We start from the raw sequence: 121,896 nt of genomic DNA on the forward strand, positions 1-121,896 counted from the left end.
GTTAGATCACATTGTTGGGCTTGTCTTTTTGGGCTTGTCTTTTTGGGCCATATCCTTTGGACATCCCTCATTATTTTAAATTACTAGATTAATGTTAGTGCAATCATTTCTGCTAACTGGGATGTGTTTGCTATGGTAGTACCAATTGAGCAGGCTATGTCATGCAATAGAGCAGGGCTGGGATTGTTGGGGTTGTAAAAAACATTACAAAGGCTTCTTTTATAGTGGTTGTGTATTCCCATCTCAAAACAGTAGCAAATCAGGCCTCCAATTTTTAGCAAAGTGCTCTATGGGTCGCTCAGAAGAAGATTTGAGGACTAAAACCACTTCTCCTGATCTTCTAAAGGGTGTTTCCAAGCATCTTACATGGACTTTATGTTTAATAGAAAAGGGTGTAGAGAGAATATTAAACACAAAAAGACATGCTAGCAACAGAGGTAGAGGCAGCTGTGAAGTGCAAGTTGCATATAGAGATATGTAAATATAAGGTTTGATTAGAAGCTTGGGAAATAATCTAATTTGTGAGGAAATTAACGTTTGATGAAGATTGATGTTTATTTATCCAATTTAAGCTTCATTTGTTAACTACTTTACATTAGAGAAATTAGCTGAAATAATTTATCCCTGTATGAATACATCACATAACATTCACATTTAAAAAATCACAGTTACTCAATTTATTTGTATTTTCTACAACAAAAAGTTTATTTTTAATAAGATAAACATTAAATAGGCAAATTGATAAAATCAACATGCTACACCAATGTGTGCATTAAATGTGAGGTGTATTAACACTGTGACAGTAATATGCCAGTAACCAATGGAGGTGAGCTGTGGTTCCTGATATATAAGTGACCTCAAAGCAAAGCTGTAGCTCTTCTCTCTGATATCAGTGAAGGAGAATATTTGTAGCTCAGGGTTGAAATGAGAGATCTTTGGTGCTCTCTAAACTTGTTTGTTTTCTTGCAGACGTTTCATTACCCTAACTAGGTAACATCATCAATGCTAGTAAGGAGTGTTGTTTGCTGTCAGTTTATATTCTGGTGTTTTGCCAGTCTGTATGGGTGGGGCAGTCTTAGGGATTCTTTGGGCTTTACTGATAGCTCTTTGGCAGTTTACTGATGGTTCTTTGGCAGTTTCTTGATTGGGGTATTGCTTACTTGATTGGTTGGTCTGAAGGTGACTTTATTTTATTTATTTATTTATTTATTTATTTATTTATTTATTTATTTATTTATTTGTTTGTTTGTTTATATTCCATTTATATCCCGCCCTTCTCCGAAGACTCAGGGCGGCTTACAAGCTTAGCAGTAGCCTTCATTCTATGTATATGTCTGCTTATTAGGGCTTTCATACACCCCCCAAGCGGCATTATTACAAAGTCAGCTTAATTGCCCCCAACAATCTGGGTCCTCATTTTACCTACCTCGGGAGGATGGAAGGCTGAGTCAACCTTGAGCCTGGTGGGATGCAAACCTGCAATAATTGCAGGCAGCTGGTGTTACTTAAGGAGGCATTAGCCCACTGCTCCACCAAGGCTCTTATCTTTAGGGTAATGTTAGGGTGACGAAACGTCTGCAAGAAAACAAGCAAGCACAGAGAGCACCAAGGACACCCCCCCCCCCCGACATAAATAATAAATTACAAGTTAAATTGGGTGCTAAAGATCAGTCACCATAGATTGTACTATTAATACAGGAATATGTAGCTCCATATATCACTTAACACATAATGATCTTTGTTTGGACTTGGCTCAGCATATTGTATGAATATAAGAATTATGGCTGGTAAACCATGATTTAAAGCTTAATCAGGCAGTTCTGGTTTGTCCAGCAAAATACAATTAAGCAAACCTAAAATCCTTTTAAAGCAAGCTCTAAGAAACCAGAGTTAAACTATTCTGTCAACCATAAATATACCATGCAAATATTAAAGCCAACAGAGGCATCTGTAGGGTCTCTCTATTTCTCTCTCTCTTCCTTTCTCTGAAAAATGTTAAGATGGCAGCCATGACCATTTCTGTCTGCTCTTTAAATGTGTTGTTGTATATATACACAAATGGGTGGGCCTTCAGTAACACAGTTGTGATTACCAGTGCTTTTTTTTTTAAAAGAAAAAGGTGCCGGAACTCACACATGTCATACAACTCGCCTTGCTACCCTACAAGGTTCCATCCAAAAAAGGAGCCAGAACTCCATTCTGAGCGTTCTATGACAAAAAAAGCCCTGGTGATTACCATCTTGATATTTTCTACCCTTTCATGACTGCTGCTGGCTCACATATTTAGTTATAGGATCTGCTACACAGAATTCATAGTTTAGGCATTACTATGATAAACAAGGGAAATATGTTAAAACTTTGCATTGTTGTTGTTCATTTGCACCCAGATTTCTTCTCAATAGAAGTTTTAACATTTTTCTTCTTCTTTAGATACCTCTAGTAATTGGCAGTATAGATTTATCCCCAGGTATAGTGTTGTATTATTTCTCAGTAACTTCCTAGTATAGGGTCACTAAAGCCAATGGGACTTCGAGGGGATCTTCATTTTTTTGATCATGGTCAAATATATATCCACTTATTACAGATAAGAACATCTATCCTGGGAATCAAATTTGAGTATGGAATATATTCAAATCTTGCTTTTTTTTCAGAAGATCATTCAAGGAGAATGATCTCGACATTGTCTTGAAATAAATAACAAAATATGAACTACATTATTTCACTCCTTAGTAAATGCAGTGTTTATCTTTTTTGCTTCAGGCAGTTTTTATTCTGTATACATTCTTTTTATGACCTATGTACACTTATGTTATTAATGATAACATAGTTCATCAGATTATTTCATAAAAGTATTTATGCAAGCATAAATGATAACAATGCTTCATTTATATCCCTGATAAGTGCAACTCTCATTTTCATTTAGCTTTCTAATGAGCTAATCTGACAGACGTTTATTTGCAAATTCTTTCCCAAAACAAACATTAGAGATCAAGGCTATAAACTGTATATAAGAAGTGATAACCTAAATACAAAAACCTTTAACATCTTCATTTCTGGTGTCTCAAAAATCTGAGAACAATGCACTGGTGAAGGAATCTTTTAGGAGACAAAAGAAATGTGTTGAGGGATTTTCACTAATAGAGAATGGATCACCCACCACTTGCACAAGTGTGAAGTGATTCAGGTAATTATACAATTTCAAATGCACCACAGCTGAGACAGCAATGCATTGATTTGATTTCCAATTCCAGACAACAATCCAGACTGGAGCTGATTTCATATTGACAAAAAACCTACAGTGGCAATGCCTTAGGTAGAACAAAGGAATAGTAATAATGGGTTGTGGGGATGGAGAGAAAGAATATCCAGAGGGATCTTCTAAAATGTCTTTTCAGTTCTTATAGAGTCCCAGCATTCACTGGCTTTATTTTATGGAAATTGGTGCCACTTATTTATTAGTGTAAATTAGGCTAATTGGTTCAAATAGCTGAAGATATGAAATTTTTTTTGGGTGGGGGTGTTCTTTAAAAAAAAGGAGGGGGGGAAAGAGTCAGAGTTAAGATGGGTGTAATCTAATATAATTGTTAACCATAAAGTGATTCTAGTTTAGTACATTAAATGACAGTCATACACATCACATATGAAACTTAATTTGGTTGCGGGTTTTATCTTCCAAACCTCTTCATTTGTTAACATAAGGAGTCAGAATGGGACATCAACATAGTGATCAGAATATTTTTTTAAAAATAAACCATGTTAGAGCAAAGTATGAATGACCATTTATGATTGTCTGGGGCCATCAGAAAGAAAAAAAAACATTGTTAGAAGTAAAAGAAAAACAAAACAAGAACTGTCAATGAATGGTAGATGTTTCAACATTTTCTTATAGGAGAGTCTGTGTGAGTTGAGAGACTGAAATAAATTTCTTCAGTTTACATTGTACAATTGACTCCTGGAGGGGATAAAAAAAGACCAACTTACAGATAGGCATTTACCACTTCTGGGTCCAAGACTTCAATTTCTGCCCCTCTGCTGGCAGCCTTTAGCAATCATGGTACGTAAGGACCAGAAGGCAAAAAGTGAATTGAAATTCCTTCCACCCCAGGCAACTTGTCTGCATCCAAGCTGAAAGGCATCTAACAAAGAAAAAAAATCAGTGAGTGAATCAGTTATTTCTAACACTGAACCTGTGATTACTGTGGAATTTATCTCACTACAAATATAAGCATTTTATCCTGCAACAAGCAATGCAAAAGCATCAACATTAATATTGAAAGATCTGCCTCTATAGCCTGAATAGCAAGATGATGAAGTTATGAAGAACTTACCTAGTCACTTTGAAAAGCGGAGCAAATGCAGAAATGGAGGAAATTAACCCTTTCCTGGACCAACAATCCCTACTCATGGTCACTCATGCTCTAGTCACCTTCTGTCTTGACTATTGCAATGCACTCTACATGGGGCTGCCCCTGAAGAGCATCTGGAAGCTCCGCAGACTTCGTTGTGCACATGTATCACCTCTCCTGCAGGAGCTGCATTGGTTGCCAATTTGCTTCTGGGTGCAATTAAAGGTGCTGGTGGTCACCTTTAATGCCCTTCATGGCTTGGGACCAGGTTATCTGAGAGACTGCCTCTTGCTGCTCACATCTACCCTACCCACTAAAGTGGGAGACAAGGTATGTTGCAGGTCCTGTCCCCTTGGGAGATATATCTGGTGGGACCCAGAAGAAGGGCCTTCTCCGTGGTGGCTCCCTCCTTCTGGAACATCATCCCTCTGGAAATTACATTGATCCCCACTCTAACACTCTTTCAGAAGACACTGAAGATGTGGTTCTGCAAGGAGGCCTGGGGAACCTAGAGTGAGATGGACCCATTAAATGGCTAGTTTGAATTTGTGTTGTCACCGGGGTGGGAGGTTATTATTTTATTTTTCTTATTATTATTTTTACTTCTTTTATATGGTGTAAGCCACCTTGAGTTGCCATGTGCAAGTAGACGGCGATATAATTTTTCTAAAATACATAAATAAATCAATAAATTCTCAAAAACTATCAGATTTACACATTATACTGCAAATTTTGTAAGGTACCTTACTGCTATATATTATTTCTTCCTTTCATATTAAGAAAACTTAGGATCAATCAGTGCTTTTCTTATAAGAAAAAAGGTGCCGGAACTCACATCTTGTTAATCTTTTATTTACCTTTCGCATGTAGTCAATCACTGTATACACCCACTCACACATGTCATTTGTGTAATGAAACATAATGGTCACTGATCACAGTAAGCACTCAGTGCATGACCACACAACCAATCACAAGCCGAGCAATGCCACAAGCTGAGCAGTTCGATGAAGTACGCATGCATCAGACTCAACACACAAGCAGCCTGCATGCACCATTTTAATGATTTTGCTGCTGACCTGCTACGCTCGACAGGGCGATTCAAGTCCACATGGACCAAACATCAATTTTTCAAAAGTTACTTTTAAAACTTGGAAAATCCATCAAAAAAAGGTGCTGGAATTCTGTTCCAGTGAGCTCTATGACAAAAAAAGCACTGGGAACAATAGATAAGTAACTTTCATGAATGAAGGTAAATATACGTGTCCCAGGATAATGTTGCAGGATCTGATCTGGGTCAGTCACTGGAACCAGAGGTTTAGTCTTCTGAGCTTTTGGAATCGTGCTAGAGCCCAACTTCACGGAACTTCTCTCTAGCAAAGTGTGTTAAGTAACTTCCCCTTTATTGAGTAAGTAGATATAAGTTGGAGCTGAGAATTGTGTTAAGGTAGTTCAGGACAGATAATCTCATATCTTCCAGTTGCTTTAGAATTCAGTTCCCAAATCTCCAACTGGGATGGACAGCAGCAAAGGATTCGTTGTAGTTCAAAACATCTGGAGACAATACCAAATTGCTTATCCTTGAAACAAACTCATAATTACTATGACAACCACAAGGCTGGTATAACATGGATTTCTAAAACCATACAGCTAAAAGGTTGATTTTTTCAACACCAAATCTGAGACCATTTCTACCAGCTGATGCAATTATTCATTGCTGTGCTGACTTGTAGTATTAGCTAATACTTGCTTTATTATCAGCAAATTCACTATTGGAGAATTACAAAACAAATGGTAAGATTTTTTTTTTCAAATGGCCAATTCTACAAAGACACAGACAAAGCTAGATACATTGCAAAGCGACTCAAAAAGGCAAAGTGAGGAAATTAAACATTTTATGGCGCTGATTACTGTCCAATTATCTTTTGATTCCATAATTAGATATTTTTAACAAAACAACAACAGAACAGCAAATTAAACTTGAATGTGATATTTCTAATGAAACATTGTATTAAACAAAGGTTTTAAAAAAAGTAAAAACCAACCCTCACTCCGTATATTCATTATATGAAGGTCAATCAGTTATTCTTCAGCTACTAAAGATACAAATCTTGATCACCTCTGAAATTGCCCTGCGAACTGAAAAATAAATTGTTCTGTTTGTGACTTAAACACATACTGTACTTGCATACAAATAGATAAATCGTAGGTTAGCAGGAGTTCTAGGGGAATGGTATGCCAAAGGTAAAATGCATACACAAATAAATTCTAGCAACAAATACCAGGAATACTCTTGTGGCATGATCTTGCAGCTTTAGGCTATTATTATGTATCCTGAGATGGCAAGTTACTCTGAAAACAAATCTATGCTTGGAGCAGCCAACTTACACCACAAATCTTTTATCTTATGACAAAGTGATCAAATGTATGAATAGGTGTCTAGATGGAAGATGGCAGGTTTCTACAATTTTGTTCTAAAATTTAAGATTTCAGCTGATTTCCCTGGGCCTCTTGTTGAAAATTGTAATATTTAAACTGCTAACATTTTAAAATCCTTTAAAAGGGCAACATGACACTATTTATTTAAATTTCTTAGAAAATGTGTAACAAAATCTTCCCTGAAGATCTATGAGCAAACTTAGCAGCCCTGAAATAAGAGAAGAAACTCCCTTGTAATCTGTTAAAAAATGAACAAGCCAAAAAGTAGAACATAGTTAATTCTTGCTGTGGAAGGTAATATACTACACATTCCTTGAAGAACTACTGTAGAACTGGGCTTTTAAATTTTTTCATAAAAGACCTGTTGGTAAAAGTGAACAGAACAACAAAAAGTGACCAGTTTTTCTTATTACATGATATATCACATTTAAGTTTTTCTTATTACATCACATTTTCTTATTACATCACATTTAAGTAGTTCAGCAAAGTGAGTAGCGAAAAGTCCTTTTTTATTCTTCTTTCACTCAGAGAACAATCCATAAAAGGGAAAAAATTCCCAACCTGATGGGAGCTGAACTGGCAGGTTGATCAGAAAGAAGAGCTTGCAGTGGTAGACAGCTCAATTAATGTATGTACTTGGTATGCAACTGTTATGAAAAGGGCAAATATAGGATGGAATTGGTAGGAAATAAAATTGAAATTATTATAATGTCTTCTATAAAAAAAATAGTACAGCAATGTGCAAAATTCTGTGCATCGTTTTAGTCACTGCATTTCAGAAAAAATACTGTCAAGCTGGAGAAGATGAATGGAAGAACAAAGTGTTCAGAGGTCTGGAACCAGTGGTGAGATTCAGCCATGTGTGGGGAGTCCAGGGAAGCATGCAGCCATGGGGCTGGTTCCAGTGGTGGGAATCAGCTGGTTCGCACCAGAACCGGTAGCTAATTTTTTTATTGCCCAGGCCCAGAATGGACTTCCGGAAGTGGCATCCACACAGAGAACAGGTTGTTCACATATTTGAATCCCACCACTGCCTGGAACTGCTTCCTTGTGAGCAGATGCCAACTTTGGGAGACTTTGACTTAAGGTACATGGGGACTTGAAATGGACATAAATGTAATATTTATATTATATTATATTTATATTTATTAACTTTTTATACCGCCGTTCTCCCGAAGGACTCAGGGCGGTGTACAGGGCAATAAATATTAAAAACGAAGTACAAAAGTTAAAAAACAATTAAATATTATGCCCGATATAAACAGTAATTAAAACCATGTTAAAAACCCAACCCTTAACCCATCAAACCAGGCTGGATTGCTCAAATAAATAAGTTTTTAGATCCCGCCGGAAGGAGCGAAGGTCGGGGGCCATCCGGAGCTCGACCGGCAAGCGGTTCCACAGGTCTGGTGCGCCCACGGAGAACGCCCTCCCCCTAGGGGCCACCAATCGACATTCTTTGATCGGAAGCACCCTGAGGAGGCCCTCTCTGTGGGAGCGCACTGGACGGAGGGAAGTTGACGTCGGCCGCAGGTGTTGCTGTTGGTAATCCGGACCCATGCCATGTAGGGCTTTGTAAGTCATTACCAACACCTTGAATCTCACCCAGAGGACAACCGGCAGCCAATGCAGCTCGCGGAGCAAAGGTGTAAAATGGGAGTATCGGGAGACTCCCAACACAACTCGCGCGGCTGCATTCTGCACCAGTTGGAGCCTCCGAGTGGTCTTCAAGGGAAGCCCCATGTAGAGAGCATTACAGTAGTCCAGATGAGAGGTCACGAGCGCATGAGTGACTGTACGCAAAGCATCCCGGTCCAGATAGGGCCGCAACTGGCGCACCAGGCGAACCTGGGCAAAAGCCCCCCTAGTCACAGCTCCAATATGCTCTTCTAAAGAGAGCTGTGAGTCTAGGAGGACCCCAAGTTGCATGCCCTATCTACAGGGGGTAATAGCTCACCCCCCATGGCAAGAGATGGAGTAATCTGATTTTCCCGGGATGCCGGCACGAACAGCCACTCAGTCTTGTCAGGGTTGAGCCGAAGCCTGTTCCTCCCCATCCAGACCCGGACCGCCTCCAGGCAACGGGACATCACGTCGAGGGCATCACTGGGGTGGTTTGGGGTCGAAATAAAAAGCTGGGTATCATCAGCATACTGATGATACCCAACTCCAAAACCACGAATGATCTCACCCAGCGGCTTCATATAGATGTTGAACAGGAAAGGTGAGAGGACCGATCCCTGAGGAACTCCACAAATGAGAGGCCTCAAGGTCGACCTCTGCCCCCCTGCCAACACCGACTGCGAACGTCCCAGAAGGTAGGAGGAGAACCACTGAAAAACTGTGCCTCCCACTCCCAACCCCCTGAGACGTCGCAGCAAGATACCATGGTCGATGGTATCAAAAGCCGCTGAGAGGTCTAAAAGGACTAGGACAGAGGAGCAACCCCTGTCCCGAGCCCGCCAGAGATCATTCACCAGTGCAACCAATGCCGTCTCCGTGCTGTACCCGGACCTGAAGCCCGATTGGTATGGGTCTAGATAATCAGCTTCATCCAAGAACAAAGGGAGCTGCTGCGCTACCACACTCTCAACAACCTTCGCAAGGAAGTGAAGGTTGGAGACTGGATGAAAGTTGTTTAATATTGCTGGGTCCAAGGCAGGCTTCTTGAGGAGGGGTCTCACCACCGCCTCCTTCAAGGTGGCGGGAAAGCTACCCTCACTCAAAGAAGCAGTTATCACTGCCTGGAGCCAGCCTCGTGTCCCATCCTGGGCCGCATAAACCAGCCAGGAGGGACACAGGTCCAACAAACACGTGGTGGAGCTCAGCTTCCCCATGATCCTGTCCATGTCTTCAGGAGTCACAGGATCGAACTCCTCCCAGATAACATCGACAAGACTGCCCGTATCCTCATCATCAGACTCTGCCCAGTCAGAGTCCAGACCGGTCCGGATTTGAGCGATTTTGTCTGACAGATATCGACTAAACTCCTCAGCACAACCCTGCAAGGGCTCCTCCCTCACCTCCTGATTAAGGAGGGAGCGAGTTACTCTAAACAGGGTGGCCGGGCGATTATCTGCGGACGCGATGAGGGTGGCAAAGTGGTTAGACCTTGCCACCCTCATCGCCATGAGATAAGTTCTCGTGAACGACCTTAGTCATAACCGGTCGGATTCGGATCGGCTGGACCTCCAAAAGCTCTCTAGGCCCCGTCTCCGATGCTTCATCTCCCGGAGCTCCATGGAGAACCATGGAGCCCATTGGGATCTGCGCCGGGTCAAGGGCCACATGGGTACAACTCGGTCGAGTGCCTCTGTGGCTGCCCTTTCCCAGGCTTCCACTAGGGCATCAGCTGAGCTGTGGGCAAAGGAGGCAGGTGGGAGCCCAAGCACTGCCTGGAACCACTCAGGGTCCATCAGGCGCCTAGGGCGGAACCATCTCATTGGCTCAACAACCCCACAATGGGGAGTGGCAAAACAGAAGACCAGCCACAGGAGATGATGATCGGTCCATGACAGGGGTGTAATAATTGGAGAACCCCCACCAAGATCATCTAACCACCGTCCGGATAGAAAATAACATCAAAAACACTAAGAACAATTAAAACAATAATAAAAACAGGTAGCATAATTGTTTCCCCATAGGGTGTTTGAAATAATTCAATTGTTTAAAGTTCATGTAACATAGGGATCAGTCTCTAGTAGTTTCACCTGGAATAATTGATTAGTTGGGTTGAATCCAGCTGCAGCGGGTGGTCTTACAGTACTAAGACATAAATAGCTGATAGGTGAAAAACATCACTTTGAATTACAACAGAAGCCAATAGAGAGCTAGCACAAAAAAACTGGTGCAAAGTGCTTGTATCTACATGTGCCAGTCAATAAATGGATAACTTCATTCTGGGCCAATTGTAACTTTTAAGTTGTCTTCCAAGCTAGGCCCATATAAAATTAATAGCATTAACCCAAGCAAGTGGTGATAAAGACCCAAAGTCCTTTCTAATCATCTGTAAATGCTGTGCAAACTGTTAAAAGTAATCACTTTTGTTCATCATTGTTTGAAATTCAAAACAATGAAATTTTGTTTAGGGGTGCCAGAGCCTTCAATGAACTTTCCCAAAATTGTTTTTTCCCCCCTCACTGACTGCATGGATTGTTACCCAGTTGTTTCTTCAGACTTCTATTGTATCTCTGTTACAGCCTCTCACTATTCCCCCACCTACCACCTTTTCAGCCCTGTTGTTTGGTATATTTTTGTGGCTCTGAAATGATGCTTTTCTCAATGCTTGCGGCATTGTGAAATGAAACTTTCGCTTACGTTAAAAAAAATTTGAACTGTCCTGAAATTTTAAAGTTCCATATCCATTCAGAGGGACAATACTTGCCAGCTGATACTCTGGGCCAAATTAACGATGGTGCTAAGCAGGGTATGAAATAGTAGAGCCTTAAGCAGGTTTGGGACCTTGATGTACTAGCACAATTTTCTGAGGAAGTACTAGCACAATTTTCTGAGGAAAACTGAGTGGGAAGTAGCTTCATCACTTTCCTCTGTGGATTTCTATAGTGGTTTTTTTTCCTTCCATCAACCACAAGGCAAACACAGCCTATGCCTCCTGTTACAGGTGACTTCAAAATACATTGGTTTATATAAACTGCCTGCTGGATGTTATTAAATATATTATTTGCAAGTAGTGTTTTTTAAAAAAATCATGCTACTTTTGAAACCTTCCTATTTCTATTAAAATATATAGCTGCCCTCAAATCACTTGGATCAGCAAAGACCAACAGTGTGGAGAGAAAAACCTGAAGCTACATGACATCAAGCGTACCCGATAGAATTTAAACATTTAGAAAAAGTACCCTTTAATCATTTAATTATGTGAAAGTATAACAGCTCAGGAACTAGATACTTATGAAGAAGCATATACCTTCAGGAGTTCATCTTCCAATAGTACATCAAAAGGAACAGTACACATTGTTATTGGTTATTGTAGAATCATATTTGGGGATCTGTCTCTTGACATAAAAGTACACCACTTTTATTTTACTAAGTAATTCCTCTTCTTTGGAATTCCAGTTGGCATTTGCCTCTATCACTTTGTACTAAAGAAAGAAGAACATAATCCTTTCTTTTTAAAATATATATTTCATAGCTGTCAAATTTTCTGTAACATATTTTTACTGAAATTTCTAAATTAATGAAGATAGTTTGTTTGGCTTACTTTCCTTATGTGTAAACGGGTTTTATGTTTAGCTAATTCTTCTCCCAGTAACGTAATGCTGAAAAAGTGACAAATACCATATTCTACCAGTAACCCTATGTTCTTTTAATTTTTCGGTAACTGTTTATCCGGTTTACTTACATATACTTTGCATAAAAAATATGATGCTTCAGAAAAATAACTTAGCCATACTTCACAGGTTTGAGTGACATATGCTACCCTCATTGAAAGGCAGGCCATAAATTGAGATAATAGTAATAAATGATAGTTGAAAACAATGGTATAAATATGCCCATATGCAAATGAAATGGTAGCACTTTCAAAACCTAGATCATTATAATTTAAGAAAAATGATTGTTTTGATGAAAAAAAAATAAAGTTATGTCACAAGAAAAGTCTCAGACAAAAAAAAACCACCCTACCAAAGTTTAAACTAGGTTATGTGAAAGGGATTAGTAGTTATGTTTGGGGAAGGCATTGATTTATCATGAAACATCATGTTCTTCTGGCTGTGCCTCATTTTTTGCATGTAATGGATGGAACATATTCTTTATTAGGTAGCGATAAACATGATAAATTTAAAGCAAATTTAAATTTATACTTAGTTTTTCAGGTTTTTTTTCCATCTCATATATAGAACTGGCGTCCCAAGAATAAACTGGAGAGGAAATGGCCCTAAGACTCTATGGGGCAGTTCATACCTTGTGGCGACTGAGGGATTAGGAAGTGTGAAGTTGTGACCTATTGATATTGATATTTATTATATTTATTTATTTTCTGCTGAAGTTACCTATCATCAAGGATTAAATATAATGACCACTTCTCTTTATTTCAACACTAAAGTCTAAATTTCACAGCATCAAACCTCAATTACTTGGGCGAATGTGAAAGACACCAAATTAATGACACTTTGCAAATCACTGGAAATATGTATGGGAGATCTGATCAAGAAATAAGATCCACTTATATGAAAACCAGACTACATGTTAGATTTCGGCTTTTCAGTTTTATTGTGTGACTCTTCTCTTAGACTGAGGTTCTGAAATGAATAGTGATTAAAGAGCCAAATGATTGCTTGACAAAGCTCCACAAAAGTTTGAAAGAAGCATTGCATGAACAAAGTATCTCTTTCTAAATCATTAAAACAGCCACCTAAACAGGAGTGAGTGTATTTGTGAAAAAAAAGGCAAGATGGCAGCCACAATCATATAGTCAAAGCCCTGCACCTTTTTTTTGCATTCATTGATGTAAATATGTAAAAAAATAGGCTGAGGTTTGATTACATGGTTGTGGCTGTTATTTTTTATTTTATTTTTTTATATGATTACAAATGTCCCAGGAAGCATGCATTCGAACACATGTGCCTGTAGCCCAGGAGTCTTCAAAGAGGCTGACAACACTTTTAAAAAAGTTTTAAGGCTTCTAGAAAGAGAGCTTGCCTCATGCTAACCCTTTGCAAAATATTTTACATTTTTCTTTCTCTTGAATTTTCTGGATTCAAATTCTCCTTTTTCTCAAAGCTTCTATTAACCTGCTAAAGAGAATGAGATTGAGAAAGCACACACGTCAATTTTTCTCAAAAAAGGCATAATGCTACCTTAATCAAAAGAATTTTTTATTCAGGAGAACTTTGTTGATATGTGTTTGGATATGAGAGAGATTTAAGCAGGATATTGCGAATTTTAAGAAAAAAATCAAGAGATTAGACATATTTTCCACAATACATCTGACAAAAAAAATATCCATCTATGTTTTGCAAGTTATCTTGAAGCACAAGGAGAACATAATGCAAAGGGATTTAAATAAATATTCTACACTTCTGATATTTCTCTGCAAAAGCAACATATGAATCATTAGAACACTGGATGATGGATACTACATGGCTTCTGCTTTTTAAATGAGCAAAAATATAGCTGGCCAGCCATCAATGAAATTAATTAGTTGGTACATTTCATTATTTCTCTCAATGTATTTCCCCATATTCTATTACTTGCAATTAAATTATCCTTCCAAGAGAAATTAACATTTCATTTCAGTGGATTATTATGGCTACGTGTCATAAACCAGGTGATGTCTTTCAGCAAGATAATTACTCATTCTCTGAAGAGGTTGGAGGAAATTGTAGTCATCCTTGGGACCATGAGCTCATCTCCAAGTCAGTCTTTCTAATTAGCAACACAAACAACTTCTCATCCTTCTGGCTTCCCATGAGGCTCACTTTTAACAGAGTACAAGAAACACTCAGCAAACACACACAAACCCAAAGTGTGCACAACTACTATCAATGCATTTACTTAGAAATAACCATTCTATTGATTACAATTGATCTTCCTACCTGAAGTTTATTCAAAAGTCACTTGAATCCTTTCCCCTCAGATAAAGGCAGTTTAATTAAAAATGCTACATGGAAGTTGTAGCCATTTTCCAGTGGTGGGATTCAAATATGTGAACAACTGGTTCTCTCTGGATGCTGCTTCTGGAAGTCAATTCTGTGCCTGGGCAACAAAAAATTAGCTACTGATTCTGCCGAAGTGGTGCAAACTGGCTGAATCCCACCAGTGCCCTTTTCATATAGAAAAAAGCACTTTGAAATTCTCAAAAGATTGTCATGCCATAGAAACTGACATCATAGCAAGTTGATGTGATTTCTGTTAGCTACTGAAATTGAAAGCTTTCCCAGACAACTTAATTCAGTAAACAATTCTTCTCTGTACTTTTGCTTGGACAAAATAAAATAATATGGCTATTACCACCAGTACTGAAACAAGCTTTAATATTAACATCTGACTAATTAACATAGAGGTGGGTATATCTCTAGGTCAGTGATGGCGAAACTTTTAGAGACCAAGTGCCCAAACTGCAACCCAAAACCCACTTAAATATCATCGGGTGCTGGGTTGGTGTGGCCCTTTGGGTGGGCATGGCCCTTTGTGTAGGTGTGGCCCATTGGGTGGGCATGGCTGCGGTGGTAACGGCAGACTGGGTGGGACTAAAAAGTTCAATCAATCAATTCCAACTTTGTGAGATCTTTTTTTTCCCCGCGAGAAGTTTTTTTTTTTTTTAAATTCCATTTATATCCCGCCCTTCTCCGAAGACTCAGGGCGGCTTACAAGCTTAGCAGTAGCCTTCATTCTATGTATATGCCTGCTTATTAGGGCTTTCGCCCCCCCCAAGCGGCATTATTACAAAGTCAGCTTAATTGCCCCCAACAATCTGGGTCCTCATTTTACCTACCTCGGAAGGATGGAAGGCTGAGTCAACCTTGAGCTTGGTGGGATGCGAACCTGCACTAATTGCAGGCAGCTGGTGTTACTTAAGGAGGCATTAGCCCACTGCTCCACCAAGGCTCTTCACCAAGTTGAAATTGATTGATTGATGGAACCTTTTTCTTTCCTTGCACATGGCGGTGGAGGCCTAAAGTGAAAAGGTTTTATAAAACCCAGCTGAAGGCCTAGGACTGGGGTGATGGCACGCATGCCCACAGAGAGAGCTCTGCATGCCACCTTTGGCACCCGTGCCATAGGTTCGCCACCACTGCTCTAGGTACTGCTCAGATGCAATTCCCAGTAATACTAGTTCAACCATGCTAGCCAAAAGTGAGAATTCTGGGAGTTTTAACTGAACATCATATGGCAGAAGATAAAGGGTAAGGAAGATGATATTGACATACATATGCAGAAGTATTGCTTAGGCAAAAGGGCTAAAGCATTCTTTAAGAATGGCCAGATAACATTTGGAGGGGTCATACAGAAACCTCTCCCTAGTTTAACTGAATTACAGGTAGTCCTCAATGTATGAGCAAAATTGAGCCCAGAATTTTAAGGTGTAAGTCACCAGCCTGTAGTTTTATTCAGTTGCCATCCCCCATCTGACAGATGTCTCCAGGGAATTGGACAAGTACTAAGTTTATTAATTTCACTGGAGGAATTTTGGACCTTTTAGTCTGACTTATCTCATAGGTTATGCTCACATTACATACTGAATCACCAATTAGCCCATCAGATTTTGGCTTAGGGTGTTGCTTGACATCAGTGTGGTTAATTAATTGTTCTGTGGATCCAGATTTGCTTAATAAAAAAGGATATGAAATATTATAAAGTCAGGTATCTTCCATTCTGAACTTGTGAATTTGATATTTTCTTCCCAAGTAAAGAGCTTCATAACTGTGTTTATTAAACTTTGCTCTCTTATTTTCTGCTCATTTCTCTAACTTTCCATGACCATTTTCTCACCACCCCCTATATTTTAGATAGTTGGGTACCATTCAGTTTTATGGTACCTAATATTTGATAAGCATTCCTTCCTCTTTTTTATTCAAGACATCAATAAACATATTGAAAAGTGGAGGACCAAGAAATGATCTTTCATAGAATTATAGGGTTGTAAGGGATCTTGAAAAATATCCTAGTTTTCCCCCAGGGAGCAATCCCCATAAGATCCCTCCAGTGATGGACTACCCATGAGTCCAAAGACAGGCTTAATAATTCTCATAAGGAAAGTCCTCCTTATTTTGAGTTTGGATTTTCCTTTCGAAAGCTTTTGCTCACTGATTGTTATTCTACTGTCCACACCTTATAAGTTCACAGCTTCTTTTCAATGACAGTCCTTCAAGTATTGGAAAATTGTTATCATGTATCCTTCATCTTCTCCTCTTTAAACTAAACATACTCTCTTCCCCGTAATGTTCTTCAACTATCTTCTCTGCATTCTTTCCAGTTCCTTGTAGTTTGATAAAGAATCACTTTGAGTATGATTTGTATCCACTTACTTGTGGCCATCCTGTCACACATGACTAGCTTGCTAATCAGCTTTATCTCAACAAGCCCAAACACATTATTCATAGAAATTTTAATAATAATTTTAACATAGCATGTTCAGAGTGTAGCTTGAATTTTGGGAAAACAGATTTCCCAGTTTTTAAAACAGGCACAATGACGGGAAACATCTGATCTCACTCCTGAGTTACAAGTGCATAAACATTTTCTTGCATAAGGAATAATCTATAGCAGCCTTAGTAATAGTAGGGCTGCTCTCCTTTCATATAAGCAGAGCTTTGACTCTGGTATCATTTCCATGGGTAGCTTGAGGACTTAATGACTTTGAGGGACATTTCTAGACGGACTCTTTGACCTCTACCTTCTCCTGTGGTCAGATCTCCCCTTTTCCCCTTTTAGGCATTTTTAACTAGAAAAGGTTGTAGGCCACAGAATCACATACTCCAATTTTATTCTTGAGGCTACTAAAGCTTGTCACTTTACCTCTGGCAGGGCATGCCAGTCAGTAAACTTGAACTGCTCTGGACAGCTGTGAAGAGTGAAAAATAAGTGCTTTTGAAAACATTTGTCCTTGGTTGTGTGCCTTCTGTTTGTATTGCAGCTGGTTCACATTTGCTATGAGAAGATGTCACACAGCTGTTTCTCTGAAGCATCACCAACAGGCAAATGGCCCTAGCATCTCCCTGATCTCTGTAACTTGTTAATTTTTTGTCTCTGCTCTGTCATATTTCATTTCAACACATTAAGTGTTTATTTTAAAGTATTGTCTTTGGGCATGTACTCAAAAGTTTACAGGAACTATGTATGTTTTAAAATCTTACCATTTTGCTCCTAAATGGTTTTTTTTAAAAAATTTCTTATGGGAATTTTGCATTCCTTTTCAACACAAAGGAAGATGGGAGGTAAATGACAATACTTCTATGATGGGGGCCTCCACAGATTCTTCGAGTTATGTACTTCATAAGCGTTTATGACTAACATACGGAGATGTGGTGTTTACATAATGAAATAACCATGTGTGTATACCATTTTAAATCATCATGGATGCTACTGCTTCTAATTAAACAAAAGAACCAGTCTCCTGAGGGGAATAAATGACACCATCTAAATTAATGACCTATAGACAACAATAATTTGCCCTTCCTGACATATATGAAAGATGTGTTTCCTTGCCAGTTGCCCAGCTGTTCTGTTAAAATTCAAGAACTTTCTGCTACCCTCAAATTGTGAGATTGCATTGCAAGGTCAATCTGCTTTGGGTCTGGATGGGCGAAAACGTTAAAAAACAGGTGCAAAAAGAATGAATCTTGCATCCTGAAAACACAACGTTCTGTCCAAATACTGTTACTGTTTCTTAGTTTGCCTTAAGTCCAAGATTCTTAAGCAAACCTTAAGACTTGGCTTAAGTCACATTTGCGGTATTGGGATGTTATACCTGCAAAAGCTTCAAAAGTGTTGAAACAGGTGATTTCTTCCTCTGGTGATTCAGGATTCTTTTTTACATCCCAATCCAACCCATAGCCCTGGGTTTTTCTCCATCTAAAAACTGATCAAGTTTGAGCCAGCTCATCCTTTTGAAATCAGCCAAGGTCTTCTATGTGCTGCAAAGTGGTTGGGTTACAGAAGTGTTGTAAGAACTACTTAAACTCTGTATTACAGTGTTTCCATAATGTGAAAATGCTAAGTAATTTGAATAAAGTGAATAATTTTTGAGATAAAGATTTACATTCTGTAATAATTTCCAGAATATTTCTTAGCTTGGTTCTTCTGTAGGAGGCAGGCAGGTAGTTATTTATTACTATTGTCTGAAGTTCAATTAACTTCAGATACTATAGCTGAACTAAAAAGTTAGGTGAGAAGCAGCTAACTTCTACTTCATATATATTGGCGATTGTCTGTCAGATTAATTATTTCTTGCCAGTGCAAAGAGATCTGCTGTTAAACATCTTCAAGATCACAAGACTGGAATTTATGTAATCCTGGTCAGAGCAGAATAAACTTATGATCTGAATTAAAAAGTTTGAACAAAAAACAAATGAACCTCAAGTAAGCTTGACTTCCCTAGATTAAAGGATGTAATATCACACAGAATAGCGTGGGTTCACTGCAGCATAAATAGAAAAGGGTCTGTATGTATAAAGCAAAAGTAGATAAGTTTTAAACATGTAACAAAATCATGTTACTCTAACACATGTAAAGGGAGAGTTAGATGCATAAAAGTCCCACAGATTTCTTTTGGGCATATTTGGCACATAGAGGCAAACTTAGCTAATGGTTACTTAACTGGTTTTGGATCACCTGATTATGTGTGAATAGCATATTAATATAAATAGATCAACCTAACGAAAGATGGCAGTTCCTTTAATCATAAACATCATCAAATAATGGTTTAGTGCTTACATAGACATTAAAAAGAAAGATAGAAAAATAATGCAAAACAATACATCTGTGGATGGCACAATAAACTGTATAAAAATTACTGATTGCTACCAATAGGCCCCTTGTCCATTACTATCCCTGCCAATCACCTGATGGGTTACTGAAGATTATGCGTGGGTATTAACAGCTTCACTTTAAATCTAGACCATGTTAAGGAAGTAATATCTCTGTAATTATTATTTCTGCTCAACTTCTCCTGGCTGGTTAAATATTAATCTCTAAGCTTAAATTTCATAACCTCTTATACGATTGACTAATATAAATATATTTTTGTATTCTTTCTTGAAAAAGTTATAAGTAGACGGGTGGTTGTTGGAAGAAAAATGAGAATCTGGTAGAGGTGCTTGGTGGTTTTCTTGCAGACATTTCATTACCAAACTAGTAACACCAGCACTACTGTTTCCAGCGTAGTAGCTCTGTATGCAAGTTATCAGATACTAATAAAAGACCCAATTCGTAACAGGGATTGCATTTTCGAAAATAATAATTCCACAACTAACTTGAATTCAGTCAATTTTTTAAAAAACCTAATCCCAATGCACTGATAGATCCTTGAAATCAAATAATAACATGAATTTTGCTAATTAACCCTAAAGTTATAAATAAGATGTTTGAGGTATTTGTAAATAAAACTATAATTAACCTACCTCAGATATTTAATCAACCATCCCTCTGTTTAGCATTGTTCTTTCTTATTGTTGTTGTTAGTTGCGAAGTGGTGTCCGACCCATCGCAACCCCATGGACAACATTCCTCCATACCCTAGTCCAGGGGTCTTCAAACTTGGCCCTTTTATGACTTGTGGACTTCAACTCCCAGAATTCCTCAGCCAGCATGCCTGGCTGAGGAATTCTGGAAGTCCACAAGTCATAAAAGGGCCAAGTTTGAAGACCCCTGCCCTAGTATGTAGATATTTGCTCTGTCCTATTCTTTGAACTAAAAACTGTTCTTGTAAAAAAAATCAATGCATAGTTCACTCATTTTTAGACTGATTGAATGGTTGTCTGAAGAAATTACTTAGCTTTACATTAAAAAAAATTATTATGGTCTTACACATCCTCTATTGCAGGTCTCAGTTTGCATAGTGAGCCATAGAATTGTTGGATTATAATAAATAAATTACTGAAAAGCCTCCAATTGCCCTCTAAAGTTAAGCACACCCAGGTCTCCTCCTTCCTCTGCATATAGATAGTTATCTAATTGAACCATGATATCTTACCTCTTTGTATAAAATAATATTTTTCCATTCTTTCTAGCATATTACTTAGTATTTCTTGGACTAGATATGTCATTCTAGGGGTGGAACATTTTCATTGCAGTTATCCTATTCAACCATGATCTAGATTGCTTATTAAGATCATTATTCATTTATTCAATCAACAGGAATAGTCTCGTAGTCTTATTGATCATCTTGGGAAGTTTTACCCCTAAATGAGATATACAATTATCTTGTTAATTGTCAATGAGGCAAGTGTCTATTATTAACTCAGCATTCTATTTCACTACTTTGTTAGATGAAAATAACATCTGTGGTTTTGTAAATTTATACATAACAATGAAAACACAAGATACATGTAGTGCTATCTTCAGAGATTTAGAAATTTGGATTTCCAAGGGATAAGAATATATTAATCAGTTTTATATTGCTTATTTCTGAATGTTTCCTAAGAGTTCTTTTAGAAGTGCAAGCAAGAAGGATGATAATGGGCAACCCCATTTATTGTAGTGCCTTGATTGGTACTGTATCTCTTGCTACTAAACATTAACATTAATAGTGACATAATTCTGATTATATAATCAATACAAGACAGGGATAAAATTCTCTCCCGTGTATGGAACTGCAGCTAATTTATTGAGATATTCCCATTCCACTGTAACAAAGTCTTTAGCAGCATCTTGTTGTTGTTAGCTGCGAAGTCGTGTCCGACCCATCGCGACCCTATGGACAACATTCCTCCAGGCCTTCCTGTCCTCTACCATCTTCTGGAGTCCATTTAAGCTCACGCCTACTGCTTCAGTGACTCCATCCAGCCACCTCATTCTCTGTCGTCCCCTTCTTCTATTGCCCTCGATCTTTCCCAGCATTAGGCTCTTCTCCAGTGAGTCCTTCCTTCTCATTAGGTGGCCAAAGTACTTGAGTTTTAGCTTCAGGATCTGGCCTTCTAAAGAGCAGTCAGGATTGATCTCCTCTAGGACTGACCGGTTTGATCGCCTTGCGGTCCAAGGGACTCGCAGGAGTCTTCTCCAGCACCACAGTTCAAAGGCCTCAATTCTTTGGCGCTCAGCCTTTCTTATGGTCCAACTTTCACTGCCATACGTTGCAACTGGGAAGACCATAGCCTTGACTATACGCACTTTTGTTGACAGGGTGATGTCTCTGCTTTTTAGTGTGCTGTCTAGATTTGCCATGGCTTTCCTCCCCAGGAGCAAGCGTCTTTTAATTTCAGCAGCATCTAGTGACATCAAAGCAGAGATTTTATAAACTCTGTATGTTTCTTAATTTCCTTGTAAGAATGCCAATATATATCCTAGTACACTGATTAATTTATGCATTATACAAGATAATCCACATTCTCTGTCTGATTTCAAATGGAGGTACATTCTGAAATCTTTATAGCATTTTGTAAAATTATTATTGATTGAAATGTTATTAAATAACATATGTGGGATTAAGATGTTCATGAAATGCTTCTAAAATTCTAAAATTCTTTTTTAAAGTATTTATTATTATTAAAGTCCTTTATCACCTATTACCTAATTAATAAAGGAAGGGTTCTAATTTTGCTTTGAAAAATCACTTTTGTATCCCTGCCCTACCCAAATTAAGTGATACATTCTATGGAAGGATAAACTTGCCATTTTTGTGTTTTTATTTAAAATGTTCTCTTTGTCATATTAAAACATGTTTTTGTGGTTTATTTTACATTTTATACGAATGGTAGCAACTAGTTAACATTAGCTGAATTCATGTACAAGTTGACTAGTACAGGGGTGTCAAACTCAATTTCATTGAGGGCCGCATCAGCATTGCCGTTGCCCTCAGGGGGCCGGGTGGGTATGGCCAGGGTGGGCATGGCCTACTGGGTGGGCGTGGCTAGAGTGCATATGGCTTACTGGGTGGGCATGGCCAGCTCTACATAGTTCGCATCAAGGGTGCCTATGGGGGCCTGGGCAGGAGTGGGACAGATCTGAGGGTCTCTGGCAGAAGGAGGGTCTCTGGGCCACGGCCAAGGCAGTGGGGGCTGTTCCCTCACTGTTTCCAGGATGGCTTCACGGGCCACATGAAACCACTTCGCAGGCCGGATCTGGCCCCCGGGCCTTGTGTTTGACATGTCTGGACTAGTATGTCAACTACAATATTAACAATAAGTGCCTTAGAAAAGGAAATGACATACTTCTGAAAGAATGCTAATAAACTCAATTGGTTCCTTCATTTCTTACCAAAATGAATATACAATGCTGCACATAATGGTATAACATAGTTTTATCTAACTGCTTTATAATGTTGTTGAATGTATGCCAAGAATGTATGCACCATTGATTCAAAACACTGAATATTTAATTTCCAACATTATATTTTAGGATATAGATATAGAAGACAAGAATCCATTGTGAAGATAGTATACCTGAATTACATCGATTATTTCAAAGGCAGCAGATTTCTGATTCAATAATATTTCAATTTTAATTCTGGTAATAGGCATATATTCATTCAATCCTTTTGTACAGCTCATCTTAAATTATGAATCCTAGAAGGAATAAATATTTTAAAAATAGTTTTTGAATAAGAATCTGACATGAAATTGGCCTACTATGTAACATTCATTTTATTTATTGAAGCTTTTTATGCTCGCTTTCATGTTTATTCCCTTTGAGGCATATGTCAAAGTAGAATGCTATGTCCTATGACCCCAGTTCACATCTTTCAAACACTAGCAAAGCATTATTCCAGTTTCAGACGGAGCATCTTTGAAAATGGGACATCTTTCCAATGATGAAGAAATTAGGGGTCCTTGGTGCTCTCTGAACGTGCTTGTTTTCTTGCAAACGTTTCATTACCCTAACTAGGTAACATCATCAGGAGTAGCATTGATGATGTTACCTAGTTAGAAACATCTGTAAGAAAACCAGCAAGCTCAGAGGTCACCAAGAACCCCTCATTTCAACTGTGAGCTACAAATATTCCTTCATTGATGAAGAAATTGATATGCGTCATCATCATCATCATCCTGCTGTATAAAACTCAAGCTAGCATATCTAGTTGTCCTGCCTTCTGTTTTTCCTACAACAGCAACCCTGTGAGGTGGGTTGGGATGCGACATAGAGTGGCTGGAACCAGCTGGCTTGTTTCCTGGATTCCAGACCAGCACCTAACCCCTTCACCAAACTGGTTCTCCCTTTAACCAGGTCAGAGACTAAATAAAAATGCTGCTTTCTGGTAGATAACAAGCTTAAATTGGGAAAGCACTGAAAGTTATGTATATACAGTACACGTAAAAATTCTGCTGATTACACTTCACTTAACCAAATTATTTTAGTTTGGTAAGGAACACATCAGGCTAAAGGGACTTAGGAACTAGACTGAAATGCAGCTCTACCGATGAAGACAGATACAAGCAGATACCTTCACACAGAGTTCCAAGGGCTTCCTGTAAAAGCTTTGTGATGGCAGAGGTCTTATTCCTAAATGGAATATACTGGCTTTGCCATGAATCTATTTAAAGATTGGCTATATTTTATATTTTGATAAGTACAGAAAATTCCCTTCACAGGTACTTTGTTGGCTGCCACATGTTTGAAGCAAAGTTTACTTAAACAAAAGTGGGGGGATTACCAACTCTGTACATTTCCGTTTTTTTCCTTCTATTATTCTTCTGTCTCTCTCTCCCCACTCCCCTCCTTCACAAGACATTAGACTCCAGGGAAGGGATACAAAGCTATTATCATAATTATCTGGTCAGAGATCTCCTTATTTCATTAAGTTTGCAATGAAGCCATGGGCTACACAATTTTTGCCCAAGGGTTAAATGTTGCACACCCAAGATTTATAGGGTTCAATTTCTTCTTTTTCCAGATCTTCTTTGTTTAATGTCCCCAAATTACATCAACCCAGCATTAGCATGCTACATTTCCTTCCGCTGGCATTAATAGGAAAGCATTAAAAAATGTTTCTGGCATGCAGTACTTTCTCCTTTCCCCGATTTGGAATCCTCTGGCAGACAAAATGTTTTTGGATAACAGACAAAAGCCAGGAAAATTAAAAAGCAGGAAGGATGGTTGACACAAACATTCCTTTCAGAAAAATTTCTGAGCTTCCCTGCTGGTCAGCTTTGGTATACCAAATGAAACTATAGAGATTTGCTGTAGTTTTGTTTTGTTTTTTAGTAGAAAGTGCTTGAAAAAAAATCCTTTGATTTAATTCTGTTGTAGTTTATAAGAACGAAATGTACGGTATAAATATGCTGTCATAAAACATTAAAAAAATCACATTTAAAGAAAAAATCACAAGTCAAATTGTATATAGTTGTGTATGAAAAGTGAACCTTTAATGTTTAATAAAATAATTATTACTTATGCAAAACAATTCAGAAGTATCACATGCAACTGTATTAGACTGTAATTTTTGAGGCTCAATAAATTCATCTTTTTCATACCAATAAAAGGCTGTGTGATTTTTCCGACTTGTATGGGTTTGAAAGACATTGAGACTTGGTATTTGTTATGCTTTAAACCAGGGGTTCCGTGGACCAATACTGGGCTGCGGCATGCCAGCAACCGGTCTATACAAACAAGGAAAGCCCCATCTGCAGGATGCAGGCAGCACACAAAACCATGCCCCCTCCGGTCTGTGGAAAAACCTCTCTCCATGTAACCAATCCCTGGTGCCCAAAAGGTTGGGGACTTCTGCTTTAAACAACATTTTTGCTAGAGTTTTGCAAACTTTATGACATATAATCAAGGCCCTCCATTTTTGTATGAATCCTGCTTGTAACACCAAAGGGAGGGACACGGCTTGCCATCTTTCTCTGGCCTTCTCTGAATTGATACATGGAGAGACTGCAGAAGCCACTTAATTGCATTGATTTTACTCCTGTGGGAAAACCACACAGGCTTTGCTGATGGTGTTTTTGCAATATGTACATGTTGGGGGTGAGCCATAAACACCAGTGACTGTCCAAAGTAACACTGTATGCTTTTCTGAATAATTTTTCCTTCCAATGTATGCTTTCAAACACGCAATATATTTAGAAGTAGGTCTTTGTTAGTCACAGAGTACTTGAATGCAAAATATCAGTTACCAAAAAAATATTCCAGTAATATTTTAAAGAATTAATAAATAAACCTCTTTATTATAATTACTTTTTAAAAATCACAGTGTATGCAAAATGGATGAGATTAAACATTTCATTTATATAAAATTGGCACAGTAATGCTTTATTTGTTTGAATAAGTGCACTGAAAACAGATCAGCTTCCACCTTTTTTCTGATCCTTACACATTTTATTAGTTTTATGATGAGCAGCTATATTTTGTGAGATCTTTTGCATGGAAGTACATTATAAATTGGTACATATTTTTAGCATTATTGGGATGCAAAATAATTTCAATTGCAAGATTATTAATGAGGAAGACTGTTGGTGGAGAGAAGACAGGAAAGAATTAATGTTTTATTGGTTGGGAAGGGACAGACAAATGCTCTGATAGGGCTTTTTCATGTCCCATGTACCACTGATTTTGTCATAGACTTTACAGTGAAAATACTAATCAGAATTGACAACAGCCAATTAAGTATCAGAAGAACAATCTAATAGTTTCTTGTTTCTATGGGCAAATTAACATGAATTTTCTCTTTCCATCTCATGACTGCTTGTCTTAAAATCAATATACCTTTCTAAATTTATTCAGATTCTCCTTACATTAATACATCAACAAGAATGTTTATGAAGTGGATATAATCTATGATGTTCCCTCAATTTAGAACATTGTTATCATTTCACAGCATAGGAATGTGGTCTGATTAAACAAATAAGGGTAAAACAATGTTTTACAAACAACTTATGGAGAATTTTTTTTAAAATGTTTGGTAAGGATTGGAATGAGGTGATTTCCCCACAGTTAGAATATCTGAGAAAAGTATTAAAACTACTCAAGGTAAATTACCAAGGAACTTTTAAAATTTGATTTAGAGCTAGTGTAGGCATGGAGACAGGAAAAAAAAAAGATAACTCTAAGCAGGGGTGTCAAACTGCCGGCGTGTAGGCCGGTTGCATCAAATTGGAGTCCGTGCCCACCCCACCTCTGGCAATGTGCAAAAAGTCACAATACCTCGCAATATGTCACATGATGTGGCGAGTTTGACACCTGTACTCTAAAGAATATAATTCTTCAGAAAGACAAAGATTTGTTTCAATAATAGATACGTTTTGGTTTTTATAGAACCTAGTTACTAAGATTTCTAAAGTAGAGATCTTGCCAAAACCTGTTTCTGATCATAATCTCATGAATTAGGTTTATAGAGGTAAAGCTACTACTTTTAAATGGAGATTAAATGAAACATTGTTATAAAAACAATGATGGATCATAAAAAGAAATTAAAATAATGTTTGAACATAATTTAAATATGGACATGAATTTAAGAATGGTGTGGAATTCAAGTAAAGTGTTTATGAGAGGAGACCATACAATATAACACCCAACTTTAAAAAAGGACCAAGAGAAATATAGACTATCTTGATGAGATTAAACAAGAACAATTGAATCTCCAAAGCAGATAAATATTTCTCATCAAATTAAAATTTTACAACAACAGCTGTTTATGTTAACAATAAAAGAAATGGATATAAAAATGAATATAAAAGCAAAAAAAAGTGTATTTGCAAATAAATCAGAGAAACATTTTGCATATAAATTAAGAAAAGAAAAATAAAACAATATGGAAATTTCACTGTATTAATAGATAATATGCCAAAAAAAATTCATCAGTATTATTCTATTTGGTATAAAAGACATAAGATTCCCCAGGACAAATTAGAATTGAACTATTTTATTAAATTTTGGAAGATATAAATTTTGGAGGGACTTTCATAAAAAGGATAAAATCAATTTAAGCTCCATAGACTGCATAAATAATTGTAAATGGAGATTTAACTAAACCATGTGAGATGTGAAAAAGAACAAGACGGGATTGTCCATTGTTTCCTCTTCTGTTTATTTTAGTTTTGGAAATATTGAATAGAGACATAAGATTAAAGGATTAAAGATGTAAACGTGAATTTTTTTTAAAAAAAACTAAGACCTTTTGCAAATAACCTGGTATTGGTTTTAGAAGATGAATTAAAATGGAATTGAAACATTAATGTGAAAAATCATGGAACTTTGTTTCTATATATAACAATTGCAGTAAGATTATTATATGCAGAAAGGTGGCAAGATTTAACTTTACTGACAAGTTGAGGAATGGATGGTGAAAATGATGGAACTTGCTGAGATTGCTAAATTGACAACTTTAATTAGAGATAAGGCATTATCTAAGGTCAATGCTGATTGGAAATCCCTTTTTAGGTTTTTGTGTGACATTATGAAAATGAATAAATTATGAAATTATGGCTTTATGATTAGAAAAAAATACAGATTATAGAAAAATGTAAGCAAAGTTGTAACCATAGAATAAGAGGTTAATTTAAATATATACTTATAATTGCTGTAAAAGAAAATGGGAAGTAACTTCTTTTTATTACTTTTTCCTGTTTGTTATTTTTTGCACTTTTGTCTTATTTCTTTTGTCTTCTCTATTTATTCTAAATATTAGTTCTTGTTATATATATATATATATATATATATATATATATATATATATATATATATATATATATATATATATATATATATATATATATATATATATATATATATATATATATATATATATATATATATATATATATATATATATATATATATATACTCTTCTCTCACATATGATCTGATTAAATAGCTAATTCACTGATGATATTCCCCAACATTTGAAGTTATCTCAAGTGAAAAACTCACAACAGGTCTGTCTCTTTTATAGGTGGAAAACTATCTGTGGATATACTGGCAGGCTGATCTTTGCTTTCAGTGCTTCTTGCTAGTCATACAGATGATAGCACCTCATTGGTAGGATCTCTTCCTTTCTTATCATCACCCCTTTCCAGATCAATGAAGTGGACCATTCCAGGTTTCTGGAGCAGATCATCTGTTTCCCTCTGGCTCTTGGAGTCTTCTACTTCAAGGTATTTTCCTTTGGGTTGCTGAGTTGTCTTAGTAAAAGGTTCCTTGAACTTGTGCTCATCATCAGGGCAATAGACATAGTGATAAAGGGCACCCGCCAGGACAGCTCCTATAATTGGTCCCAGCCAATATACCTGTACAGAATCAGAAGGAGACAAAATTTGAGTCAGAGAGATTAAGAATTGACTAATAAACAAAAGGGCAGATAGTAAAGTTCCTTTGGCAAATGACTTGCAATAATGTGATGGGTTACCCCTTCCCATACTTCCACAAGTAAATATAAAAGCCAGCAACTGTTATGGTTTAGCAGTATATACCTTTTCTATACATTCTGCATTGCACAAATACTCAGACCCAGCCAAACTAATCCAGATTTTTTAGATGTTCTTGCAGTGTTGTTATGTTATGCCTTTCCTCAAAGAAAATGTATTGGATGAAGAATGACTGAAAATTCTAAATTTTGATTTGGATCATAATCTGTTTTCTTTTTTATGAAAGCTATGATTCATGATGGAAAACAACAAATATAGGAAGGAGACCTGCAAAGGGGTGTGTGTGTGTCAAAAAAGTCAAGTTGACAACTGTAACTATGGAATTTAACCCTCCTTTTTAGTATGTCCCATGCATGGCAAATGTAAACAAGCAGTGAAGCTTCAATCTTGACTTTTTGACCCCTTCCCCACAGGCACAGTACCCCCAAAGTAATCTTGATTTAGCAATCTTAAAAAGAATAAAAGATATCTACAAAACAAAAAGAAAAAAACATTTTTTACACAAAAGCCACTTTATAATTTATTTATTTTTTATAAAATAACCAAGCAAAATAACAATTATAGATATTAAGTGGTCTGGAAAAAAAAGGAATACTAAAGTATAATAACTTACCCAATGATCTTTCCAGTTACCCATGATAACTGCAGGCCCAAATGACCGAGCAGGGTTCATGCTGGCCCCTGTGTAACTGATCTGCAGTAGGTATACACATGCAAGTATATAAATATTTGGAGAGGAAGAGTATTATTAACCATTATCAAACATGCAGTTAAAATTCTTATAGAATCATCCTTTTCCAGTGGCACAGAAATGATGGATGCCAATTCTAGGGCTCTTATGCATTTCCTTCCTTGTGTTGTGATTCAGCGTCAGCCTGTGATACCAGCAGCTGAGTCTGATGATTCTAAAGAGGAGGAGGAGGAGGAGGAGGAGGAGGAGGATGGGTTTGGAGAGCCTTTGGTGTCAAGAGGGAGGCTCTGATGCACTGCAGGACTCTCAGCCTGGGCCCTCCCATCATGTTCCTCATCAGACTCAGCCATGTGAGCATGAGGTATTGGACATAGATGATTCACAGCTGGATCTATTCAGGGATGCTAGGAGTAGGAGGCAATCCAGCAGAACAGAGAAAGGCAATGAGGCAACTCGGTGAGAGGAGAAGGCAATGAGAAGCCACGCCTTGGGACTGCTGATAAAAGGGGAAGGTGTGGGAGGTGCTGGTTGCTGAAGGCAACCGTTTGAAGACCTTCTGCTAGAGTCCTGGTCTGTTATCTCTGTTTAACTCTTGTTTGAACTTTTGGTTTAACTCTTGTTTGAACTTTTGATTTCTTTGTAAATAAATTTGGTTGGGTTTTTCCAGCCTGTTGACTATAAAAAGGGGTTGTCCCTGACATTCAAACAGGGCCGGTCGTAGGCTGGAACAGAACACCTTGGGGGCATATCTGTGGATGAAAAAGGTTACCAGTGATGGTTTTCACCTGCTTGGAAAGGAAACTTGCTGATGGCATTGCTGGGCTTTTTCCATTGGAACAGGTTTCACTTGCTTCCTACCATAAGGGTGAGGTTTCTACATAATTCACTTGACGTCTGAACTCATGTCTGATCATGCCCTTTGAGGCCTTCTCATTAGATTGGCAACACATTTTCTATTTTTTTCTGCATTTTATAAGTGTGGATTTTGATGATAGAGTATCTTTGACACTGTGTACGTTTTTGCAGGCGCTTAGAAAGAGGCAGTTAGATCATTTCCAAGAGCTATGCTTTCTCTTCAGCTTTAGAACAGGAGATCTGTTTTCCTTCCTTCCTTCCTTCCTTCCTTCCTTCCTTCCTTCCTTCCTTCCTTCCTTTTGATTCATTCAATTTCTATAGCTGCCCATTTCAGTTAATGACGCTTGGCAGTTTATAGTTAAAAAAATATACTGTACTTAAAAGACTAAAACATTTTAAAACCATAAAGAAACAATAACATATATGGATATTGAGACATTAAATGATAATAGATTCATACACTGCACTGTTAAAAATGACTGTGTTACTGTTATATGTATTAAACACCCTGATAAAATAGCATGTGGGCCACAGTTCATCATGCAAATACTATAAATATTAAAAATAAATTGAAGCATATGTGCGTGCATGTGCACACGGACACACAAAATATATCCTTATGTGGCATAGTATACTAGTTACTTGAGGGACTGCCTGTTCCCCATAGCATCTGCCCAACCTCTTCAATCTGGGAGGATTAGGGTGCTCCAGGATCCTTCAATTAAACAATGTCATCTGTTGAATTCTCAGAAGTGCAATGCCTTCTATGTGCAATGTTGCATTTGGAAAGAGTTTTTCCCCAAGACTTGGATTGCCCACATTCTGTTGTTGGAAAAAGTGTTGAAGACCTTGCCACATTCTGTTGTGTTGTATTGTGTTCTGTTCTGTTCTGTTGTGCTTGCCATCTTTGACCTTTGATTGATATTATTGTAATTACAGTGAGCTGCCAAGAGTCATTGGGAGTTGAATGACATATAGCAGGGGTGTCAAACTCAATTTCATTGAGGGTCACATCAGCATTGCGGTTGCCCTCAGGGGGCCGGGTGGGTGTGGCCAGGGTGGGCATGGCCTACTGGGTGGGCGTGGCTAGAGTGTGTATGGCCTACTGGGTGGGCATGGCCAGCTCTACATTGTTCGCATCAAGGGTGCCTATGGGGGCCTTGGCAGGAGTGGGACAGATCTGAGGGTCTCTGGCAGAAGGAGGGTCTCTGGGCCAGGGCCAAGGCAGTGGGGGGCCATTCCTTCACTGTTCCCAGGATGGCTTCGCAGGCCACATGAAACCACTTCGCGGGCCGGATCCAGCCCCCGGTCCTTGTGTTTGACATGTCTGACATATAGGATATATAAAATAATAAAATTTCCTTTATTTACTTTAGGCCACAGGTCGGCAACCTGCGGCTCCGGAGCCGCATGCGGCTCTTTGAGCCGTCTCTTGCGGCTCCCAGCCGCCCGGTGCGCGCGCACCTCTTCCAACGGGCAGTGGTGCGCGCGCACCTCTCCAAATGGAGAGTGGCACCGCCCGTTTGGAGAGGTGCACGCGCACCTCCCCGAATGGGCGGAGGTGCGCGCGCACCTCCCCAAACCTTTGGAGAGGTGCGCGCGTACCTCCGCGTGAATGGGCAGCGGTGCCGCTCTTTGAGGAAGCTGCCGCGGCCCGTCTGTGAAGCTGCCGAAAGCGGCAGCTTAGCAGACGGGCCGCGGCAGCTTCCTCAAAGAGCGGCGCCCCTGCCCATTCCGAGAGGTGCGCCGCACCTCTCCGAACGACCGGAGTTGCGCGCGCACCTCCCCAAACCTTTGGGGAGGTGCGCGCGTACCTCCGCGCGAAGGGGCAGCGGTGCCGCTCTTTGAGGAAGCTGCCACGGCCCGTCTGCAAAGCTGCCGAAAGCGGCAGCTTTGCAGACGGGCCGTCGCCGTCGGGCAACCGGGAACCGGTTCCATCTCATTTTTAAAAAAATGGCAGCCGCGTGCGTCCGCGCATGCGCAAAAAAACCTTTTTGCGCATGCGCGTGCATGGACACACGCACGCGGCTCCCTCTTTTTTTAATTTGTGATGGAACCGGTTCCCAGTGGCTCTTTTTCTTTTTTAGGTTGCCGACCCCTGCTTTAGGCGTTTATTGAACAATAAATTGGACCAGTATTATTTCTAGTCACATACAAACTAAGCTAATTAAAAGTACTAATATAAAATAAGATAAATTAAATATTTACACACTAGTGGATGTGTTTTGCCATTTTAGAATAGAACAGAATAGAGCACTTCCAGTGTTCGAGCATTCACAACTTCCGGAGGCAGGTTGTTTCATGGATTAATTGTTCTAACTGTCAGTAAATTTCTCCTTAGTTCTAGGTTGGCTCTCTCTTTGGTTAGTTTCCATCCATTGCTTCTGGTCCTGCCTTCAGGTGCTTTGGAGAATAGCTTGACTCCCTCTTCTTTGTGGCAACTCCTGAGATATTGGAACACTGCTATCTTGTCAACCCTCATCCTTCTCTTCATTAAACTAGACATACCCAATTCTAGCAACTGTTCTTTGTATGTTTTATCCTCCAGTCCCCTACATATTGCTTGTATATTTATACACACACACCCAAAGAGTGAAAGAGACATATATTATAAGAATGTTATAAATTTTAATATTAATTTGACTCAAATGATTCCATATAAACTTGGTTCCACATAAATATTTTAAATAAAATTAACTGAAAGTTACAGCCTCTGACCACGTATGGGCTTCAGAATAATAAGCTAATAAGCTACTTAAAACACTGCTACTCTATATAATTTACAAGTACCTAGCTGAAAAAGCAAATAAAAGAAGCTGGCAACTTACAGCAAAGAAATGTCCTATTGCAACCGATAGTCCAATTGCCAGTGCCACAGAACCGGTGACATCATTTCGTTTAGAATCACAGCTGGCAAAAATAGTAAAAACCAGCTGGAAGGTAATTATCAGCTCCACCAAGAGCCCATGTCCACTGGAAAGTTCTGCATGTATCTGGAAGAGGAAACACACAGAGAGCCAGGCAGCATAAATAAAGTGTGAAATTGTAATTACCAACCCGCTGATTAAAACAGTTTCAAAGTAAATAAGTGTTTTGGAAGAAAGAAAATAGAATAAGGCAAGGAAATAATACACTGTTAAAAGCCTTTTAAGTAACAGCTTCTTGGGTAATCTGGCCTTCCTTGACAGGTAGCTCTGAAAGGCTCCTGTTAATAGCTCATTACCCCTTGGATTGTTGGGATACTGAGTTGTGTATCTTGTGTCCTTACATGAAACAGCACTGCACTAAACCATAAGATGATTTGCATGCCTGATTGTAACGTAGGTACAGCTAATATGGCTTATAGATTATGATATATAGTTGACAGCAGTAAATTAAGCCAATGTGATTTATTCCCCCAAACCATGATGACCATAGGTTTGTGTGGTGTGTACACTCACCAACAGCCTTACGCTCAACATCAGCTGTGGCCCTTATTTATATGTGTATGTGTATAAAATACAAAACAGTCCCCTTCCATACTCTTGTTAAGACTCTTTTTCACACAAGTCTTAAGTATACAGTTATTTTTCTATTTTTCTTCAGCAGATCCATGATTTAGTTTTCTGTTATGAATCTGTTAATTAGCTCTTACCCAAATAATTTCAGTTTCAAATAGAAATTGACAGCATGTAAGTGCAGTTTCATGTCCTGCAGTGAGGCTAATTGATGGAAGAGAACAAAGCTAGAACCAAAAGCAAAGTCTGTTTTTAAAAAGTTATCTAAAATATACAGTTCTTTTGTTTTGATATATCTATGCTTTTCTCTTAAATTATTTCATGCCTGAACGTTATGATTATATAAATTCTTATTTTAGTTAGAAATATCTACTAAGGAACAATTCCTAACTACAGAATAAAAAGTTGCAAATAAGATACATCAAATCTATTAGAATAAAAACAGTTCCTTGCTTTAACTTGCATATGCCTCCCCCCACCAATAGTTTACTAGGACCTGATACATGCATATAAAACTGTTGCAAAAATATTTAGCAGTTAGTTTACAGTAAAGAATGGATTTATGGAGCACAGGGCACCCTGCCTATCAAAATTTCTTATTAACATTTTTCTTAAAGGCATTCTAAATCCGTTCAAAGCAATACATTCCATGTGAGCCTGCAGTTTTATCAAAAGGTCACTCATGAATTAAAAAATAATCACAGGAACCACTTGAGAAACCACTATTCAAATTTTAAAGCAGTCTCTCAAAATACTTTCATTAGGTTTAATATAATTTAAACAACCTCTATTCATTTTTGCCCTAGGCATCTACATCATCATCATCATCTATAACAATAAAAAGATGCTGAAGTGAATTTAAGCTATCCAGATCTTGTCCAAGGATACATTCTAAAACATGAATGTGTGTATGAGACTTAGAATGTTTGTTTGTATGCTAATGCGGAAGCCAGTATAAATGTAATCTGAATGAGAGTCCACACTTTACAAAAACAGTTGCTTTGTAAATTTATTAAAACAAGAATTACTTGTTTTAAGTCATTTTTCCTCCTGAATGTATTAACTGAGCATTGTTCCCCAATAAAGAGCTCAATTAAAACCTTTTTCTGGGTTCCTCAATCTAATATCTGTGGGTGTGGTTTGCTCCCAATACTGTGGCAAAGTATCTACTACACAGTGTCTTTGATATAGAAAGAAAATGTCCTGGTGAAGACATTGGACTAGGCCTGGGGAGGAGAACCCAGTTTCAAGTCCACCTTTAATTGTGCAAATTGTCTGCCTGACTTTGGATCAGTCACACTCTCTCAAGCATGGGGAGGCTCTTCAGCCATTTTTCAGGAAGAAAGGGCTTTTTCCCATTCAGCAAATGCTGAAATAGGTTTGCAAGGTTTGGGTTCTTATTGTGTTTCATTAGAAAGGGTAATTCTCCATTCTTTCAACCTACCTGGGTAACTCCCAGTCCCCCAATTACACTTGATGGAGTGACAAGATAGAGAATTCCTGCCCCTGCGATGGCACCCAGGCATTGGGCTACAATATAGAAGACTGACTTGGCAAGGCTGATCTTCCGAGTGCAAACCATTGCAACGGTCACTGCAGGGTTAATATGGCCGCCACTGATATGTCCAATGCACTGGACCATTGTCGCAATGCTGAGTCCAAAGCATAGAGAAATAAGGACCATGTCCACAGGCAGGGGTTTTTCACTTCCACCCCAGTTGATCGTAGAGCCAAGGCTAAGGAAGACAAAAATGAGCATGGCCAAAAATTCTGCTGATACTGACTTCCAGAAGGACTTGGTCCAGATGCCTTTAAATGCTGCCATGACAGCCTCACATTTACACCATCGGCCACACTTACTGAAAAGGAAAACAAAGCAGCATAAGAACCTTATCTTGTCATTTAAGAAATGCTTTAAATGAACATGCTATCATTTTCAAAGAATTAATGACAGGAACAGCTTGTAAGAATCTATCACAGATCTGTAATTAGCCAGTAACAGTCCCACATCTGCATGGAATGAACAATGGTGAGGGAGGAGTGATCCCATCTGGTCATCTCTATACTACATTGTCATCCTTTATTGATACTCTCCACCTCCAATTCCTGTTTAAAGTTATTGCAACAGAAGTAACAAGTGATGGGCTTTTGTAAATAATCTTAGAACCTAGAATAACCAAGCACAGAGATGAAAGTGAGGAATTAATCTTATTCTGTACCCAGTACCCATTCAGGAATAGTATGTGTGAGAAACGATGCCTTGCTAAATAACATTATCTAAAAATATATTGCATACACCACAATATGACTGAACATTCTTTGTATGGTTGGGGTGAGGAGGTCTGACTTGCAGAAGTACTCAGATACTGGGGGAAGAATTATCTGAATCAGGAAAATTAGGGATACGTGCCATGAAAAAATAAGACTCATTGCTATCCTACAACTCAAGAGCTCTGGTAAATTGTATCTAGAGCTATCCAAGGTGCTGCAAGTTCAGTCTGGATGCTTCAAGTCTTCCCTGTTGCTTAAAGTCTTATCTGCTTGAGTCAGCAGAAAATGAAGCCAGCATGAAATGTGCAGTGTCCATTGCCTCTGTTTCCAATTACTGACAAGCACCTGATTTTTCCCTAATATAATGGATGTCACAGCCTATTCGATTTTTTTAATATCTTGAGTCTGCCTTTGGATGATGTTAGAACAGGGGTGTCAAACTCAATTTCATTGAGGGCCGCATCAGCATTGCGGTTGCCCTCAAGGGGCCGGGTGGGTGTGGCCTGGGTGGGCGTGGCTAGAGTGTGTATGGCCTACTGGGTGGGCGTGGCCAGCTCTACAACGTTCGCATCAAGGGTGCCTATGGGGGCCTGGGCAGTAGTGGGACAGATCTGAGGGTCTCTGGCAGGAGGAGGGTCTCTGGACCAGGGCCAAGGCAGTGGGGGCTGTTCCCTCACTGTTTCCAGGATGGCTTCGTGGGCCACATGAAACCACTTCGCGGGCCAGATCCGGCCCCCGGGCCTTGTGTTTGACATGTCTGAGTTAGAACAATGGGAACAAATGATAAATAAAGTAATAAAATATTGCAGTTTGTCCTATTCATGGGCTGAGATGAGATAAAGCCAACACTCTGAGGATATAGCAGGAAAAAAATATATATTGCCATGGCTCATTCTATGGTTAAATGCAAGAATCTGAGTAAGATAAGCATTGTTCTATATGGCTGCCTGCTCATTAAGACATCTGGAGAATGCATGACTTCTTGTTCTTTTCTGACATGACTTCTTTTCTACCAGCCCTACATTTCTGCTTTGATGTTTCCTTAGTTTTCCATTCTGTTTCTTTGTCCACCCACTGCTTACTCCTACAAGCGTTGTTCCATCGACTGCTTCTATCTGAATTCTATTTTGCCTCTCATTCCTACCAAAGACCAGATGCGCTTACAATGCAAACAAGCTATCTGTCAATTATATCCGTTGGATATTCTTTTTACCATTTGTTGTCTTCTATCTGTGCACACATTTCTCAGAACTTTAAAACTAAACACCATTACTTTTATTGCAGTCTTCTCTAACTTCAAGCTATGTGCTGAATGTATTTCCATCATTCCACAATCATGTAGCCCAAGTTAGCAAAGACAGTATATATAGAAATAACAAATTGGGGAAGGTTATTCTACATAATGCTTCCATGGAATAGAATCAAGACTTTGCTCATATAAGGTAAAGGTTTACTCTGTCCAGTCATGTCCGAATATACAGTAGGGGGTGGTGCTCATCTCCGTTTTTTAGCTGAGGGAGTCAGTGTTGCCCAAAGACATTTCCATGGTCATTGGCCAGTATGACTATATGCTGAGGTGCATGGAATGCTGTTACTTTCCCATTGAAGTGGTACCTATTTATCTATTTATGTTTGCATGCTTTTGAACTGCTAGGTGAGCAGGAGCTGATTGTTGTTGTTGTTAGCTGCGAAGTTGTGTCCGACCCATCGCGACCCTATGGACAACATTCTTCCAGGCCTTCCTGTCCTCTACCATCTTCTGGAGTCCATTTAAGCTCACGCCTACTGCTTCAGTGACTCCATCCAGCCACCTCATTCTCTGTTGTCCCCTTCTTCTATTGCCCTCAATCTTTCCCAGCATTAGGCTCTTCTCCAGTGAGTCCTTCCTTCTCATTAGGTGGCCAAAGTATTTGAGTTTTAGCTTCAGGATCTGGCCTTCTAAAGAGCAGTCAGGGTTGATTTCCTCTAGGACTGACCGGTTTGATCACCTTGCAGTCCAAGGGACTCGCAGGAGTCTTCTCCAGCATCATAGTTCAAAGGCCTCAATTCTTTGGCACTCAGCCTTTTTTATGGCCCAACTTTCACTGCCATACGTTGCAACCGGGAAGACCATAGCCTTGACTATACACACTTTTGTTGACAGGGTGATGTCTCTGCTTTTTAGTGTGCTGTCTAGATTTACCATGGCTCTCCGCCTGAGGAGCAAGCATCTTTTAATTTCTTGGCTACAGTCCCCATCTGCAGAGATCTTGGAGCCCAGGAAAATAAAATCTGTCACTACCTCCATTTCTTCCCCATCTATTTGCCAGGAATTGAGAGGGCCGGATGCCATGATCTTGGTTTTCTTAATGTTAAGTTTCAACCCAAGTTTTGCACTCTCCTTCTTCACCCGCAACAAGAGGCTCTTTAGTTCTTCTTCACTTTCTGCCATTAGAGTGGTATCATCTGCATATCTTAGGTTGTTGATATTTCTTCTGGCAATCTTAATTCCAACTTTTGATTCATCTAGCCCTGCCTTTCTCATGATGTGCTCTGCATATAAGTTAAAATAGGCAGGGTGACAGTATACAGCCTTGCCGGACTCCTTTCCCAATTTGATATAAATTTGATAGCTGATATATATTTTAAATATCAGTATACTACAATTTAATGAAGCTTTCAAAAATTTACAGGGTATGTGATTCATACACTTTAAGAGCTTCCAATAACTATACTTTGAGTTTTAAAATGAAATGTTCTTGGTTTAGGACTAGATAATAATAATAATAATAAAATCTAGAAATGCTTCTATTTAAACAAGAGCATAAAACAAGCTCCATAAAGTGAAAGCAGGGTAGTTACAAACACCATACAAGGTTTCTAAATTTCTCTTTGTACAGCATTCCTGGACTAATAACATCATCCTGAAAGACAAAAGAAATTAGCAAGTGATAATTTATCTTGGTCTGGAAATGAAGTAAAGGGAAATTTTGTATGTATCTGCTCAATGTTGCCATATTTTGTAACAGTGAAGAATCAGTATTCCCAAATCATACCGGATGTTTGCGAATTCCAAAACTACTTTTGCAGAAACAAGCTTGAAATAAGCAAGAAACTTGTGAAACAACTCCTTTCTTGATCAGACTAAACTACAACCAACAAGTGATTTCAGTTGTCTATCTCTTGTCAGTATCCAAAGCTGCAGTCCCAATTAGTCCAAATATTGTGCAGATATATTCAATAGCCAACATACCAGCACATCCAAAGTGCTATTATGCCATCTTTTTAAGTGATGTAATAATAATTGTTTGTGACAATTACTAATTACCAAGTGTTTTGCCTTGGTTGATATTCCTCACCCCTTTATTTATCTTGTTGGTTGATTTAATGGCAGGGATTGCCAGAAAGGGTAGATTTAGAAAACCATTCAAAGGTGCAGAGAGCAAACAAAGTGACTTTGACAGAAGGTGACTTGGGTTAGAGTTTTAAATAATGTTAGGGAAAGCATGATCTGTTGCGCTGGGTTGTTAGCAATGTGAAGGTGTTTCACAAACTACAACCTGTATGAAATATGGCAGCCTGAAGCTTTAAGGGATCTAGGTCACCAGATCACATTACATAGGTCCATTAGTGTGAATACTTAAACAAGCTATTTGTTTCTGGCCTGACTGCAAGTGCCCCTTTCTAAATACCCTCTTCAAAGGGATAAATATTAGCCCATGGCTGATGATTTCTTCCTTAAAAAAAATCGAACCAAAGTACTCTGCAAACACAGTTAAGAAAAAACAACAACTGTGGATGTGGAAAATGTCAACTCCAAGATATTTTTCTTGCTGAAATTATTTTTGTGTGCGGTTTAAGAGGTCTTAAAGCCACCTCTGAAGATTAACATGCCTCAAAAAAGGTGGCTTTAAGCAAAACAACTCACTACCTTGTCCATTGCTTGATGCCAAAATAGCATGGTTTGAATCTGCACAGAAGGAACAACCATCCAGATTTTAGGGCTGCCTTCCCCCCAACTGTGCTCTTCAGAGCAGTTAGACTTCAGCTTCCTTGATCTCCTAGCCCACAGGTCTGCAACCCGCGGCTCTGGAGCCGCATGTGGCTCCTTCAGACGTCTCCTGCGGCTCCCAGTTCTCTGCCATGTGCAGTCCAAAAAAAATGTGGGACTAAAAAAGTTCAACCAATCAATTCAAATATGCAGGGTAGGTGCATATCTTGCCTTGGCTCCACTCTTCAGTCAAACCCTGTTCTGCGCATGTGTGCATGTACGCGCATGCGCACACATTTTTTGCGGCTCCCAGTTTTTCCTTTTGTGAGGGAACCGGTTCCAAGTGGCTCTTTCACTGTTTCAGGTTGCTGACCCCTGTCCTAGCCTGGCTAGACGGTCTGTCTCGCACAACAGGCATTTTCCTTAACTGCTTCACGAAGGCCTTCGGTTGAACCAGAGTCCCCTTGCTCCTCGCTGATCTGCTCTCTTGCATTCTGCCGGGCTTTGAAAGGGAATGAAGCCGACTTCTCTACCTAACAGGAACTTTGCACCAAGACATTTCCATCCCGCGCCGGGTGGGCTCCTAGACTCGCCTTTCCCCAAACAGAAGCACCCGAGCCGCGTTTCCCCTGACAAGTTCGGAGCGACCTACTTTCCAGTCTAGCCTTTTCAGTCGGGAGCAGGGGGAGGGGGGCGGGCAAGGGGAAGGCACCCCAGATTATGTTTGCAGGCACGGACATGAAAGCCTTTTATCTTGGCGCGAAATGCTCCGATTTTCGGCAGGTCAGAGAAAGCGTCTAGGAAGGCAGCGCCGGCAGCGTCAGTCTCGGAGGCAGAAGAGCGCTAGAAGCCCAGGGAGCGCGCGGGGGCATTCCCGGGGAGCGGAGCTGGGGAAGATTTATAGCGCGCCACGGGGTCCGCGTCCAGAGGCGCTGCGATCTGTTTACGAGGCAGCGCAAACTGCTGGCAAAGGAGTTTTTCTAGGATCCTTTCCAAATACATAGGTGAAAAGGACGGGAACTGCCCTTGACATTTAGCAATTGCAAATCTTCCAGGTATAACGTTTCATACCGTTAATACGCTCACCGAGCCTCCAAAAGTGCGCTCTCTCTCTCTCTCTCTCTCTCTCTCACACACACACACACACACACACACAAGATGCCAACGGTACAAGAAACGCAAGCAAATGTCTTTCTTAACCCCTCCCCCCTTTTAAAAGTAACTAAAGAACCGTTAGAATCAGATTAAACCACAACGCAAGGTGCATTCTGCAACGACACTTGGATGGGAAGCGGTAAAAGAACGGGGGGTTATCAGAAAGTCGTGTGTAATTTCCAACAATTTCCAACAGGTTAATAAAAGCACAGCGGCACATAATCCAACTGCTTGGGGACAGGGGTTCCGCACTCTGCTCGTGCTTTTTGGGGAGCTGATTGGGAGGGAAGCGGGTGGGGGAGGGGGAGAGGGAAGGGCTCCGAAGGGAAGGGTAAGGCTAAGGCCGTGTCCCGCAACGCTTCTGCCCTCTTATTGTCTGGGCCGGTTACCTCTACGAATTCTTCGCAGAGACCCTTCTCCCGCCTCGCCTTTACTCCCGTCAAGAACTTCTCGCTCCGGCCCCTCAGATTTCCGAGGAGGGACCCGCGTGGAGCCTTTCCTATCTCTCGCTAGACCAGGGGTCTTCAAACTTGGCCCTTTTATGACTTGTGGACTTCAACTCCCAGAATTCCTCAGCCAGCAAGTCATAAAAGGGCCAAGTTTGAAGACCCCTGCGCTAGACCCTGAGCAGCCCCTTCGCCGCGGCTTTGCTACGAGAGGTCGCTAGAACAAAGGTTGCCTCTCCTCCGTGGAAACCCCTCGCCCGAGGGAGACAGAAGGGATCCGGGGAAAGGGGCCAGGGGAGAATCGGGGCAAGGAAGGAAGGCAGCCCAGGCGCATCTTTCTCACCGATCCCCACCTCTCACCCTCAACCCCGGCCGGTTATTCGACTCACCCCGAAGCTCTGGGCGCCGCTTCGTCGCTCATGCCTTCTCGCCTGTGGCGCGCCTGGCTAGAGACCTAGCCGCGAGAGAGGGGGAGTGGCGGAGCCCGGGGGGGGGGGCTTGGGGGAATCGGGTTACTACTGCTCCTGTCTGGGCCGGTGGACTTTTCCAAGTGGAGGCTGTGCGCCGAACAGCTGGCCAGGCGTTGGGTTATATTTGAACTCTGAATAACTTTCCCATACCTGATCAACCCGAAAGGGGTGGAGCCGCGCCTCCCGCCGCCCGAGCGAGCCCCTGCGGCCCAGGAATGGAGAGGAACGGACCTCGCCGGCCCTTGACTCGCGATTTCAGGCGCTGGGCTGGAGCAGCCGGGAGAAAAGGCTTCCCGGGACTCGCCGGCCCTTCCCACGAGCGGTGCTCAAAGGGACGCTGGTGCCTGAGCCGGAGATCACCCCCCCTTCTCCCTCCTGGCTCGTGGCAAAGCAGAACGGCTTGACCCAGGAGTGGCGCGCTCGCCGCACGCAAACGAAGTACTTGGCCTCTTTTATCTGGACCTCCCTCGCCCCAAACTCTGCTTGGCTTAACCATGATGTAAGCACAGTTCCTTGGGAATCACGCAAGCCATAAGTTGAGTCTGGCCCTCCTGAGGACTCTGAGAACCCCAGCAGCAGGAGATTTATTTGGTCTGTCTGCACCTTACTTTCTTCTGCCTGCATCCTAGAACAACATACATTTTCCTCTATTATTTTCTTTTCATTCAGGTCAGTGGCCCCATACAAGGAACAGAACAGAACAGAATTCTTTTTTTAAAAAAATTTAATAATACACATTAAATTCCTAATTCCTAATCCCCATTTTTCCAGCCATTGATAAAATACATCCCATATTTGAAAATATTCTGTGTCTTCTTCTTCTTTAATATTCAGTGTTAGTCTATCCATTTTTGCACAGTCCAGTATTTTCTTGATTATCTCTTCTTCAGTTGGTGTTTTTTCATTTTTCCAACACTGAGCAAATACAATTCTTGCTACTGTTAATACATGCAACATTAAATATACATTTTCTTATCATGTTTTCCTGATAACATACCTAATAACAATAGTTCCATTTTAAAATCTACATGTTTTCTTAAAATCTTTTCTAGCCAGATATGTATTTTTGTCCAAATTTTTTTTTTGCTTGAGGGCATGTCCACCAAAGATGGTAGTAGGTGCCTGGTTTTTGATTGCACTTCCAATAGTTACTAGACATGTTTTTAAGCATTTTTGCTAATCTTGCAGGTGGTAGGGGCAAAATAGAATTCTTTATTGGCTAAGTGTGATTGGACACACAAGGAATTTGTCTCCTGTGCATAAGCTCTCAGTGCACATACAAACAACAAGTGATAAATCATGATTATAAGTATGAGGAGAAGGCAGGTACTCTACCTCCCTTATGGCAGACTTAACAAACTTTGAATTGTCTTGCTTCTCCTCTCAGCTTTCCTTGATCGTTGATAGGCCAAGATTCCCCAGCCAGGGAGACAATGTCCCTGTGACTCTGGATGTACAGAAACAACAGACTATGGGCTTCTTCAATGCTTAGAGACGCTTAGAGTCCTTCGGGAGAAGGGCGGTATACAAATATAATAAAATAAATAAAATAAATAAATAAACCTTGCTACAACATACTATATTGCCAGGTTCTGTGTTGTAACTCTTAACATATGTCAGAAAATGACCAGTGTCACAAGTCAGTTTTAATGAGCACTAGAGTATTATTCCCCTTCATGGATTACTGCCTTGTCGTGGCGAAGGGGCTTGCGTAATTCAATGAAGCTATGAGCTATGCCATGCAGGGCCACCCAAGACGAACAGGTCATAGCAGAGAGTTCTGACAAAACGTGATCGACTGGAGAAGGAAATGGCAACCCACTCCAGAAAAGAAGAAAACAATAGAATAGGGAGGACCAGAGAACTTTTCAAGAAAATTGGAGAGATGAAGGGAACGTTCAATGCAAAAATGGCATGATAAAGGACCAAAATGGCAGGGACCTAACAGAGGCAGAAGAGATTAAGAAGAGATGGCAAAATTACACAGAAGAACTATACAAAAATGAGCTTAACGTCCCTGATAATCACAATGAGGTGGTCACTGACCTCGAGCCAGACATCCTAGAATGTGAAGTGAAGTGGGCCTTAGAAAAGCTGAGCAACAACAAAGCTAGTGGAGGTGACAGTATTCCAGTTGAGCTATTCAAAATCTTAAAAGACAATGCAGTAAAAGTGCTACACTCAATTTGCCAGCAAATTTGGAAAACTCAACAGTGGCCACAGGATTGGAAAAGATCAGTTTACATTCCAATTCCAAAGAAAGGCAGTGCCAAAGAATGTTCAAACTATCGCACCATTGCACTCATTTCTCATGCTAGTAAAGTTATGCTTAAAATCCTACAAGCTAGACTCCAGCAGTATGTGGATCGAGAACTACCAGAAGTACAGGCAGGATTTCGAAGAGGCAGAGGAACTAGAGATCAAATAGCCAACATACACTGGATCATGGAGAAAGCTAGAGAGTTCCAGAAAAACATCTACTTCTGCTTCATTGACTATGCTAAAGCCTTTGATTGTGTGGATCATAACAAACTGTGGCAAGTTCTTAAAGAGATGGGAGTACCAGAACATCTTATTTGTCTCTTGAGAAACCTATATGCGGGCCAAGAAGCAACAGTGAGAACTGGACACGGAACCACTGATTGGTTCCAAATTGGGAAAGGAGTCCGGCAAGGCTGTATACTGTCGCCTTGCCTATTTAACTTATATGCAGAGCACATCATGAGAAAGGCAGGGCTAGATGAATCAAAAGTTGGAATTAAGATTGCTGGAAGAAATATCAACAACCTAAGATATGCAGATGATACCACTCTAATGGCAGAAAGTGAAGAGGAACTGAAGAGTCTCTTGTTGCGAGTGAAGAAGGAGAGTGCAAAAGTTGGGTTGAAACTAAACATTAAGAAAACCAAGATCATGGCATCCGGCCCTCTCAATTCCTGGCAAATAGATAGGGAAGAAATGGAGGTAGTGACAGATTTTATTTTCCTGGGCTCCAAGATCACTGCAGATGGGGACTGTAGTCAAGAAATTAAAAGACGCTTGCTCCTCGGGAGGAAAGCCATGGCAAATCTAGACAGCACACTAAAAAGCAGAGACATCACCCTGTCAACAAAAGTGCGTATAGTCAAGGCTATGGTCTTCCCAGTTGCAATGTATGGCAGTGAAAGTTGGACCATAAGAAAGGCTGAGCGCAAAAGAATTGAGGCCTTTGAACTCTGGTGCTGGAGAAGACTCCTGCGAGTCCCTTGGACTGCAAGGCGATCAAACCGGTCAGTCCTAGAGGAAATCAACCCTGACTGCTCTTTAGAAGGCCAGATCCTGAAGCTAAAACTCAAATACTTTGGCCACCTAATGAGGAGGAAGGACTCACTGGAGAAGAGCCTAATGCTGGGAAAGATTGAGGGCAATAGAAGAAGGGGACGACAGAGAATGAGGTGGCTGGATGGAGTCACTGAAGCAGTAGGCGTGAGCTTAAATGGACTCCAGAAGATGGCAGAGGACAGGAAAGCCTGGAGGAACATTGTCCATAGGGTCGCGATGGGTCGGACACGACTTCGCAACTAACAACAACAACAACATAGAGTATTATTATAGAGTATTTTAACGAGTGCTAGAGCATTATTATAGGTTTTTCTTGTATGGTTTGTATTAATTAGATTCAATTTACCATGTTTTATATCCATTTATTGTTATCTCTCCTTTTAGATCAGACATGTCAAACTCACGACGTCACGTGACGTCGCACAACATATCGGAGCTTTTTTGATACATTGGGGTGGGCGTGGTTTTAGTATGATGAAACCGGCCTGTGGGCTGGCAGTTTGACGCCCCTGTTTTAGATTGTTTAAATGTTTCTGTGTTTGTGTTTTTTTTAGCTTTATATGTGGTTTGATTTTTTCTATTTTTTATGGGTTTTTTTGTATTCCACCTTTCTTATGCTGGATCTTTGGCTCTAATAAAGGTTGATGTGATTTGATGTGATTTGATGTATGGGAACTGGGATAAACATGCCCCTAAACTGGAGCCATAGGCTGTTCTAAGCCCTATCATGTAGATTGTGTGTGAACCTACTCATGATGTTTTTTTCCTATAGCTGGTTTCATCTTTCATCTATAAACAGCAAATATGCAACTTTTGTACCTAACTTTTAATACAAATTAGGCATTAAAAATTGCAAAAAGCAAGTTGAAAAATAAAGCGTGGCTCGTCTCTGAAAGCACATTAAACCCATTAGACAGGTTCTCCTGTGGCTTTGTTGATCACCTGATGCTTATCCCATGCTGCTTATAGTAAGGTTTCCATGAACAACCTGTCTTAAGAATTGGAACACATACTGTGCATCAGACTTTCAAGATTCTTTGAAGGTTAACTAGAAAACGGAGCAGACAACATTGCCCTAAATTGGCCCCAATAGTACAAAACAGATCCTTATTTTTTAATAAAAACAAACATAACCTGCAAATATATCCCAGAACAAAGATGTATACTCTTCTGTTTCCCGTTCTGAAACATATCCAGCATAATCCCGGTTTTCTTTTTAATTTTGTCTTTCCAGATTGGATTACATAGTAGTGTACAAGTTTCAGACTTTGAACATTTCGATCCAATTTTGGCCAGTTCATTAAGTCCTAAGAAATGCTTCATCCCTTGAAACGTATATCAAGAACTCCCACAAGAAACAAGTCAAGGGTTTGCTCCATTGATGCTGGCTGCGATCCAGTTTACTAGGACTATTCTTCTCCAACAGATGCAGACTATATTGCCAGAGAAGATAGTCATGTGCTGGGAAAGTAGAAAAGGAAACATAATTGATTAGAGCATTTTAGAGTTTGTTTTGGCTTTTATAGAAAAATACAAAAGACAGCTTGTTTCCTTAACTTTCACTTAAATAATTAGATAATAATTTGCTGCAAGGAATAACAGTGGTAAATAAAACAGGAATTGTGCATTGGTGCATAAGTGCAAATTCAGCTGTGCATGTATATAGTGTTGGTTGAAAAATGTTCTGTTCCAGCCTATGACCGGCCCTGTTTGTGTGTCAGGGACAACCCCTTTTTCCTTTTTACAGTCAACAGGCTGGAAAAACCCAACCAAATTTATTTACAGTTGAAACAAAAAGCAGCAGAATATTTCCTTCAATAAATAAATCAAAATATCAAGCAAGAGTCAACAGACAAGAGTTAAACAGAAGTATCAAGAACAGACCAGGACTCTTTCAGAAAGTCTTCAAACGGTTGCCTTCAGAAACCAGCCCTGCCCACACCTTCCCCTTTTATTATCAGTCCCAAGGCGTGGCTTCTTACTGCCTCCTCCTCCTCTCACTGAGTTGCCTCATTAATTTTCTCTGCTCTGCTGGATTGCCTTCTGCTTCTAGCGGTTCTGAACAGATTCAGTTGTGATTCATCTAAGTCCAACACCTCGTGCTCACACAGCTGAGTCTCATGAGGAACATGACTGGAGGGGCCAGGCTGAGAGTCCTGCAGTGCATCAGAGCCTCCCTCTGACACCAAATGCTCTCCAAACCCCTCCTCCTCCTCCTCCTCCTCAGATTCATCAGACTCAGCTGCTGGGACCACAGGCTGACACTGAATCACAGCAAAAATCCTCCTGGAATTTTTGGATATTTCTGCAATGCATGGAATGACAATGTTGCATTTGTTGTTCCCTTCTTTGTCTGTTATGGAGGAGCTCCTCCTGGGTCTTTTTTTGAATTTGATTAATCAAAATTATTTTTTTAATTTTTTTTTAAAGTAACAGGCATTGGAAATTAGAGATCTCTTCAACATGTACTTAAAATCTTGTCTGACAGTTCTAGAGAGCAGCAAGCAATCCAGATGTTGCTTTCCATTTTACACATTTCTTTCTTTAAAAAAATTGACTACAGATTCTCATTCTGTAGTCAGACATCATTGTTGTTGTTACTGCTTAATTGCTAGAAGGACTTTGAGAGATTTTTGTATGTGGCTTGAGGTGATTGGAATTGTAGTACAATACAGTTGACAAACTCCAGGTTGGGAAAACGAAGATGATTTTGTAGTGAAAGTATGACAGAAAGAAAACCTATACAATTTTATAATAATGCTTTCACACACTCACATTGTAAGGAAGTCTGTTGCTAAGATCCCTGGGGATGCAAGAAAGTTGTCTGAAGAAAATCTGTACTAAGAGGATGAGAAACATTGGATTTCACATGCCAGTCATTCACTACGTGTAGTTCCTCTCCAGCTGAAGCTTCAGATTTGTTATTTCACTACTAGTGTTGAGTTTCTATTACCATTAAATCCAAAATTAAATTCTTTTCAGCTACACGCATAATTGAAGCAATTATCCATAAGCCTCCAGTTGTGAAACTTTTAAAACTGGAAGTGAAAATTCAAAGGAGTACTGTAGGCACGAAAGCAAATGTATATATATGTTTCTCTCTCTTCTCCCCTCTTCCTTCTTCTGTCTAAACACACACACACACACACACACACACACACAGAGAGAGAGAGAGAGAGAGAGAAAGAGAGAGAGAGAGAGACAGACAGACAGACAGACAGACAGACATCAGTTAGACACAGGCACTATTCTGTTTTGACAAAGAAATTACCAGGAACTTATAATTATACTGATTCAACTCTAAAATGTTATACAGTATAATATGAATGCTCCACAGAATATAAACTTTCCAGTTAGTTAGTTAGTTACCTAGTTAGTTACCTAGAGAGATTATTATTACTTCAATTGAGGTTAAACAAAAACTACTTATTTACTAATTCAGTTAGCTTGCCCAAAATCATCTGTACTATACAGGTTAGCACGAAGACCAAGCAAAGTAAAATTACCTTAGTTAGCTTGAGTGGGACAATTTGTCTCTGAAATCATATAAAAAAGAAAGAAAAAAAATCATCCTAAATTCAGCGCATGGGACCTAAAGTCCCTTTTCCTTCTTTGACTTTCCCTGTAACCACCACCACTGTTGCCCTCCAACTTCCATATAGTGGCTTCTAGTGACCAAATACTGGAAAATGTTAATAAAAGGCATGAAGCTCCTGGGTCTGTTGTAGAAGAAGTAATGGAGATTACAAGGGTCCTTTCAGAAGATTGAGAAAAGGGTTAGAAGAGAGTTCTATACTGGGAAACAAGGATGAAAGGCTCTTTACCCACTCAAATTGTGCAAACTTCCCCACAACTTCTATTGAGTTATAGATGATGACATTCATCTACTAACAAAGTGGATTTCACATATTATTTGGTGCTTGATTTGATTTTCACTTTTGTGCCATTTGGGAACCTAGCAAATTGTAGCCAATAGAATAGAATAGAATAGAATAGAATAGAATAGAATAGAATAGAATAGAATAGAATAGAATAGAATAGAATAGAATAGAATAGAATAGAATAGAATAGAATAGAATAGAATAGAATAGAATAGAATAGAACATTGGTGGCAAACCTATGGCATGAGTGCCAGAGGCAGCACTTGGAGCCCTCTCTGTGGGCATGCACACCACCACTGAAGCCCCTACTCCCCCCGCAGCCCCCTCCTCACCAGAATCCCCACCCAGAGGAGAGTCAACCCTGGGTGCAGCCCGCGCAGAGCAGTGTAGCCAAGCACATGGTAGAGGGTGTGGCCACCATGGCACTGCAGGGCCGCCTGGGTGATCTGTGGCAGGCCATGGATGGCCCTAAGGGTGGGCAGGGTAAGGGCGGAGCAGGGTGGGGGCGGGTGGGTGGAGTGGGGGCGGGGTGGTTTTTGGGCACTCAGTCTCTAAAAGTTTCGCCATCACTGGAATAGAATAGAATAGGACAGAGGTGGTGAACCTATGGCACGCATGCCAGAGGCGGCACTCAGAGCCCTCTCTGTTGGCACGCATGCCACCACTGCCAACAGCAGGTACATCAGGCCACCACTGCCACCCAGAGCAGGAGCCCCACCCAGCCCAACGGAGGCAAAGTGGCCGACTAGCTCGAGTAGAGGTGGTCACTAACCATTGTCGATTGGTGGACTGGAAGAAAAGGGAGGGGGAAGCATTTTATATGCGTGCATGCATGCATGGGGCCGTGAGTATGCACACGTTGCAAATGGGGTGGGGCTAGTGTCTGCGTGATACTAGCCCTGCCCCATTCGTGCATGGTGCAGCACCTTGTATCTGCACCTTGCAGTGCGGTGGCAGCCATTTTTGCGCCTTGCAGCATGGTGGCGAATTTTTGCACCCCTGATTTTTGCGTGCCAGAGGCAGCACTCAGAGGTGCCTCCCTGCCTCCCCTGAGGGTACCACAATGCTGATGCACCCCTGGCACTTTGCAATAAATAAGTGGGTTTTTGGTTGAGATTTGGGCACTCGGTCTCTAAAAGGTTCGCCATGACTGAAATAGGAGCTGGAAAGGACCTTGGAGGTCTTCTAGTCCAGCCCCCTGCTCAAGCAGGAGAACTATACCATTTCAGACAAGTGACTGTACAGTCTCTTTTTAAAAATCTCCAGTGATGGAGCACCCACGATTTCTGAAAGCAAGCTGTTCCACTGGTTAATTGTCCTTGCTGTTAGGAACTTTCTCCTTAATTCCAGGTTACTTCTCTCTTTGATCAATTTCCAACCATTGTTTCTTGTCTTGCCCTCTGGTGCTTTGGAGAATAGTTTGACCCCCTCTTGTTTGTGGCAGCCCCTCAAATACTGGAATACTGCTATCATGTCAAACCTATTTCTTCTTTTCTTTAGATTAGCCAAACCAAAGTTCTTCGTATGTTTTAGTCTCCAGGCCTTTGATCGTTTTAGGTGGTCTTCTCTGAACTTTTTCCAAACTCTCAACATCTTTTTTATAGTATGGTGACCAAAATTGGTTGCAACATTCCAGGTGTGGTGTTACTAGGGTTTTATAAAGTGGTACTAATACTTTATGTGATCTTGATTCTATACCTCTGTTTATACATTGTATTAGCTTTTTTGGCTGCTGCTGCACACTGCTGGCTCATAGTCAAGTGATCGTTCACTAGGACTCCAGGTCTCTCTCACAGTTGCTGTTTTTGAACCAGGTCTTGCCTAATCTGTACTTAAACCTTTGATTTTTTTTCCTGCCTAAATGTAAAACTTTGCTTTCTCCACATTAAAACTCATTTTGTTGGATAGGGCTGATTGTTCAAGTTTGTCAAGATCTTTTTGGATCCTGAGCTTGTCTTCTGGGGGGTTGGCTATTCCTGCCAGCTGAATGTCATCTGCAAATCTGATGAGTTCCCCTTCTATTCCCACATCTAAGTCATTAATGAAGATATTGAAGAGTACTGGGCCTAAGATGGAGCCTTACTTCTCTCCATGTGGATGTAGTACCATTGAGGACTACTCAATGACTACGGTTTGTCAGCCAGCTACAGATCCATCTGATAGTGTTGTTGTCTATCCCACTTTTTTCTAGCTTACTAAGCAGCAGGTTGTGGTCTACTTTGTCAAATGCCTTACTGAAGTCTAAGTATACTATGTCCACTGTGTTTCGCTGGTCTACTATTTAGTCACTTTATCAAAGAATGAAATAAGATTGGTTTGGCATGATCTGTTTTTGACAAACCCGTGCTAGCTACTAGTTATAACTTTGTTTGCTTCTAGTTGTTCACAGATCTGTTTTTTTATTATCTTTTCTAGGATCTTCCCAGGTATTGACATTAAACTGATTGGTCTGTAGTTTCCTGGGTATTTTTTTCCTTTCTTGAAGATGGGAATCACATCAGCCCTTTTCTAATCATCATATACTTCCCTGGTGCTCCAGGATTTTTGAAAGATATGGTACAATGGTTCTGAGATAACATCTGCCAGCTCCTTCAGAACTCTGGGATGTAATATAAATCTGGTGATTTATATTCGTCGTCAGATAGGCGTTCTTTTATCATTTTCTTGCTTATTTTAATTTTTGTTTCTAGTTTGCCTATTTTGTTTATTCAAGAAATTATAAATTAATAAACAAAGGCTTAGGGTAGCACATAAGCTCAACTTCTTGTCAAAGATGCAAAACACCTGAAGACTTCTGTCCTTTTCTTTACTAGCACTTCTGGTTATTGTTTTTTAAATGGAGAACATCTTGACTATTATCAGAAACAAGCCTAGGAATTAGTGAATGACCAAGGAGCCTCAAATATTTTTCACTGGCATTTAAGGTTTTTCTGACAATGTTTACTTAGCCTCATTTCTGTTAGGAAGTACTTAAAGAACTACTTAAAGAAGTAAATGAAACCACAATTCATTCCACTAATTTTAACCCTAATGCTCTCCAAATGTGTTGGACCTCCATTTAAAGCAAGTTGACTATGGAAGTTAAGAGTCAAAATAGCTGGAAAAGCTTGGCTTATCATGTCCATGTTTTATTTATTTATTTATTTATTTTTATTGAATTTATATACCGCCCTTTCCCGTAGGACTCAGGGCGGTTTACAGGGCATAAAAAACATCAATACAAAAATTAAGAACAATTAAAAAGATTAAACTAAATCCCTGAAAAATATAAAACATATAAAACCCTAGTTAAAACCCCAATTAAAACTCAGCCTGGGCCGGAAAGCTTGAAGAGCCAGGTCTTCAGGTCTTGGCGAAATGATCGAAGGTTGGGGGCAGTCCTAAGCTCCACGGGCAGCTGATTGCAAAGGGCCGGCGCACCCACAGAGAAGACCCTCCCCCTGGGTATTGTCCACTGGCAATCTTTTACCGGCGGCACCCTGAGAAGGCCCTCCCTGTGGGAGCGCACAGGACAAAGGGAACTTGATGCCGGCAGCAGGTGTTCCCTCAGATATCCTGGACCCAAGCCATTTAGGGCTTTATAGGTCATCACCAGCACCTTGAATCTCACCCGGAGGGCAACCGGAAGCCAATGCAGCTCACGGAGCAGAGGTGTTACATGGGAGTAATGGGAAACCCCCATCACAACTCGCGCGGCTGCATTTTGCACCAGCTGAAGCCTCCGAGTGGTCCTCGAGGGCAGCCCCATGTAGAGAGCGTTGCAGTAGTCTAAATGGGAGGTCATGAGCGCATGAGTGACTGTACGTAGGGCATCTCGGTCCAGGTAGGGTCGCAACTGGCGCACCAGGCGAACCTGGATACTTTTAATATTGAAGTGGTGGAAATATTCCTATTCTTTAATTTTATTTTTATTTTCCTACTATAGTAAGTAGTAGTGAATGAAACTTAAAACACTGACATTCTTATCAGAGGGATGAGATTTTTCATTGCCACTAACTAGGGCAAAATAATTTAGTTCTGTGAGATCCACTTATTTTTTCTTTCTAAGCCAATACATTTAGTTATCATCTAATAAATGCAAACAGAACATCCAAGAATGATCTGCTGATTCTGAGTGACAGGTGCTCAACTCCCCTCATTCAGCATACCAACACAACTCAGCCAGCAGAACAATTTTGGCAGAAAGAAAATGGGTAGTTTGGTGTGAATGTACTCTGGAAGATTTTGTTTTCTTTGGCAAAAAAAAAATCTGGAAGAAAAACAGAACTGAAAGTGAATTGGTAGCTGCTTTGCGTTAGGCTTCTGCACGTACATTCTCAGGTCTTAAAACTAGGGAAATGGGAAATGCATAGGAAATGTTTTACAAACATGTTTCTCTTCTTAAATTTGACTGACTTGGTAGTTCCTAAGTTATTCAGTATTAGTTTATGTTGAAATGCATTTTTAAGAAAGACTAAAATTTTTAATATTTAATATGGACTGTCCATCTTCTTCATAGATAAACAGATTTAAAGTAGATATCTAACTTTTAAAAGTCTGGTGTACTCACCAGTTTGCTATGTTTTGTATAAGTATAAGGTGTTCTTCTCAATTAATGAACTTAAAACTCATCCAAATTCAATCAAATTTTCTTTATTTGAGAATGACACAAAAGTGATACAAATGTTGTCTTTCTTCTATTGTGATACCAGTTGGAGATAATCATCATATTTAAAAATTGAAATGATTTAGACATTCTTCCTAAATTTTTTATTTGGTAAAATACATTTTATAAAATAGATCTATCCTTTGCACCAACTTGGTTATTCTTTAATAATAAGCCAGTGCAGAGAGGATACTTTATCTGAAACAATTTTGAGAACAGTAGAACGAGTATGAAACACTCCATGGAATCTCAGGCTATCTTCATCCCAAATCATTGTTATTCAGATCTGCATTCCCTTGAGTTGGAAATCTGGTCTGCTTAAAAAACTTGCTGCCAAGAACGTAGGGAGCAAAGAATAAACTTGAAAGAAGAGGAAATGAACAAAGAGGAATTACAAAAGGGGGAATTTAAATAGGGGAACATAAAAAGAAAGCCAGTCCCAGAACATGTTTTGTGAAATGCATTTATTGCCACGAGATCTGTGCCAACATTTATTTTTCTGAACTGACCTAAATAAAACTTACTTCTGCACAGAGCAGGAGCAGAAAGCAATTGAACTTTGCTGTAAATATTTCAGCGCTGTGATGTGGTAAGCCTCATATTTATTCATATTTCAAAGAAGAATGCTGAATTTTCTTCAAGCAGAGTGTCACTGGCTTATGGTCATAGTTGTTGATGAAGAGGAATGTTGAGTAAAAATTTCTCAAACCAGCTGTATTGAGTAAAAAATTCACACAGATTTAAAGAAATTTAAAGCTTCTTCTGAAGTTCTTATTGTGTTCACCTTTATCAGTATCCCAGTTGGCCATCATGTTCTAGCTAAGATAAGTCACTTGAAATCTTTCAGGAGTTGAAAATTGAAGCCAAGCGATATTAAACAGAACTTCTTCACATTTCTGAAAACTCTTGTAATGTCAGAAAACTAATACAGAATATTCTTATAGGAGTGTGAATCACCTTGGACAACCTGCAGCCTTTATGTCACATTAGATTGTAAGGTTATTTTCATCCTTTCATTGCAAAGGATCCATTTAGACTTCTTGCAAGAGATAGATGATCCCCATCCAGAAATCTCAAGGCAGAAGGAACAAGGAGAGAAAAATACTTCAAACAGAAAAAAAAATAAATTGCCTCTATTGTTTTTTCTTTAACACCTGAAGTCCAAACAAACTTCTTTCATGGAGAGAATATGAGCATCATCAGAAAAAGTGCTCCTTTAGGATAAAATTGACATGATTTTGGAAATAAGCATCCAAGTGAAGCAGCCATTATTATCTGAAGTGAATACCTTAAGCAACCTTTATTTTCTATACAACCTGTAAAATTATTAGGCATGAAGAGCATTTGCAATGATTACTTTCATCAATTTGCAAATTTATATAAAACAGTGAATAAAATTATGTAATATCTCATTCAGAGCTGTTCATTTTTCCACTAGTTTAGAAATCACCACTGAAATTTGATGATGGCTTCAAAATCAGAAAATGCACCAAGAAGGCAGAGGCTACAGTTGTACCTTTGGCTTCATTTTATACAGGTAAGGAACACTTTAGTCTAGCTGGATTGAGCAGACCAGTCAGTAATAGAACATGTCAAGCACAGTAGAATGAGAACTGAGTGACTCAAGGAACTGTGGTGAATTACTGCTGCAGAAACCCAGCTGCTGTTTGGAGAACAGTTCTGCCAGCTGTTGAGGATTGATGGCTCCAAAAACTAACCCTGGATCCCCAGAACATTAGGCAGGCTTGAGGAAGAGTATTGGAAACTGGTAAGAAAAAGAACAGTTCCACCATCCCTCCCCTCCTCCCTGCTGAGATGGAGAAGGCTGAAGAAGGGGTAAAAGGAAGCCTTTTGGAACCTTCACTCAGATATGGCTAGTGAACTAATTTTAAACTTTCCTGGGTCAAGCAAGATTGTTGACTTGTAACTTGTTCCCTGATTACAATCCTTGCAATGTTCCCTATGCATAGTGGCAATTGGAGATCACATGAAAGCTGTAGCAGGTTAGTTACACTTAATTGCAGCTGGACAACTCATGGATCAATCCAGTCATGTAGGAATTACAATAATTTTGAAGTTACCTCCTTAGTTGAATTAGGCTCGGTGGCTCAATTCAAACTGTTGATTATTACCTTCAATGTTCTTCATGGCCCAAGAGGTATCAAATCAAATTTTTCTGGTTGGTTATCTATTTTCAGAAGATTCATGTGGGATGGGCCAGGCGACATGCTAGCCCCGTTATGAGGTGTCTTTCCTTGGAGGTACAACCTCCTTCTAAAGGCATTTCAAAAGATAGCCAAAGCAGTATTATTCCAGTGGTCATTTGGCCCTTAGGTAAATTTAACTGAACATTATGGTGTGTTAAGACTTTTTTTAACTGATTTTTATTACCCATGCGTGATCTTTAATGTATTATCTTTTCTTTATTTTCTTACCCTTTTATCAGAGACTGTTTAGACTAGAGCAGGCTATACATGTTGCAAAATAAGTAGATCAATAGTTCTACAATGTACTGAAAGAACCCTCTGGCAGATTCTTCAAAACAAAGTATGTAAATCCTATACAGAGAAAGGTTTGGTTTTTAGGTCATAGACACTGCAGTGTGGCCTGAAATTTGTATTCAGCATTTCCCCTCCTCATTTATCTTGCAATCTGGCATGGAGCAGTCATCAATCTTATTTAGGTTGAGGCAACATCATTCTTGAATCCCATGTCCCCAGCATTGTAAATGATTGCTTGACTCCTGGACTGTCCACCCTAAGTCGAATCTGGATCAGTCCATCCTCAGGGAACTTCTTTCTCACCAGAGTATGTGCTCAAAGCAGATTCTGGTGAGAATGAAGTGAGGATGGGCTCCAGCACAAGTCCAAAAGCTTGGAAAACTAAACTTATGGTCCTGGTGACTGACCCACATTGGATCCTGCAACATTATCCTGGGAGATGTATATTTGCCTTCATTCATGAAATATAGGACAATTTATTATGAAACATTAATTTAAGAAGAGTTAAACATGCTTGAAATGCATACTAAACAAATTGAAGCAAAATTATTTGATCCTACAGCAATAAACACAAGGATGCTGAAGAACTGTGGAGACAACGAAATGGATATTAGTAAATAATATTGTAGAACAACATATTTGGAGTAACCAATGTCAAACAAGGGAAGTACAATAAAAAATGGAGAATTTATATATGAAACAAATGTTAAAGGTGTAATTAAAGATATATTTAATATTTAAAGGTGTGTTAACAAAGGTGCATTTAAAGGTGTAATTAAAGATGTATATAAAGACACGTTCAAATTGTTGTCAAAATTACTATGTAGTTATACAATAAAGAATTGTTTGTTGAAATAATATGTCTTATATTTGATATTACAGTACTGAAGTTAGGTATTTTATTATCTAGTACAGTGGCCCCAAACCTTTTGGGCACCAGGGACCAGTTCTGTGGAGGGTTTTTCCGTGGACCAGAGGGGGCGTGGTTTCACATGCTGGCTGCAGCCCCCGGATGGGACTTCGCTTGTTTGTGTGGCCCAGTTTCTGGCATGCCATGGCCCAGGGGTTGGGATTCCTGCTCTAGTAAACTATTTACTATTTATTTTTATTTTTAGTGTGTTTTTATCTGCAGTTCTGGCTCTTTTTTAAAAATCAAAATATTTATGGTTTTAGAAAAATCTGTGGTTGCAGTATATATTATTTCTAAGCACCATCTGTCCAGACAGAAATGAGCTTTTCAAGTAGATAAGCTAATATTGGACCATTGCATACATTTCTCTGAGAACACACATATTGACTTTTCTCTAATATTTCCTTATTTGATTGATAATAAAACACAAATCCAGCTTTTAACTGCTGTTCCCTGAAATGTAGAAAAATGCATTTCCAGCAATTGAATAAATACAATAAAACACAATTGTTTTAATGCCACTTGTGTTAATTATATTGCATTATATTCTAAAATTTTCTAATATTAAATTATTTTTCTCCCAAACATCACAGTGCAATCTGTTGCCTCCTAAATGCTAGGCACTTACATTTATGAAAATTTTAGCAAATCCAAGCATCTCCATTTAAGAAATTGTATTTTTTCTCATAAGTTATAGGTAAACCGGATTATGCCTTGATGATTATACATCAAATTGGAATGTCTCGTATGGTACAGTATAGTTAAACATTAAATAATCCAGGTAATAAAAGTTGTAAACTTGCAGCCTCTTTGTGGCAGGAATTTCTGCCAAGTATTTCATTACAACTTCTGAATTGGTTCTTTTGTCAGTGGAGTGTCTGTCTTTGAAATGAGGAAATAGGAGCTCATCTGGAGCATTTATTAGTTTCAAAAAATAATTGGCGTCTTTTTCCAGAGTTTCAAATTTGCCAATGAAATTATAATTGATATCGCAAGGATAACAAAGTTTGTTAATTTGCTCCCAATGCGTATCCATGCCTAATGGCCTATAGGGATCTAATAGATATTGTATAAACTCTTTAAATTGCACTCCTGAGCCAGTAATCAATGCCTCTTTATCTGCATTGGGTCTGTATTTCTTAATAATAGCCTTCCCAAATATAGGATGGTAATAATTGTTTGGATGTTCAAACTTATCCCGAAAAGCAGACACCAATCTTTCCATTGGATCACGGACAAATATAATTTTGGTATATGTTTTTAAACGCTTATGTATCTCTTTTATATTATAACTATCTAATTTCTTCAAATGATCTCCGTAGTGTACACTGTCATGAGAAATATTAGCAGCAGATTTTGCGAGACCACCAAGTATCATCAGAACCCTTTTCCAGTTGGAACAGCCTGCTTTAGGAACTTCACAATACAAGAGTTTGTATTTATCTTCTACGTATATTCTAGAGACCATGTGCACAAGAGGTGTCTGGGTTCTGTTTCCATTAACATATTTTTGGCAAATATCACGAAGAAAAAAATTCCGTCTGTCTTGTACCTCATCGGTGGTTTTCCAGTTATTGTTCCTATGAAATAATTTATTTTGATAATGCTTAGTGGATGAAAAATTCATTTCTTTGAGCTGTTTAAGAACCTTCTGTGGGTCTTCAGAAAAATTAGTGGTCAAAGAATCTTCTGTTCCCCCAAAAAGATACGGCTCCTGAGAATCTTCACTCTCAATCAAAGCTTTACTGTCTTTGTGAAAATACTTTCCTACAATCCAATTTTCATTTGGTTTTTCAGATTCCTCAGTAGAATAGCTTCCAAAATTCTGTTAAAACAGAAGAAAATGATAAAGAGTAAAGCCTTTATTTTCCAAAGAGGGACAAAAGTGACCAAGGTATGAAATATATACTGCTCAAAAAAATAAAGGGAACACTTAAACAACACAATGTACTGTATTTAATAGTAGGATGTCTTATCTTGTGTCCCCTTTATTTTTTTGAGCAGTATATTTTGCTTTGTATTGGTTTATTTCAAAGGACATTTCTAACAAACATGGGCAAGGAGGATGAGAGAACATTTTTTTTCCAATTTCAACACCTTCAGATACATTAATGATATTCTATATCAGACATGTCAAACTTCCGATGTCACATGGGTGCGGTTTCATTGTGACACGTCTGGCCTAAGGGCCGGCAGTTTGACACCCCTGTTCTATATTATCCATATTATCTAATGTTGAGGTTGTAAATGTTCTGGATATACCAGAAAGCAAAATAATTTTTTTTTGAATAAGTAACAAGTTGTATAGAAATATAAAAATAGGATTGTTGAAATATTTGCAGATAATTATCACTAGGAAAATATCTTTTGTTAGATTGGAATCTTTAAAACTGTATAGCATAAATTAATGATGATATTAATAGATGGCTGAAAATATGTACAAAACTATCTAAATAATTAAGAGAGCAAACTGTTTGTCATGGTTAAAAAGATAGATAAGATCCCCGATAGTAGAATGTCAAGGAGCTATTTATTTTATTTATTTATTTAAAACATTTATATAGCCGACCATCTTATATTGATCTCTGGGCTTTATAGATACTTACGGTTTAGCGATAAGAAAGGACAAAAAATTTTAAGAACACATTGTAAGGACAAAACTTGGTAAAAGGAGGGAACCTTATATGAAAATTATTCAGTCTAACAATTTCACCACTTGTCTCTCCTTTAAATGCTTTTCATGTCAGAGACAACCACAGTTAAGAAAAATACAATTATATAAGCAAATATGGTTCATTCAGGCTTCATGATCAAACCAAACATACACTAGGAACTTGGTGAACTCCTTCCTTCCTTCCTTCCTTCCTTCCTTCCTTCCTTCCTTCCTTCCTCACTTAATTCAGAGATTTAATTCCTTACTAACATTAAAATAATTTCATGTACTTTGTTATATATGGTTAATTTCTCATCAAAGATATACTGAGCATTAGCTTAATTAATTCTTAATAATTCCTTTATCTATTTCTTGTGGTACAGGTTGTCCTGAATAGTCGTAAAGCAGATCAGCATGTGACTGGACCTAGTTTTACAACCTTTTTGGTGGTTGTTGTTAAGCAAATGTCATGTCATAAACCAACCACCACAGTCATTAAGCAACCACCACAATTGTTAAGCAAGCACCCAAAATGTGGCCATGTGACTGTGGGGGGGGGGGAATGGATAGCTATTGGAAATTTGGAACTAGGTAGTTTACAACATAACTTCAAATGGTTGCTAAGTGACAGGTTGTAAATTAGAGACTACCTGTAATCAGTTTTGAAGAGTTTTCTATTGTTTGCATTTTTGTTTATAATATAGATTTTTTTTATTCTGAAGTCACATTTCACAGGGAACTTGTATAGTCATCTTAAAAGGATTTAATTTTTTAAAATAGTTTTTAAAACTTGATTTCTAACATTAAAAATACAGACCCCCCCAATGATGACCATTATATTTATTTGTAATAAATAAAACCAACAAAGCATAAACATTCAATAAAATCAAAACAAAAACTCCAGCATGCTAATAACTATAAGCAGCTTAAAATCTAGGATACATGAGAATATCTGAGCAGTTTGGTAAGATGAACAGCAACAGTTTAACTGAAGATTTGGATGCTTAGTTTATCTTAATCTGGTTCAATTTCTTAAATGTACTGCATTGGATCAGGGAAAGAAATACACAAGAGGCCATTTGTATTAGGATGGTTTTGTATCCTGATGTAAGAGACCACAGACAGATATAGCCTTCTCCAGATGTATTAGGAACCAGATGTGTCATTAGTTCCTAAGTCATCTACCATAGGTGTTCTATATTATTTATTAATTTCTTGCCTTTTTATCATTGTAAGTAACTCAAGGCAGTGAACCTCTTCCTCCTCCTATTTTCCCCACAACAATAACCTTGTGAGGTGCTTTGGGCTGAGAGTGACTGGGCCAAAGTTACCCAATTGGCTTTCATGCCTAAGGTGGGACTAGAACTTCCCAGTGTTTGGTCTGCATCATAACGATTGCCTTAAATTTGATTCAGGGACCAGCAAGAATGGTTCCTTCAGGAGAGGCTATTATCTTCATAATTGGTTATCCTCTCAATAACTAGTTGGTACATTTCACATTAAGCATAGTTTCCAGGATTAAAATTAGCCCTATTATGTACACATTACAAAATCCATTCATTGCATGGATTTGTATGGTTAACTTATTCCTGGCTATGTCTAGTAAAACAGCCAGAGCGTCCATTTCAATCTCCATCCAAGGCTGCGGATCTTGGAGTACTTCCAGTAAAAGAGTCACAGCATGAATCCATGGTTTTAACAATCCATTTTGGAGTAGTCCCCCAAACACAAAATTCTGCTGAACAGCTATTAAAGAATAAATAAACAGGTGCTTTTGCAACATAAAAATGATCATCTTACTGCTGGATTTCTGCTACCTGTTTGGTTGCCTAGAGGCCTTCATTCATGTATTTGTTTATAAGATAAACCATAAATATCTAGATGCAGAATCTTGTGTTATTTCTTCTCATGTAAAAATGCACAATGCATAGATTTTATTAACTGTGCAACTGAAATATATCTAAAAATGGTCAACATGCCTGATTAATCATCTGCTGTTGCATTTTTTCTTCAGTCCCTGAAAGAAAGAAAAAAGTTTTTATTTCAGAGAAAGTGGCCATATCAGTTTCAAAACAAGGTCAAGGGAAAAAAACCCACCAGCTTTTAGAAATGTTTGAATCATTCCTGTTGGCTTTTAGGCGCGTTAGAATAATGATTTGTCCCATTTACAGTAGGTGAACTATTTCTGGTTCAATCTCTTCATCTCTTGATTCTATAAGATAGCCATCATCAAAAATACCTCACAACAGGTCTAACAGAAATACACCATTATAATATTAAATAGTTTGCATTTTATAGTTCATATTTTACAACATAGCAAATTAATCTTTCACACATAAATACAGGGCCTAATTTTAATCATTTTATTTATTTTAGTAGTGGATGTTTCAAATACAGAAACTTTTTCAGTCTCACTATGCCTAAATATTGGGTTTCCTGGTCAATTTACTTCCAGGGTACATGATCCAAAATGAATTCTGGGAACATTTTTGTTACATAATTGTAGGAGAAGGACTGGCAGAGCCATAAAGAGTTAAACAAGGCATCAGTTTAGAAGTGTTATGTTGCCACAAGTGAATTATGTCTAACCTCCCCCCCCCTTGATTGCTGTTGACCCTTATCTAGATCTAACCAGGTGCTGTTAGTCTGAAATGATTCCTTTGCATAGACTTCAGCAAAAAGTCAGTTAATTGAACCTTCACATGTGGACCTGTTTTTTTTTGCATCTGGCAAAATCTGCCTTACTAAAGAGTTACCGTATTTTCCGGCGTATAAGACGACTGGGCGTATAAGACGACCCCCGACTTTTGAGAAGATTTTCAAGATTTTTCGTCTTATACGCCGGAAAATACTTACATGCCAGTTGCCAAGTGTCCGACACAAGCCCGATTGAGACCCGTCTGATGCAGATGGTGCAAAGCCCTGCCGGTTCCCGCCCGATGCCGGATGGCTCTGCCATTGCCACCTCGAGACGGAAGGGCGTGAGGCGCCTGCCACGGCTCCCCAAGCACTCCTTAGCAGCCGGGGAGCGCACGCATGCGCAGGACTGCCCTGCCGGCTCCCGCCCGATGCCAGCCTGCCCTGCTTCCTCCACAGTGAGAGGGGAGGGCGTGCCTTCCCGGGCTCACCGACTTGCAGCCATGCCAGAGCCGAAAGGGGCTTTTCCTTCCACCCACCCTTTGGAATAAATGCAAGAGCTGCATTTACACAATGCGCTCTTCCAGGCCAGACTCTGCAAACGGCACGCCAGAAGCCGCAACCACTGCGGGAACTCCGAGTCCCCACCTTTCGGCAGCCTGCACGGCCGAGCGCAATCTGCTTATGCTCAGATGCCACTTGGGCGAGGGGCTTTCTGCCGCTCCCTGGGTCTGGCAATTGCAAGGGGGAGGGGAAGGGGCTTAGAGGCTCTTGGGGGTGGGAAGGGAGAGTCACGTTGGAGGGGGGACTAGACTAAGGAGGCTTGAAGTTGCTTTGCAAGAACGGGGGTGCTCGATTGATTTATGTACTATTTTCTGGCGTATAAGACGACTGGGCGTATAAGACGACCCCCCCAACTTTTGAGAAGATTTTCATGGGTTAAAAAGTCATCTTATATGCCGGAAAATACGGTATTTATATTGCAATTGTGTAAGTGTAAAATCCAACACACAATTTAACTATTACAAAAAAAGAATGTAGCTTTTAACAAATAAACAATTAAAGAATGAATGTATGACCACTGGAACCAATCTACACTACCTAACTTACTAAATATGATAGGGTTTGCACCTCTACAAAAGCATCTTATACTTCCAAAATAAGGAAAATCCAGTAGATTCACTTAGAAAAAAATGAAGATCGTAAAAGGCTAGAATTGCTTCAATATCATCCTAATAGTTGTATAATTTAAAATGATATAAAAAATCAAAATTAAGAAAACAAAAGGGCATATGTCCTACTTTTTATGTTCACAATGTTATCTTCATTACTAAAAAGTTTTCATATTGTTTGTGGAAATTTTTACTCAAACTCATCAATCACAATTTCTGGATCAAATTCCCTTTGCAGCTTGATGGTGTCATAATTTGTGGAGCTCACAGGATGGGTGTGGAACTATATGAGGTAGTGTTAAATCATCAAATGAATATTCTTTTTGTTTCTGTTCAAACACTGAACGTTGAAGATTTGCCATCATCTTTGCAAAAATGCAACTTTCTCTGCATGATAACAAATGAATTAATTTGATTCACGTACGCTATAGAACAGAGTATTTAATAAAAATGTTGGGTTTCCTTTGTTTCATTCAAGGCATTGTACTCAGATCTTAAGCTGCTAACACCCCCTCATAAAGATTCTTTTAGGTTTTTAATATTTTTATTCTGAATATATTTAGGCTGATCAGGAGAGAGATCTTTATTTTGCTGTGTATTCATGGTTATAGAACAAAGGCAATCCATTCCCACCTTGTTAAATACATCGTGGAACAACTAGTTAGAATAAAAAGTGTCCATTTATCAGTGCTCACCAACTTTCTACAATTTCTAGAAGCATTTTGAATCAGCAAAAGCCAGTACAAATCAAGAAACAATTTTTAACTTGGATAACAGCATGGTATCCACTTAATACATTGATCCAGGCTCAAGTCATTAATAGCTGTTCTAATGTTAAAGCAGGGTCTTACTCTTTATTCTGCTACTAGTTAAAGGTAACCTTAAGGCACGGGTGTCAAAGTCACCATGTCACGTGACGTGTCGTGATGTATCGCAACTTTTTTTGCATTGCCGAAGCTGGGGTGGTCACAGCCTCTGCATGTTGCAACCAGCCGGCAGTTTGACACCCCTGCCTTAATATCTGTCATTGATACTCTGGAGAAAGGTCAGGTGAAGTGGCAATTGTTGGGAATAGAAGCAAGATAGGAATTGACAATGGGAATAGCAAATTTCGTATCAGTCTCTGATGACTTAGACATGGGTGAATAATACCATAACTCAGAAGTGGGGCAGATTGTGGAAAGGGGAATGTCAACTTCTTATTAAATGAATTGGTTCCTTTATCCGCTAGTGTTTACAGGGCTGTATCTACCTTTTCAATATATATAAAATTATATAGAATCAGCCTTAAATGTACATTCTCCATTCAGGCAGAAAACTAAATGGAGACAATCATCATCTACCATGCCACCCAGAAGATAAATGAGGAAGAAATCTTAGTCATCTTGAGCTTTTAAAAAATATAATAAAAATAAAATAAATATTTATGTTCAAAATCAAGTAAGTTGATGGGATGGGATAAAAAGTATTAACTGTTACAAGTAAGAAAGTAACTTGCCTAATGATCTCCTAAAATAATAATCTTCCTAAAAAATAAAACAAAATCAAGATTACTTATTGCTTTAGGCTATGACAGAGGATTGCCTCTTTATGGTAATTACTTTCTGCATAATAGTGTAGCATTTTGTTTTGCAGAAATGTTTTTTTTTCCTGCTTTGAGAAAGAAAATCAACATTATTCAGGCAGACTTTCAGTAGGCAATAGAGTTCACTGAGAACATCATTGTGAAAATTCACATCTTGAGGCTACTTTTTTTAACCAGATAAGGCACTCTCTTTTGGGGGGTAATAAAAGATTAAGGCAAACGTATTTTAAACAAGCTTTAATGATGTACAAGATGCGAGGAAAGACCAATGTTTTCAATCACTACTTTTTTCAACTCTATTTTGCTCAAAGGTTTGTGGACTTTGAATACTGATGCTTTCCTGCTTCCCACTACATTTGTTTTTAGGCTATTTTTATTCACTTTAAAGGAATTTTAATAACTTCATGTTGACAACATAGACAGCTGGGACTAAGAATTAAAGAAAAATTCACTTGCTGACTTAGGAAGGAAGTGACATCAATGAGTTTCAAAAGACAGCCAAGAGGGAAAATTGAGTTTGTATGTTTATGGGTCTCCCATTTTGTTGTTTTGACAGGATGCCTACAAATGTAAATTAGATGATCAACTTTATAATATTTACATCAAACCAACAAAGAAATGATGTAACTATACAATTAGGTTTTGATAAAAAGTCCACTGGCATAAGGCCTTGAAGGACAAAAACAATTTATTCCTTGGAAATTATTTCTGTAAGATCCATGACTGTGACAATACACTATCATTTCACAACAAGGCTGATCTAGAAACTGTATTTGTATTTGCAAGTTTGCTGATGTGAAGCTATTAGTGCTAATATCAATATACCTTCTTAACCTAAATAATTATCTACTTATGTCTTGTCATATTACTAAATCTGTTTCATAGTTATAGTGCTTTAATATTACCACTTTGTAATTTATTGTAAATCAATATAAACTTCAAACAAATCTTCCTCCTGTGGAAACTTTCTGTGAGGTTTGAATGAAGAGTATTACCTCCACTTCCATAACTTAGCTTAAATAGCATATTTTAATAAATGAAACAGAAAAATAATTCTTGAAATGAGCTCTTATATTACCTGTATTGACTTACCCATATAATCACCTGCCAAGGATGGATAAGTTTCTTAAAGGCATCACAAAAGAACTCTATTGTCTTTTCAACCAGTTCCTGACATTGGTTTTTATCTCTTCATTACAGTTAAATAGATTCCTGTGAAGGTACTCTTTCAATTTTGGCCAAAAAGTAGAAGTCACTTGGTGCCAAGTCTGAACTGCATGATAGATGAGGTAAGATTTCACAATTGCTTGATGGGTGGCTTATTAGGTATAAAGCCTAGCGCTGTCATGTTGCATTAAAAATTCCTTCTGGTTCTTTCAAACTTTGCTTAATTGTTTCAAAGTGTTGCAATACAGTGTTGTAAGTTGATAATAGTGCCAATTGCAAGGAAATCCATGCGAATAACATCCCCCAAAATTGTAAACATTAGTTTACATGCTAATATCTAATTTTGAAATCTTTCTCCATGGGTGAAATTTTGTCATGATATTGCATGAACCAATTGTTTAGTTCTGGGTAATAATAATCAGTCCATGTTGTGTCGGCTGTCACTATGTTAAGGATTCCTCATCTTCATTCTTGTCAAGATAATAATTGCAAGCAAATTTCAACTCTTGAAATTTCAAGTCTAATCTTTGCTGTCAACATGCAAGGAATTCATCTTGCACAAATCTTCTACTGTTGAAGAACATCAGTAACGTAATCCATATGTTCCTATGAGATTCCAAGCCGGACAGAAATTTCCATTTTAGTGATCTGCTGATTGTCCTTAATCAGCTCATGTAAAACTTGTTGGTTGCTGTCACAAGATATCCTTTTATTCTTGATCACACAAATCAGCTCTTCCTAATTCACCATATTTACATACAGTATGTTGCTCCAGTGACACACATTAAAGACATCAACTTACAACCACAATTGGGATAAGAATTTCTTTACTAAGTTAAATGAGCCATGCATGACTTTATGACCATATTGCCAGGATTGTTAAGCAAATGACTGCATTTGTTAAGTGAATCACATGGACATTAAGCAAATCCAGCTTCCCCATGGACTTTGCTTGTTGGGAAGGTTGTAAATGTATGCAGGAGCTAAGTGCCATAATTTTGATCACATGAGCATGGGGATGGTCAGGTTTAAGAACTGGTCATAAATCATTTTTTCCAACACTGTTGTAATTTTGAACAGTTGATAAATGAATGGTTGTACATTGAGGTCTACAAGTACTCACAATCTTTACCATAGACCAGAGGTCTCCAACCTGTGGGGTGTGGCCTACTACTGGTTTGTGGCTTATTGGCCACTGGACCACATGAGTGGCTGGCCAGTGAACACACGTGTGTACACACACTTCCCTCCATTCATGCTAGCATTGCCATGAGGGTTGCATGGGTGCTAGTACCATTGTCATGAGGTTCACGCGAGGGTCACACAGGCACTAACGTCACTGTGAGGGTCACATGGGTGCTAGTGTCACTGCAAAGGTAGCTGTGAGGTTTGCACAGCCGCTAGTGTCACCATGAGGGTTACAGGCACTAGTGTCACCACGAATATTGCACATGTGCTAAAGGCCCGCTTGCACCATGCACCTGCTCATGGCCCCGTTTGCAGCGCATGTGCGCGACCCTGTTCACATGTGCACATGTGAGTGTACAAGCTCCTGCCCCTCCCTTTCCTTCTGGGCTGCCAACCAAGAAAGACAACCTGCATTTGACAGAGAATTTCAGCTGGAAGGATTTTTTCAGCAATCCAAAAATGGTGCATTGTTTAAGCGGCACTGCTAAATATTCATTATAGGTAGCTATTTCATGAACAACAGCAACACAAACTTTTCTTTCAATTTCTGCCAACTAAAGTTTGCAAGAGTGAATGCAGCCAAATATCTTGCGCTGACCCATGTGTGCATGTTCAGTTTCTGACTAATGAAGTCATTACAAGTACTACAATCTAGAACAAAATAAGATGTTCTTATTAGACTGCCAAAGGGGCTTTCCCATGAATAGATATTTGGAGTACATATTCACTAATGCCTTTGTGAATAAAATAAGGAAAATTGAAATTAGATTTCAACCATAAGCCAACAATTACATTAATTCCTTTTTTTTAATTCAGCAGGGCAAAATCCTAAATTGAACAATTTTTACTGTGTACTCCCAAAAGTGATCAGTAATCACAAGTCAGAAGGACAGAATTTGAGAGCACTGAAAAGAGTATTTCATAATTTATAACGTAAGATGAAATTTGACATTTTGGGAATGATAAATCAGTTTTTCCATGTCAATAAAAAAGCAACTACTCTCACTAATTTAAAAGTTTCATTTTGTCTACCAAAAACTATCCATCAGAAAAAGGCACGGAGAAAATATTAGATAAATTCTCACACATGTGTCTTCCTGTTTCTTTTCACAGCAGTTGCTCTTCTCAGCTAAGAACACTATTGTTTCAACATGCCAAGTTACTCTCCCTTGGCTGATACAACTGGGAGAATCTCAAAGTAAGTATGATGAATTCCAGAGCCAAGTAATGCATCAAAAGCTCCTGCCTGATATCCTTCCTATTGCTCTCATTATAAAGGGAAAAGAGAGAAAGAGAGTGAAGACAACTTTCATACCCAAACAAGCCAATTGCAAGACTTTTACTGTAATTCATATAGTGGTGTAATGTGGGACATCAAATCATGCACTTGTTATATGCGTGGAGACATTCTCTTACACTGATCTATGAACAGTCATAGTCTTTAAAGTAACAGTCTATGGTGCTGGAAAATGGATAATGAAGCAAATATAGACCCAGATGTGAGTGTCATTATCTAAACTTCATTTCCTTTAATAGACATATATGGCAAGTAAATATCTTCATGCCTATCCTGTTCTGATTAATAAACAGTGTATAACTACCATGAGGCAAAGGATCACCTTTCTGGTTATTAGGCAGTAGTGCGATTTCCCCTTTTCTTCTGCTATGTACCCCCTTTATTAATAGTTTTTATCATTTCATAAAGTAACATAATTATTTGGAAGTTGGCATTTCAGTTTGGCATTATTATTAACATATTTGTGTAATTTTAATGGCATCTTTCTAGCCACATCTCAGAAAAGTCCTCCTTAAGATCTCTATACTTAATTTCAGCAGCAATGAAGTATGATACACAGCAAGCCAATGCAATTACAGAAAAAGACTTTTTATCTGTGTATTTAATATTACAGGAATGTAATTCCTTTTCCAGAATACTACTGTGCCAATAAAACAGTTGTAGGAGCATGAGTAGCAGGAAAAATCTGATAAAAGGGGCTTATCATCTGAATATCAAAATATTCTCTTAAACTTAAAAGATGGATAGTGTCTACATTTTAGGATAAAATATCTTAGTGAAAGAATCAGCAGTCAAAACAATACAATGCAGATTAACACTCGATAGAGTGGAAATGAAAAAATTGTAGTTCTTAAACATGGGCTAACTATATGTCTGTCTGTATCACTTTGATTACAGGCTTTGCGATCATCCTGCAAAGACTAATATCTAGATGGAATAAAATTTGACTAATTACTTGGATAAATCCTTAATTTGACAAACTTGTACAGGCTAGTGAGGAATTCAGCCATAATACGTAAAACCAATGGTTGAATCTTCTAAAAGGGAATAAACAAGGACTCAAAATGGAGTGGAGATTTTATTGAACAGATTGGTAAATTGCATTTGTAAGAGAAGTACAACTGAATGCAAATAGTTTCCCTGATTAAGGTGGCAAGCAGAGATTAAAATACTGAAAGAACAAGCTCAGTGAAAAAAGCTGTAAACACATTTTAATTTCTACCATGCCTCTGAGTTTTATTAATATACGGTACAATAAAAGAAGCATCATCCAAGGCATTTCATTTGTTTTGAAATACAAATACCTCGAAAATGGAAACAAGCCAATTCCAGGCATAACTTTTAAATTAATTCTTAATACATAAATCTGAATCACTGTGCCAACACTACACAAAGACTTTCAGCAAATCAACTGCTGCAAGGAGTTAATGTTACCAATGTTTTGCAAAACTGCATTCTGCATTTTGAAACACAGACTCAGCTGCATTCATAGCAAATACCTTGCTAAAGGTCATCCATGAGTGGAAACATCAGTTTTGCAAATGCAGGCGATCATGGTGGTATTCTTTTATATTTTGAAGTTCAGAGACATATACAGGAAGGTCACAAGTAAAGCAAGTTTGCTTTTCATATGAAAGTAGAGAAATTATAATTTGAATTGCCACCGGAAACAATTACTTCAAGAAAGCAATTAGTTTAGGATGCTCACATTTTTCTTCTCCAGTGTTGCTGATTAGCACAATGTTTCTCAACCTTGGCAACTTTAAGATGTACAAACTTCAATTCCCAGCATTCTCAGCCAGACTAAAAACACATCATATAGTTTGATGCAGTGCCTTTCAAAAACGAATAGAGGAATTTGTTCAGTTTGCATAATGTATTGAAAAAGCTCAAATGAAATAATATGTGCCATTTTTTTGCAGTAAATTGTCCAATCTTTTCTTTACAATCTCATTCTGCTACCATAAACCAGGGGCAAAGCACTCATTTTAAATGCAGTCTCATTCCACAGTGTTGTCAATCATAAACTGTCATGAAGTTGTGAAACTGAAAGATGGACTATAAATGCAACTTATTTGTAAAGCAAAATCATGTTGAAAAGCAAAAGACAAAAATCAAGTTACAAGGCAGGAATCAGTATTCAGAAAAACTATCTGACTTGGTAGGGATGTGTAGTGAGATCAGAGAAGCCATATGAATTGTTGCTTTTGCATGAGTCTATCTATAAACTAACTTCTTAAAACAGTGGACCCAACAATACAGGAATGTTTTATTTTTAAAAAGTTCACTTTTATTGCCTTTTAGTCTCAGGTATTTTTTGCAGCAAGCACATTTCTGAATCTGTATCTGATGAGCATATGCAGAGAGTCTGATAGCCTGAAGTTTCTACTAGATCTACCTGAGAGTTATTTTCACATTCAGGCTGTGTTGAAAAGAGTGAGGATTAGAACCTTTAGATATCCCAACAAATGGCCTGAGTCAATATGAAAACAACTTTACAATAGCATCTTTTGAATAAGTGTCTATGGAGATTCTCACTCATCCAGATGGTGACTTGTTTTTCCAAAGGTGCTCTCAGAGCTAAAGAAGATTCTGGGATGAGAAGTGAAATGTTTTCAAAGATAAAAAAGAAAGTCCAGTTGTCTTCTGAAAAAGCACCTTTGGGAAAATCTTTTGAATAAGCATTTTAACAGCATTAAAAAAAACTATTCAAATGGCAGAGAAAAGTCTGTATTATGCCCATGACCATCTGCAAATCCTTGGAAACAGCAACAACAACAACAAGGTTATCCTTTAATTCTTATAGGAATAGTCAAAGCAAAATGAAATTTTCTAATAGATTGTAGAAGTGCTTCACAATGTGGCAGGCTAGTTGCAATTTTTGTTTGAAAAGGACATATACCACATAGCGCATTAATCTAAACGGATTTAAATAATATTCTCCCTTTTCTATTGTCTTTAATATTGTTATTAAACTAGTTTCTTGCTTTGCTGGAATTAATATTTCCCATTATGCATGAGTCACTATAGACTCCTGGCCTCAAAGGAAAGGTGAAGAAACATTAAAATGTCTGAACATGCTTGTTTACAGTAGGCAAATTCTTATATACTTAGTAGCTGAGTTCCCTGAACCTTGGAAAATGAATGTTGAGATATTGATCAGGATTTTTGTAGACTTTTCACAATATAAGATTTGGAATTTAATTTGCTATTTTTAAGTGAATTGTTTGTTTTGTTACTGTTGTATGTTTAATGCTATAATACTTATGCTAGTGGAATTTTCTCCCTTGTGGTCGTGACTCAAATGTAACAAGAAGGCAACACCATTTGAATGAGACAAATCCTTTATTTGATGATTCTCTATCCAAAATGTTTCAGCCTAGGCCTGGATTTAAGCATGCAATTTTTGCAATCAAAAGCATGTGATAAACATGACTAAAGAGTTTGAAAAACGATTCTGAGACCAATGCGTTAAAAAAAAAGAGAATAAGATTGAAAAGCAATTTTAAGAAGGCCAATTTTAAGAAGCCTATTCACAAGACTCAAATTCTACGACTGACTTGAGGTTTGCAAACCATGGATTTTAAAAAAAAGGCAATTATGATGTTTAGTCTCATTTTTTAAAAAACTAAGATACTAACTTATCAAAATCAGCAGTTACTCTTCTTAGCTGAGTACGTCAGAATGAAACTATTTTTTCATATATCTCACGCTGAAAATTTTTTTGTTCATCAATTTCCATACATACCATTTCTCTATACCGGGAGAAATAAAAAACATTTTTTTTGCCCATGTGGCACTTATTCTTATGCACAGAAGATAAAAAGAAATGAGCAGTATTAATTATTCATCTCCAATATGATGACTTCAGTTACCTTGATAAACAGCCTTCTTTCTTTATTAAACTTTGTCATTCAGATGTTTACATCGGCTTGTTTTAAACACTGTTTCCCTTTGGATTTCAAAAATAACTAACTCCCAAGACTAAAAAAGAAACATCTTCACTAATTGTGACATGTTACTATGATTCTATGACACAGTATTGCCTGGGGGAGAAAACCAATTTTATAAATCTAAATGATCCTAAAATTATATGTTGCTGGATTTGCTATTCGGATTATGATTCTGAGTTTTTTGTACTGGTCATTGCATTACTTTTCTGCCATTTCAGGCGATTTATATTTCTTGAAAATATACTTTTTGGACTATTCAGGATATAAAATTCTGTGGAATATTTATTATCACTGCGATATTCTCTGAAAATGACGTGGATGAAATTCTTCGGATGTTGTATGAGTGAGTACCTCTCTGATGTTTATTGAAGTAACCTGATTTTTTCAGGCTTTTAAGGGGACTTTAAGGAAACTATTAGTTAAAGTTAATGGTTCTCCAGAGAGAATCCCCCCCAGGATTGCATAGAATGCTAAGAATATCACATTACTTTAAAGAAGAACAGAGACGTGCTATGCTGAAAAACTTCACAAAATATTTTCGATGCACAATCTTACCATTCAGGATTGTATTTTTTTTTATTGAAAAGTTTTAACATACAGTTTATCTTTAACAATCCCCCCTCCCCCTCCCCTCTCCCTCCCTCCCTACCCCTCCCCCCCTCCCCCCCCAACTTCCCAGAGCTAAATACAAGGTATAGAAAAGAAAAACAATCATAAACAAGCATATGCTAACAACCATAAACTCTAAAATCCATCACTCTCTAGCTTATACAGAATAATACAAATCTTAATAATATTAAATATATATAGAAAAGGAAATTGTATTTTAATCACGGTTAAAATAAAGAAATAAACTGTTATCAGATTTTTCTCCCCCAAGTCCTGCCATGGTATATCATTGTGATGGGAGGAGTATTCCTGAGAGGGAGGGATAAGAATGGTGGGAGGGTATATAATCCGGGCTGGGACACACAAGGCGTGAAGGTCATTCCAGCTGCCCAGCTAAAGCAAGCAGTCATTTATATTGGGCAGTGATGATATAGGAAGATGCTGGAGGCAGATAAGCATTTTAGTGACAATGGCAAAGACATCAATATGTACTATGTGGGAGAAGGCAATAGTAAACCACTTCTATATTTTTACTAATAAAACCACATGGATAGAAAATATAAAATGATTGATGACATAGTGCGAGATGATGGGCCCCTCAGGTCAGATGGCACTCATGCTACTGAGGAACAGCCGAAGGTCTTTCAGAGTACTAATTGTGTTTATGACATGGTCAGATTAAAGCCTTTGGGATGTCTATTGCTGATGTCATCATACAGGAAAATAAAATTAGAAGCTACAAAGATAGAATTACAGTAGGTTTTGTGAAAACCACGAATGTTGGAAGGTTCAATAGAACAAAAGGTGAAATGAAATGGCTTCAATTAGGATCAGTGAATTGAAATGGATTGGGATTGAACACTTTTAGTCAGAAGATTACACCATTTATTACTCAGGACACGAAAACAGAAAAGAAACAGTGCTGCTTTTATAGTTAGGAATCATAGAATCATAAACCTAGAGGGGATATTGGAGGACTTCTATGTCAATCACCTGCCCAAGGCAATAATTCTTATACCTTCCCTGATAAATGGTTGTCCAATCTTTTCTTGAAAAACTCGTGTTGGACCACCCATAACTCTGAAAAGTAAGTTGTTCCATTGAATAATTATTCTCACTGTCAGGAAATTCCTCCTTAGTTTCAGGTTGCATTTCCCTCTGATAGACTTCCATCCATTGCTTCTTGTCCTGCCCTCAAGTGCTACAGAAAATAAACTGACTCCCTCTTCCCCTTCAAATATTGGAAGACAATTGTGTCATCCCTAACCATAAACAGACCTAGTTTTTAGCTGTTCATCCTACCATTTAGCCTCCAGAATCCCTTCTCCGAAGACTCAGGGCGGCTTACAATCTAAGAAGCACAAATCAATGTGCTTAGCAATAGCCTTCATTCTATGTATATGCCTGCTTATTAGGGCTCCCCCCCCCGCGGCATTTTTTACAAAGTCAGCTTATTGCCCCCAACAATCTGGGTCCTCATTTTACCTACCTTGGAAGGATGGAAGGCTGAATCAACCTTGAGCCTGGTGGGACTCGAACCTGCACTAATTGCAGGCAGCTGGTGTTACTTAAGGAGGCATTAGCCCACTGCTCCACCAAGGCTCTTATTTAGTAGTTATATAGGAAAATCACAAAACTGAATTCGCTGAAGAAAGCAATTATGTTTGGAAGAGTTAGCAATAAAAGGAAACTAGGCCCCCAAAGAACACGGAGGCTGGACACCAACAAAGTTGACACCAGCCAGAGGATAGAACAACTCCAAGAAGTAGTGCAAGATTGGAAGATATGGAGAGAGCTGGCCTACAGAATCGCCAAGAGTCAGACATGACTGAATGGATAACATCATCATCAGTTATATAGGAATATTCAAAATATATGAATAATTTTAAATTAACTTTTGCAAGAACAGATTATACATTTGATTAATTAAGAAACATTGTTAGGGTAACATTTCCAGGGCAAATAGCAAACAAAATTAGATAAGAACAATTAACACAGACATTGCTTCAGCTGTGTCTCAGCATGGACTCAAATCTTACTAAATTAACATTTACACTAACTGCCTGATCCAACGCTACAATAAAAAGCATTCAAATCCCAATATGCTTTATTTACCTATTGTAACTGGCAGTAGCAGCCAATTGGCAAAGAACAATCAGCCACCGAGGAATCTTTCTTCTTCTCATAATTTAAGTAGTCGGCCCACAGGGCAGAATAAGAGGAAAATGAATTTTGGCCATTTGCCCTACAACATGTTAGTAGCAGTTGATGCAATCTAGTAATAAATGTAAGAACAGCTTTGCAGTTATGCCAATAATACTATAATACATGCAGAATTTCAGAAATATTATGGAGATTTAATTTGAAAATATTACGGTAGTGGATAAAAACAAGGACTTGGTAAGTACTTCACATTCAGTGCTGTGAAAGTGCCCACAATTCTATGTCAAATGTTTACAATTAAGAATTATACACATATATGCAATACAGGATATTTCTTCATATATTGCACCAAGGTAATATTGTCCAGACACTGAGTCAGCATAGCATAGCTGACTCAGGAATTCTGGGAGTTGAAGTCCATGAGTCATAAAAGAGCCGAGGTTGCCTACCCCTGCACTAGGCTATAAACCAGGAGTCTGTGAGTTCTAGTCTTGCCTTAGGCATGAAAGCTGGCTAGGGGACTTTAGGTCAGTCATTTTTTCTCAGCTCAACCCACCTCACAGGTGTATTGTGGTTAAAACAGAAGGAAGGAGTATTAGGTATTTCACTGTTCTGAGTTATTTATAAAAATGATAAAGGTGGGATACACCCACACACACCCACACAGTACATTTAGAAAGTATTCAGATCCCCTTCACTTTTGTCAATTTTGTTATGCTGCAGCCTTATTTTACAGTTGTTGGAATTCAATTTTTCCCTCATTAATCTAGTAGTCCATAATGACAAAGTGAAAACAGAGTTTTAGAAATGTCTCCTCTTCCATAACATTTAAATAGAGTCTATCTATTCAGGCATTCTTAATTAAGATTAATTAATTAACTTTTGGGTTCCTTGTTCCAATATATCCTTTTATGTCCAGTGTTAAAATATATTCCTTCATTCTGTTCAGTTTGGGTGTTTTTCTCTTTTAATTGTATCTTTAATTTGCTCTAGTCCAGGCATGTCAAACTCGTGACGTCACGTGACGTCGCGCGACGTATCGGAAGTTTTTCCCATTGCCGAAAATGGGATGGGCGCGGTTTCTCCGTGACGCTCCAGCCCACGGGCCGGCAGTTTGACACCCCTGCTCTAGTCCATGAGAGTGTCCAATTTTTAAAGTCTTACCTTATTATGTTTTTTAAAGTATTCAAAACAAAAGAATTTTCCCGTGGCATGGATTCTTCATAATTAATTGCAAAATTTTATTTCAAATTGGTTTTGACCATTTGTAACTTTCTAAAATCAAAGTTTTAAGCACCTTTTTGCTATTTATTTCAGGAAAAATCCTAAATTTAAAACTTCTTTCACTAAAGATTGAAGGAAACTCACGTTATCCTATAAAACTAGCTGAAAAAACAGTTAACAAGCAATTTCTTAACATGATTAGAAAAAGAAAAAGAAGTATGTGAACCTAATATCCTTAAAGGCAACCATGGTTGCAAGATGGCAATTCCCTTATCTACAAGAACTCTAAACTGCTGGAGGCTACTGTCTTGCAGTTTGTTCAGGAGGAGCAAATGTCTGGAGCACTTGTGGGCAATATCAAGTGCTCTGCTTGTCCAGAGAGAAATTACAAAGAGCTGGTCTACTTGCTAGCTTTTCCTTGCATTGCCATTATCTTCAATTTGCCATTTCTTCCCTGGAAATCCCAATGCTAACTTTTGATGCTGTCAAAATGGGGCCACTATTATAAGCGAGAGGTTGTGCATATTTATTATACAGGTAATCCTCGACGTATGACCATAATTGAGCCCAAAATTTCTGTTGTTAAGTGAGACATTTGTTAACTGAGTTTTGCCCCATTTTACAACTTTTCTTGCTACAGTTGTTAAGTAACCTGATTGTTAAGTGAACCTAGCTTCCCCGTTGACTTTGCTTGTGAGAAGATCGCAAAAGGGGATCACATGACCCTGGGACACAGCAATGGTCATACATATGAACCAGTTGCCAAGCATCTGAATTTTGATCTTGAGGATTCTGCAAAGGTCATAACTGTGAAAAACCATCATAAGTCACAATTTTCAGTGCCACTGTAACTTTGAACAGTCACTAAATGAACTGTTGTAAGTCAAGGCCTACCTGTATTTTTAAAATAGGTTGCTCAGTGAATAGAGCAGAGTTCTTCATGGAAACAAACAAGAGTATTTGAAGTGTTTAACTTGCACTATAATTAATATATCACACTGATCATGTGAAAGACAGTCACTGTGTACCTTAAGACTAAAATAGCAGAAAAGCATCATTTTTAGAAGCTTTGGTACATGAAAATAGAACTTATTCTGTGAAATAGATATGCTATTTTCTAGTGGCAAACATGATTTTGTGTGTTGAAGTGCCCTCTAGTGATAAAATAAGATCATATGATGATCAGTTAAACTAAAGAGAAAAAAGAAAAATCCAGCTGGTTCTCAATCTGTATTAATTAATGTACTTCTGCGCTAATAGTGGGACCATTCTTCTCTGGATTTTGAGACAGCAGATTAGTTTAGGAGCGCAAGAAAGACCATATGGCATAAACTTTTCTCCTTCACTATTTTGCTGCCATTTCCCATCAATTTGCTATGATAAGACTAGCCCTGTGAGCTGTGACATGTAGACCAGAACTCAGTGGAGGAAACCACTCACAATTACCTGATTTACAACTGTAAATATTGGGAGGCTCCCTGTTTGCTGATGATGACCAAATGTCACATATGCATAAACCTAATGAATAGCTTCTCTAATACTTAATCTTGCAATAATACAAAACAGATGTTAAAAGCTCAAAACTCTTCTTAAATAACACTAAAGAAAAGTTAAATTGACTACAAATGCTTAAGAGAGATTTGGCTATGTCTTCTCAAAATACACAAAGCGTTTGTAATTGCATATAATCAGGAAGAATGCAGCCAAAAAACAGATTGGCTTAGTTCAGAGATGTCAAACTGCCGGCCCACGGGCTGGATGCGTCATGGTGAAACCGCATCCACCCCATTGCCAGCAATGGGAAAAAAGTCACGATACGTCACATGACATTGTGAGTTTGGCACCCCTGCCCTAGTTGAATCATATATTATCTTTATTGCTGGTTATGAACAACCGTTGGTGATAATTATTCAGAGCTCTCTGGATTGTAATTGCTCTTTTTGATTTAAGTAATTTAATCATACTGTTGGTGCAAGTAAGACTGTTCTTACTTGTACTTGTTTAACTATAAAACATGAAAGTCCATTCAGGGATGATTCATTAAGAACACACTTTCTTCAATTCAGAGGTGAAACTGCAGAGAACTTTTCAAACAATTAAAATTCAAAGCTGATCATTTGATAAACTGAAATACCTTTCCTTAAGATAACTGGTGTGAGTTTTTTCCCCTCAAATTGTATAAAAAGTTGAGGAAATGTATCTTCTATGTTAGGCAGAAAACATAGCTTATAGTAATGTCTATTACTGTTTATTGTAATCCAATCTTACGAGTCTTCATACTGTATACTAAATTTTCTTTGCAGGAAAGTGGTTTATAAACAATTGATTTAAAGAAATGTAGGGGAAATTCTGTTTATCCAATACCATTATAGCACTTTGACATTCCCAGCCTAAACCCATTCTTAGGGCTAAAGGAGTGCTTTTGGTAAATAGGGGTGAAAATGGAGTTGAGACTGACAAGTTCTAGCATTAAAATGTTCTTCTCCTTATGGATGCCATATTAGGATCCAATACAATAAAAAACTTTCCACAGAAACATATTTAATATTATAGTTAATATTCCTTCGGTTTTCTCAAAATAAAAAAAAAATTGAATTGCCCCCTAATTTCCTAGACTGTCATAAACTATAATTTGATATTTAAATGGAATCAGGCAAACTACAATTTTCATCCAAATTTAAAATGAATTCATCTTCATACTGCATTTGACAAAATATGTGCTTACATTTTTAATTACTGATTTAAACAAAAAGAGAAATGTCTTGCACAAATGGTATTTTTTATAAAAATGTATTTTCTATTCATTGTGTTTTGTTGTACTGCAGTACAGAGTATCACGAGATTATCTTATGACTACACATTTTTTTACAAATATTTTATTTACAATATTTAGGTTTTTCACTTTTTGTTGCAACTGTATATTTTTATGTTTTGTGAGATGAAATTCTTTAAACGATAATAATTTTTGTCATGACTTTGATATGCCAGCAAGGGGAGTAGTTACACTTTGGGAAGCTATGTTTGAGGAAATTATAGAATGGTGTTTGGACTTATAAACAATAGAAATAGCAGATATTTTGATGTACCAATGTCTCTTCCCCCTGAACCTTTAATGATTGTTCTTAAATCTAAAAGGAAACATAATGGAAGTAAATAAACTGTATATTGTTAGATCAATGTTAAAATATCACAGGTTATTGAAAACAAAGACAGAAAACGAATGACATTTTACTATTTTCTTTAACTTTCAAAGTTACAACAGAAACCTCAGAAGGAAAAAGTTATAGATTCATAAATAACTTTGTGAAGTTATTGTCAAGGATCCATATTTCCTTCCTTCCTTCCTTCCTTCCTTCCTTCCTTCCTTCCTTCCTTCCTTCCTTCCTTCCTTCCTTCCTTCCTTCCTTCCTTCCTTCCTTCCAAAAATACTTAATAAATTTTGGCAGTATATAAAGAATATTCTAAAAATAGAAAGTCTAATATATTTCTCTCTCTAAATGATACATACATACATCATGATGGTAAGTTCACTACAGGTGAATTTGGCTTACATCCATTCTTTTAGCAACTGTTCAAAGTAACAGTGGTGCTGAAAAAAAAGCTACTTACTACTGGTCCTTATGACTGTTGCAGCATCCCCAGGGAGACATGGTCAAAATTTGGCCACTTGGCAACTGTTATATATTTACAACGATTGCAGCATTCTGGAGTCATGTCATCACCATTTGCCACCTTTCCAGCTGGCTTCTGACAACAAAGTCAATGGGGGAAATCTGGATTCACTTAACAAGTGTGTGATTTACTTAACATCTACAGTGATTCACTTAACAACCATGGGAGAAAAGGCCTTGGGTGGGGCTCAGGTAGAAGAAAAAATGAGAAAACAGCCATGACATCTGTTATCCTTAATACTTCTAACATCGTGTTCTTGAACTTCGTTAAATTATCATTCACATTGTTTACTATTCTGAATTGGGCAAAACTGCACAAGTTACTGATTTCAGATATGCTTAAGTTACAATTTGATACCTATCAGGGTTGCTCACTTTCCGCTTTGCTTTTTGATTTAATCTTATAATCCTTACTACTGACATTACTGGTATTACTTTAGTGAGTTTTGATTATAAATTATCTTCATATCCTAATATTTTGCCAGGTAGTCTACTTCGTGGCTTTTCAACCAGCAGTACGCATACCACTGGTGGTACATGATCACCTGCCTGGTGGTACACAGCATTGCCTTCCTCCCCCCCTGCCTCCCCCCGCTCCACTCCTTCCCAGCTCACTTGCTGCTGGAAAACATACTGCTTGGCGGTGGCCTGCAGGAACCCTACCAAGGGCACACAAAGAGCGCAGGTGCAGAGCGAGACCCTCCCCTCCCCTGTGCAGCATACAGATTGACCTCTTCTCGTGTGGGATCCGTGTCATCCTTCCCCCTATCTTCTTACTTCACAAGTAAGCGTGAGCCTGAAGGGGAGAGAGCCAACCACTCCCATGGCCGGTAGGTGTTTGAGACCACTCGCGTCGCGGCCCTGAGCGCCAACCTCACAAATGCCCCCTCCTTCTTTTCCCCTTCTCTCTCTCTCTGTTGTGTCCTCACTCTCTTCCATCTTATTTTTCTCTCCTTCCCCACGTGAGCTTGCGATACCCCTCACAGCCCTCACATTGCCTCCCGGGCCTCGAGACTTTCCCCCCTCTCCTCGGTGCCTGGCTTTACGGAGGGGAAAGCAAACCAGCCAGATGGTGCACACCCTCCCAGAGGACTTATCCTGCAGTAGCAGGTGGGAATCAAGGCCCATGTTTGTTTTGCTGATGCACGTCAGGCGAAGCCATCAGAACGTGGGTGTGGAGGGAAAAACGCGCCTGCCTGACTCCCTCCCCCCCAGTGTTTCACAGAAACCCGATCACACACTCCTGCACAGCTCACTTTCTTGTTTTCTGCTTGCTTTCTCAAAGCAAGTTAACTGGGCAGGAGTGCAGGATCAGCCTGTGCAACTACAGCTGAGCTGCGCTGATTAACCCAATTACACACTCCTGCACAACTCACTCGCTTGCAGAAAGTGAGCTACTGAGATTGCCAGGAGCCAGGGTCCAAAGGATTTGTGCGATGTGTCTGAGAAGGTGAAATACCGCCGTGTCTCCTGCCTGCTTTGCATGTGGCGAGCCTGGTGAGATGCAGGGCTGTAATTTGTCTGAAAGTTGGTGGAAGAGTTTGGCTGGGGGGGGGCCGGAGGAAGTGGGAGAGGACCGGGGCTCTGGCAGTTCTTGGGCTGGTGTTGCACTTTGTGGGTGAGGGCATGTGTGTTTGTGTACACAAACACACACACACACACACACACACACACACACACACAGAGTTTATCTTTCCTCCCTTCCACCTTGGTTCTGCGCTGGATCATACATTTTGGCTTTTCTGGACGGTCTTAGCAGCCTTTTGGTCGCTTTCTAAAAACCGGAGGGTGGTTGGGGGTAGAAGCAGCAGGAGGTGTGTGGAAAGAGAGGAGTAAGGAATTGGGACATAATGTTCCAGGAAGCCCCCTAACTCCGCTGCACTGCCCTCGTTTGGCGTGTGGCTGGAAAAATGTGGGGAAACTTTGTGAAATATTTTTTTGGACTAGGTTCCTTGTTTGAAACTACTGGCGGAATCTAGTCTAGGAAAGTTTCCTTGAGCTCGCACATGAAAAAAAGCATCCAGGAGAGCTGGAAGAGAATGGACAGGGAGGTGACGGTCTGGTGCTGGATTTCCCCCCCCCCCTTCCTTTGAGTGTCAGGCCCATGGGGCTTGACAGGTGCTGCCTGGGTAGCCCGCTGATCCTGGGGCTTCATATATCAAGAAGCAAGCAGCCGGGTGTGTTGCATGGCTGGCAGCTTTGCATGGTGCTGCCGGGGCGGTGGGCAGGCAAGAGGGACTTCTCCCTCGGGGGGGGGGAGAAAGACGCATTCTCCAACCAGCTCTGCCTTCCCCTTCTCTGGACTGGGCTGCAAATCTCGCCCACTGCTTCTGCGCTTCCTCCTTTCCCCTCCCTTGCAGAAAAAAGGAGAAGGCAAGTGGTGGGGCAGGGGGTTTCCCCATCCCGGATGCTCCTTTTGCAAGCAGGAAATCTTGTGGGTCTCCTCACAAGGAAGGAAACCTCAGATGCCGTACAACAAGCCAGGGAAAGTGTGTGTGCGTGTGAGGGGGGAAAATACCCGGCTGCAATTCCGGTGCAAGATTTCCTGCTTGCAAAAAGGGCGATCACTTCTGCCTCTCTTGCAAAGACAGCATCCAGGATGGGAAATACCTCGACTACCTGTTTTCTCCTTTTTTTCTACAAGGGGGGGAGGAGGAAGGAGGAGGCACAGAAGCAGCAGGTGAGATTGCAGCCTAGCCCAGAGAAGGCGATGGAAGATTCGGTTGGAGAATGTGTCTTTCTCCCACACCCCTGGAGAAGCCCCCCTTGCCTGCCCACTGCCCCAGCAGCAGGCACAAAGCTGCCAGCCACGCCTAGCCGTGGCAGGTCAAGCAGCAACCCCGGGCAAAGGAGGGGTGCACGCATGGCCACCTTCAAGCATGCACTCTCCTCTGCCTCTGCGCATGCACAGGCAGGGCCATGATGTCGCCAGTTCTCTTCACCCCCAGTCGCTCCATGTGGTGAGAATCCTCCATTGCCTGCCAAAACCAGGCCGGGGTCTGAGCATCGTAGCGCAGAACAATGGGAGGGAGAGAGGGAAGGAAGGAAGGGACAAAGAGGGAAGGAAGGAATGAAAGGAGGGAGGGAGAGAAGGAAAGGAGGGACAAAGAGGGAAGGGAGGGAGGGAAGGAAGGAAAGGAGGGACAAAGAGGGAAGGGAGAGAGGGAAGGAAGGAAAGGAGGGACAAAGAGGGAAGGGAGGGAGGGAGGGACAATGAGAGGGAGGGAGGGACAATGGAAAGGAGGAAGGGACAAAGAGGGAGGGAAGGAAGGAAGGAAAGAAGAAAGGAAGGAAGGGACAATGGGAGAGAGGGAGGGAAGGAAAGCAGCCACCCCAGTCCCACCCCCCTCCACCAAAGACCCACAGATTCCGCCCCGCACGGAACCCTGCAACCAGAGTGATGAGCTGGCCACACACACCCCTCTCAGCTATTGAGTTCGCTTGTCAAAAAGTTGCAAAAGGTGATCACATGACTCTGGGACACTGAACGTCATAAGTATGAAACAGTTGCCAAGCATCCTAATGTAAATCACATGACCCTGGGGATGCTGCAATAGTCATAAGTGAAAAATGGTCATAAGTCACTTTTTCAGTGCCGCTGTAACTTCAAACAGTCACTAAGCGAATTGTTGTAAGTTGGGGACTAACTGTACTTTATCATTTTTTTTCCTCTTTTTTTTGGTCAAGTTTTTGACACCTTGCTTGGCAACTGGTGGTACTCGGATATTGCCTTATCCTAAAAGTGGTACAATGGGTGAAAAGGTTGAAAAGCCCTGGTCTACTTCATTGCCAGTTTTTACATCGATGATTCAACATATTGATAAGGATTCAGGATATTAAATCTTTTTTGTAATTACTGTATTAAATAATTTTATTTCAAATATTTTCTATTTCAAATAGAAATTTGTTTCCAAAATTTGTGGCAGTAACAACATAATCAACACAAGCATATTTTAATGGCTGGATATGGACCAGGTTCTTTGTATTTGTCTAAGAAATCTGAATTGCTATTATATTTGAGGGAATTGATGTCTGAAACTAAGCCCACTTCATTTTGTATAAAAAAATAAAGAATATTATAAAAGTTGACAATAAGGACATTCATGGCTAATGGATTAAAGAATTAGAACACCTGATAATGGAACTTTAATGGTTGTAGGTCTTAAAAATGTTTTTTTTTCAATAGGGTTAAGATTAAAAGTGACCCATCAAGATTATATTTGGATCTACCAGACACTATAATTTATTTGAGAGGGTGAACTTTAGATTTTCTTTGTTAGCTATGTAAAAAAGTGAGCAGTCATTAACTCTTATGACTTCATCTTGTGAAATACTGCCAACATTTTAAAATATTTTAATGTACATAGGTAGATTTAATTCAGAATCCTTTTAATGTTAAGAATGTTAATGTATGTTAAATTATGCCCTGAAATTTTGGATCTTGACTATTTTTGAGAAGTTACATAAAGTAATATTATAGCAATTTTAATTCAAATTTAATGTCCCTATTAGTGATTAAATTAATGATTTAATATTTTATATCAGTGTTTTTAATTGCTGGATCATAAATTGCCTAGAGTTGCCTTGATGAAATGGGTAGCATATAAATTTAATAGAGAGACAGACAGATAAATAAATAAGCCAACCAACCAACTAGCATGGCAGATTGTTAAGAAAATTAGTTTGAGAAATTGGAAAAGTAGTAATGTTACTGATATTTAGAATTGTATTAAAGAAATGTGTAACTTGTCTGTTTTGAAAAGACAATTATATCTACTAATCCAATATTCAAGACAACCAGGAAAAGTGAATTCATCCTGCTACTGCTGGTGTTCTTACTACAACATAAAGAGAGGGATAGGGATGGGGAGAAAGAGGAAGTGAACATTAATTCCTTTAACAGATATTTTCAATTATTAAATAATCATCTGTATGGTGGGTCAATTTATTCATCTCCAATGGCTTCATTTTAATTATAAGAATAAAAGTTTCTTATTTTTTTAACATGTATATATTACATTATATTACATTTCCTACTCAGGCAAGAAACCATTTCAGACGAGTGGCTGTCCAGTCTCTTTTTAAAAACTTCCAGTGTTGGAGCATTCATAGCTTCTGGAGGCAGGTTGTTCCACTGATTAACTGTTCTAACTGTCAGGAAATTTCTCCTTAGTTCTAGGTTGCTTCTCTCTTTGGTTAGTTTCCATCTGTTGTTTCTTGTCCTGCCTTCAGGTGCTTTGGAGAATAGCTTGACTCCCTCTTGTTTGTGGCAGCCCCTGAGATTTTGGAACACTGCTATCATGTCACCCCTTGTCTTTCTCTTCATTAGATTAGACATACCCAATTCCAGCAAACGTTCCTTATATGTTTTAGCCTCCAGTCCCCTGATCATCTTTGTTACTCTTCTCTGTACTCTTTCTAGAGTAGGGGTGTCAAACGCACAAGTCACAAGTCACATGTATCACAACTTTTTTTCCATTGCCAGCAATGGGGTGGGCAAAGTTTCGGTATGACACATCTGGCCCATCGGCCGGCAGTTTGACACCCCTGTTCTAGAATCTCAATATCTTTTTTAGATCGTGGTGACCAAAACTGGATGCAGAATTCCAAATGTGGCCTTACCAAGGCATTGTAAAGTGGTATTAACACTTCATGTGTTAATTGAGCATATAATATATTCTCAATAAATACATGAATTTCAAAATGGGAAGTCTTACAGAAATGTATTTAATCTGGCGTTATTTTAATAGCAATCAATCCCGATTATCATAGCTTATAACAGCTCAAAAGACATTTTGAATTCATAGCTTTTACTCAAGCTATTTGCACTTACATAGCACTGAGGCTTCCAATTACGCAATTTATCAATGCTTTTTTTTACGTAAACAGTTCTGTTCTATCCTTCTAGCACTTACTACCGTATTTTCCAGCGTATAAGATGACTGGGCATATAAGACGACCTCCGACTTTTGAGAAGATTTTCAAGATTTTTCGTCTTATACGCCGGAAAATACTTACATGCCAGTTGCCAAGTGTCCGACACGAGCCCGATTCAGACACGTCTGATGCAGATGATGCAAAGCCCTGCTGGTTTCCACCTGACGACGGATGGCTCCGCCGGTGCTGCCTCGAGAGCGAAGGGCGTGAGGCGCCTGCCACGGCTCCCTGAGGACTCCTTAACAGCCGGGGAGCGCGCGTGTGCACAGGACTGCCCTGCCGGCTCCCGCCTGACGCCGGACGGCTTTGCCGGTGCCGCCTTGAGAGGGAAGGGCGTGAGGTGTCTGCCACGGCTCCCTGAGCACTCCTTAGCAGCCGGGGAGCACGCGCGTGTGCAGGACTGCCCTGCCGGCTCGCTGACTTGCAGCCAAGCCGGAGCTGAAAGGGGCTTTTCCTTCCACCCACCCTTTGGAATAGACGCAAGAGCTCCCAGGGTCTGGCATTTGCAAGGGGGAGGGGAAGGGGCTGAGAGGCTCTTGGGGGTGGGAAGGGAGAGTCACGTTGGAGGGGGGACTGGACTAAGGAGGCTTGAAGTTGCTTTGCAAGAACGGGGGCGCTCAATTGATTTATGTATTATTTTCTGGCATATAAGACGACTGGGCGTATAAGATGACCCCCCCAACTTTTGAGATGATTTTCATGGGTTAAAAAGTCGTCTTATACGTTGGAAAATACGGTATATGCACTATTTGTGTGATTTGCTAGACTTTCCAACCATGGTAGCCTAAAATGCAGCAAATACATTAAAGGTACAACAGGCATCAAAATACTTTAGAAAAGCAATACTGTAAAAAGAATGATTAGAAATAAGCTTAACCTTTAAGTACGTACACTCACACAAGTGCTGTTGCTATCATCTAAATGGCAGGAAAATCCTGTTTATGCAGAAATGTTGTCTCAAATGGCCACTTTCAGGCAGATGGCTCTGCATTTTGGTTCTAACTAGTAAGATAATTCTGTTGTCGTGCAAATAAATCTAAAATACTGTAAACATGTTGATATTCATATGTTATATTTACATTTTATACCATTATAAATGTGTTTTCTGAAACTAATCCCATGTTAATGTCTTTTCATATTTAAGTTTTGCAGGTTTCTTGCTATTATGTTTTCCTTCCCCTTTTAGACAGGTGTTAAACACAGTGTTTGCTTCCTCATTTATCACACTAATGAAGGGTCTAATTGTTCATTTAAAACTTGGACTTAAGGATGAACTTTACTGTATGGCACAAAATTATCTTTCCCCAATCCAGGCTATTCATTATCATTTGTCATTGTCATTTCAGCCCTTCACTGAATTTGTTATTTGGATGTTGCTCCTATTAAAATCAGCCTGAATGGATATTTCAGGTAATCTTTCATATGAAATAACTTTTTCACATCATGTTTAAAGCAATTTGGATCAAATGCCAACCATACAAGATAAAGTATGTCAATAGAAGAAGTGGAAGATATCTTATCTTTGGATAAACCTTGTTGACTGCAAGTAATTCCCCTGATAAGCTAAGAATTCTCCAGATATCCAAAGACTATGAGTTATTTATTTCCAACTTAGAGATCTTCCAGATCTTTGGGACTAAACGCACAAATGAAACTAAATCTAACCATGATTATTTATATAGCCTGCTATTTTTTGTAATAAAGTACCTGTAGCTCATCAAATGTTATCTGAGAAAAATGATTGTGAATTCTCTATTAGACAACAAAACATTTCTTCTTACATAACTAAGGATAGGAGATATTAAGATCTGAATATTTTAGCTAAATGTTTAACAGAAGTACCTGGCAATATTTCCAGATCAAAAGTGCCATAACAGTTCTACAATCTTTCAGTGAAGACTGATTTTGGTTATGTTCCCTTGTCTAACATGAGCTCATGTGCTGATCATGGTTTGCATCACCATGGAAAGGACTTGAAAATATGAATCGTTATTTTTCTGGATACTATGATCACATGCAACTCAGACTCTGAAGAAGATAGAGATATTTCATCTATCTTTGTTTCCAATAGAAAACATTTATATACTATTGGGCCATAACATACAACATATAAATTATTACTAGTAATCATTCCAATCTAATATGAGCTTTCCCTGTGCACTATTTATCCTTTGAACACAAATTCAAAGAATTACAGAAGGGGCTTTATTGAAATGCAATATTTCTTATGGATGGAAGAAAGTACATGAAAGATGCATTTAGGCTACCCCATAATATATTGAGTAGATGAATATTTTTACAAGAAGCCCAAACTAATTCAAGCTGTAGGATACCAACATTGTCAGCAGCAAAAAAATTCTCTTATCCTACCATTCTCCTTCCTCACATTCCTAACCTTATATCCACCCAGGAAAAGCAAAATGAAGGAACAAGAAATAAAAATGGATCCTCAGGATGGAAGTAAATAAACTTGTGGATGTGTCCTCCCTTCCAGTTTTAAAAATGAAAGGCTTGTTTACATAATAAGGCACATTGTGGGAAAGGACAGATAATGCAATAATCTCATTTGACTCCAGCATCGAAGCTCTGAGGAAAAGCAATAGTTTTTCTACCCACAAGCAGACAATATCTCTGGCATTATGATCAGCTTATAATATGGTTTCTCTGACATCTGACTGCAGAGCTTGCTGTTTGAAAAAATAAACTTGGCCTAAATTGGACCTCTGGTCTGCCTCAGCAGTCATTCTTAAATGAAATGAAAGTCATATTCTCACAACCTCCATGTTCTCATGATAATTTTATTAAACTACTTCTAATCTACTACGGTGCAGGGTTTGTTTTTTTTAAAAAAATACAAAGATCCCTGTCCCTAGTTTAACCATCTGTAAAAAGAAAGAGAGTTGAAGGGGAGATGAAAATGAAGTTTGTAAGATTAAAAGAAAATAAAATAATTATATATTGTTACACAAAGAAAAATGGTACAAACACATAATAGAAGTGATTTCAATATATGTGACAGAGAAATAAAATATGCCGCAAGAAGATAAGTAATGCAATAAGTAATAGAAATTACGAAGTTTAGTTTTGATTAATGGAGAAGTTAAGAATGGATCCAGATCATAACACACAAAAATAAGAAATTTTAAAAATACAAAATGTAGCAAAAACATAATACAAGAACCACCCTCTCCATTTCTATAAACATGAATTAGTTTCTTGCTTAAATTAGTATCAAAACTACTATCATATTTAATCAAAAGGAAGATCACGTCAGAAGAGCAAAGAGAAAAAGAGAGAAGGGGGGTGGGACTTGTAAAAATATAGAAGGGGAATGTCTCAGCAGACATTTAGACTAGCTATTCCATGTAATTAACTGCATGTAACAACAGCTCACTTTCACACAGAAAAAAAACCACATACCAATATGGCCACATTCATATCTCTGCTTCCAGCAGACAACAAAATGGAGGAAGCAAGAGCCAGGCTGAGATAGGAGGGACACAGAAACAGAAAAGAAAGTTTAGAAGTTAACAAATTAAGCTACATGACCAGATATGAGCTAGAGCTGCTATTATGGTCTACCTTGTGGAAATAAGTGGCAGTGAAATACAACTATTTTTCCATCCTTATTGCACCCACCAATAGTCACCCAGTGACTTCTAGCTATTCTCTGGAATTCTGCATTCAGTTGGGCGTATCTTTCTTTTTCTCCCTTGCCTTTCACTTCCCTCCTTTCCTCAGCTATTTGCAAAGCTTCCTCAGACAGCCATTTTGCTTTCTTGCATTTCTTTTTCTTTGGGATAGTTTTGGTTGCTACCTGTTGTACAATGTTGCGAACCTCTGTCCATAGTTCTTCAGGCACTCTGTCTATCAGATCTAATTCCTTAAATCTATTTGTCACCTCTACTGTATATTCAACAGGGATATGATTTAATTCATACCTGAGTGGCCTAGTGCTTTTCCCTACTTTCTTCAGTTTAAGTCTAAACTTTGCAATGACAAGCTCATGGTCTGAGCCACAGTCAGCTCCTGGTCTTGTTTTTACTGACTGTATAGAGCTTCTCCATCTTTGGCTGCAGAGCACATAGACAATCTGATTTCTGTGTTGACCATCTGGTTATGTCCATGTGTAGAGCTGTCTCTTGGGTTGTTGGAAAAGAGTGTTTGCTATGACCATCGTATTCTCTTGACAAAATTCTATCAGCCTGTGCCCTGCTTCATGTTGTACTCCAAGGCCAAACCTGCCTGTTATTCCAGTGATCTTTTGGCTTCCTACTTTAGCATTCCAAACCCCCATAATGATAAGGACATCATTTTTTGGTGTTAGTTCTATAAGGTGCTGGAGGGCTTCATAGAACTGGTCAATTTCATTATTGCAATATGCATTGGTATATTATTATCAGCCCAAATCAATCCAGTGAAGAATAAAGTCCTCTTCACTTAAGATTATAAGATTAAGATCTACTATCCTGTTACAGGGCTGGTTGGTACAGGGTTGGTTGGTAGATTGATGTTTTTTGACTTCCTTGTCTAGGACTGGGAGTGAATGACTGGTCCAACATCATGTAGCCACTTCCAAGTTCCAAGTAAGGAAGGACTGGGTTTTCCTGGTCCTAGACCAGCACCTTAACTAATTTTGCCCATATTTACTGTTATCAAATCAATTTCATCACTTTGGATTAAATGGCAGTGGCAATCCCTATGTCGATAAATATATTTTATATATTTTATATATAAATATATTTTATATATTTATAAATATATAAACATAAATGTATTCGTTCCATAAACTATTTTCTTTATAGTCACTTTAAGAACAACCTATAAGAAACAGGGAGTTTAATGGCATATTTTTCAAGCTGAAGTGAACAATTTTTTTGTGTGAAAGTATTATAATTGAAGAATACTTCCAGGAACTTTGGAAATCAACCAGTAAGTGTATTTCAAATTCTGGCTGACATAATATATTTTATGTGCTGAGTGCTTCAGTACCAGAGACAAATTCCTTGTGTGTCTTGGCCAAATAAAGTTCAATTCAATTTTATTCAATCTGCAACTGATGTCAAATGACAATCAAATATACAATGCTGCATATCTGAGCAAGGGTTAAAAATAATATTTGTGGAAGTCTAAAATAATAATAAAGATCCTTGGTATTGTTGGAGCATTCTGTATTTTGTTGTTGTATGTATGGTTATTAATTGACTTGTTTCAGAAAAAAAAGTCTTATTACACAATGTAGCATAGACTAGGTCTGTAACATACCCTTCAGAACCATAACGGTTTCAATTTAACATTATCTTATATGGTAAAAATCAACTAATCAACCAACTCAAACCTCTTCACTCAGGGTACTATAATTTGAATGTACAGATGTAAACATAATTCTGAGTAAGGTATAACAGAGAGAAAGAGCTTTTGACTGTACACATTTCTTGACTGCCGCTGTCTCACAACAAAAATATTTAGGAAGTTAATGATTTGACAATTTTTAAAAAATGAGTTAAAAATGAGTTAAATTTTTTTTTAAAAATGAGTTAAAAATTCCTTAATGATTTGCTGAAAATGGATTGTCTTTGAAGGGGTTGATCTGAAGTTTTGTCACTCCCAGCAAAAGTTAATTCTCCTAATGTGATATATTATTTTTATCAGCTAGAAATATGAACAGCCTCTTTCAGGGAAACTGCAATGTGCAACAAGCTTATGTTTACTGTTTTCCATTTAGCCAGCTGCAATTATATTCACTGCTCAGATAACTATATGAAGCCATCATAATATGAATATATTTTAATTAAATACATAGGTAAGATAGATGTATCATAGCACAACCCCCAAAAGCCACAAACCAGCAAGAACTGAAATGGCTGTTAATCATACAAGTTTAGATGTTGGAGCAAATATCACAGAATGTGGCATTTGTCTATTGCACTGTCCTTTCACTGCTCTGAGCAAAAGTCTCACTGGCTGAACAGTGCCCAGTTATTAAGATAAGTTTCCACTATTGAAACAGAATAACTTTACTGAGATTATATGAGTTTGTGAAGCTATTCCTACTTTTAGTATATAAACAGCATCATCTGCACCAGTGGTCCCAATCTTTCCAGCTTCATGGACCAGCAGTGGTAATAGTGGTGGCTTTGGAGAGTAGAGGGGATGGTTTCATATGTGTGCCCCCCGCTTGTGCAACTGGAACGTCATGCTTTTGTACTCTCACCCGCTCCTTGCGCTGACCTGTTCCCAAAGGACCACAGCCCAGCACTGGACCACAGACTGGGGGGATGGGAACCCCTGATCTACATTTTAAACTGTAAGTTATTTCTTTGACTGAAGAAAGGCTAGTAAGGATCAGAAGTAAGAAAGAAATATTGTAGTTCAGTATACTCTTAATAATTGGCAACAGTGTCACTGTTCAACGTGCAATGTTTTACTACTAGGAGGCATAGCCTAAGCATTCTTACAATTACAAACATATGAATTGGCAAAGTAAGTCACTTACTAAATGCTACTTTTATTGAGATTTTTTCCTAGTTTGCCCTTTAGCTTTCCATCCAACTTCCTTTTTAAAACCTTCTATTTTAGTTATGCAAAAGATATAGACATTGTCTTCTTTCTAATTATATAGTTAATGATCATGTAATCCCAAAACTATTAATTAATCAAGAGATTTCATTTCAAATGACTTATTCAATTGGGCTTCTTTGAAATTCAACTGTGTATGAATTTTTAGTTATAGATAATTAAACAGAGATACAATAATCATTTGGAATAATAAAAGGTCTACACTGGCTTTCATCCTCTTTCTACAATCATTTTGAGATAATGTACCAATAGCATCCACTGCATATTTGTGGTCAAAAGAGGGGCTTACGCTACAATACTCTGTTCATCACTTCAATCCACTCTGAATGCTGCTGAAAAGTAAATATTTCCTCTACTCTGAAAGGGAATTAAATTTCTGAACAGATTTTAGGATGTCATTTAGATTTTCTCAAAAGTCCATGTTATTTAATATGAGCTAATATATATATAATCACAGATGTACTTGCCGCAGTCTTATGTTGAATGGATGTACAATATGGATGTATATGTTTCTAAGGATCTCTACTATGACATTCAAGCCACCAAAACAGAAATGTAAGAAAAACGTTTTTTTAAAAAAGAAAGAAAGAACAAGAGTTATTAAGGTGAACAAAAAAGTATTACATTCTGGAGATTAAGACTAGATTCAGGTCTTCCATAACTGATAATTACAAATTGGGTCTATTATTATATATTGTCTCCTTTATTGGTCTATGAAGCCTTGTTATTTTTTCTGTATAAGTTGAATATGTTTCCAGTATATCCCAATAAAATTGGGAGGGGGGAATATTAATTTATGCAAATCATCAAGTAAGAATTGATGGATAGCATCAGTTCATTAATTAATGCTGTTGACCTGAGTCTCTTTTGGCAAATTGCCCTGTTTAACTCCCACTGAAGTTTATGTCTGCTTTCAATTCAAAGGCAAAAAGATACCACGCTGCACACAGGTGCACAAACCTGTCTTCAGCTTCTTAAACCAAATGAGTCTTCTCCTAGGATGTGTAGCAATTGTTAATCCCAGAATATATTGAATCTGCTTTATGGACACATAGATTGCAAGCGATACTTATGCTTAATAATCTTCCTTCAATTAATTTCTTAAACATCTCTTGATTGTTCCATTCCCATTTTTGATGCAATCACTTTAGATGCCTCCTATTTTTCTTGGAATAGTAATTGTATCTTCAATGATTCCTCCTCATTATTTTTTATGGATTCTTTTCTCTGTTGATACATATTTTAGTTCTAGAAAACAGTTTAGCATTTTTCTCTGAGCTTACTAAATTCAACTTTCTTGAAACTCAAGCATGTATTTCCAGATCTTTTTTTAAAAAACAATACAGCCTCCCTCAATGTCAAAGCTAGATGCCTTTTTTCGCCCTGTGGAAGAAATTTCCAGATATTTATAACTTAAATAAGAAAGTTCTTAATATCAGTATTATTTATTTTACCTGTATGTTGATCTTCAATGCAGGTTTGCAGATATGTCAATACAATTAGACCTGCTACTCCAAACACCAGTACAGTTACATAGGTTAGTTTCAGATTCATGGCCCTACTTTTTCAGCAACTTCAGAAGAGGGCATAGCTCACTTTTCAGAGATTCTGCATATTTTTTTCTTCCTCTTGTTTTCCTAGAAAAATATGATCTGGAAAGATACAATAAAACAATTGATTTTCTATTATTTTCCATTTCTCTTATAACTTTTATGCACAGATAATTATATTTTAATCATCTTCTGTAATCAACATTAGAATTTAAAACAACTTTATGATCCCTGTCTCAAGATTCACAAAGTAGGCAGCTGTTCTCATATTCCTAGCAGTGTTAGGAAGCTAGACTTAAGGAACTTAAGGTCAAAAGAAATTGAATCAAAATCATACTAATGGGTGATTGCTTAGATTTATGAACCACAGAAGTATATTAATCTACAATGCTCCAACAGTTTATATTGCTTGCTCATGCATGCTTGGATAACATACAAAACAAAGGCAGATTTTTTTTTAAAAAAATATATGAATTATTTATCATTTTTAATGTACCAAACAACAGCTTTGCATCCAACAACTTGCCATTTTTCAGAAATACATATTTCAAAGGAAAGGAAATCTGTTCCAGTTCAATCATGTTTAATTTGTAGTACCACAAATGTGTTATTTTCATATACTTCCAATACCAAGATACAGCCTGCAGGTAAGATAAAATGTTCACTAGACTGACGTAGAGCTATCATTTGAATCAGCAGGAAGAATATTCAGAAGGGCATAAATATAATGGAAAAATGAGCAAAAAACTTTAATCAAAACTCTTCCATAAGTCAATAATTATTCAACTCTCTAGTTCTTCTTTTCTCAAAACAAAATGATGAATAAATCTACTAACAGAGGAAGCTAATACAAGTTATTCATTCTGAATTATACTTTTATATGCCAAACGTAAACCTAAAAGCAACTCTTATAAAAAACTATACAATGCACAGTATATGTTAATCTATTTGCCAATTTCACACACACCAGTTAAGACAAACCTTCTTAACAGCCAGCTTCTTACCAGTGGGTTTAAGTAAAACATGCTCAAGCCGAAAGCTTTCTGAAGAATTACCTTACTTGCAAACTCAGAGCATCAGAAGGAAATCATTAATTTTAATTCCTTTCTTCTGCCACTCAAACACAGCAGGATGTTATAGCTGACAAAAAGCAACGCAAAAATGGTCTGTAGGCTGCAAAAAAAAGTAAGACTACAATCTGCTTTCAAACTCAGCACATTATAATACAGTTGACTATACTACAGAGGAAATATTAAACTTCATAGTCCCTTCAGGAAGCAGAGTATAATAGTAACATTATTTAAAGAACTTTCTGGTAGATTAAGACAAAAATTAAAAAAATAAAGTAAATATTTGAAAACAATCATTTCAAAGTATTTTATATTTTGTTTGACATCCTGACAGAGAAATCTCTATTGAGACAGGCCTATGAACAGGGGTTTCAAACTGCCGGCCTGTGGGCCGGATGTGTCGTGCTGAAACCGCGCCTACCCCGTTGCTGGCAATGGAAAAAAAGTCACATTATGTCGCAACACAGCACATGACATTGCGAGTTTGACACCCCTGAGTTATAAGATTATTTCTTGAGTATCATTTCATTAAGACTACATGAGACCAATACAATCTACAAAAATAACAGCTTTACATAATTTTACTTTTGCACTTTATTAAGCAACGTTATTATCAGGCCTGTCAACTTAATACAGTTTCCAGTTGTTCATTCACACCTTCCCAGCACCTTGAGATAATGCGGCTAAAATTTCATAACAATGAAATTTTTCCCCCCAGTTTTATTTTAAAATTAAGGATGGGAGTGGACCCTTCTGGGTATCAAACCAGTCTCATTCTCAGCATTAAAAATCTCAATTCCCAAACTTTTATCCAAAAGAGCCAGTTTGATCTAGCAGTTAAGACACCAAGCTAGAAAGCAGGAGACAATGAATTCTAGTCCTGCCTTAGCCATGAAAGTTGGCTGGGTGACTGGGCCAGTCACTCTCTCTCAGTGCAACCCATTTGAACAGGGTTGTTTTTGTGGGAAAAATAGGATGTGGAAGGAATATTAGGTATGTTTGCCACCTTGACAAATTTATAAAAATATAAGTAAGAAAAAAATAAGGCCTTCCTTAAGGGCATTTTAAGGTATTTTGGGAAGTCTGGAAGGGTGGGGATCAGAAGGGTTTGCCCCTTCTGAATCTAATTTCCACTATTAAATATTAATTTTTAAAAGATAGAAAAAAATTATCTTCTGCATTTTTCAGTGGCATGACAGTAATAGACAAATTCCTGAGGCCCTCCAGAAGCCAGATTAAAGAGTTTCAGCTGCTGACATATTACTTGCCGCCTGCTTCTGATGTAAAGAATAAGTATAATTTAAATAAAATAAAATAAATCAAATTAGAAATTGATCAATAAATTAAGCAGTAGTAAAAATACACAGAAAAGACTGCATGATAATTAAATGGTGCACATGAAATCTATTAGACATAAGAAATGGCACCTTATTTTGTACAGAAATTCCTCATGTTTCATTTTAAGAATCTTGTCTGAAAATTCTGTGACAATTACCTAATATCTAAAGAGCTTGGTAAAGATGAACTTTATTTTCTCTTTCTAAGACAGTTTTTCTCAACTTCTAGTCCCAAGTATGCATAGAATTCATACCATCCTTAACCATAGTATTTAAAATGATGGACATTATCCTTGACATAAGAGGCCCTAAAGCTTAGAAATACTAGGATCCTTGAGTAGATTTGTGAAGCTAAAGCAACATCAATGATGATCTTTGCCCTGACAATCTTTTGGATTTTGAAGGAAATTATTGTCAGCTAAATTTCACCCTTTAATTTAATGGTTTCTGAACTTTAATTTGTATTTTCTTACATAATAGACAAGATCTAAAAGAGTATGCAGTTAGTCCTGAATGGCCCTTTGGACTTTTTTAAAAGCAATTTTCTTGATTTTCTCTTTACTGCATGGCAAACTTCTTTGAAAATTAAGAAACGTGTCACTAAAATATATTTCTACATCTAAGCCATTGTTTCACAAGATATGGAATATTGTTAAATGGTCCTCATGCAGAGCAGCTTTCTCTACCAACTTCAATAGTAAAAAAATAGTTTGGCAGAGATCAATAAAGCCTCCAAATGGTACTTTTTTTAAAAAAAAAATCATGTTGAATTACAGTATAGTTAGCAACAAATGTATAGAAAATAAACCATCTGTTTTATGATTTGCTTTTTTATATGTAGGATTTTTTGGCATTTCAAAGTAAGGTTTTTATAAAACATGGTGATCATTTTACCACTTTATTAATTTTTCATTTTTAGAGCAAATTTATGGCTTGCCCGTCTCTGTTGCTACTTTGCAACTTTGCTAAGTTTTGGTGCTGTTCTCCAGTTCTCTTGCCAAAATGCGCCACCAGAAGAACAATACAAAGAGTATTGTTCTCAGGACATGATACTCTTGATAGAACATTTGTTGGCAAGAGACAGTCAAGTCTTAAGCATGGCGGAAATGGCAAAGATTTCAGCGTATTTGAAAGACCAATCGCAACAGAGATATATTGTGGAGTGGAGAAGATGGATTGATTATATCCAGAATAAATATGGGACTAAAAAGTTTCACCTAGCATTTGAATAAGTATTGATGTGATATTTATATTGCTTGTAGTTAGTTTATAAGAGTTAAAGTGCGATAGATTTAATAGTTTATTGTTGTTTGCATAAGGTAGACTATGATTGTTTGTATTTTTATACCCTGTATTGAGCTCTGGGAAGTCGGGGAGGGGGGAGGGGGAAGGGAGGGAGGTTTTGGGGAGGGTTGGGGAGAGGGGAGGGGGTGGGGAGGGGTTTTGCTTTGTTAAAAAATGTATTGTAAAACTTTTCAATTAAAAAAAGTCTTAAGCATTTTCAGATCAACAAGCAAAAGTGTTCGCTGAAGTAATTCAGATTTTACTACACACAGCTATTGTAAAGTACTATGTCATTTTGACATAGTGATGAATTTAGGGCAATTTCCATTTTAAAAGTTTGTCAGTAATCCTAATTAAAATATCTGATATTTGAAATTCTATTGTGTTAAATTTTAATTAAAAGTTGTACACTTCGGGCTCAAACTATCTGCACATTAGATGCAGTTTTGCATCTGTTATTCTATATAAGATTTCAGTAAGTGTCATCTTCATTAATCTGAGCAGTTAATGCAATGATTTCTGATCTACAGCCTGCGCTGATAAGCCTCATTAAATCCATGACTATGACACCAAGATAGATCATTGCTTTCTGTGTCAAACATAGCAGGGGTTGACTCTTCTATTAGAACACTCTGTATGAATTCTTTTATGAATTCTTATGAATCCTGCTTAGAAATAGACTAAATTATATCACGTTCTGTGCCACAAATCCTCAGATGTCTATTGTCTCCAGTTCAATCAGTCAGGGATTTACCCTATGCATGAATGCAAAGTAGACAGAGCTGGAATTTTCTAATTTTAATCTTTAGAGAATCATTAGTTTTTTTTATTAATTATTAAACCTATTTTAGGTATAAATTACAATTTCCATATGTTTTGTACTTCAAAGGGACAGGAAGCTGAAATTCAGCAGTATAGTTGGGGTGGTTCCTGAGGCTGAAGACATGGATTTTGTATGTTGCATGAAACCCTTCTATAGAAAACACTGATTTTTTCTTCTGAATAAATGGATCAATAACCAATCACCTCATCTCAAGATAGTTTACCATTGACAAAATTCATTTAAAAATTCAGCATGCAAACAAAGCCCTATAGTTAAGGTATTATTATTTCTATTAAGCATATAAGCATTGAGCCCAAAATTTCTGTTGCTAAGTGGGACAGTTAAGTGAGTTTTACTCCACTTTAAGAACTTTCTTGCCACAGCTGTTCAGTGAATCACTGCAATTGTTAAATAAGTAACATGGTTATGTGAATCTGGCTTCCCCATTGACTTTACTTCTCAAAAGGTTGCCAAAGGTGATCACATGACCCTGGGAAACTGTAACCATCATAAATATGTTGCCAAGTTGCCAAATGCCTGAATTTTGATCACGTGACCATAGAAATGCTGCATGTGAAAATGGCCATTATTCACTTTTTTCAGTGCTGTTGTAACTTCAAACAGTCACTAAACAAACTGTCATAAGTTGAGAAGGCACCTGTATTAAGCATACACAAAATTAAGAACAGCTTGCCCAAAGCATGGTAATCTTTGGAATTTGTTCTCTTTATTTTCCTACATCATCTCATTAGAGAAGACTGGCTATTTAGACGATATGTATGAGTTGAAATACTGAATGCAGGAAGAAAGGCTTTCCTGTAACACTTTAATATACAGAAGAAAAGTACTGTATTATTAACAATGTTAATATTGACATACTTTGATTTAGCCTATAACCTTTGGCACAATATAAAACCAATAGAGCAGAAAGTAGTACTAAGACAAAAATCTAAAAGCCACCAGCTAAGACAATAATTTTCATTTAATTGTGGCAATTATAGGCAAACTTAGTTTAGCTAAAACAAATGGTTTTACAAAACATAGAAGGACCAATTTTATGCATGCTTCTGCAAAAATACCTCATTTGTGATCAGTGGAGCTTACTTCTAAGCAATTATGCACACGATTGCAGTACAAAGATTAGGTATCACGTTTCTTTTTATTCTGTGAAATGCATTGGTATGGTAGCAACAAAAGTGATCATTTTTGCATACTCTAAGAGGACAGCAAAAACCATGCTTTGAAGCAGAGAACTAAAATGAAGCTTAAGTATGGTATTTTATTTATTTTTAAATAGCTGTACTATTTTAATGTTCAATCTATGTATGTTATTTTAGCTTACAAATTCCATATCTTACAATCAGAAGACTGAATGTAGGTCAATAATATCAGAATAGAAAAAATATATTTGGAAGCAGAATATTTAGTAAAGGGTCAGACAAGGGCCAATAACATAATGTAGTGTAAATCTATGTCAATATAAGTGCCATATCAAATGAAATTTTAATTCTTGGATATAGATTAGGGCATCTTTACCAATGTGCTTGTAGAATAGACCACCAAAGGCTGTAGTTTTGTGTCAAAATAAACATTATGATTCATAGCATTTAAAATCAAAATCATATCTTCAATATTGTATCAATATCGTACAGTATTATATCAACACAGGTAGCCCTTGACTTACAACAGTTTATTTAGTGACTGTTCAAAGTTACAACGGCACTGAAAAAATTGACTTATCATTTTTATAGCTTTATCAAATTCTACTACTGGATTTGCAGCCATATGGGCCTCAGAGAGATGCTGTTCCATGGGGCAAACACAGCAACTGAGAATGAATGGATTCTATGTCCCACATGATGTCATTGCTTGATAGCTGGAGCCAGAGCACACCAATTCTTCAAGACCTTATTTATTAGGTAAAAACAACAGGAGAAATATGATCCATAGTAACCAGGCCATAATCTAAACTTTTCTCGTGACAACCAACATCTTGAATTACAGCTGGTAACCAGCGTAGCTCAAATGTCTTGGATGCTGCTCTAGCTTATATTTGCCATTTTTTTTCTTGAGCAGCTGAGTGGTCTTCCAAGCAAAACACGGGGTTCTAATACTTTGGGATGCAATGTAGGCAAAGAAAGCTTCTGAATACAGATGCTGCAGAAGGATTTTGGTAGTACTTGAATGTACTGCTGAACATCCAAAAATCCTAAATTGCAAAGGTTTTCCCCCATACTAATATATCAGAGCTGAACAGACTGGATTCAGGATACATTTTTAAATTTTTAGCTAGGTTAAAATCCCAGAACTATAGTTCCAAATACTTTAAGACAATATTGGAGAGGTCTCAGGTAATCCCTGATTTTCATGTCTTTGACTTAGGGCCAATTTTACTATTATGGAAAAATAACTTCTTATGTTTTCCCATTCCCATTCCCATTTTTATTTACTCAAACTGCTGCTGGCTGGAAAATGTGCAAAGAAACACGGGGAAAAGAACACATCTGTAAAATTGTCATAATGAAAAGATTAAGGACCCCAGCCTGCTATCTGCTCCTTTTATTATTTTTTAAACAGATATCCAGAATAGTCTCTCTTACATTTTAGATGTATTCTGCCAATAGCAAAAATAAAAAAAATATTGGCTAAAATACATAATTATTCAGAAGCAACTCTTAGAAATAAAATACCAAATTATTAATTACTGACAACTTTTGAAAACAATGTCATTAACTGATTTTTAAAATAACTTATTTAATAATTTTGAATTATTTACGTTCCTATGAACTGCCTGAACCTGTTACACCCAGAAACAGCATTATTTATTTTTGGTGCCTTTGTCGGTCTTGACTTCTGGCATCTGCTTAGACAAGTCCCTGCAGTGTTCTTGGCAAGATTTTGTAAGTGGTTTGCCATTACCTGCTTTCTAGGTGAAAGTGACTAGTTCAAGGTCACCTAGCTAGTTTCAGACCTAAGGTGGGACTCCACCTAGGTCTCTAGCCCAGAGACTTAGCCAATACACCAAACTGGCTCTCTTAAAATTGTGAGAAAATTGAAAACCATTTTAGACAAATCTAATAAGAAGGAATTTGATAACAAACAGCACAGTCCCAAAAAAAATGACAGGCTTTTCATATATTTTTTCCTTATTCAAATATTATTGTTTTACCAAAACAAACAAATACTGAAATACTTAGAACAAGTTTTGTTACCATTTTATTTCTCTTTGTTCTTCTAATTTAATTTTTCATAACAAACAATTCTTTTCCTCTTTTCAATTTGTTAGACAATGGTGCTGGGCCGGAGGAATCAGTTAAGAAAATATAAGGTAGATTTGATAATACCAGGGGACAAAGGCAGTGGTGGGATTCAAATATGGGAACAATTGGTTCTCTGTGTGGATGCCGCTTCCAGAAGTCTGTTCTGGGCCTGGGCAACAAAAAATTAGCTACCAGTTCTGCCGAAGTGGTGCAAACTGGCTGAATCCCACCACTGGACAAAGGGCTTGTTTCTTGTCCCCCCCTCTTTTTTAGATTAAAACCAACAATACACGAATGACTTTCTCCCTCCCAGTCTGCTTCAGAAGGTAGCCATCTCGCTGGAAGAATGTTTAGGATAACCCCACATGTTCAGTCCCATTGAGTTTCCCATTGCTGAACAAATGGAATTAGGGAGCAAAAATTCTAGTTTGCAGCCAGAACTGAATACCCCCGTTTCCCTTCTCCACTATTAACATATGTAATATTTAAACAATGCTGTTTACATTTCTTTTTATGAGTGAACACCAACTGCTTTCCACTTTGTACTAGAAAGCTACTTCCTTTAGCTTACAACATGCTCATAATAGGCTTTTGTAAATGTTTCCAACTGCAACAGATGTGAGTAAAATTTAAGATACCTATAATTGTTCTCTTTGTCATATGAATTTTTGGATTTAAGCTACAAAAGAAAGCTTTAGTTTAATTTACACTCTCTGAGTATAAACTCTTTTCCAAAAGTTTTCTTATGGCATGTTCAAACAAAACATGAGAGGAAGTGGAACTTGATCAATTTCTAGTTCCATATCCAATGTTCTTGTCTGCTCTATGCACATCTCCCTTGAAGGAGTCTTCATATATCCAGCTGAACTCATACAAATTAAATTTTTGTTCTTAAAACCCGGGAGTAGTGCAAGTAGGGATTAAAGCACTGACTGTCAAGCAATAACATTTGATTATTATGACCTTGAATGAGAGAAAAAGAAACATTTCACATTACTAATTTAGAATCCTGTGATAAATTAAGACAGGATTTAAGACAGTAATGGCTGGATAATACTATAATTCACCAGAGTAGTAGTCTTCATTGTCTGAAAGATACTTTGCTAGACTTTCTATGAAGAAGCAGTCATGATGGTGAAGTGATTAGAATGCAGTATTGCAGGCTAACTCTGCCCACAGCCAGGAATTTGATCCTGACTGGCTCAAGGTTTGACTCAGATTGTTGAGGGAAATGAGGACCCAGATTGTTGGAGGCAATATGCTGACATGTGTACACTGTTCAGAGAGCACAATAAAGCACTGCGGAGCAGTTTATAAGTCCAAATGCTATTGCTATTAGACCCACTGATCAGATTTACATTGTATCTCTCTTGGTTTATAATCCAAAATGGGCGATCTGTAGTCCTAGAATACCACACTGCCCTTAGGTCTTAGGATAATTTCAAAATACCTATGCAAGAAATAAGTCCAGGTCTCTGTAATGCATGTCTCCTTAATGCAATCAAGAGTGTATGGCAGAGAAAGTAAATGACAAGGAACAGAAGGGACACTGCTAAGAGAGAAAGGCCACTTTGTCGTATTTATTAAAATAAATACAATAATAAATGCCTACAAGGATTCTCAGTCATCCAGGTCAAGGTTGTCCCAAAGTTGTATATTTTTCCCCAAACATTGAAAACATTTCACTTCTCCTCCAAGAAGCTTCTTCTGTTCTAATTGACTGGTTGGAAAGGAAGGATTTATAATCTTTTCAGTCAGCCAGTCATTAACACTTTGAGAGTCATTGAAACCACCTGGGTTTTAATCTATGTCCTTAGAGTATCTGAATCAGAGTGCAGATGAATGTGGAACTTGTGTTGGGACTGCTAAAAGGACTGCATTGTAAGCAGAAGATAAGCAGTTTCAAGGATTGCATTGTAAACAGGAGATAAGTGGTGTCCAGGGGTGGGCGTGGGAGATACCACACCACCTATCTCCTGTTAACAATGCAGTCCTTTCAGCAGTCCCAACACAGTTCCACACTAGTTTGCAGTCTTGATTCAGGTACTCTGAGACACAGATAAATCCCCAGGTGGTTTCAACAACTCTTAAAGTGTTAATGACTGGCTGACTGAAAAGAGTTGGGGGAAGAATGTTATTTTAATAATCAATAATAATCACAGGAGAGTCTTTATTCTAAATTAATTTTATTTCTCTCACTGTCTCAGCTATCTCTTTAACTTTTAACACAAATCCATGATCCAGTGAGACTGGAAACTGTGGGAAATACCTTGTAACAATAGATTGCTAAATTGCACTTCTGCTAAGCTATCAATTAACAATAGCAGAACCAAGTACCAAATCTAAGTACTTGGGCAAGAGCAGTTAACCAGACAAAGAACCTGTTTAGTCACACTGCCTCACACCCAAAAATAGGTTGCCCAAGCACCATCTACATAACAAAAGGTAAGTCAACTGACATGAGGAAGAAAATTAAGATTGACCTTTTGGCAGTATCACACTACAACCAGCACTACACACCATTTACCCCCCAGGCTCACAAACTTTCTCTACCCCCATTTTTTCTGCAGTTACCCTCAGGAGCAAACCTCTTTGCTTTGGGGGAATAAATGGATTGTCTCCTTTCCACCAGCCTTGAGTTTTATTTGCTTGCAATATCCCAGCTTAGAAAAGGGACCTGGAAATTGTTTGAACAGGGTACAAATCCTTCCTTCCCCATCAGCCAGTTAGAAATGTTTTTATGACTATCTAGTTTTAATCCTATTTTGGTCTGAAGCTGTTTCAGTCTATTGCACAAAAAGTTTTCTGGAAAATGGACAAAGTGATAATTCCACAAAGAATATTTCATTTAGCTCAAATATCTAGAAGTGTGGGCCCTCCAGTTTTTCTGTCAATGCCTCCAGGTCACTGGTGGTATGAGGGGAAAGTCCTACTTTAGGGGAAGCTGTTTTAAACTTTGCTTAACTTCTCTTTCTTAAATTTAAAGAAATCTTCCATTTAGGAATTTCTGGCAATAGTACCATCATTGCATTCTGTTAGAGTAAAATAATGAGTGTTAAGCACATACTTATAATAGGAAAAGAAACTATATTAGATAGCACCCACTATAAATGCATTAAAAGTCACCGTGAGATCAAAAATGCCAGGTTTTAACCAAGGGTTGGGTTGTTTTTTGTTTTGCTTTAAAGCAGTAAAAAAGAGGTTTACTTGGCTACGAAAACTTTTTTTACAATTAGGAAGAAACTACAACTTCTTAATGGATGCAGGCAAGGACCTGGGGGTTCTTGGGGTGAGGAGGTGGAGGTGTCTGAGGAAAAGATAACGCTATGAAAGGGAAAATAAAATAATAAAGAATACTATTGAATTGGCTACAGAAGGAAAGCTTGTGGGAAGCTTTTGCTGCCGCAGAGTAGAGAAACTGATACAATTTCAAGGCACCTGAGGGAAAGTTTGGTCAATAACAACGAACCCAGCATTTCTTAATATTTAAACTTTCACGGTGAAATAGAGAATTTATCTAGCAGGTTTCCAGCATTTAAAACTCTTCGCAGACGTTGCTTGAGCAACTTGGGTAACCCTATAAAGTCGTTCAAAGTTATTATTACGATACTGTGCAATGACAGAGCGGGGGAGGGGGGGAAAGTGGGGACGAGAGGTGCAATGTGCAGCCGGAACTCCCCGCCGAGGATCATCACCGCTCTCGGATTAGTCCCTTTTTTGGCAGAAAAAGCGCAAGAAGAGATCGAGCTGCAGGTCCAACAGCACTCGCGGCGCAAAACCGAGGGAGGGAAGGTAGCCACCTCACATTCAGAAAGTTAGAATTAGCGCGGGAAAAAAGTGAGAGCCAGTTTGGTCTAGTGGTTAAGACACCAAAAAAACAACAACCACGAGTTCTAGTGTTTGCCTCAAGGCACGAAGCCAGCTTGGGCCAGACACCCTCGCTCTGCCTTAGGAAGCTCGGGCAATCGCAACCTAGTTCTGAAATCTTGCCAAGAAAACTGCAAGGACTTGTCCTGGCAGTCTCCCGGAGTCAAAAAGCTGACTGAAAAACACACACAAACCATAGAAGAAGAAGAAGAAGAAGAAGAAGAAGAAGAAGAAGAAGAAGAAGAAGAAGAAGAAGAAGAAGAAGAAGAAGAAGAAGAAGAAGAAGAAGAAGAAGAAGAAGAAGAAGAAGAAGAAGAAGAAGAAGAAGAAGAAGAAGAAGAAGAAGAAGAAGAAGGAGGAGGAGGAGGAGGAGGAGGAGGAGGAGGAGGAGGAAGAAGAAAAAGTAGTAGTAGTAGTAGTAGTGTAGGTAAGCGAAGAAGAAGAAGAAGAAGAAGAAGAAGAAGAAGAAGAAGAAGAAGAAGAAGAAGAAGAAGAAGAAGAAGAAGAAGAAGAAGAAGAAGAAGAAGAAGAAGAAGTAGTGTAGGTAAGCGTAGAAGAGGAACCGGCATTGCCATGCCAAGCAGAGCGAAAGCGAAAGGGTCTGTCGCTCCCACGTCGAACCACCCCAGGTCCTTCGAGAAACCTTCAGCCCCCAGATTGCCGGGTTCTTGACAAAACGACGTTGGCCAAGCTCAAAGCAGCCACCAGCTTTACCTCATCCTAGGAGCAGTTCGGCAGGAACTTGGACCGGCGACCAAGGACCGGGTTCTCACACGCCCGCCCTAGTGGGCGCCCTGTGAAGGAAACGCAGGGAGAGCGCGGCGGAGGCTCCCTCCCAGCCACCTCCCCCCCTCCGAGCAGGAGGAGGTTTATGTTGCGGAGCGCTCGCCTCCCGCGGCGAAATGTGACGGGCTGGAACTCCCCAGGTTGCCAGCCTGCCTGTTTCGGCGCGCGGCTGCCGGAGCCCCGCCTCACGAACTTCTTGACTTACCCGCTAGCGAGGCAGCCCCGGCCTTTTCCTTTTCCCCGAGGTGGCGATGGGAAAGCTGTGCGAGCTGCTTTTCGGGAGTCTCCGGCCCGCTTGCCAGGAGCGCTGGGTTCTCCGCGCAGGAAAGTTCGCCGAATCGCACCTGGTCTTCTTCCCAGGCCTGACACCTTCCCCCCCCCCACCTTTTAAAAAAAGACTGGCAGAAATAGCCTGCAATACTAGGGTTTCGAAGTTTGCAGCCTGGAGACAAAACAATAAAGTTGTGTAGGGCACAATTTGCTTTCCCTGCCTGATCAGTTTAAAGGATCTAGGAGTAATACAAGACCAGCTTTGGGTGCCTCCGCTACATTCAGGCCTAGAGATTAACATTGCAGATGGATTCGTGTTGAATGAGCTGGAGGAGTCTGTTTTAGGAAAGACTATAGTCCTTTGCATTGACAAAAGGAGGAGGAATAGGGCAGTAAAATGTCTGCTAACCCACAGTTATATTAGCTGTTGAGTAGATCTACTATTCTAACCCCCCCCCCAAAAAAAAAATCCCTTCCACTGCTTGCCCAGGGATCTGGATTAATATGTGGGTGGACCTGTAGCCTCACAGTCCTGAAGCACTTATAAGATGCGCACAGCCAGGTTACTTTTGTACCTTTGCTCCATTACCTGTTTGCTGGGGGCCCTGTGCAGCTGCAGGACCACTGGCCCTGTTTTCTGCCCATGTATTCAGATATGGTGCTAGACATAAGATGGACCTCTAGTAGTATGAGAAGCAAGAATCTGGAGTCAGGTTGAGAGTCTGGTCTGGTTGCAGAAGAAGTGAGAACATGGAAAGCAGGAGATTTAAGGGTGGCTTTTTTTACTTTGTTGTTGATGTAGTTAGAAATCTGCCAATTAGAAATCTGCCAGTTAGTGCACAATGATTACAGTTAGTTTTTCAAACATGTTTGCATAATCAGAATGGCTAAACTCAAACAGAGAAGGAAACCATCAGGTGATATGTTTGATTTATACTATGTTGCATGAATCCATATACACAACACTGAGATATGGTTTATACAGTAGATTCAGTTCAGTTCAATTCAAATCAACCATGGCATAGTACAAAATGAGAATCAAAAAATTAACTGCCAACATCAGATTAGATTTCTTCCTCTCTATCTTGCTTAACATCCATATTGATGGAGGACTGAAGCAAACCTAAAGCCTTGTTCACAATCTGCTGAATTTTAATTATAATAAAGATACTGGGTTTTTTTGTTTTGGAATTATTCATCATTCAGTAAAGCTTGATGTTTCTTTCTATGCATAAAGCCAAAGATAGAAAATTTAAATGTAATTATTATTTTTTTTTAAGATAGAGTAATTCTTAAAAAAGGAAAAAAGAAATGGACATCCACAGCAACATTAAATCCTGCTAAAGTATTTGATATGGTTGCCTCAAACTTTATATTGATATCTTGCTTCTGTATCAGTTAGCTAGAAGGATACATAAGTGATTGATACTGCAGCTTCTCCCCAGTTTCCTATTTCAAGTGTGACCTTTTTGTGCAAGTCTGTCTAGGATTACAAAGCTTTACAGCAGTTTCCCCATACATGTTTACTCTTATTTTGAAGTGAACATGATTGTACAATTATTATCATAAAATTATAATGTACGTTATAATTTATAATGTATATTATAATGTATATCTTCTGACTTTTGTAAATGTTTTTACTTGCTACTTGCCAAGTACAGCCTGTTTCAGCTAACTCCTTGTTTACTTTACTTTCATGACTAAGGTCAATCAGCTATCAAACATATAATAGAACAGTAACAATAGTTATTTTCCAGTCATATGAGATCAATTAATCTAGTAGGCATTTGACTAGAGTTCCCAAACTGGATGGGCGGGGGGGGGGGAAGTCTTCTGAGAGACAGGAAATGGTATGAGGATATTTTTTTAGAAAAAATAGTGCAAAAACTATATTAATTTTCAAATGAAGGTCTACTGTACAGGTGAGATTAGAGAGTATGGCAGGAAGATCAAGGCTGGCCAAGTTTTGGGAAAATCAGTGGCAAATTGCTGGAAGATGCCTTTTAGATATACCCAAAATTCTATTTGGGTAGAGAAGCATGAGTATTTCTTTAAAAAATATCAAAAATTTAGATCTGATTGAAAGCAACTCTTTTTCAGAGTTTCAGATGAGAAATTGAAAATTTCTGGACACAGAACAGGTACGCTTCCAGTCAGCTGCCTGCTCTTCCGCATACACTGTCTGCTGGCCCAATTTATCAACAGTTTCATACAGAAGAATAAAAGAGAAACTGTTCATTGAAAAATGCAAGTGGATTTACATCTTATTTTGTTGTTTGTTATTAATTTTGATTCACAATTTTGAGTAGAGTTTCTTTTTACTTCTATGAAATATATTCAGAAAAATAACATTGAGGTAGAAAAACGTTAAACTCTGTCGTGGAGGCCACTTTGCTTGGAAAATAATACGAAGTGTGTTATTTGGCACTAAAAGACTATATATATGACATCGCTGAACTGGAAACACTAGGAACTGAAAACTGCAGACACAGGTGGTACTCTTAAAAGCCAAAACACAGGAAATTCTAGAACAGAGGTATTAAATGAGGCTGGAGACTTACATGATCCCACCAAACCTTGGGGATAGCCTCAGATATCTCCAATTGTCACCAAACTGTAACTTTTAACAGGACAGAAAATAATATTATCTGTATCTCATTTTTTTAAAAAATATGAATTGAATTTAAATTGCATGTAATTAATAAGCAATTCTATAGAAAGTATAGACAGAATTGCAAATTTATAGAATTTTATGATGTGTGATGCATATATCACCACCATGCTGTCAGAGGAAGCAGCGGTTAAGTTATGCAGAGTTCAAAATGTAGAAATATAAGTAATATTAAAAGAAATTAAAGATATGAGATAAAAAAAGGAAAGGAAACAGAAATGTACTAGTATAGATAGCAAATTTCAGTGTGACACTTTTCAATGTTCTCCATATGTTGCTTCGTTGAATGCTTTTTCTCTCTCAGTATGCCTCAAATCACTCCATATACAATCATGTGAAAAAGTACACTAAGTACTCTCCATGTAATTCCCCCCCTCTTTTAACACACATGGACATACCAATATTTTACCTCTATTCAAATACTATATAAATCAGACATGTCAAACACAAGGCCCGGGGGCCGGATCTGGCCCATGAAGTGGTTTCATGTGGCCCATGAAGCCATCCTGGAAAAAGTGAGGGAACGGCCCCCACTGCCTTGGCCCTGGCCCAGAGACCCTCCTTCTGCCAGAGACCCTCAGATTTGTCCCACTCCTGCCCAGGCCCCCATAGGCACCCTTGATGCGAACGATGTAGAGCTGGCCACGCCCACCCAGTAGGCCATACGCACTCTAGCCACGCCCACCCGGCCCCCTGAGGGCAACCGCAATGCTGATGCGGCCCTCAATGAAATTGAGTTTGACACCCCTGATATAAATGAAAAAGTGATGTAACTGAACAAAAATAAACCTATGAAAAATTACTTTGCAATCAGTTAATCAAGAAAAAATAACAGACATGTCATTTTAGAAAACTTAAGTATTCCCTTGCCTGTAATACTGGGATTGTCTCCTTTCACTGAAATAACCTTAAGTAGATATTTCTTATAATTAGCTACCCGTTTCTGGTGTCTGGGAGAAATTTTCACATTTTTTTTTCATTTGTGCAATGTTTGAGGAGTTTCTTGCACGGTTCATTTTATATCATCCCATGAGATTTCCATGGGATTTGGATCCAGGCTTTGATTTGGTCCTGCCTGCCTGCCTGCAAAATGTAAATGGTGAATATAATGTAATGCAGACATGTCAAACACAAGGCCCGGGGGCCAGATCCGGCCCGCGAAGTGGTTTCATGCGGCCCGCGAAGCCATCCTGGAAACAGTGAGGGAACGGCCCCCACTGCCTTGGCCCTGGCCCAGAGACCGTCCTCCTGCCAGAGACCCTCAGATCTGTCCCACTCCTGCCCAGGCCCCCATAGGCACCCTTGATGTGAACGATGTAGAGCTGGCCACGCCCACCCAGTAGGCCATACGCACTCTAGCCACACCCACCCAGTAGGCCACGCCTACCCAGTAGGCCACACCCACCCTGGCCATACCCACCCAGCCCCCTGAGGGCAACCGCAATGCTGATGCGGCCCTCAGTGAAATTGAGTTTGACACCCCTGATGTAATGTAATGTAATACAATATTAGAATAGAATAGAATGTTGTATCTTATGATTTATAATTATTGTATTTTATGATTATGATCATGATTTATCACTTGTCGCTTGTATGTATCCTGAGAGCTTATGCACTAGAGACAAATTCCTTGTGTACCCAATCACACTTGTCCAATAAAGAATTCTTTTCTTTTCTGTTCTGTTTTATAGATCACTTTTATCTATCAATATTGTTGGCATGAAGATCAAATTTCTGAAGTATGTTGAAAAAGTCAAAACATTAAATGGAATGTACTTACTTTTCCAATGATTGTATATTCTTTTGAAAATAGTGACTAGATTAGAAATCCTAATTTGCAGAGAATAGCATGGGCATACCTTGGTTCAGTTTTGATACATTGTACTAAAATTGACTGGTACTGACTTTACTATTAGCAGAAAATGCCGCATGTGCCATAGGTATGACTAAAGCTAGTAGTAAAGTCTATAACTTCTGTATCTTAACTCATTAAGCAAAACTTTATGGGATTTTATTAGAATAAAGTTAAGAGCCACAAGAATGGAATTGCCTTGTTTCTGTAGAAATAAGTGTGAAATAAGCCTAGTGAAATACGATGAAAGCTTAGGTGCTTGTCAACATCATTAGCTTTACCTCTCCATTAACCCAAGGATTTATGAATGCTGCTGAATCTGAAACTTTCATCCCTACAGTATGATATGAAAAGGCTTCTACTTACTGCCCTGGACACTTAAATAATTTTCATTCAGCATTTATATTCTGTTAAAGCTTTACCAAAATTGGTTTGCATATTGCAAACCAATGCTTCATGCTTCCATGGGTTGTTTCTATTTAGCTTGTTTCCAATTGTTCTACACTTCATAAGTAGTAAATGAATAGGAATTACTTTTCCCAGTAGCAGTGAAAGAATGAACATTGAAATAAAATGTACATTTTATGCTATTTATAGAAAATTCTCATTTGAGTTTCCTTTTATATTCCTCAGAATATTTAAGTTGTGATCACAGAAGAAAAATATATGTGCCTTTTGGGTTTAATTCTTTAATAATATATGTCTCATCTGGTGAAAACTGAGTGTTCCAAACAGATCAAGAGCTTTTTGCATTCTAGGCATCATATTTCTAGAAAGATATTGATAGGTTAGAACAGGTTCAGAGGAAGGTGACAAAAATAATACAGGGGTTTGATGACAAGCCCTATGGGGACAAGCTGAAGGAATCTGGGAAGTTTGGTCTCAGGAAAAAAAGAGTGAAGAGAAAAATGATAATAGGGTTCAGATACCCTACAAGATTTCCTTAAGTAATATGGTTTGGAATTATATTCTATTGCTATATAAACTAAGATGAGAAATGATGAGTAGAAATTGCAACTTCTTTGATTTTATTTAAATGCAGGGATAAACTTTCTGATGCTAAAACCTGTACAACACTTGTTTATTTATTTATTTTAATTTTATTTATTTTAATTCCATTTATATCCCGCCCTTCTCTGAAGACTCAGGGCGGCTTACAATCTTAGCAGTAGCCTTCATTCTATGTATATGCCTGCTTATTAGGGCTTTCACACACACACCCAAGCGGCATTATTACAAAGTCAGCTTATTGCCCCCAACAATCTGGGTCCTCATTTTACCTACCTCGGAAGGATGGAAGGCTGAGTCAACCTTGAGCCTGGTGGGACTCGAACCTGCAATAATTGCAGGCAGCTGGTGTTACTTAAGGAGGCATTAGCCCACTGCTCCACCAAGGCTCTGGAAGTTTTGAAGAAGAATCCGAACAGCCACTTTCTGAGCATGGTTTCATTGGTTTGCTTGCACATTACCGAGTGTTGGAGTAGATATGCTCCATGTTCCCTTCCAAGTGCATCTTCATCCCAACTAAAGAAGGAAAGAGAATCTGCTTATATTTTTAAAAAAAGATGAAGAATATTTTCCACATAAAATGCATGTTGCTTACATTTTCTTGCTATTTGGTAGTATAATGTAGGTATCTGGCTACCTAATGGGCACAAACTTAGTCCTAAAGCTAAGCATTTTCTGCAGCTAGAAAAATCAGATTTTTTCCTCTTAATCCAGCTATTACCAATCTGCATTATGAGATATAGCATTCTTATGAAATATTTGCCTGGAGGCTGACCTGTTTTTTATTGAATCATATGAAATGTAGTTGTGCCAGTTTAAAGAAGAACAATGCTTTCACCATTGCTTTTGGAATACAGCACCATGGATGCAGGAAGGCTGTGATGCAATCACATAGCAAACAACAAAGTACTAATTGATTTATTATGGGGTGAATGTCCAGGGCCCATAATCCTGAAAAAAAGTTATGGCATTTAGATTTGCTGGTTTTTAAGGTTTCACAGAGCAATCCTGCCTTAGCAGTATGGAGGAGCATGTATGGTATGTTTTAATCTTATTTTGATATATATATTGACCACATTCTCTTATTAATATTATCTGAACTCATTTATGCCAATACTAGCTGTCCACTGACAAATAGGAACTATGTTCTTGCAAAAGTATCTTGCGCATATATTTGCATCTTACAATAAGAAAACTTACTGGTTTAAATAAAATAGAATGCACCAAATCTAAGGGTTTATAACTAACTATCATCCCAATATATAAATGACTGTTGTTTTTCTGGGCATTAGTTTAAAGCCAGAACAAGACAACAGATTTGCTTTGACAGAGTTCTCTCAGCAAAAGCAATATGATTCTCTTCATCAAAGTGTGCAATCTGTCTTGATTAATACTGAACGCTAGAAAAAGATAGCAGTTTAAAAAATCAGAGAAAGAAAGCAGTGTGTGATTTCTTAAGAAGAAATGTCATTTACTCCACTAATCAATCAAACCTGGAGTTCTCGCTGGAAACAACACTCAGCTTTCTGACCTGTATTGACCCATTTGACACCACACTTTCCTTGTTCTCTACTGTATCAATTGCTCCCTGCTTTTAATTCAATTGCTCTGTTGGACGTGTTCCTATGAATTCTTCCAACTATGGTTTTCAAAAGATGTTGCTTCAGACCATAGTCAAGAATTCTCTGATGAACCCCCTTGCCTTTGTCTGCTTTACCAGCCTCAGCCTAGCTGCAGTCTCTGTTTATATACTGAACTGATCACAACTAAGCTCTTAAATCAATTAGAACCAGGGTGTTAATTTGCTCCTGCCTACTCACAGCTCAATATTGTTTAGGTTGGCATGGACCTTAATTAACAACTACAGTTTGTTTGTAGAGTTTGAAAAACTGCTTGAAAGAGAATTGAAAATTACAGAACAGATCTGCTGTCAGCCAAATATAGACCTATTTTTCTACTAGCCTCCAGGGAAGCTAAGATGATTTTAAAAATGGAGCAAACGTATCCTTCCTTTAGCTGCAGACAGGTTTTGTGGAGGCTTAGAAATGGAAACAGTATGTGACGGTATCTCTAATCCTAAGAAAAACTTTGTCACTATGAAGTGCTACAACATAGATTTTCAACAATATTATGTAAAATATATACACAGATCTTTTAATCTGACTTTCTGGATGCAGAATGCACCTTTCCTATTCTTCAATGTACATTTTATTGCTGTACAGCTCATGTAAACACATTTTAACCCAGATACGTATCACACTTTTTTTAATAACTATTCTGTAAAATGCATCCAGAGTTAAAATAAATCCATACATTTGTGACAGATAATTCTAAACCCCTTGACTCTGTAGATTGCAACCAATTATGGATGGCCCTCATAAACACCCTATATCCTTATTGAAGAATTTACATAGTGGTTAGGGAACATAAATTAAAATGATGTAAATAGCTAAACGGTTTGATGTTGGGAAAGTCTACATACTATCTCTTTTTTAATGTATTTTAATAATGTATTATGAGCAATGCTGGATGAGAAGAAATAAAAAATTGAATTAAAATTTCTGGGAAAAACATAAAGAACTGCAAATATGTTGCCAAGACTAACGGTATATTTCAAAGGAAACCTTAAGGAATCATTTACTGTAGATGGAAGGATGGAAGGAAGGAAGGGTGCTGCTCAATGTATATAAAAATGATTATGTCACAAGAAGACAAGGTGGCTAGATACTATGACTGATGGCATGAGCTCAGACATACAGTTCCTGACAGACAATCCCAGACAATCAGATGATGCCCACAAAAGAATACCTCAAAAACAAGTTGCTCGGTAATATTATTTCACAGTGAAATAAGAGTTTAATCTCTTAAAGAGCTTCTCCAATAGACATTGAGTGGAAATGGTGTTGGGCACCTGGCCTTGTGAGCACTGATCTAAAAGAAATTTAAACAACAATAAGTGATGATACCTGATTTATTCTACCTCTAAGCATGAGGTCACATTCATATATGAGCAGTTTTGATAACATTATTCCAGTAGTCCATACTACACACTGAAAGCTGAGCTAACGGAATGGGGCAGTGCAAATTGAATCAGTCCTGATTTATTTAGATGTTAAATTCCCCTTACTCCGCCTCCATTATTGTTATTTTTTAGCAAAAGAAGCCCAATGTACTCCAAGCTAATGCTTGCTTTTGGATAAGTAAAATTAACAAAATAAATAACTTTGACTTCAGAATCAGTGGGACATATTGATTAAATGCTAGTTCAGATGCTAGTTCAAGCTATGAAGCCCCCCTAAGTGACCCTGGACTCGTTATATAGGCCATCAATCTAATTTTCCTAACAGGATTGTTGTGAAAGTAAACTTGGGAGGTTGGAAGTGTGTGTGTGTTTTCATTCATTCTTGATATAAAGTTTCATTAGACTTACCTGTGTTAAAAATATAGTGGATTCTTGTGGCATTGCTCTTTTTGAGGTTGTTCCCATAAAAATAATCAATATATGAAAAAAGTATAGCATATTGTAGTTTTCAGCTTATATTCAGTCTTAGAGTAGGAAAAAAACTAGTCTTAATTTAATCATCTCTCTTATCAGATAGTAGGCTATGTGCCCTGTTTTTAATTATTCAAAGGTTTTCCAGAGCAGAACAGTAATGGGGGGGGGGGAAACATCCTCTGAAAACATGAAATCAGTCACAAGCTAATCTCTCTGTATTCTCATTGTTTGGAATTCACAAATCCTTTGGAAGTTAAGCAAAATATAAACAGATTAAGTGGAGAATGCACACTATGGTAGAGATAAAGTTAAATTAGTATTATACCAATCTTCCTGCAAGCAGTGTAAAAGTCAGCTATTTATATCCTTTCAGCAAATCTGTGAAAGAATAGTTTGAGAGATACAGTGAGAATATCTCAAGCTTCAAAACTAAGTGAGCACTTAAACCTTAATATTACACAAAATTAAAATTGAAAGTTGTTTCTTCTATCTTTTAAGATATTTTGGTATATTTTTGGTTACCTTCTTTTCTCATTCCTGTTCTTAACATGTAAGTAGCTTGTTTCATCTTCCAATTGTATTGTACAACTTCTTAAAGTGTTTTCATCCTTGAATTATATTGCCCAGTATCTGTAGAACAATTTTTTTAAATATAAAAAGTAGTAAGGAAGCATTTGGTAAGTCAGATGCTTGGCAGTTGGGTACCAGTTGCTTTATTTACATATACACCGAGAAAATTCCAGTGTTAACCTGAGAATCTTGCAGTATACAACAATCTTGCAGCTGTACAAATGATTCCATACTGTCTGGATTTGCTTCTTGAAACTTCAAAACAACCATTTGAATGTTGAGTACAGTTTCTGCAATCTGATCTTGGAAAGGGTACAACCCTTCTGTGGCTTTATGAACTAGATGAGAGACTTCCATAGAAAGCAATAAAAAAGTTAAAGTGGTACTCACATCCATGAAATTGAGGCCAACTCTTTTAAATGCAAATCACAAGGATTTTAATTTTACTGTCAACATTTAGTTTTTTCTCCTCCTCCCTTGCAGATGCCTTGGGACTAGATCATGAATGACATGCATGGCTTAATATTTTCTAGTGTATTATTGGAAAGGTGATCCACAAACATCTTGCCTCAGTTCCCATAAACTATTACCATGATTTAGTGAGGCCTACAATCAGTTGCTTTTTTATATATACATAAACTGCTGGATAAAACTAGAGGCAAAAGAAAAAAAATGGGGTGGGTCTGGACACATGCACAGCAGGGGGAAAAAAGAGGGTTGGGGAAAAAATGACCAGTTCTGATGGATCTACTAATGACTTTTTGAAGAAGTGATGGACCATCTCCCGTCTCAAGGATGCATTTATAATCACATTGATTCACTTACACATCACCTTTTAGGAGACCTTAAACAACCAAGAGGGGCATGGATCTAAAATGCAAGTGGCTGAACTTACTCCATCAAGGATCCTGTTCATTTTCTCAGGACTAACAAGATCAGGGTTCAACTCTTCCATGATAATTGGCTCTACTTCCTAGCTAGACTTGTCTCAATCAGCTCTATAGGGCTTTCATAGATGACATCCTATTTGGAATGGATCTGATTAATTTTTCCTGAGAACAATTATCATAGTGGCCTTATAGGACTTTCTTGCTAGGCTGTTATCAAAAATCTGGCTACCTTAAATTACATTGTTGTCCAGCAATATTCAGAATCGATGGGTGGAGAAATACTCAAGGGTTGATGGGAATATCCAAGGGATCACTGTTGTTGTTAATAATATTATTCATTGTACAGTTAGGTAAAGTAGTATTTATTACATTATTTCCTTTTTACAGTTATATGTAATTATAAGCCACCCAGAGTTACCTTATGATAAAATGGGCGGCCAATACAATTTATAAATAAATACATAATAAATAAATAATAAATGTTTGGAATTGATGGACAACCTGAAACTTCATGAAGGAATTGATGAGCTGAAAAGCTCTGCTTTAAAAGGAGAGGAAAATAGGGCTTCCGGATGGCAAGGCGACGCCGGAGGCAGCCATTTCTTGGCTGTCAGCCTCGCAGCTCCGTAGAGCCACTGAAAACAGCGTTGATCAGCTGTTCGGTGGCTCGGAAGCCCCCACCTCGGGAGAAGAGGAGGGGGTGAGCGTCCAGGTAGGGGTAGAGCTCTCCGGGGCTGCCAGAACTTAGAGTTTTGGCGGCGGAAGGATTGAGCCCTCCCGAAGCCTGGGCATGCTCCGGACTGCGAGGCGCCTCTGCTCCAGGTTTTTTGGAGCAGAACAGGGTGTTTGCAACCATCCCTGCTAGCAAGGAAGAGCTTTTGAGAACGAGGACGCAGGCAGAGCGATGCAGGAGATTTTGGTGAAGATGATGTTTTGATCTTTAACTCAATGGACTTTGCTGAATCTGCATGTGAAAGTGCGTAGTTAACAATAGAGGGTGAAAATGGCGGCTATATCTTCTAAAGTTCCTGCCCTGAGGCAGCAGTCTTCGGTGAAAACTTCATTGTCCTCTGCATCTGAATTTGTATCAGCTTTTACAGCAAAAGATTTGCAGAATCTGTTGCAAGAGACTATGGAAAAGCAAATGCAGCAATTTGTTGAGATAATGGAGAAAAAGTTGGAGGAGAAGTTTACAGAGAAATTAAAAGAAATGAGAGCAGACATCACATCTGCAATAGAAAGCATGGTTAAAAGTATTGAGATTTTGGATGACAGAGTGGAAGATCTTGCTCAAAATGATATTAGATTGGAAGCTAAAATGACAGAAACTGAAAATGTAATAGAGAAAATGAATTATGATTTGATTTCGACACAGTATTCTCAGATGGAGTTTGCTTTAAGAATCAGAGGCCTAATAGAAAATCCTAAGGAAAATTTGGAGAAAATGGTTTCTGAGGCTTTGGAAGGGGTGTTGAAGCGACCAGCAGATGAAATAATGCAAGATATAGATAAAATCTTCCGTGTTAATTTGTGGATCGCAAGACAAAGGAAATTACCCAGATATGTGGTGGTTTATTTTACAAAGAGAATGATTAGAAATGAAGTTATCCAGGCCTCCTACAATATTGATTTTGTAATTGCTGAGCAAAAAGTTCTGATTTTAAAAGAGATCCCTGCAAAGATTTTAAGGAAAAGGAAGGAATTTGCTTTTTTGACACAAGAATTGAGACGACGTGATATTAAGTTTAGATGGCAAATACCAGTGGGCATGGTGGTGACCTATGAAGGTACGAGGTACTGTTTTACCACGGAGATTCAGGCACGTGATTTCTACAGTAATGTTTTAAAAGCAGTCCCCATGCCATCTTTGGAATCTACAAAGAAAAAAGGTGAGAGAGAGTCTCAACGTTCTAGAGAGAACCCGCAAGTTGCTGAAGGGTTAACGCAGGCAGATGTGAAAGATACAGGAGGGGGTCAAATTTCATTATCACTGGAGAAGGCCAGAAATTGGAAGCGGCGTGTTACTTCTGGACGAATGAATCAAGCCTGAAGATTTAGTCACATAACTGTAAGAGACAATAATGTAATAAGGATTATGGGAATTGGAATTGCTAGAAGGACTAAATATTTGGGGATATATTTTTTACCCTTATAAAATAATTATGTAATATTTCGTGTTGCTTTAGTTCTAAGATGATTATGAAAAGTTAATTGGGAAGATTTGTAGTAGTGTTTATTGATATTCTGTAGGTTATGATTTGTTATTTGGATGAAAAATTTTAAGCTTTTAGTTGGATAGAAGAATAGTTTTATAAAATTGATATAAATTGTTTTCTTTGTGATTGAAGTTAATTTGTAATATTTTTATGGGTAATATTGGAATAGGTAATAGAATATAAGAATACAAGAATGATGTGATTATATAAAAATTTCTTAAGTTTGGAAAGTAATCTATGGTATTTTAAGTTGTATAACACATTAGGATAATGTGAATTTAAAGCTTAGTTGGAATGAGGAATAGTTTTAGACAACTGATATAAATTGGTTTATTTGAGATTGTTTTTATTGGGTATCAGATTGGAAGGTATTATTTTGTATTTGAATAATCCTTGACATGATATATATATGTATGTTTGGAATTTACCTATATGAGTTAAAGTTTGATAGTTTGAATAGTTTAGGATTGTTTGCGTAAGTTAGATCATGATTGCTTGTATTTTTATACCCTGTGTTTTGGTATTAGATTGGAAAGTATTATTCTGTATTTGTATAATTATTGATATGATATACCGGTATATATATATGTTTGGAGTTTTCTTATATGAGTTAAAGTTTGGTAGTTTAAATAGTTTAGGATTGTTTGCGTAAGTTAGATTATGATTGTTTGTATTTTTATACCCTGTATTTTGCTCTGGGAAGCGGGGGGGGGAGGGGAAAGGGAGGGAGGGGTTGGGGAGGGCTGGGGAGGGGGAAGATGGTGGGGGGGAAGGGGTTGGGAGGTTTTTTTTTTCTTTTTTTTGGTTTGTTAAACATAAAATGTATTGTAAAACTTTTTAATAAAAAAGGAGAGGAAAATATAAAAATAATTGCCAATCATGATTTGTTCTTGAATAATGGATTGTTGTACTAGCCCAGAAAAAAAAGAGTCAAATTTAAAATGAGGATGTTATGTACAAATCCATGTTTGGTGATATGTCACTCTTCTTGATTTTGTCTGTAATTAAAAAGAAACAAAGTCCATACAGTATCTAGGAAAAAGAAACAGTGTCAGGAAAAGAAACAATGAACTTTTGCTGTAATAACTTGGCTTTTCACACTGCCAGGAAACTCAGTTTTTTTTTTCTTTTCAAGGGTAAAATTATACTGCAAGATAGAAAAGGCTTTGCTGTTACTTGAAAAAAAATATTGACTCTTAGACCTTTGATACAGTTTTTTTTCATTTTTAATTGGTTTATAGTATAAAATTATAGTATAGTATAAAATACAAAAATACAAAAGCAAATAATAGGAAAAATAGGGGAGGGAAAAGGGAAAAGTATAGAGAAGAAGTGAAAAAGAAAGACTGACTTCTGACTTCCTTTGGTGCAGCAGAATAAGAAGAAACATTGAACCTCGACTTTTTACTTTTACGTACTAGTATAAACTAGCAATTTCTATAATAACAGATGTATCTACTCAGTAAAACCCAAAATCAGTGTTTCATTTTTCCCCCACCTCAAGCACAAAGTCAAGAAGCACTTTCTAAGTAGAAACAAAAGTACTTATGATTTTTTTTTTATCCAAGCAATCAATTTACCCATCTCTGCTAACTCTATCAGCTTTTGCAACCATTCGTCCATTGTGGGGATTAAAGCATCCTTCCATTTTTGTGCATAAAATAATCTTGCTGCCATCAACATATATAACATCAAAGTTCCAAATATTTTTTTCCAAATTTTCCATTAAACCGAAG

At 38.3% G+C, this 121,896-nt stretch overlaps 2 protein-coding genes across 5 annotated transcripts; both read right to left on the bottom strand.

The window, feature by feature from the left end:
• Positions 1 to 3,953: 3,953 nt before the first annotated feature.
• Positions 3,954 to 42,213, bottom strand: AQP4 (aquaporin 4). 2 transcript variants are annotated; one of them, XM_081322503.1, is made up of 6 exons: positions 42,037 to 42,213; positions 35,250 to 35,664; positions 33,137 to 33,301; positions 29,376 to 29,456; positions 28,370 to 28,624; positions 3,954 to 4,136 (listed from the first exon to the last, which is right to left on the bottom strand). In XM_081322503.1, exons 1-6 carry the CDS (start codon positions 42,066 to 42,068, stop codon positions 4,050 to 4,052), a joined length of 1,035 nt encoding a protein of 344 aa, XP_081178629.1. In that variant the 5' UTR covers positions 42,069 to 42,213; the 3' UTR covers positions 3,954 to 4,049. The 2 variants fall into 2 exon arrangements, with proteins under 2 accessions (XP_081178629.1, XP_081178630.1); XM_081322504.1 differs by lacking the exon at positions 3,954 to 4,136 and having other exon boundaries at positions 28,201 to 28,624.
• An 11,776-nt stretch (positions 42,214 to 53,989) lies between these two features.
• On the bottom strand, positions 53,990 to 107,301 carry CHST9 (carbohydrate sulfotransferase 9). Of its 3 annotated transcripts, XM_081324236.1 has the most exons (5): positions 94,665 to 94,862; positions 72,950 to 73,058; positions 70,783 to 70,909; positions 62,008 to 62,045; positions 53,990 to 59,200 (listed from the first exon to the last, which is right to left on the bottom strand). In XM_081324236.1, exons 4-5 carry the CDS (start codon positions 62,029 to 62,031, stop codon positions 58,097 to 58,099), a joined length of 1,128 nt encoding a protein of 375 aa, XP_081180362.1. In that variant the 5' UTR covers positions 62,032 to 62,045; positions 70,783 to 70,909; positions 72,950 to 73,058; positions 94,665 to 94,862; the 3' UTR covers positions 53,990 to 58,096. The 3 variants fall into 3 exon arrangements, with proteins under 3 accessions (XP_081180362.1, XP_081180361.1, XP_081180360.1); XM_081324235.1 differs by lacking the exon at positions 72,950 to 73,058; XM_081324234.1 differs by lacking the exons at positions 70,783 to 70,909; positions 72,950 to 73,058 and adding an exon at positions 107,116 to 107,301 and having other exon boundaries at positions 53,991 to 59,200.
• Positions 107,302 to 121,896: the final 14,595 nt, after the last annotated feature.

Source organism: Vipera berus, assembly GCF_964194415.1.
Source record: "Vipera berus genome assembly, chromosome: 3".
Lineage (NCBI taxonomy): Eukaryota > Metazoa > Chordata > Lepidosauria > Squamata > Viperidae > Vipera > Vipera berus.

What these genes read in the sequence shown, in the direction of transcription:
- CHST9 (XM_081324234.1), bottom strand. Translation starts at nt 94,764, where the DNA reads ATGAATCTGAAACTAACCTATGTAACTGTACTGGTGTTTGGAGTAGCA. An exon ending in CATTGAAGATCAACATACAG is followed by an intron (nt 62,046 to 94,664) that starts GTAAAATAAATA and finishes TCTTTCTTTCAG; the next exon opens with GGACTGAAGAAAAAATGCAA. An exon ending in AACAGCAGATGATTAATCAG is followed by an intron (nt 59,201 to 62,007) that starts GCATGTTGACCA and finishes CTGTTTTAACAG; the next exon opens with AATTTTGGAAGCTATTCTAC.
- AQP4 (XM_081322503.1), bottom strand. Translation starts at nt 42,068, where the DNA reads ATGAGCGACGAAGCGGCGCCCAGAGCTTCGGG. An exon ending in CAATAGGACATTTCTTTGCT is followed by an intron (nt 29,457 to 33,136) that starts GTAAGTTGCCAG and finishes TACCTACTGCAG; the next exon opens with ATCAGTTACACAGGGGCCAG. An exon ending in GTAACTGGAAAGATCATTGG is followed by an intron (nt 28,625 to 29,375) that starts GTAAGTTATTAT and finishes GATTCTGTACAG; the next exon opens with GTATATTGGCTGGGACCAAT.